Source organism: Anabrus simplex, chromosome 2, assembly GCF_040414725.1.
Source record: "Anabrus simplex isolate iqAnaSimp1 chromosome 2, ASM4041472v1, whole genome shotgun sequence".
Taxonomy (NCBI): Eukaryota; Metazoa; Arthropoda; class Insecta; order Orthoptera; family Tettigoniidae; genus Anabrus; species Anabrus simplex.
Genome location: NC_090266.1, coordinates 922,112,691 through 922,256,869, shown reverse-complemented (window position 1 = coordinate 922,256,869; position 144,179 = coordinate 922,112,691). Strand labels below are relative to the sequence as shown.

The 144,179-nt window shown below is 41.3% G+C and overlaps 1 protein-coding gene across 2 annotated transcripts; it reads right to left on the bottom strand.

Moving 5' to 3' along the window:
• Positions 1-24,130: 24,130 nt before the first annotated feature.
• On the bottom strand, positions 24,131-136,458 carry LOC136863734 (uncharacterized). Of its 2 annotated transcripts, none has more exons than XM_067140088.2 (4): positions 136,366-136,458; positions 80,484-80,556; positions 66,055-66,159; positions 24,131-26,599 (listed from the first exon to the last, which is right to left on the bottom strand). In XM_067140088.2, exons 1-4 carry the CDS (start codon positions 136,447-136,449, stop codon positions 26,427-26,429), a joined length of 435 nt encoding a protein of 144 aa, XP_066996189.2. In that variant the 5' UTR covers positions 136,450-136,458; the 3' UTR covers positions 24,131-26,426. The 2 variants fall into 2 exon arrangements, with proteins under 2 accessions (XP_066996189.2, XP_068081979.1); XM_068225878.1 differs by having other exon boundaries at positions 26,587-26,722.
• Between the last annotated feature and the right edge of the window lie 7,721 nt (positions 136,459-144,179).

Here is a 144,179-nt window from a genome sequence, read left to right as displayed (position 1 = left end):
GTCACTTTTACCCCCCGCCCCTCCCTCCACCCAAGTGGTATTTCCGAAAGCTAAAAATACACGTTTCTTTATGTTTAATAGAGATAAAAAATACCATTTCTCACTTCTGTAACATGTTAAGTTTTTTATATATATACTGTAAAAATTCTCATTTTAAAATTTCACCCATTTGAGTTCCCCTTAAGTGGAGTTTCCAAAAACAAATCACCTATGTTTCTTTACATTTACAGGAGATTCCAAACACCCACTTTTTACGCCTGTAACATTTTACGTTTCCAAGATATTCTGTAGATATAGTCTTTCAAAAAATTCACCCCAACTTGTCACTCCTGTTTAACCGCCATTAATTGGATTTTCTAAAAACTAAAAAATAAGTGTTTCTTTATTTTTAAAGGAGATCATATACACAAATTTTCAGTTCTGTAATATCTTTCGTTTCTGAGATATATGTATCCTCATTAAAGGCATTCAACCCATTTTTCACCCTTTTACACCCCTCCTATTAGGATTTACAGGAAACAAAAAAATACGTGTTCCTTTATTTTTAGAGGAGATTCTAACTACCAATTTTTACATCTGTAAATTTTAAAGTTTTAAGATGTAGACACCTTTATTTAAAAAAATCACCCCCCTTTTCACCCCCAATATTTGGATTTTCCAAAAACGAAAAAATACGTGTTTCTTTATTTTTAATGAAGATTCTAAATACCAATTTTTTCATCTGCAAACTTTAAAAGTTTGGAGATATAGGTTCACTCATTTTAAAAATTCACCCCCTTTTCACCCTCCCATTAATTGGAGTTTCCAAAAACAAAAAAATACGTGTTTCTTTATTTTTTAAAGAGATCAAAAGTACCAATTTTCAGGTCTGTAATATCTTCAGTTTCTGAGATATAAGTACCGGTATCCTGATTAAAGTCATTCAACCCATTTTCCCCCATTTTCACCCTTTTCACCCCTCCTATTGGGATTTTCTGAAAACAAAAATACGTGTTTCCTTATTTTTAAAGAAGATTCTGAATACCAATTTTTACATCTGTAAACTTTCAAAGTTTGGAGATATAGATTCACTCATTTTAAAAATTCACCCCCTTTTCACCCTCCCATTAATTGGATTTTCCAAAAACAAAAAAATACGTGTTTCTTTATTTTTAAAAGAGATCAAAAGTACCAGTTTTCAGGTCTGTAATATCTTCAGTTTCTGATATATAAGTACCGGTATCTTATTTAAAGGCATTCAACCCTTTTTTCACCCTTTGTCACACCTCCGATTGGGATTTTCTGAAAACAAAAAAATACGTATTTCCTTATTTTTAAAGAAGATTTTAAATACCAATTTTTGCATCTGTACACTTTTAAAGTTTTGAGATATAAATACACTCATTTTAAAATTTCACCCCCCTTTTCACCCCCTTAGCGACGGAATATCCAAAAATCCTCTCTTAGCGAGCACCTACATCTTAATATGAATATATCCCCAAAATGTCATTTCTTTGTGTCCAGTAGTTTTAGCTCGGCGATGATGAATCTGTCAGTCAGTCAGTCAGTCAGTCAGTCGGTCAGTCAGGACAAGTTATTTTATATATATAGGTAATAATAATACTGTGTCCTACCAGATAATCTGTTCATAAGTGGGCAAATAAATGTCCTTAAGCCAATTCCGTTTTTCTAACACTAAATCAAATACATTCAACCTGCATTGATTACAGCTTTACATTTTTTATCTTAAACTCATAAGGAAAATCCACAAGTGACTGCCTCTGGGAAATGAAGTAAGAGATATCTGGCATCCGTTTAAACCTGCAGTAGTATGAAGAAAGTGCTAAATAGATTTTTGAAGGATCTATAATTGAAGACAACAGAAGATCAAAAGTGTTTCACTAGGCTTGGACAGTAATCCTATCTTATGTAAATGAACACCGAGGAAACCCGTTGAAATCTGGCTGATAATAATAATAATAATAATAATAATAATAATAATAATAATAATAATAATAATAATAATAATAATAATAATAAAAATAATAATAATGTCCGCTTCTGTGGTGTAATGGCTAGTGTGATTACCTGCCAACCCCGGAGGCCCGGGTTCGATTCCCGGCTCTGCCACGAAATTTGAAAAGTGGTACGAGGGCTGGAACGGGGTCCACTCAGCCTCGGGAGGTCAACTGAGTACAGGTGGGTTCGATTCCCACCTCAGTCATCCTGGAAGTGGTTTTCCATGGTTTCCCACTTCTCCTCCAGGCAAATGCCGGGATGGTACCTAACACAGTTCCGGCCAAGCACTGGCCGGACAAGGTTGTCCGATGCAGCTCACTCGCTTACTGAACGTGTTTAGTGAAATTAACCAACGGTAAATCCAGTTAAGTGCGCCGCTCACTTTTAAAGTGCTGTGTTTATGTATCCGTAATTAAGGAAACACAACAAAGAAACATGCAACATACCAGGAAAAATACCTTGAAGTGCTCCTTCCAACGAAATACAACTCGACCCTCAGCCGCTGAAATCCACACATGGGTAGCAGACATCAAAATCAAATCAAAATCTCTTTATTTGCAAATGAGGTGTCTACCTCGGTGGCAAATGGTACACTAAAATACATTATTGTCAAGCACTAAATTTTAAATTAACAAGAGACGAAGAAAATTTTCCTAGAATACAATATTATACAATTTACGCTTATAATTTGTTCTATTAAGCACACACATCATCCTTAATAAATTTATATTGTTTACAAAATTCTACTTATAATATCTTACAAACATAGTCAACTCATATACAGTTTGTGAAATTACTTCTAATAATAATATACAACTGGTATGAGATTAAAATTAACATTGAATTTATTTACATATTTATATTTTACCCATTTTGGAACCTAAGTAGCATAACGACCTGCTGCGTCTTAACCAGAGCCCCTTTTGCCACCACTTTTCAGAGTTCCTGAAGGGCCTTCACAGCTACCGTAGCGGTCCCAGGGCCCTCGAAGTCCCCACTGTACTTCAACCCTACAGGCAGTCCCCTACTTGGGCTATCCAAACTCCATAGACCAGGGGATGGAATTAATTTAATCACACACTTTTTTTATTTACAATATCCTGCACTGGTCGAATGCCCTCTAACATTTCATTTATTTTCTCTGTTGTTGTTTATTCTCTTCTTGAATATCTGTACAGATTTTGGAAAAAGGATCAAACACTACCCCTGGTAAACTGTTCCACTCCTTCACGCCCTTCCCAATGAATGAAAATTTACCCCAATCGCTTCTGCTGAAATTCCTTCTAATTTTGTACTTGTGGTCAGTTCTACCAATATAATTATTCTCCAACTGAAGCCTCTAACGCTTATCTCTCCATGCTTCTTCACCTGTATAGGCTCTATATAATCCTATAAGTCTAGTTTTCTCCCTTCTCTTACTTAAAGTTTCCCAACCAAGTTCCTTTAACATTTCTGATACACTACTCTTTCTCCTGAAATCCCCTGTTACAAAACTTGCTGCTTTCCTCTGCACACCATCTAGTTCTTTTATTAGGTATTCTTGGTGAGGATCCCAAACACTGTTTGCATATTCCAATAATGGACGAACCATACTTAAGTAACTTTTTCTTTTAATTCTTTATTGCATCCTTTAAGTAGCCTCATTATGACATGTAACGATCTGTATGCTTTCCCAACAATGTCATCAACATGACCCTTCCAGTGCAAATTACTTTCAAATCTCACACCTAAGTATTTGCACTTGCCATCTTTAGGGATAACTACCTCATCCAAAGTATATTCAAATTCAGTTTTAAATCTCCTGTTTGTAAATGTTGTAACAGTTGATTTGCCTCCATTAATCTTCATATTATTTTCTTCAACCCATTCTTGGATAATCTCAAGGGCCCTTTGTAATTCTGAGCAATCCTCAATGTTATTTATTTCCCTATAAACAATTATGTCATCTGCATAGAATCTTATTTTCGATGTTATATTGTTCCCTAAATCATTTGCGTATATTAAGAAAAGTAACGGACCGATTATACTACCCTGTGCAATTCCCTTCCAAACTTTCTCTTCCTGTGATATATTATTTCCTACTTTGACTTTCTGAACCCTTGAATTTAGAAATGTCCTTATCCAACGTATAACCCTTACGTCCAATCCTATTCCCTACAATTTCTTTAATAATATTCCATGTTCCACTCTATCAAAGGCTTTGGAAAGATCTATGGCTATGCAATCTAACTGGCCTCCTGAATCCAACTGATCTGATATGTCCTGCTGAAATCCCACCAGTTGTGCCTCGCAAGAAAATTTCTTTCTAAATCCATACTGGCTCCTCATGAACCAATTTTTATCATCACATATCCCTCTGATGTATTTTGCTATTAAACTCTCCAGTATTTTAGAAACTATACTGGTCAGGCTGATTGGTCTGTAGTTCTCTGGTTTCCTTTTATCACCCTTTCCTTTATAAATTGGTATTATTATAGATTCCTTCCATTCCTTTGGTATTGCACTATTATTTATGACATAGTCAAAGAGAAATTTTAAATAAGGCACTATATACCACCCCATTGTCTTTAATACCTCCCCAGTAATTTGATCACTTCCTGCTGCTTTTCCTTGCTGAATCAGTTGGATTTCTCTGAAAATATCTTCATTTGTGAATGAGAAGCTTCTTGTTTCCCTCTGTGTCTCTCCCTCTCTATCTTCTGTTATGGTTTCCAAGTCCTGACAATCTTCTACTGAATCTCTGAATTCCCTACTGAAGAGGTTTGCTTTCTCAGTATCTGTTAAATAGTGTTCACCCCCTTCTCCCACCATTGTAGGAATTTGGATTCCTTTTCCTTTTTGATTCCTCATATATGAATACAGCTTTTTCCATTTCCCTTTCTGGTCATTACCCTCTTGAAGAATGCCATTCATATAATTCTCTTTTGCTTCCTTTTTCACTCTATTCAGTTCCCTCATTAGCTGTTTTCTAGTTTCTCTATTCTCCCTACCCTCTTTGATTTTCCTGTTTACTATTCTACATTTTCTTTTTAATTTTCTTATTTCCCTTGTATAATAAACAGGGTCTGAGGTCATTTTACCCTTCTTAACAGGTACAAATCTCTTCTCTCCTTCCCAAATGATTCCTTTAAATTTAGCCCAAAGTGTATCCACATTACTCCCTTCACTTATCCAACATCTGAATTGTGATTTAAGTTAAGTCCCAAATTCATCAACTTTAGTTTTTCTGTATAATTTCCTGTCTTGTGTGACCCTCTTATTAAGCCTTTTTGGTACCAGTCCTACATCCATTATTACAGCCTTATGGTCACCTATTCCTTCAATTAACTCAGTTTTATCAACAATTTCCCATGGTTTAACAAAGAATACATCTAGTAAGTTATTGAGACGAGTCGGTTCTTGTACTACTTGTGTAAATCCTCCCTCCCAAATTAACTTATTTGCCAGTTTCTGTTCATGGGCTTCACTTGCAGCTCCATTCCATTCAACTTCAGGCAAGTTTAGATCTCCCCCAATTATTACCATATCATTATTATTGTTTTTATGAGTATAATCTATTATTTTCTCAAATATTTCCATGTCTCTTTCCTCTCTTCCAGGCCTGTATGTTCCTATAATTCCCACCTCCTTCATGTTATGACAAACTAATTTTATCCCTAATATTTCATCCCTTTCATCGGTAAACCATTCATGTGAACAATAAGTTTCCTTCACCAGAATAAACACCCCCTCCCTTTTTATCTCCTCGGTCTCTACGATAGACTGTGTACCCTTCTGGAAATACTTCTCTATTACCCACCCCTTCTCTCAACCATGATTCTACTCCTATCACCACATCAGTCTCATAAGATTCCATCAATGTACCGAATTTTAATTGTTTATTTACTACACTCTGACAGTTTACCAAGAGCAATCTCAGACCTCCTTCCTCCCTAAAACTTGACTGTTGCAATTGGGTAACGTTTGACTCATGAGCTGAGAACGTCCCTGGAACCCAGATCCTTGTACGTAGATCTTGATTTAAGGGTCTGGGTTTTCTGGCAAGTTTCCCTGTATGTGCCAGTTTAGTGGTATGGGTTTTCTTAAGTACAGATTAATTTGCAAATCTCTGTTGATAATTGTAGCAATTTGTCTACAGAGATTTGCTTTTCCATTACCATTCAGATGCAACCCATGCCTAGTGAACATTTGCCTGCCAAGACCTAAAGTATCTACTACATAGACATTTCTAAAACTCTTACATAATCTCTTGGTTTTTATATTTACATCATGTACAGCTTTGTTCACACATGAGTCCTCTAAAAGGTCATACCTAGGTGGCACATTAACTACAATTACTTTTCAGTCAGGTAGTTTGGAAATCTTACCCCTGAGAGTCGTAATTAGTTCCTCACCTTCATTTGCAGCAATGTCATTTGTACCACTCACAATTACCACATAATTGTCCTTCTCTAACACAGGATCACAACTTGAAAGGACGTCTTCAGTTTTGGCACCTGGTTTTATTAGTCCTAAAACCTCGGTTTCTGGATTCTGCAGCTCATCCTTGATGCCTTCTGCCATACCCCGCCCTTGACTGTCTGCGTAGATTTGAATCTTTGGCGATCTTGACTTTCGGTTGGTTTTCTTCTTCTGTAGGTTACCTAAACTGGATTTTAAATTATTTGGAAAACTTGGTGTGTCTTCTTCTGGAACTTGCTGAAGTAACTGAAATCTACTTTGGCACTGCAAGGAGTTTTTTCCCGGTTTTAAGTTGTACGTAGTTTCTCCCATATGTTTAACATAAGGCCTAAAATGGCTACGCATAACTTCCGTCCACGGCGATCTTTCTTCTCCAATGTCTTCCAGTTTCTTTATTCATATGGAAGATCACTGTGGACCAATTGGAAGCCCTGCAGCTAGACGCCTCAACGAATTCTGTCTACATTAAGGTAATTTCACGCAACATTTTTGATAGGCTATTGACGAACTTTTCTGGACAAAACTGTGTCACACTATTTACTGGCGAACGCGTCCCAGTCGAAATTACCGCAGCTGGCCTTGAGGCAACAAGAGTAAGGCTATTTAACATTCCCCCGGAAGTACCAAATGAAAGAATACAGACATACTTCGCAAAATATGGTACCGTTCAATCGGTTACAGTCCGCCTCTGTGGTGTAGTGGTTAGCGTGATTAGCTGCCACCCGCGGAGGTCCGAGTTCGATTCCCGGCTCTGCCACGAAATTTGAAAAGTGGTACGAGGGCTGGAAGGGGGTACACTCAGCCTCGGGAGGTCAACTGAGTAGAGGTGGGTTCGATTCCCACCTCAGCCAACCTGGAAGTGGTTTTCCGTGGTTTCCCACTTCTCCTCCAGGCGAATGCCGGGATGGTCCCTAACTTAAGGCCACGGCCGCTTCCTTCCCTCTTCCTTGCCTATCCCTTCCCATCTTCCCATCCCTCCACAAGGCCCCTGTTCAGCATAGCAGGTAAGGCCGCCTGGGCGATGTACTGGTCATACTCCCCAGTTGTATCCCCCGACCAAGAGTCTGAAGCTCCAGGACACTGCCCTTGAGGCGGTAGAGGTGGGATCCCTCGCTAAGTCCGAGGGAAAAACCGAACCTGGAGGGTAAACAGATGATGATGATGGTGATGATGATGATGATGATGATGATAAATCGGTTACAAATGAATATTGGTCACATTATTATAAGTTACCAGTTGCAAACTGGGTTAGGCAAATACTAATAGACCTCGAAAATCAAATTCCATCTTTTATCGTCATAGAAGGGTTTAAGGGACCTGCGCTGTTTGTAATTCTAGTTACCATCTCAGAACTGATTGTCCGCGTCGCTACAGACCAATGACACGTTTAGAAAATATCCGCACAGAGCCCGGCGAACAGCCAGTCGTAAGCACGCTAGAAGTACAACAGCAACAGTACAATGCGGAGTACCCGCCCCTAGCAAGGCAGACTAACCCTAGTAGCGACGAAGGCCAAGGCCAGTCGAGTGTACCAACCGCTTCCGTGCCCGTGTAGGAAAACACTACACCAGATGACGTAGCAAGTGAACAACATGTTCTTAATACATCAGGATTGAACTTGCCCATAACTGGCAGCACAGACACGAGCCAAATTGCTAACCGTAAGAAACAGAAACTGTCTGAAAAAGACATTCAAGAAATGATGATCAGTCCCTCAGCCGAGGACTCTGATACGTCATCAGTAGTATAATTGGACAGTTCTGCCGTCTCCTCCTCCTCCCGCTGGAAATTTGAATTCTGGCAGGAAATTTGAATTTTGGCGGGAAATTTGAATTTTGGCGGGAGATTTGAATTTGTAAACAAAGCCACGTGCTTTTTGACAGCTGTCATCGACAACAACGCATCGCTAACCTGACTGCTGCCATCTTGACGGGCCTAAACCTCAGTAGTGCCAACTTAACCTAACTAGCGTGAGGTAAACAAAGCCACGTGTTTTTTTGACAGACAACAACGCATCGCTAACCTCAGTACTGCCATCTTGACGGGCCTAAACCTCAGTAGTGCCAACTTAACCTAACTAGCGCGAGGTAAACAAAGCCACGTGTTTTTTGACAGCCACGTGCTTTTTGACAGACAACAACGCATCGCTAACCTCAGTACTGCCATCTTGACGGGCCTAAACCTCAGTAGTACCAACTTAACCTAACTAGCGCGTGGTAAACAAAGCCACGTGCTTTTTGACAGCCACGTGCTTTTTTGACAGCTGTCATCCGCCATCTTTAAACCACAGAGCATTGTGCTGCCCTCTTTATCGTAGTAGATGTAAAATTCGTCACCTGTCATCGGCAGTGCTGCCATCTTGGCGGGCCTAAACCTTAGTGCTACCAAATTAACCTCACTAGCGTGAGATAAACAAATCCACGTGCAGCTGTCATCCGCCATCTTTAATCTATAGAGCACAGTGCTGCCCTATTTAGCTACTTACCTTTGAAATGTGGTACGTCACAGCTGTCATCCGCCATCTTGCATCCGAAACCTCAGTGCTCCACTCTTTAGCTAGATACCTTTGAAATGTAGTGGTGGCAAATTCTTTATGCTCTTGTTTGGAAACAAAGCCACGTGCTTTTTTGACAGCTGTCATCCGCCATCTTTAATCCAGAGAGCACCGTGCTGCCCTCTTTAGCTACTTACCTTTGAAATGTGGTACGTCACAGCTGTCATCCACCATCTTGCATCGCAAACCTCAGTGCTGCACTCTTTAGCTAGATACCTTTGAAATGTAGTGGCGGCAATTTGAAAAATTCTTTATGCTCCTGTTTGGAAACAAACCTATGGCTCTTTTTTGTCAGCTATCATCCGCCATCTTTAATCTAGAGAGCACCGTGCTGCCCTCTATGTGGTGGTGTTGGTAAATTCTACGTGCTCTTGTTTGGAAACAAACCCATGTGCTTTTCTGACAGCTGTCAACCGCCAGAGAGCACCGTGCTGCCCTCTTTATGCCTTTGGCAAATTCCACGTGCTTTTTGACAGCTGTCATCCGCAAGAGAGCACCGTGCTGCCATCTTTAGCTAGATACCTTTGAAATGTGGTGGCGGCAAATTCCACGTGCTCTTGTTTAGTAAACAAAGCCACGTGCTTTTTTGACAGCTATCATCCGCCATCTTTAATCAATAGAGCACTGTGCTGCTATCATGCGGGTAATTTCGTCAGCTGTCATCCACCATCTACATCCTACTGAGTCGATGCTGTGCGTATTGTGTAACCTGCATATCGGTTTGAAATAAACATCAATTATTCATCCGTGCCGTCTCTGTTTTTTCCCCAACTTTCATCCCTTTCGAACCACTCCTCCTTGGTGTTGCATTGTCACTGTCAGTCAGTGTATGTAATGTATGTACACTGACTGACAGAGCAAATGCAACACCAAGAAGGAGTGGTCAGAACTTTATGCCAATTGCAGGGTAGACTGACGTCACTGAGGTGTGCTCATGATGTGAAATGCGCCGCTGTGCTGCGCACGTAGCGAACGATAAATGGGACACGGCGTTGGCGAATGGCCCACTTCGTACCGTGATTTCTCAGCCGACAGTCATTGTAGAACGTGTTGTCGTGTGCCACAGGACACGTGTATAGCTAAGAATGCCAGGCCGCCGTCAACGGAGGCATTTCCAGCAGACAGACGACTTTACGAGGGGTATGGTGATCGGGCTGAGAAGGGCAGGTCGGTCGCTTCGTCAAATCGCAGCCGATACCCATAGGGATGTGTCCACGGTGCAGCGCCTGTGGCGAAGATGGTTGGCGCAGGGACATGTGGCACGTGCGAGGGGTCCAGGCGCAGCCCGAGTGACGTCAGCACGCGAGGATCGGCGCATCCGCCGCCAAGCGGTGGCAGCCCCGCACGCCACGTCAACCGCCATTCTTCAGCATGTGCAAGACACCCTGGCTGTTCCAATATCGACCAGAACAATTTCCCGTCGATTGGTTGAAGGAGGCCTGCACTCCCGGCGGCCGCTCAGAAGACTACCATTGACTCCACAGCATAGACGTGCACGCCTGGCATGGTGCCGGGCTAGAGCGACATGGATGAGGGAATGGCGGAACGTCGTGTTCTCCGATGAGTCACGCTTCTGTTCTGTCAGTGATAGTCACCGCAGACGAGTGTGGCGTCGGCGTGGAGAAAGGTCAAATCCGGCAGTAACTGTGGAGCGCCCTGCCGCTAGACAACGCGGCATCATGGTTTGGGGCGCTATTGCGTATGATTCCACGTCACCTCTAGTGCGTATTCAAGGCACGTTAAATGCCCACCGCTACGTGCAGCATGTGCTGCGGCCGGTGGCACTCCCGTACCTTCAGGGGCTGCCCAATGCTCTGTTTCAGCAGGATAATGCCCGCCCACACACTGCTCGCATCTCCCAACAGGCTCTACGAGGTGTACAGATGCTTTCGTGGCCAGCGTACTCTCCGGATCTCTCACCAATCGAACATGTGTGGGATCTCATTGGACGCCGTTTGCAAACTCTGCCCCAGCCTCGTACGGACGACCAACTGTGGCAAATGGTTGACAGAGAATGGAGAACCATCCCTCAGGACACCATCCGCACTCTTATTGACTCTGTACCTCGACGTGTTTCTGCGTGCATCGCCGCTCGCGGTGGTCCTACATCCTACTGACTCGATGCCGTGCGCATTGTGTAACCTGCATATCGGTTTGAAATAAACATCAATTATTCTTCCGTGCCGACTCTGTTTTTTCCCCAACTTTCATCCCTTTCGAACCACTCCTCCTTGGTGTTGCATTTGCTCTGTCAGTCAGTGTATAAGATGACTTGCAATACTGCTTGTTTCCGAAAAATCATATTGCTAAAAATTCCTCCCAAGTGCCTTTGTTTCACTGTTTTTCTTCAGTATGATTTCTAATGAGAAAAAGCGTGTTTTACTTTGGACACCATGGCCTCCTGTATCTGATAATATGAATTATCGCATGAGGCACGTAATTATCCTTCAAGACTTTTTTTATTGTTCTCTATGTTTTCAAGCTTCTACCGAATGGACAACTTATCATTCAAGAAATTGACTGAGTTGCTTAGAACGGACTCCAGACAATTCTACGATGATCAACTGGAGCAGAAGTGGAATTTGGAGAGTACAACGTTCTTGGTAATGGTGCTGTCGATGGACAAGGAAATGAATGAAAATCCACGGCCTGTTTCCAGTCATCTGACCGGGTCAGGATGGAATGAATGAAGCCCCAATCTAGCGGCGAGGTTAGGAATCGTGCCGGCTGCCGAAGCCTGTCGCACTCCTCTGGGACAATGATTAATGACTGAGAGATGACATGAAATGATACTGGAGAGCGTTGCTGGGATGAATGACAGGGAAAATCGGAGTACCCGGAGAAAAACCTGTCCCGCCTCCGCTTTGTCCAGCGCAAATCTCACATCGAGTGACCGGGATTTGAACCACGGAACCCAGCGGTGAAAGCCCGGCGCGCTGCCGCCTGAGCCACGGAGTTTTAATGGACAAGATAATAATTAATTTTATTGCTTTTTACTTCCATTAATTTCTTTTGGCGGTATAATGGAGACGCCGATGTGCCACGATTTTGTTTCACAGGAGTCTGCGCTGTAGGATCGGGGGTGATGTAGCCCGGTATTTAGGGTTTAGAAGAGAAGTCATCTATGTTCCAGACAGTGCTGAGACAGCGGGCATTCTATATGCAGCCTTTTATCGTTAATAAATTTTGAGCTGAAAATTTTCAGTATCGGCCTTATAACTTACAGCTTCAAAGTGTATGTTTTTATTTTAAGCGAGACGCTTTCACGTGTGGGGGGAGGATAAGCAGGCACCCTTACAAAAAGTGACCATGACGAAAGTTCCTTAATTATGTGTAACTGACTGTAGTTGGTACCCTGTCACTGCACCATTGTTGTGATGTGGTGATGCTCTCTTCTTCTCCTACTTCTTTTTCGTCTTTTTCTTATTTTTTCCTTCTTCTTCTTCTTCCTCGTCTTTACCTGGTTACCCTCCAGAGTCGGTTTATCCCTCGGACTCAACGAGGGATCCCACCTCTACCGCCTCAAGGGCAGTGTCCTGGAGCTTCAGACTCTGGGTCGGGGGATACAACTAGGGAGGATGACCAGTACCTCGCCCAGGCGGCCTCACCTGCTATGCTGAAAGGGGTCTTGTGGGAGGATGGGAGGATTGGATGGGATAGACAAGGAAGAGGGAAGGAAGCGGCCGTTGGCCTTAAGTTAGGTACCATCCCGGCATTTACCTAGAGGAGAAGTAGGAAACCACGGAAAACCACTTCCAGGATGGCTGAGGTGTGAATCGAACCCACCTCTACTCAGTTGACCTCCGGAGACTGAGTGGACCGCCAGCCCTCGTACCACTTTCCAAATTTCGTGCTAGAGCCGGGAATCGAACCCGGGCTTCCGGGGGTGGCAGCTAATCTCACTAACCATTACACCACAGAGGCGGATGGGGCGCACTCATTGTTCCCTAATGTTTAAGTGAGTGGGAGTTCTCTCACAAACCCTAGTTGTGAAGCGATCACCCTAACACTAAGATGACGTTCAATGTCGCTTAATTGTTTTAAGTCCGATTCGTTGCGAGTATTTCGCAAAACTGCGTGATATTCAAAAGTTGTACCTGCCTCGGATTTTCACTTATTTCCAGTGCGCCGCGGTAATAGTTAAAGGCGATCTGAAACCGTATTAATGTTTTGACAATTTTAAAATGTAGACTATAGGTAGGAGCGCGAATTGAACCTGCGACCGTTAGAAACCCGCCACGTTAACCACTCCCACACGAGGTGGAGCTGCGGATATGTAAGTCAAAATCGCTACCTAACAGATAATCTTGCTATTTTAATTCATACCGGGCGCTGGCATTGCCGTTAGGGGCGCGCAGCTGGGAGCTTGCATCCGGGATATAGTGGGTTCGAGCACCACTGTCGACAGCCCTGAAGATGGCTTTTTCGTGGTTTCCCATTTTTACACCAAGCAAATGCTGGGGCTGTACCTTAATTAAGGCCATGGCCGCTTCCTTCCCAATCTCTAGGCCTTTCCTATCCCGTCGCCGCCCTAAGACCCACCTGTGTCAGTGCGACGTAAAGCCAGGACTAAAAAAGTTCTTACTAATTCATAAAGGACGAGACTTATTATTGTTATTATTATTATTATTACTGTTATTGGTACGGACTATACGGATTTACCATAATAACCATGCCTTGGTTAGATTGATGTAAACAATCAAAGCTAAATATTGGCATACCAAACACACCTTGTAACGCTGTGACGATGTTAGCAGTACCAGAAAACCATTTTTAAATAAAAGAACTAAAACGGAAGCAAGTATTCCTACTTAATGTAATGGTAGAATAGTCGAGGTTTTATACCAGTCACTTTAACCATCCCTTATGCGGTCATTTGTGTAGCCTATTTAGACTAAGTGGACAGCGAGTCGAAGACACCCTATTTATAATAATAAATCATATCGGTGATATACCACTTGTATATTTCATTTTTCTTGTTCAATTCCTTTGGTTCAGAGAATGCCGGATTCAATTCAAGGTAGCATCGGTAATTTTAGCCACGTCCAATTAATTTTCCTGACTCGGGGACTGGGTATTCTTGTTTAGGGCTTTCTCAATATATACAGGGTTATTCACCTAACATGTGACGCGGAAATAACTTCTAACCCATTAAGGATATCAGCATTCTGTTCTCATATTCGTAAATGGTACCCAGGGGCTTGTAAAATAACGTGCTACTTAGTCTCATGGGGTGATTAACAACCGAGATATTGATACTAACTCCATATTTTTAAATGGAACGGCACAAATTCATACAGCTGATTTAAAAGTTCATCTGCGTACAAGTTCAAATATGTAAGTATTTTCAAAATCGGACAATTACTTTTTGAGATAGAAGTAAGAACAGCATGTGTTGTTTTGCATGCCGCATCAGACGGCGTGAAGTCGGGCAAGGACATATTGAGGCGTAAGCAGTTTCCTGGGAGTGAGTTCAGCCACAGAACGGATACCAGGCATGTAAGCACCTCGTACACATGTGATGGGTTTGCAAAGTGTGTATGACAGACGAACACATGACAGGACAGAAAGTGTTGATGTGTTTAAAAGGAATAAAATAAAAACTTTGCCTTGAAAGAAACTTAACGAAAGCTATAATTGTCACTGATTGTAGTGTACAATTCATACTACTCTATGAGTAGAGAAATAAACATAATACAAAACACCGGAAGACCTCCTTCTAGAAAAGCAAATGGTCAGAGCTGATCGTGGTGAGATGGCAGCAGCATTATTATTTATGTTTATTTTACACGCATTAATCTCCGCAGAGCTCCAGCGCGACTGTAGTAGCGTGCATTCGGGAGAGCGTAGGTTCGAGTCCTGCCTCGCCCAACCTGAAAGTGATTTTCAGGGTGTCCCATGTTCAACACCAGGCAAATACCGGATAGGTACCGTTGTGACAGGCCACGGCTGACTTCCTTTCCAAATCCTTCCCATTTCCATCCGTGAGAAAAAACGCTAAACTCAGCGCAACCTATTAAATGTCAAAACAAAACAATACAACTTTAATCTCCCTTCCCAGTTGTGTGTTCGCCAGTCATACAATAACGTTGCACACCCAGGGTATGTTACGGTACATCACATGATGTTTACAGTACAAGCCTGGTATCCGTTCTGTGGCTGGAATCAAGGCCAGGAAGCAGCTTGCACCTCAATATATCCTTGCCCGACTTCACTCCGTCTGATGCGGCAGCAAAATCGCGCAAGCTGTTCTTATTTATATCTCAAAAAGTAATTGTCCGATTTTGAAAATACTTACATATTTGAACTTGTACGCAGATGAACTTTTAAGGGGAGTTTGAAAGGCCTATCCTGCCAATGTTAAATAAGCCAAGATTATGTTCCTATATTTTTGGAACCAAGAAAGATACGAATCTGAATTTTTTACAGATGACATTTCTATATTATTTATGTAGACTGAAGCAGAATTAAAATATAGAAACCAAAAGAATGAGATATATTAATTTTTTTTAAAGGTGCCATTTTTACAAAAAATATTTGTAGATGGACACCCCTTACTTCATGTCTATGGAAACTTGTGCTATGATTCTGCTTCAGTAAGGACAGAAAGATATAATAAAGCATCTCACAAAGTTGCATGTATGTATCACAAGTAGTTTTTCAGATAGAGGAACATTAATTGTAAAAAAAGTCATTTTGAGAAAATCAGGTTTAAAACTTGAAATTATAAGAACTCACTCAGATGTCTAAATTAAGGTTCAAAAGCAACCCGCAGCATAGTCAGTATCCTCTTCCTGGTACCCCTCCTTCTCTAAAAACCTTTTACTTCGCAATGACCATGATGCTTTGGTGTTGAACTCTGCTGCACGCTGTGCCTTGGCAATTCTTAATTTGTCTAAATATTGCAGTCCCTTCATAGTATGACGGCCAGGGTTGATGTTGAGATGCAATAACACTCTTACTCTTCCCATGTTCCCACCATTGAATGTTAATACAGCATCACTCACTCCCCATTTCAAAGTTCTTAACCCCACAAATTAATACATTTTTGGGCACTCGAGTCCAGATAATATTCTTGAACGACTCGTTGGGATTTTGAGTGTGAAGGTCTGGATGAGCTAGGTCTCTGTAGATTGGCTTGATAGCTTACATAACTGCTATAGGTATAGAATTATTGTGCTCAAAATACTCTCCTGAAACTCCAGTCTTCCAGATCCCAGTTCTTCAAAATTTTTACCTAATTTAGATTCACTTGCATTGGTAGGGGGCGTGTCTGTCTTCTTGTTTGGTGTCACATTTTGACAAGCTGTTTCTACACTGTCGGCGGATTCTACCTCTTGTGAACCACATGCCTTGCGTTTTTAGTATGCTGGTTGCCACAAAACTTACGTTTCCCAAATAGACTATCACTTCTAGGCATATTTATACTTTGTTTATCAAAATAAGTGCAATCAAACTACACGGAAGCACTTCCAATGACACTAATTCACACAAAATTCAACATGCATTATACAAAAGCAAGCATAGCTGCAGATATATTTGAAACAGAAGAGTAAGGAAAATTGAGCACTGAGTATTCTCTATCGATAGGCGAAAACCACAGCCTTCTACGTGCAATAGTTTCAGATATATTCGTAAATAAAAAGATGCATGTCCAAAATCAACCAGCCTGACGGATATGCAAGCAATGTAATAAAATTAAAAATAAAATACCTCTAGTGCTCACACAGAGATAAATTAAATACCATTTTAATCACGAAACACTAAATAATATGGTAGGACTTATTTTGAAAAATGTCAAAAAATTCACATTTTTGCCTTTCAAACTCCCCTTAAATGAGCGGTATGAATTTGTGACATTCCATTTAAAAATATGGAGTTAATATCAATATCTCAGTTATTAATCACCCCATGAGACTAAGTAGCACGTTATTTTACAAGGCCCTTGGTACCATGTACTAATATGAAAACAGAATGCCGATATCATTAATGGTTTAGAAGTTATTTCTGTGTAACATGTGAGGTGAATAACCCTGTATATCTTCAATTGCACATAAAACACCACGTTACTAACCAGTACAGTACGCAATCGTGAATACGTAGAGGTGTCTCCGGCACACAAGTCATGCAACATAGCTAACACCCGCGAGCACACTTAAATGTAAGAAAAGTGGTCAAGAAAGAAAGAAAATATTATTTTACTCATTGCGTAAATGCGAGTCAATTACGGGCGGATAAATATTACGTGTTAATACTAAGAGCGTCATAGCTATTTTACAACAACACTGTCAACGTAGAAGCAGACAACATGGAAAGCAACCGACAGGGACAGCGCTATACGACTTGGTTCCTATGTGGACGACACCTTCCCCAACTGTAAGTGGCCGTGCACGATCCGCTGCAGGGTGTTTCGGCTAATTCCCGTGGCTGCCTCCATTTCCGTAAATGTGATGCATTTGTTTCCTTGGATGGCCTGTTCGACCCGGGCAATGTTAGCTGGTGTTGACACTGTCACATTCCATCCAGAACTGGTTCCCTTGTCCACCGATGTGCGCCCTGTTTTCAAACCTTCCACCTAGTCGTAAACTGTTTCCCGTGACGGCGCATGTTCTCCACAGACTGCCACCAAGCGCCGATGAATTTCTGCAGTGGCCACGCCTCCTTTCCATAGGAACCAAGTAGTATAGTTGTTATGAAATGGCTATGTCGAGTGCATTCGTTGGCTCCTGTGCGTGTGCTGTTACCAAACGGTGTAAAAAGACACTAGTTACACGTCACCACCTTCAAAAGTGAAATGTGGACCATACCCGGACGTACAAAAAATAAAGTATAAAAAAGGAGAGATCTTCAATGGGGTAATCACATAAACGGTATTGCAAACAAATGGTACAGGTCTCTGCACATGGTTATGAGAGTATTTAGGGGTTATAGTAAGGATGTAAAATAGAGGACATATAGGTCTCTGGTAAGACCCCTACTAGAGTATGGTTCCAGTGTATAGGACTCTCACCAGGTTTACTTGATTCGAGAACTGGAAAAAAAAATCCAAGGAATTGCAGCTCGATTTGTTCTGGGTGATTTCCGACAAAAGAAATTTGCAAAGTTTGGGCTGGAAAAACATGGGAGAAAGGAGACGAACTGCTCGAATAAGTGTTATGTTCCGAACTGTCAGTGGAGAGATGGCGTGGAATGACATTAGTAGACGAGTAAGTATGAGTAGTGTTTTCAAAAATAGGATGAAGATAAAGTAGGAATTCAAGAGGACAAATTGGGGCAAATACCCGTTTATAGGCAGAGGAGTTAGGGATTGGAATAATTTACCAAGGGAGATGTTCAATAAATTTCCAAATTCTTTGTAATTATTTAAGAAAATACTAGATAAGGAACAGTTAGGGAATGTGTCACCTGTGTGACTGCCCTAAATGCAGATCAGTGGTGATTGATTGATTGATTGATTGATTGATTGATTGATTGATTGATTGATTGATTGATTGATTGATTGATTGATTGATTGATTGATTGATTGATTGATTGATTGATTGATTGATTGATTGATTCTTCTCTCAGAAATTTATCAAGTGTTGTGTAATTATCATTCCCTTTGTTGATTTCCTCTTCCTCCTGAAAACCATTTGATTTTATAACTGATGGTTCTCGTACATCGTGTTCAATTATATGTTTTATAGTGCTCGACAAGTTGTTCAAACTACCATTAATTATGTATTTTTAATTATGTATGTTTAGCTGGGTTTCCTACGTTTTGCGTGACCTTGTTCAAGGTATAATTTTATTCTCTTTACCTTCCTTTATTCCGACAATATATTTGCATACTTTTTGAGGTGTGAGCTTGGCTATATGGTTTCCTAGAACAATGATTGCCAACTAGTTTCGTTATTAATAGTGCTCCGGACTGTTGTTCATTAATTACACGTAGACTGATGCAAATTTTGCTCTTCTTATTTCACGTGCGGCATGGCCCCGTAGATGAGTTGTACGGAAGTATGTAATGAATTCGTGGACACAATAATGATTGTTAGATTAGTAATCAAGAGTCACTGTTCACATTTTCTAACAGAATAAAAAGAAGGATTAAAAGACGACGGATGTTTGTACGTGTGACGTTTTTCGGAAATAATTCATTAAAAGCAATTTATTGCGGGATGCGAATACTGACTATAAACGAACAAACAAACAAATCTCGCGGCGCTATAGCCGTGATGTGCCCTGGCCAAACAAACGACCGCTGCTCAGCCGGAAGGTCTGCAGATTACGAGGTTGCGCATGGTCAATGCGACGAATTCTCTCGGGCGATGTTATTGGCTCTCTAGACCGGACTCTCTTTAAAATGAAAATTGATAAAGATATTTTCAAAATGTATACAGGCAACAGTCACATTCATTAGAAGTCTAGTACAATCAAGGATGAGATATAAATTAAGGTCTATACTTTGTGCCACTATTTGAAACTGTTTGAATAATTTCTCTCATCTCTTGTAACGAACATTCAATAGAATAATAGGAAAAAACTGACACAATATTGTTTTAAGTGTCACGTCACCAATGGTTCATTTCCATTTGCATAGTATTGTTTATATTTACGCAGTTTGGGTCACGTAGCTGTTAGCTTGAATTCGAAAGATAGTGGGTTCGAACTCCACAATCCGTGGCCCAGAAAATGGTTTTCTATGGTTTCTCATCTTCACCTCTGGCAAATGATGGGATTCTACCTTTATTAAAGCCACAGTCACTTTATTCCTATTCCTAGCCCGGGCGTACTTCATGGTCGACATAAGACCTGCCTATGTCGGTGCGACGTAAAACTAATAATAATAATAATAATAATAATAATAATAATAATAATAATAATAATAATAATAATAATAATAATAATAATAATAATAATAATAATAATAATAATAATAATACCTTAGTTACCGAACTGCAGACCTTCGGAATGGGTGCTGTCTAGAAACGGAATTCTACTGAATAGTTCCTATGGATGAGCTAATTTAGCATGTCAACAAGAATGATGTGAAGTGCCAAGATATTAATGTTGCAAACATTTCCTAGTACGCTTCTCCATACTATGAAAAACGTAATATTTAGCAATTTCCTCAATTATTCCGAAAGTTGAAGGGCTGAAGTTATAACAAAACAAAGAAAATTTGGAAAATAACTTCCGACCTAAATGCAATTCCGGAAAAACAGCCTAAAATCGCTTGTTTCTTTTTTCGTTTTCTTTTTTATTCAAATCCTAGCCAAACTAACTTATTTACATAAATTGCTTTTGTAATTCTCTTTGTAATGTGTCCCTTGGTTGTTTTTTCTTTTTTTACTATTGGCTTTACGTCACACAAACTCAGATATGTCTTATGGCGACGATGGGACAGGAAAGGGCTAGGACTGGGAAGGAAGCGCCACTGCCCCAGCATTTGCCTGGTGTGAAAATGGGAAACCACGGAAAACCATCTTCAGGGCTGTCGACAGTGTGGTTCAAACCTACTATCTCCCGAATACTGGATACTGGCCGCACTTAAGCGACTGCAGCTATCGAGCTCGGTTCCCTTGTTTCAATACCCTCTGGAGTTTTTAGATTTTTTGAAAAATGTCGACACCCAATATAGTTATAAGGGCTTACGTGAAACTTTGCATTGACTCACATTAGCACTGTAGTGGTAGAACAATGCAAACTGCTAATATATTCGACCGGATAACGATGATCAAGGAAAGGATTTTAATTTTTAGGAATAAATAAAGAATATATTCTCATATTTTATTATTATTTACCTAAAATCCTCAGCTCATATCCCTAGAATTTTTCGACGTTGTGTTGCTTGCCTGGATAAATAGAACTGTGGATTTTTTATTGTCCCATAAAAATCGACTAATTCAGCCATGATGTAGCCCGTGAACTTGCAATCATGAGGCTGTCCCTCTACCACTGATACATCGAGAGAGCTAATGGAAGTTCATAGAAAGTGTTACTAACACCACAATTCCCGTACTCCTCTCAGAACTGTTCATTCCATGGTTGCAGAGTACATAACCATAGGATGAGAAGAAACTTGTTAGCGTGTTGACAATGCCCTGTTTGTTTCACGGCACCTATTCTGTAACTTCTGAAGCGTGAGAGCCAATTGAAAAAAGAACACTTAGACTTAGTGATCTCAGTTGCAGACCAACCAGGAAATTCTCTTTATAAAATGTATCATCGAGATATATTTTTTACAACTTATCAAGTAACAGAGAGGAGAAATGAAATATCATCTTGATTGTTTGGATGACGAAGGGTCATTAGGTTTTTTATAAAATATTTCTGAAACCCGTCGGTGTTTCTTGTATTTTAAAATCCCCACTTCTTCACCTTTTTTCTTATATTTTAGACATTGTAATCACCACACTTTACAAAAGCAGAATTTAATGAGTGCAAATTAACTAGCTAATATCAGCCCTCTTGCCTTAACCGATTGAAATTAAAAGAATAATACATGAAGTACCCCGTTAAAGGCGAAATTCTCGTCGCTTTCTTATTTTTTTTTTTGCTAGGGGCTTTACGTCGCACCGACACAGATAGGTCTTATGGCGACGATGGGATAGGAAAGGCCTAGGAGTTGGAAGGAAGCGGGCGTGGCCTTAATTAAGGTGTGAAAATGGGAAACCACGGAAAACCATCTTCAGGGCTGCCGATAGTGGGATTCGAACCTACTATCTCCCGGATGCAAGCTCACAGCCGCGCGCCTCTACGCGCACGGCCAACTCGCCCGGTCGCTTCCTTAAAGTAGTAGTAGTAGTAGTAGTAGTAGTAGTAGTAGTAGTAGTAGTAGTAGTAGTAGTAGTAGTAGTAGTAGTAGTAGTAGTAGTAGTAGTAGTAGTAGTAGTAGTAGTAGTAGTAGTATGTAAAATGTAAGTTAAAAGCCCTTCAGTGTGTTGAACACATAATTTCAATATAAATTTTACACTAAAACATACCTGTAAGAAACACATTATTAAACGAGGTATAAAAATACATACTGTACTATTAAACAAATAATGACATATTTCGTTCTTAAAACAATTTCTTCAGATTCTATGAAGTCATATTCAATGTTTTGAAATATTTATGTTTATTTGTGCTGGAGTGGTGATAATATAAGTTCCAAATTTCAAATTCATATATATTTGGACAGAAGTAAACGTAAATATTTCCAAATACTGAATGTGACTTGATAGAATTTGATGATGTTCTTTTACAAACGAAACTTGTAATTCCTTGTTTAATAACGTGTTTTACAGGTATGTTTCAGTGTAATATTTATATTGAAATTGTGTGTTCGACACACTGGAAAGCTTTTGAGTTACATTTAACTGAGTCGGCACTGAAAAGTATTGCTTCCTTCTTAACAAAGAGTAGTAGTAGAAGACGTAAAGCACATAACCTAATTGCGTTCTTTTTTAATTTCTTTAATCCTCTTAGATGGTCAGTTCGGATACCAAAGTAATGAATATTATATTATCATATGATAACACTCCATGGAAATCATATGCCTAATTGGACAAGCCAGGGAAGCTATTGTTTCCATGAATCAGTTCTTTTTTTTTTTTGCTAGGGGCTTTACGTCGCACCGACACAGATAGGTCTTATGGCGACGATGGGATAGGATAGGCCTAGGAGTTGGAAGGAAGCGGCCGTGGCCTTAATTAAGGTACAGCCCCAGCATTTGCCTGGTGTGAAAATGGGAAACCACGGAAAACCATTTTCAGGGCTGCCGATAGTGGGATTCGAACCTACTATCTACCGGATGCAAGCTCACAGCCGCGCGCCTCTACACGCAGGGCCAACTCGCCCGGTGAATCAGTTCTTTGTAGTCATGATTATGGTTAGGGGCATGATTATGTTAGCATTAATTTATGTTCGATTTCGCGAAAAGGAAACAAGTTTTCGCGTTATTTCGCGAAATAGGGCTGACCCATCGCTTTAATTTTGCATTAATCATTTCCTAAAATTATTCATAAAATTTTAATTCGTGAGATTCGTGAATTATTTATGTGAAAGATAGATAAATAAAAAGAAACAATATTGGTAATCATTCTACATGGCCGTAGCTTTCGCCATATATGGCCAAACCATTAAGTGATTGTATAGAATATTAATACAAAGAGTACTTCTGTCGAAATGAGAAAAACTTATTCTGTCTCCTGTTTCCCTTCATACACGTGATATTGGAACACAATTTCAAGACCGCTATTTTCTATGAATTTCGTTTCATTTTCGCACTTATTGCGAAATAAGTAAATGTAGTTTTAAACTGGCCTTGCGGCATTAATTCGCTGTAATTCGCGAAGACAAAGACACTAATTTCTTAACCAGAATCGTATGTTTCTTTAAGATATCTCAAAATCGCTTGAAAATATTTCTTGTCGCACTTATCGTCAATGCGAAAATATCATGTTTCTAGTTATGGTGTGGGTACGAATGGTTATATGTTACTTCCGTCCCGTCTTTTTCTGCGGTATGTGAGCCTGGGCACTCTTGATAACATCGGTGAAGACGCTGACCGCTTTCACGATGAGGTTTTAGCGCCGAATATCCCAGATCAGCACGACCGAGAGGATTAGGAATGAGGTGGTTCTCCGTAGGATTAGAAAGGCGGACTAAGTTCTGAAGACTATTACTGTTTGGAAGCTCTAGTATTTTCGTCATGTAATGAGGCACCTGGCAACTTACAGTCTGCTGTGCATCATCCTATAAGGGAAGAGAGAACCTGGGAGACTGCGAACAACTTGATTCAAGACCATGCAGCTGTGGTCCGAGATGTCCAATGAACAACTATTCCAGGCTGCAGTTAAAAACTTATAATAGCCAAGATGGCTCACGATGAAAAAGTTAATAAGAGGTGAGCTTCTTGGGCTAACGTTATCAGTACTCGTGAATGAGTTCCAGTCCGGGACTAAAGTTAATTTATATATGAACAGAAGATATTCAACATGGAACTGTAGCTCTGTTGATGTAATTTCAGCCAAAAAACAAACGAAAAATGAACTGCGAATGAACTCATGTTCTTTAAGAGAGCAATCAATATATGATATCGGATATTATAACAGAAAAAATTCTCAAAACAATAAAACACATAGGTCATGTAAGATTATCTTTATTTCCTTATATGTTATGTATGCATTTCTCCTTGAGGTATTAAAGGAAGACATAGAAATCTTTCATTTATTTAAGATCACTTTTCAGTTACATGATGATATTCCTTGCCAATATTTACATGTCAATGGATGAAGTTATAACATATTTAGCTTATATACAATTTTTATTACAAATTTGCGAAAAATACCAAAGTATATCCTTGCATATTTTTAACACGATTCCTTTCTCTATGACTATTATTCTATAGAAAGTTGATATGAAATAGCTCATTTCTTGTGTTAAATATAAACAATAGTCCCAACATATGTTCACTCCTTTCCTTCCTCACCATGCACCAAAAGTGAATTTTCTATTATTTTCGTGGTCATCTGCATCACTCCACCATAATTCCGAGTTCCAACATCTGCTAAGGTTTACTCTGTTATTTTGAATCTACGTTGTGGATACTCATGCTCATTCCTACATTATCTACCTACAGTGTGAGAAATCATGGTCATTCATTGAGAGAATATGCCGGTGAAACAGACTGGTATGGTTTTACTCCTTGCTACTGCAATCTCCCTATACCATAAATCTCCAAGTTTAGGGCTTTTGTTTCAGAATTGAGATTAGTTCAAGATTAGTTTTCAATTGCATCATGATGAGCCCTGCCTATATGAATATGTTAATGGTATACGTCATAACACGTGTAGCTTATTTACCAGGCGGCCCGTACAATCTACATGCAATTCTCCCGCATGCACTAGAGATGCATGGGATGCCTAATCACTTGTTCTCGACGGAACGCTACAACGTGCTGTACATTGGAGGTTGTGAAAGAAATAGCATTCATTTTTCTGCACACTTTCCATAACAGGGTGCATTTGCAAATACGCCAATGATGCAGAAAGAAAATTTAATAACTTATTAATATATACACGTGTAGACATTCCACTATTAAAAAGAGGTGCTTGCATGAAACAAAAACTAATACTGTTCGGCGAAATACATGTGTAGAAGACAGACGTCTGTTTGAAACGTCGGCTGCATTCTCACCAGATTCTCCATACATTAAAATGTTGTCTGTCTATTCGCCGTTGCTGAACACACTATCCATTGCCGATATGCAGACAGCAAATATAGTGCTGCTGTACCATACACCAGCCTAGTACTATACTGTCCAAGACGTTGCATTAGACGGATTACGCTGGGGAACATGCTGCAAGCGACCGTCCGGTTGTTATCTCTTCATATCCCGACGTAACCCGCCTGCTGGCAGTAGTTCCCCTGTGAAAATCAGTTAGTAGACATCCCATTCATCATTTGTGCATGCGCGACATTTATAAGTAGAAAGTGCGGCGCTCGCGAGCCGCCTGGTATAATTTTCATTACGAATTCTCTTCCTTCTTGTTCTGACTTTTCCATGCCGTCAGGGGTGCTTTGAAGAAGGAAGCTGGAGATAAATTTTAAATTACTGATAATGCACACTTTTAAGTTTTAGATAATAATTTACTTTAGGTTCTGAAGACGTAATATCTCAAAACAACATCGCATCTTTCTCACAACAGTATGCGATATATTTAAATATATACCTAATTTGTAATGTGAAAATACTGATTCGGGACCTTATCTAATATCGTCAATGTTCTACACAGACTTTGAACATTTAGATATATATTTCATTTATAACGCAGGAAGAGTGATGCGAGAATTTTTCTAATATCGCCCCTGTTCAAATCTATATCGAGTCTCAACTTCAGCGTTCACAGGATGGTAAACAACGAAAACTCTTTTCCAATCCGCATCAAATGGTCTTTATGTCTGTAAATGGTAGATAAACTGAAGGACAAAATACGTCACGCTCCATCATTGACACTCATTCGTATGTGAAAGTTAGGTAAATGTGTACATTGTGTGGGAATCAGAATAGTGCGCAATACAGAATACAAGTAGTGACTACTTTCTAGTTGGATACATTCAGGATTCAATAAAATAGGTGAGCATATGGAGGGCAAGATAAAGAGGTAGCAGATCCTATAGTCCCACCGTGAGACAGGGATAGAAGGGGAGTGTCAATGATACCACCTAGCTACCTTGTCATTCTATAACTTTTCCTATACAGTTATTTTGTGGATATGATTCAAAGTTATGAAAAATTCACAAAACTTCCGTCGGTTTCCTTCTCTCAAGGAATAGTTTCTATGTAGTTGGTGAGGTTTGTTGAAAGTTAATATATCTCCAAAATTCTACAAATTATATATACTCTCGTGTAGCTAAGTATTCAAGTTACTCCATAGATGAGCCACTACGAGTCGGAGGCAGCCATCTCCTCGGCGTCTGGCGCTGTCGTAACACCCTCAGAAGACATGGAGATCGACGATTGTCCTGAAGCCGAAGAAGGTCGCAAGCCAAACAAGGAGCCCAGCCAGGACACCAGGTCACGCATCAGTCGTCTGAAGATGGCTCCAATACCGCCGCCTGTTGACAGAACACCAGTGAACTAGTCGTCGGGAGTTGTGTAGCTCCGGGGACTGAACATCATCCTCACCAGAGCAAACAGATAACGCACTACGCGCCATATGAAGGTACCCAGAAAAGAGCCTGCACACAGAACATAAGAAGCAAATTGGGACAGCATTGCTCAATAGAACAGCTACGTTCTCGAAAATGACCAGCCCAGTATTCCTGACATAATACTAAAACTGAATACTGTACATTGTGTTATAATTCGTACAATTTTTAACCAAATATGCTCGAACGGCGTGTTTTCCGAGGAGAAGCAGTGGAGATTTAATCAGTGTGAAAACTATCAAACACAAAGATATTTTCTTAAATAATACAATGAAAATAAAATCTACACCCGCAATTATTGACAGCTGATGTAACAACTTGGAACTATATAAAATCTTCAAGTATTTTGAGGACATAGATTGGCCTACATTTATTTCAATAAACGCTTATGAAGTAACTCGACTATCGTATAATTCACACCCTCAAGAACAAACGACATTATGTTTTTCCCTTATCTCTTGAATACCTAAGTGTTCACTTCGTATAGGCCCTACGTTCTCTGAAAGTGAATTCCGGTCGAAGAGAGCGATTTGACTACCCGGTGCAGATTGTCAGGTAGATACAAGCATACATTCGGATCATACTTTTAGCACCCCTGAAAAATGGTGTTCCTGGTAACTAAGAGCTTGTTTACAAAAGTTACGTAGAGAGAAACTAGAAATATATTACAGTAACTTTGTTTCGGAATTCTAAATATGTAAAATATGTTAGTCTTAATTTCTTATAGTCTTATAGATAGTACATTAGAATATCCGTCACTTGCCTGGTCTCCTATTTATAAATTCGGTATAAATAAAGTTGAAGTCCGAAGACATTTTGCAAGATTTATTTACTAAAATAGAAGAAACAATGGACGTTTAATAATAGTGTGCCACACGAGAAATTGTTGACCGAGTTCAACATCGTTTCCTTTCAAACACGTTTAATTATTCCGCAGATATTTTAGACAGATATATTAGACAATAGTGGACTTCTTCAATATATATCTTTCAATGCTAAGCAAACTCGTTGAAGAAATCGCCACTTACTATAATGTAAACCGAGCGAGAGGCCAAGCGGTTTGGGCCACGTAGCTGTCAACTTGCATTCGGGAGATATTGATTTCGAAACCCAATGTCGGCAGACCTGAAGATGGTGTTTTGTAGTTTCCCAATTTCACATCAGACAATTTATGTATCTAAATTATTTCCTAGCCATTTCCTGTCCCATCGTCGTCATAAGACCTGTCTTTGTATGTGCTACGTAACACGAACAAAAAAGTTTTAAATTTCCAATACCATTTGTTATAAAAACTTCCAACTGACAAGAATGTGCTTTTTTAAAACTAAGTACGTGAATACTAGAATATGGACCGTGCTACTTCTTTTAACGTAATTACTTACTGTACGACTTTAATCCACAGTGGAAGATTTCCTCACCATGTCTAACCGTCCACTTTGATCGGTGGAGAGAAGAACTCGAGAGAGCGGGAATCTTTGTAGGGTTTTAAATACTGTGTGTATGCACAAGTCTTTTCCGGTTTCACTAAGAGATGGTGCCATCGAACAGTACGCAGCGTATGAATTTGACACATACGTCAGTTTGTTCACCTGACATTAATCTACCAACGCACAAAAGCTGAGTCCGCCAAACACTAGCGTCTGTATTGTATCGTTCAGTGAACCTGTCGATGTATGTGCCCGAAAAAGAACATTTGCGGCACGCATTGCTTTTCTTATTTAATCAAAAGAAAAAGGCTGGGGAAAAATCATCGTTGCTGGCAGAAACATATGATGAACACCCTCCATCGATTAGAACATGTGAGACATGGTTTCGACAATTCAAACGTGGTGATTTCAGTGTGAAAGACAGGATGATAACCCAACTCAAACACAACAGCAATTGACACAAGCATTAAATGTGTCACAAGAAACAATCAGCAGAGATTTACGAGCAATGGGGAAGATCAATAAACTCGGTAAATGGGTCTCACGCGAGTTTAATGTACGGCAAATGGAAAATCGCAAAGTCACTTCTGAAATACTGTTTTAACGCCACGAAAGGATATCATTTCTGTGCAGAATTATGACGGGTGACGAAAACTGGATTTATTTTGAAAACCCGAAGCGGAGAATATCGTGGCTGTCACCTGGCGACAGTCAACACCAAGGCCAAATCGGCAAGAAGACCATGCTTTGTGTCTGGTGGGACCAGAGAGGTATTATGTATTAGGAACTCGTGAAACCCGGTGAAACCGTTAATGCACAACTCTATCGCCAACAAATGATTAATTTAAATCACGCATTGATCGAAAGACGACCGGAATGGGCCATAAGACATGGCAAAGTGATTTTGTTACACGACAATGCGCCGTCTCACACAGCAAAATCAGTGAAATACTGAAATCGCTTGGATGGGACATTCTTGCGCACGCGCCATACTACCCCGACCTGGTACCACCTGACTATCAACTCCTAGCATCAATGGGCCGCGCGCTCGCAAAGCAGCACTTCAGCAATTTCGAGGAAGTTGGAAAATGGCTCGACGAATGGTTTGCCGCAAAAGAAAAGCAGTTTTTTCTGGCATTGTGTACATAACTCACCTGAAAGATTGGCAAAGTGTGTAGAAGCCGATGGCCAATATTGTGAATAAACAAAAAATGAATTCCCCTTCAAAATTACATGTTTCCTTTACACAAAAACCGGCAAAAAATTATGCATACACCTGGTATTAGTTGCAAAAGTAATTCATTTTGATGAACAAAGTCTTGTTGAAAATGAAATGTATGTTTGTTGAAACCTATTCATTTAGAACAACACATTTAGAATATTAAATTACCGTATTTTCGAAAAACAATGAACACATTTAGCACCAAATTAACCGGACGACGCTTGTGTTCTTTTTACGAAACGCGAAAAAGAAAACTCTAAAATGTGTACCGTTTCAAGGATGTCATTTAAAAAACAGGTCTCGGGTGCAAATTCTTCATAAGTGAACTAGTAAATGGCAATGTTAACACAGACTAAGCTTGTGTTGCAATGCGAGTCCACATCCAGTTTACACATCCCACATTTCCGTAAATGACCGATTACCTAGTAGCTACCCGTGCCGAGAAAGCAGCATCAGACATAAACATCACAGCCGATGTCACCGTTGCGTACTTGCTACGTCGTCCGGCTCCATGGCTAAATTGTTAGCGTGCTGGCCTTTGATCAGTGGGGTCCCGGGTTCGATTCCCGCCAGGGTCGGGAATTTTAACCATCATTGGTTAATTTCGCTAGCATGGGGGCTGGGTGTATGTGTTCGTCTTCATCATCATTTCATCCCCATCACGACGTGCAGGTTGCCTACGGGGTCAACTCAAAGACCTGCACCTGGCGAGCCGAACATGTCCTCGGACAATCCTGGCACTACAAGCCATATCCTCGGACACTCCTGGCACTACAAGCCATACGCCATTTCATTTTCACTTGCTATGTCGCAATCCTGTCAGCTCGGAGTCCCATGTTCAAGTCCCTCCCCTGGAGTAGTTTTTTCTTCGACTGATGTCCTCATGTCGGTCTTAAGCCTCGTACAGACTTAGCAACACCGCCTCGCAAAGCCCATTTGAATTCGCCCCCGAAGCGATCTGATTGGCTAACTTCAGCAGCTGATCAAATGACAACGGAGCGAGATACCGAATTACTTTCTTTTCCAAATTATTCATCACCATGACAAACTCTCTAACGCGCTTCACGTTGTTTCTGACCACCCTGTAGAGAGTACGAAGATATCAAGCTATACAAACATTTACGCACTTCTCTACTACTGCATAGCTTTAACCTTCAGACATTAGACAGAACATGCAGAGCAGTTTATATACAAGATGGATACCGTGATTCATGTCTCGTATATGTTTATCTTCTAATAAACAAGCATAGCAGCGCTGGCGATGTGATTTATAGGGCTTAATAAACCACAAAGATGACATCTTACATCATATTAACGAGTGGGAGATGGGTTGATGACCTCATCGGTTATTATAGGAAGCTACTCCTTTTCAGAGTTCACAATCGGAAGGCGTGGAACTTCCGTTGGTAATTGGTAACTAAAATGTAACGGCATTCGATCAAAAGAGCACAATACACAGTGTGAGACAAATAAAAGGTTCACCTCAAATAGCTTGTAAACCGTTAAAGATATCGAAAAATCAGCTTTCATTTTCAGTAAGGTTACTAACGGGCTCATATCAAACTTGAAGTACTTTTTCAGAACTAGCATTAGAGATATAAACACAGCATATTCAGGGGTGTGATTACTTTGAATATCCAAAACTTCTTGATAAAACGGAATGTTTTCAAATGTACTTCATTTGCCACTTCTTTCATATACAGGATGGATAGTATGGATATTATAATTTAAAGTACCTAGTATTTTTCATTCGTAATTCCTTGGCAGGACGAATATTGTAACGCAATCCGAGACGTCAAGTATGTTAGAAGAAATAGTATGTACTGTAATATCCTGTAGAACAAATTTTTAATAAGTCTCTGAAAACAAATAACGTTTTAAAAATGGAGTGAGTTGGCCGTGCGGTTAGGATCGCGTAGCTGTGAGCTTGTATTCGGGAGTGGTTGGTTCGAATCACACCGACGGCAATCTTGAAGATGGTTTGCCGTGGTTTCCTATTTTCCTGTCAGGCAAATGCTGACTTGGGCTGGGCATTGACTACGGCCACGGCCAGCCCTTTCCCATCCTTGCGTCGCCGTAAACCTTCAATGTGTTAGTGCGACGTTAAATCACTAGCAAAAAAATTATTTTCTTGAAGTGAATCATTTATTAGTAACTGCGAGATAAGTCTAGTACACTGACTGACAGTGACAATGCAACACCAAGGAGGAGTGGTTCGAAAGGGATGAAAGTTGGGGAAAAAACAGAGACGGCACGGATGAATAATTGATGTTTATTTCAAAACGGTATGCAGGTTACACAATGCGCACGCCATCGACTCAGTAGGATGTAGGACCACCGCGAGCGGCGATGCACGCAGAAACACGTCGAGGTACAGAGTCAATAAGAGTGCGGATGGTGTCCTGAGGGATGGTTCTCCATTCTCTGTCAACCATTTGCCACAGTTGGTCGTCCGTACGAGGCTGGGGCAGAGTTTGCAAACGGCGTCCAATGAGATCCCACACGTGTTCGATTGGTGAGAGATCCGGAGAGTACGCTGGCCACGGAAGCATCTGTACACCTCCTAGAGCCTGTTGGGAGATGCGAGCAGTGTGTGGGCGGGCATTATCCTGCTGAAACAGAGCATTGGGCAGCCCCTGAAGGTACGGGAGTGCCACCGGCCGCAGCACATGCTGCACGTAGCGGTGGGCATTTAACGTGTTTTGAATACGCACTAGAGGTGACGTGGAATCATACGCAATAGCGCCCCAAACCATGATGCCGCGTTGTCTAGCGGTAGGGCGCTCCACAGTTACTGCCGGATTTGACCTTTCTCCACGCCGACGCCACACTCGTCTGCGGTGACTATCACTGACAGAACAGAAGCGTGACTCATCGGAGAACACGACGTTCCGCCATTCCCTCATCCAAGTCGCTCTAGCCCGGCACCATGCCAGGCGTGCACGTCTATGCTGTGGAGTCAATGGTAGTCTTCTGAGCGGGCGCCGGGAGTGCAGGCCTCCTTCAACCAATCGACGGGAAATTGTTCTGGTCGATATTGGAACAGCCAGGGTGTCTTGCACATGCTGAAGAATGGCGGTTGACGTGGCGTGCGGGGCTGCCACCGCTTGGCGGCGGATGCGCCGATCCTCGCGTGCTGACGTCACTCGGGCTGCGCCTGGACCCCTCGCACGTGCCACATGTCCCTGCGCCAACCATCTTCGCCACAGGCGCTGCACCGTTGACACATCCCTATGGGTATCGGCTGCGATTTGACGAAGCGACCAACCTGCCCTTCTCGGCCCGATCACCATACCCCTCGTAAAGTCGTCTGTCTGCTGGAAATGCCTCCGTTGACGGCGGCCTGGCATTCTTAGCTATGCACGTGTCCTGTGGCACACGACAACACGTTCTACAATGACTGTCGGCTGAGAAATCACGGTACGAAGTGGGCCATTCGCCAACGCCGTGTCCCATTTATCGTTCGCTACGTGCGCAGCACAGCGGCGCATTTCACATCATGAGCATACCTCAGTGACGTCAGTCTACCCTGCAATTGGCATAAAGTTCTGACCACTCCTTCTTGGTGTTGCATTTGCTCTGTCAGTCAGTGTATTTCCTTATTGAAATTTCTGTATATATAATGTACAAATAACTGATGTCGCCGGGCTGAGTGGCTCAGACGGTCGAGGCGCTGGCCTTCTGAACCCAACTTGGCAGGTTCAATCCTGGCTCAGTCCGGTGGTATTTGAAGGCGCTCAAATATGTCCGCCTCGTGTCGGTAACTGAACTCCTGCGGGACAAAATTCTGGCACCCCAGCGCTTCCGAAAACCGTCGAAGGCTAGTTATTATTTACAACTAATGCCTCACCTGGTTACTCTGAGATTGTGTAATGTGGCAATAAGAAGTTTGATGAACGTAGTTGATTTATTTGGGAATTTCTATTCTCTCAGTTTTGACATATATTTTCGCCAGTATAACTTGGTTGCCGACTTTGTAAAAACCTTAACAGTTATATTTACATTGGTAATTCCAACCAATTCGAATATATGTTAATTGGCAATTACTTTCCAGTGAATTATGCTTCAGGCGTCAGTGAATTGTTTCCCGCTAACAGTATAAATTACAACCGGATCAATTTCCAAGTGTAAATTCCAGAGTAAATTCAATGGCGACCTGTTAAGAGTGTGCAGGAAATTGTTAAAATTTCACAATTCTTCATAATCGTCGCCTAATACTGATTATTCCTTATGCGTAATGATTGTAGACGAGAACATACCGCTAGGGCTAATGGTGATTCCTGGTTAGAGAGACGACAATTCAAAGGTTACTAGACAAGTCTAAATAACACTACAAGTAGCTTAGTAGCGTCAAATTCAGGAAATGTGGCCAAAGTAGTAGTAGTATTACATTGTAAGGGATGATACACACCCTTGTAGATATTACCCCGTGTACTTTCATCTGTTAAGATTTATCGGGAAATTTTATTTTTATCTTGTGTCCTAAGGCATGATATTTCATTTATGTGATTATTAGATAGGTAAAGGTGATGCATACCTTCATATGAAGGTACATGGTTAAATAGGTACATGAAGCTCACCTCCATCCGGGGTGTGCCTGAAAAGGTTTGCATCACCTCCGGACGAGATCACGAACTTACTTTACTATCAGAAAGTTTTCTACAAGACATAAACAAACATGATTCCGAATAGCTTTCGTGTTAAGACCAAATCACTTCAATAGCATTTCTTGACAAGTGTTCATTTAGACAGGAATTTAAGTGATTAATATTTACGTGCTCCAATAGGATTTAATACTGAAAATGAAAACCTACAACCTGTTTTCCAGTCATTGACCGGGTCAGGGATGTAATGCATGAAGCATATATATGCTATTAGTACGATGGGGTCACCACTCCCAAAGTGATTTATTAATGGCTGATAGATGCTATCAAATGAGAATGGAGAGTGTTGTTGGAGTGAAAGATGACAGGGAAAACAGGAGTACCCGGAGAAAAACCTGTCCTGCCTCCGCTGTGTCCAGCTCAAATCTCACATGGAGTCACCGGGATTTGAATCACGGTATCCAGCGGTGAGAGGCCGACGCGCTGCCGTCTGAGCCACGGAGGCTAAACGAACGGTTTCAAATTATATGCGATTCGCTTATGCCTTCTCAAATGAAATCAGGACTGTGCTAATAATAATATTGTCCCGAATATTTCTCAGTCATAATTTATTTGCTGGGTTCAAGAAAAAACGTTTTCCGAAAGGTCAATTATGTTAGGAGAGGTAGTATTTATTTACTGTGCAAAAAATATGTATCATCGCTTTGAAAAAATTGCACACCAAAACACAAATTAGTTTAAATTTCCATTAATCTTTACCTTCTAGGAACTCCACAAAGTTATTTGCCATTTTCCTGCCTCTCCCCGAATTCCTGTTTTTTTTTTTTTTTTGCTAGTTGCTTTACGTCGCACCGACACAGATAGGTCTTATGGCGACGATGGGACAGGAAAGGGCTAGGAGAGGGAAGGAAGCGGCCGTGGCCTTAATTAAGGTACAGCTCCAGCATTTGCCTAGTGTGAAAATGGGAAACCACGGAAAACCATTTTCAGGGCTGCCGACAGTGGGGTTCGAACCTACTATCTCCCGAATACTGGATACTGGCCGCACTTAAACGACTGCAGCTATCGAGCTCGGTCCGAATTTTTGCAATGTCCACAATTTTACTCATTCATTTACATGAATCGTTCCATTTCAGGGACGTAAGATTTCATTACTGTCAGTCCTGTGTGAATTACTCCCGTCGGATACCTCCGTGAAATTGTAGTTTTTACACCGTTATATACGTAGGTCGAGTCATAAGTCATGGCAACTATTTTTTCTTGCGAACAGGAGAGAACACGGAAAATCTAAGATATGCATTTGGAAACGTACAGCATGTACTTGCGTATGATGCCACTAGATGCTGTATATAAACAACAGTGTGGGTCTAAGCATGACCCCAACTTCAGTGTGTGAGTGAGAGCGTCACAAAATGGAAGTCAACAAGCAGGAGAAACGATCGTATATTAAAATAGCAGTTCTCCGCGGCAGAAAAGTACGACAATGCCACGCAGAGCTGCGGGAAGCATTATGTGTGCATGCCATGTGATATAGAACAGTGGCGAGGTGGGTGGAGACGTTCAAACGGGGTAGAGTATCAACTGCCGATTTGCCTCGCCCAGGCCGTCCAGTGTCCAGGGACAAAGATGTACACACAGTGGAAACATTACGTGATTATTTGGAAGGTCTGTAACCAGTGGAGACCTGTCCTTTGTACGTAGTCTTGTGTATTTGCTGTCTATACCATAATAAAACAATGTTTACCAATGGCCTGTGTTCTGTCACTTTCCTACGAGAATCTCCTGAAGTCAGAATTTTGACTTCAGGCAATATGCAAGTATATGCCCTATATTTCCAAATGTGAATCTTAGATTTTCTGTGTTGTGTCCTGTTCGCGAAAAAAAAAAAAAAGTTGCCATGACTTATGACTCGACCCTCGTATACATCTGTTTGACTGGAGCTATAATTGGGAAATAAGGGGCTATTGCATGTGAGAGAGGCATTATCAAACCGAATGTCTAAAGCATATACGAGACAAGAAAGTCGTTTCAAAGATATTCTTACCTCTCTCTATATTATTGCCCTGTCTAGACTTTCACTAATTAGTTTATTGCTCTTAAATTGCCTACTAAATGACTCCACAATAGCAATCAGTGTTTGCTGGGTGAGTATCAACAACAAAAAGAACAACAAAAAATGACAACAAAAGGTGACTTCATTTTGAACACCACTTTCGCATGATTGTATAAAGTCAGCATAACATCCAGCTGCGATTTTTGACTTGGATTATATTCGAATGTTCTTCCTGTTCCGTCTTATAATACGGAGACTAACGGCTGCTAATACAGTGTATTTTGCGCTGAACAGCCTACTTCACCCAAGAATACTAACTCGTGTAGATAGTAAATCTTTAAAAAAAGTCTCAGAGACGTGGCCACAAGCAGCAAGAGATGCGGAAATGTTGGATGCTTTTGAGCGATATATACTCGTTAGAACAATAGGCCCACTCAGTGAATGAGGAAGATGGATAAGATGCTAAAATAAAGAATTGTAGCCTACTCCACATTTTTGTTAGTTTACAATTTGCTTTTCGTCACACTGACACAGATAGATCTTATGCAATGTAAAACAACTTGTAAAAAGATTAAGGTACAGCCCCAGAATTTGCCTGGTGTGAAAACGGGAAACGACGGAAAACTATCTTCAGAGGCAACACTGGAGTTCGAACCCACTATCTTCCGGATGCAAGCTGATAGCTACGTGACCAAAACCGCGAGGCCACTTTCTTCGTCCCATTTATAAAGATCCATCCATCAGCAGAATAACTGGGGTTCGAACCCACTATCTTCCGAATGCAAGCTGATAGCTACGTGTCCAAAACCGCGAGGCCACTTTCTCGTCCCATTTATAAAGATCCATCCATCAGCAGAAAAGTAAGATCAGCATTACTTTGGTGGGCTGGGTATATGGTGCGGATGTGTGATACAGAGATAGCAAAATGTACTGTATAATAAGGGGAAATCCTGGGAGACAAATAGGGTGAGGTCGAACCAGAACGTTTTCTTGGTATTGGGTTTACGTCGCACCGACTCAGGTGGGTCTAATAGAGGCTTTGTCCGGCCCCGCGGTGTAAGGGGCATCGTGTCCGCCTGTCACTCGGCGGCCCCGGGTTCGATTCCCGGCCAGGTCATGGGATTTTAATTGCAATGATTAATATCCCTGGCCTGCGGACTGAGTGTTTGTGACGTCCTTAATCTTCTTTTCCTCACACACAACATTCCACACTACCACCATTCCAATTACACACAGGTTCATCCAATATGGTGCCAGTAGGAGCAGAAGATCCACATGGGTCGACGCTCCGAACCAATAGCATTTTAAAAAATAGAGGCTTTAGTATAACTGCAGTAAGAGCAGTTTTCAGTTGATTTCTTCCCTGTTCCTTCACGAGCTGGATCGTCTCATATTTTGTTTGTTATAAAAATAGTTTATCTTGTGCGTTGATACGTTGGTAGGTTGAATAATTCTCCCAGGAAGAAAGACGTCGATATTGCATGAAAGCAAGTTTCCTTCTTGCAGTCGTTCGAGAGCATTATGTGTCCCACCATGGCGTAGAAGTAAGTTTCAAGTGTTTCACTGGAATATCAACGAAAGCTGCATCATTAATAATGTGTATTTAACATTAGTATTTTTAAGTGGTTTGGTAGGGAGAGTTGTTGTAAAAAAAATGCACAGTCTGTTTTCCTGTCGAAGGCAATCCAGTTTTCTCGTTTGCTATTCCTTTTTGTGGTTGGGTAGAAAGTTGTAGGTTAGGCGTAGCTATTTTGAAAAGAGATTCCGATAAGAAGATTGTAACCGTCCAGGCTTCTCCAGCCCTACCAATTTAATATAATATCATTTTACGCGATATCATTTGATATCAAGTTTATCCGCCATCGGCAATTATTCGTAATAACATATGTATTCTACGTCAAGCATTTGTAAATAAGGTTTTTGCAATCATATTGTATATATTATAACGTAATTTATTATTTATTATTATATTATGAAAGATAGGAATTTATTATGTATTGGATTTGGTTAATATGTTGAAATATAGTTGTTGTCATTTCATCTCATATTTGTGTATACGGAAACGGTTATTCTTGAGCGTGGAAAATTGCATGACTCATGGGTTTAACTCATGAGCTAAGGCTAGTAAACAGCGACCCGCGCGCGAGGCTTGCAAGCTGGTCAGCTACATCATCGCCACGCCTACTGGACTTGTCAAGAAAGAAGAGAAGGGAAGTTGATAATTCGATCTTCGAATCAGATACTTCGTTGTATATGAGTTTTGAGATTGAACGGTTACCAAGAGTGGGGGTGAGCCCGGATATATAGAGATTCTCACCACGAGAACGGCGGCTAACTACTACTTCTGCTATCATCCGATCTACTATTAGAACATCTACTGTGAACGACGTTATTGACTTTTGTACAGTGTGTTGTCGCTTCGATACAGTACTTAGCTGCGGTTATGGTATCGGATCTACGTGAAACGAAACAAGCTTACAACTTGTGTTATATTCAGTAAATCTTCTGGACGAAGAACTATGTTTAGTTCAATTCTACGGAATTTGGTACAAGTCTGTACCGTATAAATAGTATAGCTCAGTTGGATTGAGATTTCTACTAATATGGAAAAATTCATATCTCTGAATTTTCTCCTCATACGATCAACGCTGATCAGTTTCTACAAGTATAGGGCCAATGTCTAATTTTAAAGACTAGGCAGTTAGGGAGTGCTAGTCCAGATAGCCCGTACCACATCAGAGAGGGAAGGAAGGATGTCCATGGAGCCAATTCTACATCGAAAAGAAGATAACGAGTAACCACGGAAACCCGGGATGACTTCAACGAAAGCTGCAATTGGTGAGCTTCAATTAGATAAAGCAAGCAATTAGTAAATTCAGTAACGTAAATTCTAAATCCCTCCACGCTTTAAGGAACTTTTCCGATTCATCTCATTTTTTGTATAATACATTCATTTGTATTTTATATTGCGTTAATTTTCTTTCTTAAGCGATACTTAATAGTTAATTATTTAAAATCCTACCCCTGTGATATAAATATAAGTCTCTATGCTAGTAAATATAAATTTTGGTTTACAGTTTTGTTTAAAACTGTAACCCTGGCGCCCAAACATCACATAGAGAAATGGGAAACCATGGAATGTTAATTGTTTCTATTTGCGTGGCAATTTGCGGGCAAGCTACATATAGTTTATTTGATATTCATGTGTCACAAGATAATAACTTTCATCTCCCCAAGTGTCTTGATATGGGAGAGCGAACAGTTACAAGATGATCATATCCCAGAGTGTGTCGTCGTGTTTCCCGAGAGAGGTTCGCAGCAACTGCCAGGAGCAGGTAGTTACATCCACTGCCTAAGGTTGATGTTCAGGACGAGATATAAGGGTAGAACTGTCGTCGTTGATTATCAACAAGTGGTGGTCGTCCATCATATTTTGAAGAGCTGTTCCAGCACGGTCCTTAAGGTTCCAGTTGGTTCAATAAAATGTCCCATTCTGCTAGCTGAATTATAATACGTAATGTAACATAGATAGATATAAATATAAATTCAATTATAGGGAGAAAGATACGCGCAGGAGCTACTTGGAATGAATTAACATTCATGGAGGCTTCTAGAATAAGAAAGATTTCATTGGAATAACCAATCGGCGCTAGCTCATAAAGGTAGCTGCGGCGAATATTGTTGACTTTTAGTAGACCACTGCCTCCATACTCATCATCTCGATCTAATCGCAGGACAGTATATCCAGGAAATATAACTGGTGTACCTGCACGAAACCAATTTTCAGGCAATGCTGTAAGGGGGTGTGCCGAACGTGTAAGAATTTCTGAAGCTAGCGCCTATTGGCTATTCCACTGCAATCTTTCTTATTTTAGAAGCTTCCATGAATGATACGTATTATCAACTCCCGTAATGGTTAGCGTGCTGGCCTTTGGTCACAGGGGTCTCGGCGTCGATTCCCGGTATGATCGGGATTTTAACCATCATTGGTTAATTTTGCTGGCACGGGGGCTGGGAGTATGTGTAAAAGTTGAGTAACTAGGTTATGGATGCCAGTAATAGGGATTCTGAAGAGATTAGTGGGGAGTGGGATGTGCTTCCAGGTTAAGGACTATCAGTGCTTGGTATGATCAAGTGTGGGTGAGGTGGGTAGGGATTGGGGCCCACTGATCCCCACCAATGGATGATAAAATAACGGTGGGAAGCGGGTGGGTATTCTGGAGAATTTCGGAAGAGATCGCCGACGTTGAAAAACAGTGATTCTGTGATCTTGTTTTCCTGGTGAGGAAGGAAAAGCTTGCTCGCCTCGGAGAGGTAATGACTTAAACACTTTAACTTATTTTTCATAAAGAGCTTCCGTAGTCTTCTTAAAGGGTAAGTTATTCTTGTTTTAATTAATATTTGTTCGTGGCGTCGATCTCTACAGACCTTTTTCCACTACTTTCACCATTTGACAGGAACATGCGTGTAAGTGTAATTGTGGAAGTGTAGAGTGTTGAATGTGAGGAAAGCGAACTCAAGGACGACACAAACACCCAGTCCCGAGGCCAGGGATATTAATCATTTACAATTTAAAACCCCTGACCCTGGCGGAAATCGAACCCGGGGCCACCGCGCGACAGACCGACGCGTTTCTCCCTACACCGCAGGGTAGGTCACGTTTGACTGAAATCTCGTTTATATCCAATCCTTTACTTTACTCACGGCACTGTTTACTTAATGCGTTATGTTCACCTTGACAATGTGCAAACGTTGGCTGAAGCTGTTAGCAACGGTTTGGAGCATGCTGCATACCACAGTTATTCCATCTAGCCTGAGATCGGCCATTTTTACTAACATTTCCGAAGCGTAAACAATTATACCGAATACGCACTGGTGCCACATGTTGAGAAACCTCACAACGTGCCCCATATATTGACGCACTGTGTAGAAGACTCTGAGATTCAAAAGTGATCACACAGATCCGTATTGGAACAACTGTACCGAGCTCGATAGCTGCGGTCGCTTAAGTCCGGCCAGTATCCAGTATTCGGGAGATTGTAGGTTCGAACCCCACTGTCGGCAGCTCTGAAAATGGTTTTCCGTGGTTTCCCATTTTCACACCAGCAAATGCTGGGGCTGTACCTTAATTAAAGCCACGGCCACTTCCTTCCCACTCCTAGTCCTTCCTGTCCCATCGTCGCCATAAGACCTATCTGTGTCAGTGCGACGTAAAGCAACTAGCAAAAAAAAAAAAATGGAACAACTGTTAGAACAGTGTTTTTGAATATGCGCCTATACATGCGTTCTACTCATCTAATTTTAACAGATGAATCGACCGCTTGTAATAGCACTTTTTCCTCGATACCTAAAGACACCCTGTGGAATTATGACATGGGAAGGAATACTGTATAACCTTCAAACTGATGTACAGAAAAGGAAGTAAAACCGACAAACTAGTCTGCTGCTTCTGCAGAATGAAATTGCATATCTTTTCTTTTTTTTTTTTTTTTGTTTGACTTTGAGATGGAAACTCCTGATTAATAATGTTGCCAAGCGCCATCGGATGTAGTTTACCTATGTTTCCTTGGTTCTCTTCTTTCTTAATCTGTTTACCCTCTCCAGGGTTGGTTTTTCCCTCGGAGTCAGCGCGGTATCCCACATCGACCGCCTCAAGGGCAGTGTTCTGGAGCGTGAGACTTTGCGTCGGCGGATACAACTGGGAAGAATGACCAGCACCTCGAAACGGTGGACTCACCTGCCATGCTGAACAGGGGCCTTGTCGGGGGATGGGAAGATTGGAAAGGATAGACAAGGAAGAGAGAAAGAAGCGGCCGTGGCCTTAAGTTAGGTACCATCCGGGCATTTGCCTGGAGGAGAAGTGGGAAACCACGGAAAACCACTTCGAGGATGGCTGAGAAGGGAATCTAACCCACCTCTACTCAGTTGACCTCCCGAGGCTGACTGGACCCCGTTCCAGCCATCGTACCACTTTTCAAATTTCGTGGCCGAGCCGGGAATCGAACCCGGGCCTCCGGGGGTGGTAGCTGATCACACTAACCACTAAACCACAGAGGCGGACCTGTTTCTCTTCTACGAGATGTAATAAGGTCCATAAGAATCAAGATGATACCGGTTAACTTTATTATAATCGTACGCACTGGTGTAATTGCTTGCTTTTTATCAGTGGTACCTGAAGGTTCTTCCAAAGCACGCTTGTTTGCTGGCACCGCGGATGAACAACTCGACTGCATATTACAGTCATAGGTAGGAGGTGAATTTAGGAATCACAACATTATTAGACAGCTGTTGCATACAATTCAATGTAGGTGAATTAGAATGTAATATGGAAAGAGGACCACCCTCCACATATAAGCCCCCGTCCATAGCACAAACTGTTAATAATGTAGCAAAATGTGTAATTAAACTGCACTCAAAACAGTCTCAGTCACTGAAAGAAAAAAACAAACCAAACCCCATGATACTACAGCACTTGAAGGGCCTTGGCCTACCAAGCGACCGCTGCTCAGCCCGAAGGCCTGCAGATTACGAGACGTCGTGTGGTCAGCACGACGAATCCTCTCGGCCGTTATTCTTGGCTTTCTGGACCGGTCTCGCTATCTCACCGTCAGATAGCTCCTCAATTCTAATCACGTAGGCTGAGTGGACCTCGATCCAGCCCTCACGTCCAGGTAAGAATTCCTGATCTGGCCGGGAATCGAACCCGCGGCAGGCACGCTACCCCTACACCACGGGGCCGACTGTCACTGAAAGAACACGAATGATAAGCACAACACACAAACACAAATTTCGTATTACCGTACACAAAGTGAGAGCGAACACACAAGAAGCTGCGCGCTACGAAGGTATTCTTGGTTGTACAGTGGAACCTCGATATCTCGAATCCCTCGGGAGCTAAATTTCATTTCGAGTTATCGAAATTTCGAGATATAGATAATACCGTTCCCGAGCAGGTATAGCACATAATAGAATCATACGTATCTACGGGCTTATACTGTATACATTATTTTAACAGTACTTAAAAATGTACAAACAAACTCTATTTTACGGCATAACTTTAATTTTTACACTTATTATAGTAACTTTTTAGAAGACAGGATACAGAAAACACAGTAGTGAAACAAGAAACATACCTTCGTTAACACCTTTGGAAAAAATATGTTAGTCTCTTCTGTTTGTTACGGTTAACCTTTCCTCCTTTCACGTTGAAACTTCTCGTCAATACCACGCAGCCGAGATTCGTAAATGAAGCTTGTCATCTCCGAATTCGGGGGATTTATTACGTACGTGACCGGTAATTAATTCACACCCAAGAAACAGCGAGGCTTCGCCGATTTTCCAATCACAAGAAGTTTTAGTTTTTCGGTTCCCGTCATATTAGCTCCCAGCATCACTTGTTAACTGTTCCTCACAAACCAGAAATGCCATACTGCACAGTTAATGTTGCACAAAATTCGAGTTACAGAGTATTTTTTGGTTCAAGGTAGAACAAAAATTTGTGAGATCGAGAAATTCGTGTAACCGAATTTCGAGTAATAGAGAAATAAATACACGTGAAGAATACGACGAGCGGCCGGGAAATTTAAGTTCCTTCGAGATACTGAAAAGTCGTGTAATGGAGGTTCGAGGTTTGGAGGTTCGACGGTATATCTGTAGGATGCCAAAAGCCGGAATTGTGTTTTCCAAATCAAGACTTTATGTACTTGTGGATTTACTTTGATTCAGGAAGATCGACTTCTCAATTATGTATATGATACTTGTACAGGTCTAAATCTCACCGCTGGGTTCCGTGGTTCAAATCCCGGTCACTCCATGTGAGATTTGTGCTGGACAAAGCGGAGGCGGAACAGGTTTTTCTCCGGGTACTCCGGTTGTCTCTGTCATCTTTCATTCCAGCAACAATCTCAACTATCATTTCATTTCATCTGTCAGTCATTAATCATTGCCCCAGAGGAGTGCGACAGGCTTCGGCAGCCGGCACAATTCCTATCCTCGCTGCAAGATGGGGCTTCATTCATTCCATCCCTGACCTATTCATTGACTGAAGAGCAGGTTTTCACTTGTACAGGTCTAAAGTTTTTCACAACTGTGTTTACACAATGGACGAAACATATATTCTGTATGAATCATCTAACTCACGAATGAACTCCAGGGGCCGATGACCTTAGATGTTAGGCCCCTATAAACAACAAGCATCAGCATCATCATCATCAAAGAATGAACTCCTGGTTGTCGACAATATAAAGTCAAACCGAAATTGAAATCTTAATTACATTTACCAACTACTTCTTACTTTGATTTTAACCATCAAAACATTCACTTATAAAGTAAAAAAGGAATAAAACCTGTTCGCCCCACAAACATTTACAATAAAATATACACTACTTACGACCTTAAGCTCCTCTGTGCTTGCCGAAGCAACGTGGGCGGAGGATATAAAACATTCACTAAATTTCCGAGTTCGTTCAGCGCTGCCAGCAGTCAGGAATTGCTGCGAGCTCTCATTTTTTAAATTTTGGCTCGTGAAGAGAAAACCTCAGTCTAATTTTTCTGACGGGAATGAGAAGCGGGATCATATCCTTGAGGAATGTGCAATGCACTATGTTCATGGATATCTTAGTTATTAACTAGCGTTTTCTCACCATTCCCATGATCTCACAGAAGGATTCATAATCTGCTGAATGGTGTTACTCTGCCTGTAGTTATCCTTTACTGATGAAGTGCATGAGTCACCATCATTGTTATTTTTAGAATTTTCTCCTCCTACACAACCGTCTTCTTGTTCCGATACACTGCCATGAGCTGAAGTCAAATATAGCTTATGTCCTCTTCTCCAGATAGGTCACCTCTTGAAACATCATATACCCATTCTTGTGCTATTGTATCAAAATCATTGTCAACAAACTTAACAGTTTCCGACATCATCGTAGCCCACCGTGTTATACTTACACTCGGGTCCGCTCCTGGAGACATACACAGCACTATAACAAGTTAAAAATTGCAAACAACTTGGCGATTGTTGCCTCTTCACTGGCTGTTATTTTCAATTACCGATCTAAGCGATTACGAGGCCGGACGAGTCCACATTAACTACGAAAGGGCAGTTATCAAAATATTAGGGATTTCGCGCGGTCTATAAGACGCGACCCGGGTAGTTAAGAGTTAAATAACTTCATATTTCTGCTTGGTTGCGCTCCAAATTTTTATTGTTAGAAGAAACGGCATGCTTGCAGCACCTAGAATAAGAGTTGTTAAATTGTTCAGTTACTGTCAGTGTTGCCAGCTCTGTCTCTTAAATTGAATAATCCTTATACTTTATCAGTTCAATAGATGTTAGTGGTGTGCAATCTTCTTTCATAAATTTTACAAAGTATGTACGTTTCAGCATAAACTGTATCATAATATCATCTCCATGGCTAAATGGTTAGCGTGCTGGCCTTTGGTCACTTGGATTCCGGGTTCGATTCTCGGCAGGGTCGGGAATTTTAACCATAATTGGTTAATTTCGCAGGCACGGGAGCTGGGTGTACGTGTTGTCTTCATCATCATTTCATCCTCTTCACGAAGCCCAGGTCTCCTACGGGCGTCAGATCAAAAGACCTGCACCTGGCGAGCCAAATATGTCATCGGACACTCTCGGCACTAAAAAGCCATACGGTACGCCATTCAGTTTCCATACTGATGACAGTTCAAGAGACTCTGCACCTCCACCATTCAAGCACATGTCTCTATGCTGAATAAGTTTCTCCATACCTCCGAAAACGAAAGGCGCCAGCTTCTGGTTTAAACTCTTTCATAGCATCACAAGCCGATTGATAGGTGATGAAACACACGTAAGCGTACAAAATTGAACACAACGAATATTGTTCTGATGGACTAAATATCCATATGTGGCTGAGAGGCGTGACCAGTCTTAACGAATATAGTGGATAGGAAGAGCATTAAGAGATATGGCCTTTTGCCCAAACAGCGACGAATAATCTACAATGTTGCTAGCTCTTTTTCCGTTGAGCAACCCTAATTCCATCATCAACACAATAGGTGTCAGTATTGTAAAAGTTTCTTTCAAGAAGCGGCTAACAGTGGCCATGGCCACACCGTAGCTTTACGGCTCTGCATTCCGGAAGCGGTTGGCTTGCTCCACCGTCGACTGTCCTGGGAATAGTTTTCCGCCGTTTTCCACTCTCCTCACTAAGTCGAATGACGGGACAGATCCTTTTGTAGGCCACGAACGCTACCCTCTCACCTTCTCCGCACCTCTAATCATCGCAACACATCTCCTGGCAGGAGAAAAGGCGTCACTCTTTAGGAGGCCCACCGTAACTCATCAGGGTCTTCTTCTTCTTCTTCTTCTTTATCTGTTTACCGTCCAGGGTCGGTTTATACCTCGGACTCAGCGAGGGATTCCCCCTCTACCACCTCAAGGGCAGTGTCCTGGAGCTTCAGACTCTGGGGATACAACTGGGGAGGATGGCCAGTACCCCGCTCAGGCGGCCTCACCTGCTATGCTGAACAGGGGCCTTGCGGGGGGGATGGGAAGATTGGAAGGAATAGACAAGGAAGAGGGAAGGAAGCGGCCGTGGCCTTAAGTTAGGTACCATCCCGGCATTTGCCTGGAGGGGAAGTGGGAAACCACGGAAATCCACTTCCAGGATGACTGAGGTGGGAATCGAAATCCACCTCTACTCAGTTGACCTCCCGAGGCTGACCGGACCCCGTTCCAGCCCTCGTACCACTTTTCAAATTTCGCGGCAGAGACGGGAATCGAACCGTGGCCTCCGGATGTGGCATCTAATCACACTAACCACTACACCACAGAGGCGGACAACCCGTCAAGGTACGGAATAAGAACATATTTTAGTAGTAATAGTTTCATGAAGCCTAGCTTTTTTTGCATTGTTTGCCAAATAGCCCGTGTCCTTTTCAAATGAAAATCTGTAGAAATCTTTAATTGTCACTCTGAGATCACTTACCTCGTTTGCTGTGACCTAGTTCTGCATTTTAAGACTCATACATAGTGCTAACCTGTAACTTCGTGCATAAGGCGGTCAGCACGCTACATTTAAACAACATTCAACAACACCGAGCAGTGGGGCTTGAGAGAGAGCCGAGCGCTGCTGTCGGGAGGTAAGTAGGCTGGCCCCACCATTGGCTGTCCTGAGAATAATTTTCCGTGGTTTCCCATTCACTTTTAAACAAATGCCGGTGCAGTTTCTTTTTGTAGGCCACAGCCTTTCCCTTCTCGTTCTTCACCGCACACAAATCACTGTCACGGATTTCCTGACAAGAAAGAGGGCGTCACCCTCTGAGTGGCCCGCCGTACCCCTTCAGGGTAAGGAATGAAAACTTTTAAAAATTAGAAGGATCTCAACAGTTAGAAAAGTGTGACTTATCGATTCAATCCGATATATCACTCATAAATGCCCGGCTCCATGGCTAAATTGTTAGTGTGCTTGCCTTTTGGTCCAAGGGGTCCCAAATTCGATTCCCCGCCTGGTAGGTGATTTTAACCTTCATTGGTTAACTCCAGTGTTTCTGGGCCTGGGTATGTGTGTCATCTTCAACATTGGAATTTACCATAGGAATGGACCCATCCTCACAGGCGCACAGGTAGCCTAGGCGGCGTCAACTCGAAAGACCTGCTCCAGGCCTCTTCGGCGACCACACGCCATTATAATGATGATTATTATTATTATTATTATTATTATTATTATTATTATTATTATTATTATTATTACACTCATAAATAATGTGAACAAGACTGAGCACAGTGGAGTTCTCTGTAGGACACCTGAGTTTGAATAATATACTACAGACATGAAGTTATGCCATCATACCATATGGTACAGACATTTCTAAAGTATGTTTAAACACACTACTTATTCCATACACGTAGACTTTAATTTCCACCTGTTGCTATTTCTTAGTGGATTCAATATTATTTTCATCTGTCTCTTGGCACAGGCATCAACGTATTGAAGGAATTTGTGTTATATTCGAAACTGATAGGTGACAGACATGTCTATACATGTCCACACAATTGATCATAATGAGAACTATATTATCTCCTATTACGGATATTTTTACATGCGCTTTCCTCCTTGAGGTTGCCATCTAGTCTATTAATGCGCATAAATTTTCCTTTAGAAGTATTTTATCTGATTACTGAGGTGGAGTATATTTATTTATTGTTAATCCTCTTCGCTATCCAGTGACAGTACGTCATACTTAGAGGCATTTTTCTCTGATGTGGTAGTTCGATACACAACAGAGCACCCGTCATTATCCCTGAGAAATAACAAGGAAATACAATCCCTAAAGTAGAACAGACGGATGAGTTGGCCACTACTCAATTGCGGTAGGCGATCAAAGTGCTTCACTGTTCTGTACGTATCGAGCGGCTCGTGTCTGTGGCAGGGACATCGTCCTTTGTAAAATTACCAACAGCCTGTTTCGTATCTTCCTTGCTTCGAAAAGCATTAGTGAAATACACTTGATATCCGACAGTAATTCAGACCGTCACAATCCTACGGACTGGTAAGATATGTAATGCCATTTTAATTAGAATTTGAAAAAATGAAATAATCATAATATAGTGTATGTAACATAACATCTTTCCAGTCTGTCGCACGCACAATTTCATACAAATTCTTTGTATAACAGTGTGTGTATTTTTACGGATATGTATAGTGCTTTAATTTATATTGAAATTGTGTGTTACCGGGCAATGGGGTGTGCAGCTGTGAGCTTGCATCCGGGAGATAGTGGGTTCGAGCTCCACTGTCGGTAACCGTGAAGATGGTTCCAGTGGTTTCCCATTTTCACACCAGGCAAATGCTGGGGCTGTACCTTACTTAAGGCCACAGCCGCTTCCTTCCTACCCCTAAGCCTGTTCTATCCCATCGTCGCGATAAGACCTATCTGTGTCTGTGCGATGTAAAACAACTTTTTTATGTGTGTTCGACGGATTGGAAATATTTTATGTTAATTTAACTAAGTCGACACTGGAAAGTATGGCTTCCTTCTTAACATAATAATAATAATAATAATAATTGTACCGGTTGGTACACCTCTACGGCGCACATTTGAATTTTCCGCCTTAAAGTACCTTTCTACTGGAGAAATCCTGAACTTTAACAACTGAATCAACTCTAAGGTTTATCAGAAGATGTCACTGAGTGTTTTTGATTTGCTTTTGTTTTTCATGGATCAAGAAGTGTGGACATTCTCTAACAAATGTCTCTACCAAAAAACTATGATAATGCACTCTGGTGCGAAGGAATGAACTTTCTTGGAGAAATTTTGTATTCATAAGTTTTGTCTTTACTAAATTTTGTTCTGTCGTTTGTGGGTTGGCAATATTAATCCTTTCTTTCCGCCTGTTTTGAATGTAGCCAATCAGGAATTTCTGTAATTAATTTTCGGCCAATTGGGGCTTTCTTCTTCAATTTTGTGTGTAACTGTGTACTGTAGCCAATAAAAGTTTGAGGGCGGGTTGTTATCATTCATGAAAGGTCTCGAACTTTCCACGAGAGTATAAAAACCGCTGATTTTCTTGTCTCCGCGCCACTCGAATAACATCTATCTCAGTATGTGGATATGTAGCAGGGGGCGGGAAGCGCCTCGTTCTTCAGGCAGCAGCTCTTCAACAAGGTAATGGCCGTTTAACATCTTTTCTTGCTAGCTCAGCAGTTTAACCCGCGGGGCAGGTTCGAAACCTTTAATATGTAAACCATAACTTAAAACATGTAATCCTTCCTATCTGGTAAAACTTCATTTATCTTGAACTGTAATTCGGGGATAGAGAGTGCCTTACCCTCTCGAGCTCCCCTTCATTTTTGAATTTGAGGTGACTACGTTTTCGTAATCGTTTTTCTCTTCCTTCTTAATGTGTTAAATTTATTTTGTAGGCTAGTCACCTCCATAGATTAGGATTAGCCCCTGTATTATCGGCCGAAAGCCTCTTAAGGTTTTAAAATGTGTATTTAGGAGGGCTAGTTCACGCCCCCATTCCTTTTGCTTTTAGGACCATTTAAAATCAACCTAGTATTTTTCCATTAAGGCCCAGTAGCTTGGGTAAGAGATTCCCCCGTTTAAATTTGTAAGTCGTCCCTGTATGGCAAGTTATTGTAAAAGCTGAGGCTGCCCTCAAAGGGCGTGAATAACTGTGAGCCGGTTTGCTCTTTCATTATTTGATCTCTGAGTGCCCCTAGGAGGCTTAACATGGTATGTAGGAGCAAGTGCTCCTTAGTATGATGGGGTTTTCTGCCCCTTAGTTCAAATTTGTACCTTGGTAAAGTTGGGCTAATAGCTCAAGGATTGTGAAAGTGGGGCTCGAAGCCCAAAACTTGTAAAGAATCCCTGAACTGGTAAAATTATACTTGTACCTGCCTTTCATTGTTATTTCACCTAGTGGAAAATTGTTTTCTTGGTCTTGGACCAGATAGTTGGTTATTATTTGACTCGCTGGTTTTTGTTGAAGTCTAAAGCTCTTTGTTAAATCTTGTTAAGTTTTGATATTTTGAAAATATAACCTTTATTGAAATTTTAAATTCATCTTTTGGCCTTGTAGTTAGACCCATTCTAGCCCGCACCTTCGTTCACCTCTGCCTTCCACGGATAACACCGTAACAATAATAATAATAATAATAATAATAATAATAATAATAATAATAATAATAATAATAATAATGTTATTTGGTTTACGTCCCACTAATTATTTTTACTGCTTTCAGAGATACCGAGGTGCCGGAATTTAGTCCCGCAGGAGTTGCAATCTACTGACACGAGGCTGACATACTTGAGCACCATCAAATACTACCGGACTGAGCAAGGATCGAACCTACCAAGTCGGGGTCAGAAGACCAGCGCCTTAACCGTCTGAGCCACTCATCCCGGTTAAAAATCAAATGAATGGAAGGGGGCAAATGAGTGATAGAAATTTCTTAGCCGCCATTTCTGTGTGGCCGCGACCTTTAAATTTATATATATATTAAAATTATATTAAAACCCCTGTGTGTGGGGACGCAGATGAAGAATACACCCACGGTATCCCCTGCTTGTCGTAAGAGGCTACTAAAAGGGGCGACCTAGGGATGATGCAATTTGAACCATGAGATTACATGTGATTAGTACCATTGCGTCAAGAACATATGGGTCTGTGTTTCTTGTGGGTGGTACAGTAATGTGTGATGCACAGTGAGTCTACATTGCCTATGATTAATACCACTATGTGAGCAACACCATGAGCATACGCGGTCTGTGATTAGTACCACTATGTGAGGAACACCATGGTTCTGCGTTGCTTGTCAGTAGTACCCTAAATGTGAGGAACACCATGGGTCTGTGTTAACTGTGGTGTCATTATGTGTGACATATCATGAGTCTACATGGCCTGTGATTAGTACGACTATAGGAGGAACGCCATGGTCCTGCTTTACCAGTGATTATTACTTTTATGAGTGGTCGGTTACCTGGATTTTTGACCCCTTTGGGCAACAAGCATCATCTCAGAAAATACGGCAATATGAATTGGATTCACTGATTGTTTGGGATTCTTGGTTATTTTTCCATCGTCATTCATTTTATATTCTAGTCAGTGGATACATTTTGGAGTTTTAATTAACGTTTCATTTCGTTACACCTCATGCCATTATGAGCCGATGACCTAGAGTTTAGGCTCCTTTAAAAAAATAAACATAATCATCAAAATAATTATATTAAATTCAGCAACAAAAGGTAATGTACAGTTCGACTGGCGTTGTATTTTATCTAGACAGTTTTTGAAAGAAGTGGTACAAGATAGGACTGTCTTTAATTCTTCCTTGTCTCCAACCGGCCATGTATTGTTATTATAACAAAGTATGTTCTTAATAAGATGTATTAAGTCTCCCCTGATTCCAGTTTACTGTTGACACGAATACTCCGTTCTCTGTAAGCCCATGAGCTGAATGTGAGTCTCTTTGGGTTGGGACATATCACAGCAATGAGTGAACGTATTTATTTATCTATTTTATTATTATTATTATTATTATTATTATTATTATTATTATTATTATTATTATTATTATTATTATTATTATTATTCGAACGTATATCTCATTTGCGCATGTATTGCTTTGTAAGACGATTATTAAATCACACACATTCTCTTGAACATCGTTTCATCGATACCATAATTGTGTTATTTTCTTGGACAAATTGTTTGCCGGGCTGAGTGGCTCAGACGGTTAAGGCGCTGGCCTTCTGACCCCAACTTGACAGGTTCGATCATGGCTCAGTCCGGTGGTATTTGAAAGTGCTCATATACGTCAGCCTCGTGTCGGTAGATTTACTAGCACGTAAAAGAACTCCTGCGGGACTAAATTCCGGCACCTCGGCGTCTCCGAAAACCATAAAAGAGTAGTTAGTGGGACGTAAAACAAATAACATTGTTATTATTAAATGGTAATTTCTTATAAAAAACTGTCATCTATGACAGGACTGGGAAATCATTACGTTAAAAGATCTGAAAACCGAAAACTAACTACTGTATCTTTGGTGTCGTTTCACTCCATTTTTTAAAAAATTCGCTTCAAACAAATACTTAAATTAGCGCCCTTTACTATGCCGTGAGGCATTTTTCTGTACTCTAGTACTAAACCTAAACAATAATGAAAAAATATTGTTATTAGTAGTAACTACCACTATGTTCACGATATTTGGAAACACCGAGATGCCAGAATTTTGTCTCTAAGGATTTATTTCGTGCCGGTAAATCTACCGACACTAGGCTGACATATTTGAGCACCTTCATATAACACCTACTGAGCCGGGATCGAATCAGCCAAGCTGGGGTCAGGTCGGTGCTTCTGCAGTCTGGGCCACTAAACCCTGCACTAAGTCCGAATAACATTAAAGTTCCAGACATTACCGGAGACTCCGTAATAGCTTAGGTCTATTGATAGTCTTGACAGTGTACAAAAGTGATGACCAATGGTGTCTCAAACCTCTAATATCAACAACAGTAATTTCTTAAAGATCAATCGTGCATTCTCAACTAATATATCGTCGTCGCGCCTAGAAAAACTCTGACCAGACAGATTCTGTCATCTAAGGTTCAGTATTGCAGGGCCAAATCCACATGTACGGCTCAGTTTGCACCCGTGGCCCCGAAAGGGGATGAGAAAAATTTTTGAAGTATGGCCTCGGGTACCGGCTGCAGATATTTTGACACTGACGTTTCGTTTTGCTCTACCAAACGGCAGAGGAACCAGAATTCTATTGGGCGATCTGTTGCTGATTTAAGTTAATTTTACTGAACAAACACCGAATATGTCACAGACATAAATTATACACCGACATTTCACGTTATGCAGTGCTCTCTTTAAAAATCCGACTATCTCTATCGTGTTTGAACCCGTGAATTTGGAGTCCATAGCCCGGGACGCTAGGTGTGATCCTTAGAGGGAGCATAAGTTACGTTATGCAGACGTGCCAAGTCTCCCGATTTGAGCGGGTGACTCCCGATTTTTCATGGTTCCTTGCGATCTCCCAATCGCCGGGTCCGATCTCCCGATTTTCAGAGCAATATCCGTAATTTTCGTATTATTTTAAACTCCCGCGGATTTCCTCGTTCTATCGATATATGGCTGAGTATGGCTGGTCGATAGTAGTTCTAATAATGATACCAGATGGCAGTACGGGGCACGGTGGCCAGTCATGTGCTGCTCTTTGGTCTATAATACAGTCATTCTCTTTGCAAGCGAATAACATTCTCTTTGGAGTAACCTAACCTCAGAAGTAGCACACCATAGTCGTTCTACCCGGGGCAAGACCTGAAGAAGTGCTCGTGTTGTGCCTTAATATTTGTTTTGGCCAGAATGTCTAAAAAAGAAATATGATGCAGTGTTTAAAAGTGCTTATAGGGAAGAATTTCCGTGTTTGAGTGAATCCAGAAAGGGACCAACGTTCACATTCTGTACTATATGTAGATGTGATTTTTCAGTTGCACATGGCGGGAAATGCGATATACTCTAGCATGTGCAAACAAAACAAACATGAGGAGAGTGTCCAGTGTGTAGAAAGAAACCAGAAACTGAACTTTCCATGTAAAAACGAAAATGTAAATCCTGTGACGAATGCCGAGGCGTTATTTGCGTCATTTATAGTAGAACATAACCTGCCTGTAAATTGTGCCGATCACGCGGGACCTTTGTTCAGCAAAATGTTTCCTGATTCGGAAATCGCTAAACGATATGGGTGTGCTAGAACGAAAACGGCGGCTATCATTACAGAAACGTGCATGGAAGAAAGGGCGAAAATTGTATCACATTCGCAGGTGAATGAATTTTCTGTTGCTACTGATGGTAGCAATAAAAGCGACTTGAAGATATAGGCTAGGCCTATCCCAATGTTGTAACATTTTTTAGGCCTGAACTCAATGAAATTCAGAGTTGTCTACTCTCTGTGCCTAATTTAGAAGGGGATGCTACTGGAGCTAAGATTGCCAATCTTTTGATCTCAACTTTTCGGGAATTCTGCATTCCATTAAAAAAATGCCTAGCGCTTGGTGCTGATAATGCTCCAGTAATTGTAGGATTAAAGATTGGTGTGGCAGGATGTTTGAAGCGGGAAAATAGCAACATAATCATCGTAGACTGCCCTTGTCACCTAATTAATCTTGCTGCCGAGAAGGGTGCGGCTTGCTTGCCCGTAAATGTAGATGAGAGTATAATTGATATATTTTATTATCTGGAAAGGAGTGCAAAGAGGAAAGAAAAGTTCAGAGAATTTCAGACATTACACAACACAGAGATCAGGAAAATTCTGAAGCATGTGCCTACTCGATGGTTATCACTAAGAAGGTGTTAAGATAGGATTTTGCTTCAGTGGGACCCTTTAGTTACATTATTCAGGAGCGAAATTGTAAGTATTCTCAGATGGGAACTTTGAAGACTTACAAAATTCCTAAGCACAGTTTGAGTGCAGATGTGTCTTGTTTGTCTGAAAACTTTAAGGAATTTCATAACGTTTCACCTCACTCCTCAGTTAAAAGGAAAACCAAGTCATCAGTTTCACTAAAAAAAATGAAACTACTTATAACACTAAGAGCCATGCATTGTCACATGAAGAATGACTTTTCATGTTACTTTCATCAAATTTACATAAATCTTTTTGGCTTTTTCTCTCAAGTTTTATGGATATCTTTCAGAATCCAAACTTAGCTCTTCAGTCAAGTATGCCGCATATCCACTTATTGAGGTCAGCTTTGGAGGAACTACGAATATTGAAGAATGTGATGGCAAGGTTTGTGAAACCAGACGTTATTAAAAAATCTTCCTCTCTCCTTGATGTAGGTTATCATACTCCAGCTAATCAAAAGGATGGTTGTGATCTGATGATAGGGAATTCTGCGTTTGTTTTAGCGAACACCTTGAAGCCTGAGGAAAAGTGCACATTCTTTAAATCTTTTAGAAAGTGTTTCTCTTCATCGTGTGGCTACATAGTACACAAATTTCCATTCAAAGATGAAGTTTTAATGAATGCAGAAGTTGCAAATATTTCTGCTATAAGTAAGGGATCATTTTCTAGCCTTAGATTTTTCATTAACAAGTGTCCGAACATTTTGACTAGTGAAACGGAACATTTGGATAAAGAAACTGATATTCTGCACTCCCAGTTCTGTAACTTTCAGCTCGAAGAAATAGACCGGGCAAAAGGAAGAATTGATGTTCAATGGACATTGGTAGGTCAGATGAAATCAGCTGATGGTGTACTTAAATATGACAGACTCTCTAAGGTGATGCTTGCTATTTTATCAATTCCACATAGCAATGCAGAATGTGAAAGGCTTTTTAGCAGAGTCACAAAGACAAAAACACAGTTCAGATCCTTGCTGTCTGAACAAATTTTGGAGAAACTTTTAACCTTGAAATCAGTTCAGCAAGGCAAGTGCTTTGAGCAAAAATTTAGTTCAGAGTTTCTGAAGAGGGCTAAGTCAGCTACTGGTGTGTTGAACAACAATTAGTCGTAATGTGGTCACCATGTTGAAGGATGAGAAGTCACATGTTCCTACAGTTCAGGTATGTCCAGTATTTAGTATTCACATGTAAATGATGAAAAAAATATATACATATGGGCAAATAGAATTGTTAATGTATTGAATTATAAAAAATTTGTACATGTTCCGCCATCAGTGATTTGTCGTAATACGTCGCGATTCGCTGTGAAATTTCTCCTGATTTTCACTTTTGAAAGTTGGCATGTCTGCGTTATGAAACTGGTTAATTACGTACAGAAATTTATTGAGCGTATCTTGTAATGATATCGGCTAAGGAGCACAATTTGTATTTCTGTTCAATTCGTTCATGAGCTTTCTCCCACCCTCTGTTAAATAATGAAAACTTTCTGTGAGGTTTGAGCTTGGTATGCCTTTATAAAAGGGAGCCAGACCGATCTCTTCACCATAACTGGAGAGAGATCTGAATGCAGACCAAAGTAACACGTAAAAAGAGAACAGAAATGTTAATTGGTTGCCAAAAGCGACATTCCAACAAACACATTAGCTCAGTTACGATGTTTCTAAACAGCAGAGAAGGATTACTGGTACATAGTTTCTTTCTCTCTCTGTGTGTCTGTATTGGTAATAATTAACATGCAAAATTTAATATTCATATCGCGGGTTATGAAACAATACCACGTTTCTGACAATGCTCTTCCTATCCACATTGTCACTGGTCACACGTCCCAACCACATAAGGGTATGCAGTCCAACAGAACAATTTTCGTTGAGTTCATACTCCTATGCTTACGGGCAAAGGAACCTTAAACATATTATACTGTAGGAGTGCGTAAATACGTCATACAAATATATATTTCCCCACCCACTTCCTTTTAGATTAAGTATTTCCAAGCTATCGATTAAGAAGCTCCAATTTGATGCCAGGCTCTCTTAAGAACTGAAAAGTGTTAGTATGAAAAGAAACTGGTTTTCCCGTTCTGATTGGGACAACTAAGAACTTGGCTGCTGCTATGGCGGATGGAAGATTAGACAGTAACTGGCCATCTTATTCTGCACAAACTTATACATTAGAGCCAGCAGTCGGCTCTACACCGTTCAAACGTGCCCCGGAATGTAGAGACAGTCACCTCTAATTGTTAACAGAAAAAGATACGGAAGAATGCCCGAATTTTTGTCTCGGAGGGGTTCTTTTACGTATCAGGAAATCTACTTATCCAGACCTAGTGTATTGAAACTTTAAATTCCGATAGTCAGTGCCTAATCGACTCCACCACACAACCAGCTATAACATCGCAGTGTATGGGGGAAACATTCAACTTGACATTGTAAAAATTCGTGTCCTCGTCCAAAGGTGATACAGTTCTTTTGAAGCACACCTCCAATGGAGGTGAGGGCAAGGTTGGCATTAGCTGAAGATTTTTTTTACAATTTGTTTTATGTCGCAGCGACACAGATAGGTCTTATGGCGACGATGTGATAGGAAAGGCCTAGGGCTAGGAGTAGCCCAAGAATTTGTCTGGTGTGAAAATGGGAAATACCGGGCGAGTTGGCCGTGCACGTAGAGGCACGCGGCTGTGAGCTTGCATCCGGGAGATAGTAGGTTCGAATCCCACTATCGGCAGCCCTGAAGATGGTTTTCTGTGGTTTCCCATTTTCACAACAGGCAAATGCTGCGGCTGTACCTTAATTAAGGCCACGGCCGCTTCCTTCCAACTCCTAAGCCTTTCCTATCCCATCGTCGCCATAAGACCTATCTGTGTCGGTGCGACGTAAAGCCCCTAGCAAAAAAATGGGAAACCACGGAAAAACATCTTCAGGTCTGCCGATAGTGGGGATCGAACCCACTATCTCCCGGATGCAAGCTCGCAGCTGCGCGCCCCTAACTCACCCTGTCATTATCTGAGTATTATTTTGTTTAATATCACCCTAATTCGCCGTCATCCTCTTGTATTTGTTATCAATATAGCCTAGGGATATTGTGGTCATCGATCAGGAACAGGACTGGAAGAAATAAAATGAAGTGAAATGGCGTATGGCTTTTAGTGCCGGGAGTGTCCGAAGACAAGTTCCGCTCGCCAGGTGCAGGTCTTTTGATTTGACATCCGTAGGCGACCTGCGCGTCGTGATGAGGATGAAATGATAATGAAGACTACATATACACCCAGCCCCCGTGACAGCGAAGTTAAGCAATGATGGTTAAAATTCCCGACCCTGCCGGGAATCGAACCCGGGACCCCTGTGGCCAAAGGCCAGCACGCTAACCATTTAGCCATGGAGCCGGACAGGACTGGAAGAAATTCCACAGGACTTTTATGTTACGAGTGAGGGTACGAAATTTCTCGATGTTAAAGAGGATTACCAGAACACTGGAATGTCCTTCTTTTTTCTGTCACTTTTTCCACACCCTGGTGGGCTTTGAGGTTCTGCATATACAGCACATGTGGACCTGATCCAGTTTTACTGCTGGATGACCTTCCTGACTCCAACCCTATGTGGAGGGATATATTCACTATTACGTGTTGCTGTTGTGGTTGGTAGTGTAGTGTGGTGTGTTGTGCGAATGAAGAGGAAAGTTTTAAGATAACATTAAATATCCAGTCCCTGAGTCAGACGCGGCTAAAAGCCCCAACCTGGTCGGGTATCAAACCTGAGGCCTTTCGAACCGAAGGCCACAATGTTAACAATAGAGCCAAGGAACCGGTCACTAGATTACTTAAACACATAAGTTACAGGAATATACTGTGCATTTAAACCGAACAAGCTGCTAGTCTTGTAGATACAAGCTTGTAATCGACAAAAAGTGGGATCGAACCCCGATGTCGGCAGCCCTGAATACGGTATATTCTGATTTCTCATTACCTCGCCTAACAAACGCTGGTTCTATACCTCAGTCAAGACCACAGCCGGTACCTCTCCAGTCTTAGTGCTGAAAATCTAGCGCTGTTGGTGCAATGTTATACAGCTAAGAAGCAGTTACAGTATTTAGGAGTGTTGAACTTCCAACGCAACTGCTACTCAGTCAAGTGACCTGCTGATGTTTGGAGTCTCGTGTGGTGAGTGCGACGACTTTCACAGTCACATTACTTGGCTTCCTCGGTCGGGACCATTGCCTTTCGCATCAGACAGCTCATCAGATGACTTTACGAGGTTGAGCGAAACGCATCGCAATCTTCAGTCCAGGATTAAAATCCGTCGACGAACTGGGAACCTAACGCGGGGTTTTCAGGTTAAGATACTAACCCCTACTAGCTGAGAACTAAATAGTCTTTTTCTGAAATGGATGCCCTCAATGTTAGTTTTGAAATTCTGCCATTATGTGTGAATTAGACGTGACGGCTATGACGACTTTCTTCCTCACTTGGCTTTCCCTTTGAACAACGCAGTTGTACCACTGTTTTAAAAGAAATCTTGGTGAATAATATCGATAGTATTCGAGACGATGTTAACTTAATACAGTTTATTACCAGGCTGTCTCCATTTCTCCCTTAAGTCTCTCATTCCCCACCTCCCGCTTCAGTTTATTAGCGGGTTAGAGAGACTCCATTTGTAATTGACTTCCAACTTAGCCTCGTCTCACATGCTAGCATTTCAGACGCGAACGGTTTTTCCCCCTCTTGATTTTAAAAGCTTTGGCGTTACCACGATGCAACGAATGTAACACCTCGAGCTAGAATGGTCGTTTGGGGAATAAGGGGAAAGGCTGCGCGGGTGTAGTAGGTTGGTCTCCAGCAAATCAGTATATGCAAGAAAATTGTGCTTTAAAGCAAGGCAGTAGAATTACGTTAGTCATTTGCTAGCAAGATGAATGTTTCTTCAGAGAGCGTCATATTAAATGATAAAAAAGAAGTTATTTCGAAATAGAGAAAGAGGGCTATCAGTTCGACTGCGGCCGCTTGCGACAGTGATACTACTGTAGATACTCATAATGTAACCAATTTCCTCGAAACAATACTTTATTTTTGAGTGACAGGTGCCGGCATTGAGTCCCGCAGGAGATCTCTTTCGTGTCAGTAAATCTAACGACACGAGGCTGACGTATTTGAGCATTTTCAATTACCACCGGACTGAATCAGGATCAAATCTGCCAAGTTGGGGTCAGAAGGCAAGCGCCTCAACCGTCTGAGCCATTCAGCCCGGCTTTCGAGTGAGAAATCTCTCCTATTATGATATTCGAAATACAGTATATTTTTACCCGAATAGCTGCACCACACGCTTTCAGTTCTACCGAGTATGTCGATCACCTACACATTTGGAAGATAATAATAATAATAATAATAATAATAATAATAATAATAATAATAATAATAATAATAATAATAATAACAATAATAATAATCAACAACTACAGAGGAATATCTTTGCCACCCGTGACTTACAAAATTCTATCACTTGCCATCCTGGAGCGTTTGGAAGCACAAGTCGAACATCAAATAGGTGAATACCAAGGAGGGTTAGAAAAGGTCGCTCAACAGCTGAACAGATCCAAAATCTGAAAACGATCATCAGATATTGTACACTAAGGTCCAAGCAGTATGTGTCTGTCTTTGTGGACTTTAAGAAAGCGTACGACTCCATTGACCGGGAAATCCTGCTAAACATCTTAAATGAATTTGGAGTTGATTTGAAACTGCTGGCATTAATTAGAGCCACCCTGACCGATACAAAATCCAAGGTGAAGTTCCACGGATGTCTCTCGCATTCCTTTGACATCAAAACAGGAGTCCGACAAGGTGATGGGCTATCCCCGATACTCTTCAACTGTGTTCTTGAAAAGATCATCAGAACCTGGCGGGTGAGATTACAGGAAACCAACTACAGTCCATTGAGAATAGGAACCAAATCTAAGGGGATCGCAACAGACTGCTTAGCATTTGCCGATGATATTGCTGTTCTCTCAACCGACATAGAAACCGCTAGAGCTCAAGTTGAAATTTTAAAGGAAATTGCCGAACAAACTGGTTTGCAGATATCGTTTGAGAGAACAGAAGTAATGACTAACATCAAAGAGGCTCCACCAAAACTCCATACAAAATACGGGGACATCACCCGAGTAGACAAATTCAAATACCTGGGTGAGATCATCATGAAAAATGGACTGGACAAAGAAGCACTTCAGGAGCAAGTACGCAAACTGGAAATAGCCTACCAAACATCCCGCACAATCTACAACAAAAAATGCCTCTCCCAAAACACCAAGATACGTCACTATGAACCAGTTCTGAAGCCAGTAGTTCTATATGCAGCCGAAACCCTGTCTCTAAATGCCAACAAAGGACTCCTTGAAGAACTGCAGAAAAGAGAACGCAAAATTGTGAGAGGAATCTTGGGATCAAAGTACAGAAATGGAATCCATCAAAAGAGATCCAACAAGGAAGTCTACAGCAAAATAGAGAAAATTACCGACACAATCAGAAAAAGACGGGCACGATTTTACGGTCATCTGAAAAGAATGGACAGGAGAAAGTTAACTAAAGAAATCTTTCACTTTTTTGATTCAAACCCCAAAACCACAATTCCCTGGTTTAGAAATACCAAAGAAGACCTGCAAATGCTACATATCTCAGCTGAAGACGCCTTTAACAGAGATCTCTTCCGCAAGAAAATATTGACGAACGGGCTAAAGCGAGACGAGCAACCGAAGAGAAGACACGGTGCCCCTTGGACAGAGGAGCGTAAGCAGGCCCACTCACAAAGAATGAGGGAAATTTGGGCTCTAAAGAAGGCCAAGTTCAGTGTCAAATGCAACAAGACTTAACGTGGTCCTTGATGGCCCCAGCGAATCATAATAATAATAATAATAGTAATAATAATAATAATAATAATAATAATAATAATAATAATAATAATAATAATAATAATAATAATAATAATAATAATAATAATAATAATAATTGCTATATATCTCATCTACTTTCTGTCAGTCTTAAGACACATTGGAATTCCGGAGCTTTCTCCGGTACAGTATTCTTTAATATGCCAAAAAGAATTCGTTACTGTTCTCTCTCGCACAGTGGCACACTTAAATGCCAACTAAGACCAGTTCCAATTCTGATTCCATATTATGTTTTCAGTACACTATGAATTAAAACTAACTTACTTTCTTCAAATCGGGCGAGTTGGCCGTGCGGTTAGGTGCGTGCAGCTGTGAGCTTCCATCCGGGAGGTAGTGGGCTTGAATCCCAATGTCGGCAGCCCTGAATACGGTTTTCCGTGGTTTTCCACTTTCACACCAGGCAAATACTGGGGCTGTACGTTGATTAAGGCGACGGCCGCTTCCTTCCCACTCCTAGGCCTTTCATATCCCATCGTCGCCATGAGGCATATCTATGTGGGTGCGACGTAAAGCAACTTGTACAAAAACTTTCAAAAACTTTCAAAAACTTTCATCAACCTGTCTCAGTCTAATTTTCAGCTTCAACTTAAAGAAATTGACTGATGTAACACTATCCCTTCTCCAGCCAGTCCCTGAGATGAATGATGTGAGAGTATCGCTCATAATCTTCGTTGCTGCTTGTATTTCAGTATACTTGGCAGAGTAGTACGTGATAGCGCATTCTAGCTCTGTCAAGAATGTAACTGCTAACTACCTCATTCTCCATTGCCCAAACAAGACGTCTTCAGTGACGCCTGGGTTCTCTACAACAGATGATCTTGGATGGAACTGTTGAGGATCCAACCAGCCCTTGGCCTGTGGCCTAACATACATTTATTATTATTATTACTTAATTTTCTTTCTTTCCTTCTTTGTTTCTTTCTTTCTTAATCTGTTTACCCTCCAGGGTTGGTTCTTCCCTCGGACTCAGCGAAGGATTCCACCTCTACCGCCTCAAAGACAGTGTCCTGGAGCATGACACTTTGGGTCAGGGGAATATAACAGGGGAAGAGGCCCAGTACCTCGCCCAGCCGGCTTCACCTTCTTGTGGGGGGATAGGAAGATTGGAAGGGATACACAAGGAAGAGGAAAGGAATCGGCCGTGCCTTAACTTAGGTACCATCCCGGAATTTGCCTGGAGGAGAAGTGGGAAACCACAGAAAACCACTTCGAGGATGGCTGAGGTGGTAATCGAACCCCCCTTCACTCTGCTGACCTCCCGAGGCTGAGTGGACTCCGTTCCAACCCTCATAGCACTTTTCAAATTTCATAACAGAGCCGGGAATCGAACCCGGGCCTCCGGGGGTGGCAACTAACCATGCTAACTACTACAACAGAGAGGCGGAGATTATTATTATTATTATTATTATTATTATTATTATTATTATTATTATTATTATTATTATTATTTCACCAGTGGTTTTACTTCGCATTAGCACATCGAAGATTTTCGGCGGCGCAAGGATGAGTAAGGGCTAGGACTGGGAATGTAGCGGCCGTGGCCTTAATTAAGGTACATTTCCAGCATTTGCATGGTACTACGCGACCCTAACCGCAGGCCCAACACGCTCGGTATTATTATTATTATTATTATTATTATTATTATTATTATTATTATTATTATTGTTATGTTATTGTTGTTGTTGTTGTTATTTTTTGTATTATTGTCACTGTTATTTCATACAGGGACCAGGAATGACTTTATCAATAGCCTAATTTATACACTCTGCTTGTGAATTCGGTCAATTAGGCTACCATATGCTCCTCCGATACCCGATCTAGTGCTTGTGTTTCTAATTGATTGGAAAGAAGTGGCCATGCTCTCCACAAGTTACTGTCTGATCATTTTCTTCAAGTTAAATGGACAACCACGAAATTGTGTTTCATGTTTGTCTGGGCTCAGTGGCTTGGATTGTAGAACGCTGGCCTTCTGAGCCCAGGTTTGTGGGTTCGATCGCGACTCAGTTCGGTGGAATTTGAAAGTGTTCATATATGCCAGCCATGCAGAGGTAGATTTATCGGCTTGCAAAAGAACTCCTATGGGACAAATTTCTAGCACGTCGACACCTCCAAAAAAACCCGGAATGTTGTTAATGGGACATAAAACAAATTACATTATTATTGCATTTTATGCTTGGCTGATGGTGGTTTTCAATTTTCTTTTCCACGCCAGTGGTCATTCGTTTTATCCGCATCGACAATATAAGAAGCCTAAAATAGAAATATGTTCTAATCTGGGGAACTGGTTTCCAGAAGGATCTGTTTGTATACGAATAGATAAATGTAGTTCTCCTTGACATTAAAAAGTGCGTTCGTTGTTTTATAAGTAGAACGGTGACCATCCATAAACTAATGCAAACTGACTTCATCCCTCCATATAAGTATTTTTAAGCTGTTGTGATGGAGGCCCCATCATTTAGTGTTGATCTATTTTAGAGTGGCATTTACCTTCGCTAATCTTAAAGAAGGATACATATGTCAGCATACTGAAGATGTATGACACCGATATTCGCAAGTCGCATAATTTATTCATATGAAACTTAGAAAATGAACTCGCTTAACTTTAAGAGAGTAGTTCAGAATAAGCGGAATGTGTTTCATCTGAGGCGTGCAGACTGAAATGACACATTGACTGGATATTCTAATGTACATGATGGGTTAAGAGTAACGACTGTATTGCAGCTTTCATTAATCGTTTCTATCAGTAAGATTAATTCGTTTCTTTTAAATGGCCACCTTACCTCGTGCATATCGTCCACTTCTAAATTCATTTATTTTATAGGGAGGAGCCGGGAAATGAAGCGTGCACATTTAAATTAATCGGAGCATGAATCCCGCTTCAATTGCAGCAGTATGCCAGACACAGAAGAAGACACTTCATTAAACTCTTGTCTTAATACCAACTGCCAGAACCATTCTTGTTGTTGGTTTATTAAATAGTAATGCTAATTAAAATCTTGACATCCCCTTTGTCGTAAAGTATTTCAATCACTCTTAACAATAAGCTGTACGATTCGAAAATCTGGTTTGTTTTATCCAAAAGTTGACAGTTTAATTTCTAGAATGACATATAATAACGTTATTGGCTTTACATTCCACTAATTACTTTTACAGTTTTCGGAGGCGTTGATGTTCCGAATCATTGCCTCACAGGTGTTCTTTTACGTGCTGGTAGAACTAACGGCACGGCGCTGGTGTATTTGAGCACGTTCAAATACCACGGATTCGAGCTGGGATCGAACCCGACAATTCGGAGGATGAGCTATTGAGACAACAACGTCGTTCTTTATACAACAATCTTCAGTGGGATTGTTCCTTGGATTGTCCTGTATACATTCCCCAGGAACCAAAAAACCAAAACCAAACCCCATGGCACTACAGCCCTTGAAGTGCCTTGGCCTACCTAGCGACCGCTGCTCAACCCGAAAGCCTGCAGGTTACGAGGTGCCGTGTGGTCAGCACGACGAATCCTGTCGGCCGTTATTCTTGGCTTTCTAGACCTGGGCCGCTACCTCACCGTCAGATAGCTCCTCAATTCAAATCACGTAGGCTGAGTGGACCTCGAATCAGCCCTCAGGTCCAGGTAAAACTCCCTGACCTGGCCGGGAATCGAACCCGGGGCCTCCAGGTAAGAGGCAGATACGCTACCCCTACACCAAGGGGCCGACTCACATTCCCCAGGAGTGATACGAAATTTTTAAAGCCTTGAGGTAACTATCTAATTCTTTCCCCAGTTAATTATGGATGCACATACTAGCATATACAGTACACTGCAACCGCGTAGATTACCATAAGGATTTACGTACATTCACTCAGAGGGGCGTGTGTTCAGTTCCCCGTCAAGATTTGTTCTATTCTAGAGGCTTATAGCCTGGGGCAAAGACAGTCGTCTGTAGAGCTAACCACACATACCACTTACTTCCGAGGTTAAGAATTGTGGAAGCATTTCCTCCAGCGTCCATCATAATCTGTATCGAGACGATTTTGCTTTATAAGTACTCGAGACTTATGACTGCTTTGTCCTTATTTCCACAATTAGGTAACTACAAGAATGTAGCGTTTAAGTTTGTAAGCAACCACTGCCCCAGATCAGATAAAACATTTAGCCCTCTCTTGTTGAGTGATTAGTCCATGATGATTCCCACGACCGACGAGATGACTTTCTTCTGACCTGCGACTTACCGCTCTCTGCTTCGTCATCATCATCAGGACTCCTCTTCGTTCGGTCGGTGACAGATTCTCCTTCTCCAGTTTCTGACTCAACAGCCTGACGTTCATTGATGAAAGCTGTAACATGTAATCAGAGCTAGGTAATACAAGCACTGAATGTGTCATACAATATGACTACTGTCTTTATTCACATGCATTCCCTCATTTTTGCTAGAATACCAAGAATATATTTTGAGTAGAAGCAGAGTAGAAACAAAATATCAGGCAGAACATCACAAGTACTTATGTACAGTATCTGCACATCGTTATTGATAGATTTTGTGTGTCAAGAACGTGAACACTCTGTCGCAGTAAGTGCAAAATAACAAACTGTGGCTTATTCAATGCTTGATGGATCGTTGGCTGCTCTTTTCCGTCTCGTAGGCTAAGTAATGAGTAAATATGCATACAAGTAACCTCATTCTGCTTAAATACTTAGGGATGCAAGTGGCAATAAGCACCAATGTTTCAAATCACAGAGGTACAAGGGAGCAATATAGTACTTTTAAAAATAATAATGCCTTATTCTCGAAAATTAACTTCAATATTATCTAGTTATAATGCGCCAAGCATTCTGTACTTTTCATTTTTAATTTCATGCAAACCATGACTTTACATTGTAACTGAAATGTATAAGTATATTTTTCTCTGAATACGTATACTGTTACTTATACCGTTGTGGTTTTCCGCCATAAATTTATAACATATTAAGATTACACAATTCCTAAAAACCCAGCGTAATCTGTAAGTTCAGTTTGAACATTTCTAATATTTTTTCAATCATAACATTTTTGATGCGACGATTTCGTATAACATAGGAATAATTCTATTTAAAAATTAACATTATTTCATGACTTCCTAATCACAACTGAGTAAATTCATCACATAGTTGAAAAATTATATTACCGAGCTCGATAGCTGCAGTCGCTTAAGTGCGGCCAGTATCCAGTATTCGGGAGATAGTAGGTTCGAACCCCACTGTCGGCAGCCCTGAAAATGGTTTTCCGTGGTTTCCCATTTTCACACCAGGCAAATGCTGTGGCTGCACCTTAATTAAGGCCACGGCCGCTTCCTTCCTACTCCTAGCCCTTTCCTCTCCCATCGCCGCCATAAGACCTATCTGTGTCGGTGCGACGAAAAGCAACTAGCAAAAAAAAAAAAAAAATTATATTGAAGGAAATTGTTGTTGTACAATTACATATAAATTATATAAATTGATATTCGACGTACTTGAAAAATTAAAGACATCATATTGAGCACTTACTATATATGTAAAGAAATATTTGCAATACAATTTTACAGTTCAGTGTTTGCATTGAACTATCAGAAATATCAATGTGGGTCGCTTTATGAAACGAAAATGAAAATGAAAATCCACAGCCTGTTTCTTGTCATTTGACCGGGTCAGGAATGGAATGCATGAAGCCCCCTTCTAGCGGCGAAGATAGGAATTGTGCCGGCTGCCGAAGCCTGTCGCACTCCTCTGGGGCAATGATGAATGAATGACAGATGAAATGAAATTATATTGGAGAGTGCTGCTTGAATGAAAGATGACAGAGAAAAACCTGTCCCGTCTCCGTTTACTCCAGCACAAATCTCACATCGAGTGATGGAGATTTGAACCACAGAACTCAGCGGTGAGAGGCCGGCGCACTGCAGCCTGAGCCACGGTGGCTTCTCGCTTTATGAAATATTCTGAATTCATTTCAGTTTTATTCTAGCACAAAAATACCTAATAATATGTCCGGCTCCATGGCTAAATGGTTAGCGTGCTGGCCTTTCGTTACAGGGGTCCCGGGTTCGATTCCCGGCAGGGTCGGGAATTTTAACTATCATTGGTTAATTTCGTTGGCACGGAGGCTGGATATATGTGTCGTCTTCATCATCATTCCAGCCTCATCACGACGCGCAGGTCGCCTATGTTTGTCAAATCAAAAGGCCTTCACATGGCGAGCCGAACATGTCCTTGGACACTTCCGGCACTAAAAAAGCCATACGCCATTTCATTTCATTTCATTACCTAATAATATGCACAGAAAAAGATCGGTGGATGTTTAGAATTACCTAGGAATTACTTAACATCGCACCGACGGTCTCATGGCGACGATGGGACACGAAAGTGCCAGGAGTGGGAAGGAAGGGGTCGTGACTCAAACCGCGCGGTCACTTGTTCGGTCTAGGAAGTTTTCACCAGGGTGTGCATAACTTATGATTTCGTGCCTCGCGTGTATCTGTGAATAAATATTAAGGGAAAAGTTAATGATTTGAAATTTCTATACTGTCTAGTAATGTGTGTTCGAAATATGTAAAACAGTACATTACAGGCTTAATATTTTCAGTGACTTTTAAAAGTTTCTAACATATAAACCTATTCTTAAGTTGCAAATAAGAATATTTATAGTTAATTTATCAGAAAGCAGCAATAGGGGAGCTTAAGGGTATTTAATTTGTAAACATTACTGTATCCTTATCTTTTTGATGAGCTTAAAAATGGAAAACAATAGGAATATCTACTATTTTTAAGATTAAAGTTGTTTTAGTTATGTTCCAGTTAAACAATGGGGTATTTTAAACAACTTTATTCCAGAAATTGCTGTAAGTGTTACATACTGAGTCTAAATGCTGGTGTACGTCCCATAAGACGATTTTTTTGCAAATAAGCTTGTAGTTATACGTGACTCTCGATATAGTGATCATAGCTATGTGGCCGCCTGTCTTACGTGAAATCCGAAACACAGGGGCACAATTTCTGGAGTCAAAATTCTATTTTATTGGTGAGCAGCCAGTGACGCCACTCGGCTGTCACGCCATAGATGAATTATCTCCAAATAGTTTATAAGCGAAGCCGTCAGAAAAATATGCCATTCAGAAAAGAACACTATGTTTTCTTTGCTTTAAATTCTTTTTTATTTTGTGAAGAGATACAGTCAGACGATTTATTACTAATACATTCTCGGTCACACAGAAGAAGCGCAATATGCTCTTACAGTACATGTGAAGAAAGTATTTCAGTAAATGCTCCACGTCAAGAGATCACTTCGACCTTATCACACATTCCTTCTAATATGTTCACCTGTGCACTTCGACAACCTGGAAGAAACAGCGCCTCTCTGAGCGAACGTTCCATTCAAAACAATCTAAAGAAAGAGAAACTGATTACATGCTCGCTAGTATACAATGTGGCAATAATGCACACCGAACACATTTGCGTTTATCTTCACGGAATCATTACTATCTTATACACTGACTGACAGAGCAAATGCAACACCAAGAAGGAGTGGTCAGAACTTTATGCCAATTGCAGGGTAGACTGACGTCACTGAGGTATGCTCATGATGTGAAATGCGCCGCTGTGCTGCGCACGTAGCGAACGATAAATGGGACACGGCGTTGGCGAATGGCCCACTTCGTACCGTGATTTCTCAGCCGACAGTCATTGTAGAACGTGTTGTCGTGTGCCACAGGACACGTGTATAGCTAAGAATGCCAGGCCGCCGTCAACGGAGGCATTTCCAGCAGACAGACGACTTTACGAGGGGTATGGTGATCGGGCTGAGAAGGGCAGGTCGGTCGCTTCGTCAAATCGCAGCCGATACCCATAGGGATGTGTACACGGTGCAGCCCCTGTGGCGAAGATGGTTGGCGCAGGGACATGTGGCACGTGCGAGGGGTCCAGGCGCAGCCCGAGTGACGTCAGCACGCGAGGATCGGCGCATCCGCCGCCAAGCGGTGGCAGCCCCGCACGCCACGTCAACCGCCATTCTTCAGCATGTGCAAGACACCCTGGCTGTTCCAATATCGACCAGAACAATTTCCCGTCGATTGGTTGAAGGAGGCCTGCACTCCCGGCGCCCGCTCAGAAGACTACCATTGACTCCACAGCATAGACGTGCACGCCTGGCATGGTGCCGGGCTAGAGCGACTTGGATGAGGGAATGGCGGAACGTCGTGTTCTCCGATGAGTCACGCTTCTGTTCTGTCAGTGATAGTCACCGCAGACGAGTGTGGCGTCGGCGTGGAGAAAGGTCAAATCCGGCAGTAACTGCGGAGCGCCCTACCGCTAGACAACGCGGCATCATGGTATGGGGCGCTATTGCGTATGATTCCACGTCACCTCTAGTGCGTATTCAAGGCACGTTAAATGCCCACCGCTACGTGCAGCATGTGCTGCAGCCGGTGGCACTTCCGTACCTTCAGGGGCTGCCCAATGCTCTGTTTCAGCAGGATAATGCCCGCCCACACACTGCTCGCATCTCCCAACAGGCTCTACGAGGTGTACAGATGCTTTCGTGGCCAGCGTACTCTCTGGATCTCTCACCAATCGAACACGGGTGGGATCTCATTGGACGCCGTTTGCAAACTCTGCCCCAGCCTCGTACGGACGACCAACTGTGGCAAATGGTTGACAGAGAATGGAGAACCATCCCTCAGGACACCATCCGCACTCTTATTGACTCTGTACCTCTACGTGTTTCTGCGTGCATCGCCGCTCGCGGTGGTCCTACATCCTACTGAGTCGATGCCGTGCGCATTGTGTAACCTGCATATCGGTTTGAAATAAACATCAATTATTCATTCGTGCCGTCTCTGTTTTTTTCCCAACTTTCATCCCTTTCGAACCACTCCTCCTTGGTGTTGCATTGTCACTGTCAGTCAGTGTATGAACGTTATGAACTTAACGTCTGTTCAGCTATAAGTTCTAGGATATTCTGTTCATTAGTATCACCAAGAGATGGTGCCTCCAAAGCCATCTTACTCATGGGAATGAAACTTACTGATGACTTAGCATGGGCGAGTGTAGAACGTGGTGAGAGACGAGCTGCTCGATTAAGTGTTATGTTCCGAGCTGTCAGTGCACTCCACTGCAGTGGAGAGATGGCGTGGAATGACATTTATAGACGAATAAGTGTGAGTGGTGACTTTAAACGTAGGAAATATCATAATATGAAGATAAATTTGGAATTCAAGAGAACAAATTGAAGCAAATATTCGTTTATAGGAAGGGGAGTTAGGGATTGGAATAACTTACCAAGGGAGATGTTCAATAAATTCCCGATGTATTTGCAATCATTTAAGAAAAGGATAGGAAAACAGCAGATAGGGAATCTGCCACGTGGGAGACTGTCCTAAATTCAGATCAGTAGTGACTGATTGATAAAAAATGAATGATTGAAATATCACTCTCAGACAGCCACTGAGGGAGGCCCTTGATTCACGAAACAACCACCACGTTTGGATATCAAGTCCTCTGGTAGTATACACCGCAGACCACACGGCGGCCGCTGTGTAGTTTAAAGTAATTCTCCCTTAGTCCGCCTCTGTAGTATAGTGGTTAGCGTGATTAACTGCCACCCTGGAGGCCCTGGTTGAATTCCTGGCTCTGCCACAAAATTTGAAACGTGGTACGAGGACTGGAAACGGGGCCCACTTAGCCTTGGGAGGTCAACTGAGTAGAGGGCGTTCGATTCCCACCTCAGCCATCCTGGAAGTGGTTTTCCGTAGTTTCCCACTTCTCCTCTCAGCAAATGCCGGGATGGTACCTAACAAAAGGCCACGGCCGCTTCCTTCCCTCTTCCCTGCCTTTCCCTTCCAATCTTACCACACCTCTACAAGGCCAAGGCCCCTGTGAGGCCACCTGGGCGAGTTACTGGTCCTCCTCCCAGTTGTACCCTCGACCAAAAGTCTTACGCTCAAGGACACTGCCCTTGAGGCAGTAGAGGTGGGATCCCTCGCTGAGTCCGAGGGAAAACCAACCCTGGAGGGTAAACGGATTAAGAAGAAGAAGAATTCTTCCTTATATCAATGTATAAGGAACCGTGGTTGAGGATAATTCAAGAAATTATTAAAGTCTTTAATGAAGAATGTGAAATCCATGTTGAATTTAAGTTAAGAACACGGAGTAACCAAGCGCAAAGTTAGTGAAATAATTTTCCGTCTCTCTAATCCTTGGCTGACCCCTGCCCAGATACTTACAAACTCTGTCGTTCTTAATGAGCTTGAGAATGAATTGAGGATCTTTAGCCTGCATTAATTATGAATAAAGCTATAGTACTTTGGGATGTTTCTAATTGGACCGTAGTTGTTGATGTGAAAGCATTTGAAGATTGTGTACCGTGATCGCTGTCTTGCAATCCCTGCTCAATATAACGCTATCAAAGCTCATCCCAGACGTCAAAAGATAGTCTTAGGAAGTATGAAGGTGTTCCCAGTAAAATGTACTGTAACTTTTGCTGTAAAGCACGGTAAATCCACTGACCACTGATATGAATGTTTAAGCTTTGCAGAGAGAAGTATTGCATATTTTGTATTTATAAGGAACGGATTCTGGATACCAAAACATTGCCTACAGGCGGCTACGGATTTAAGAAACGCTGCCTGTAGGAAGACGTCGGTTGTTTACTTTAGTGATGTACCTTCAGATTCGTATGCAAAGTGAAATACTCTCGTGGACGGAGCTCTGTTCATTCGAATTTTAATGTACATGGTTGTCATATTAAAAGTACACATTTCAACATTATTTCAAATTTGTCATCTCATTAATACAGTCACCAAACTCAGCTTGATAAAGTTCAAAAACGTTTCCTATGATATCTATATAACAAACGAAATCAGAGATATGGCCCCAGAATCACCACCCTTCACATAGAAATTCTGAACGGGATTAACTGCACATAATTATTCAAGGGAGGAGAGTTGTCTGAGCAAAAATAACCACATTAACTTGTGAATAAGACAACTGAGAGTTCCTATTTTATTTAACAAATGTCCTTCGATACCTGAAAAGGAAATTTAAGATCCAGGAAGATCTTTATATTCCCAGTTTCTAAGACAGTATATTTCTGACATTCGCCGCAAGTTATGGTATGCGCAACGTACAGTCACAGTCATATACTACATTCCTTTGATAACTTTGATTTTGACTTTGCTCGTGGTCTTGGATGTAATGTGAAATTCCTAAAGATGTTTACAAACCAAACCAAACCAAACCCCATGGCACTACAGCCCTTGAAGGGCCTTGTCCTACCAAGTGACCGCTGCTCAGCGCGAAGGCCTGCAGATTACGAGGTGTCGTGTGGTCGGCACGACGAGTCCTCTCGGCCGTTATTCTTGGCTTTCTAGACCGGGGCCGCTATCTCACCGTCAGATAGCTCCTCAATTCTAATCACGAAGTCCAGGATATGTCCTATGCAAGTGGTTCCGTACTGCCAATGACCAGTGTGGGGGAGCTCCATCCTGCTGGAACCACATCCGTAACCGTGTCATAAGGGGCACATCCTCCAATAAGAGTGGGAGGTACTCACGAAGAAACTCTAGATAGCGTCGTCCCGTGAGGTTTCCATCGAAGAAATATGGTCCAGTTATCTTGTCACCTAGTATCCCGCACCACACGTTGACGCCCCATTGTACCTGAAATCGAGCTCCCCTGATCCAGTGAGGATTTTCAACGCTCCAGTAATGGAAGTTGTGACGATTAACAGTTCCGTTGTTGTGAAATCTGGATTCATCACTAAAGAGAATGTCCATTAAGAAATTCACATCAGCTTCAACTCTTTGTAATATCCATTGCGAAAATTCTATCCGTTTTGGAAAGTCATCTCCGTGAAGTTCCTGGTGCAGCTGTTGATGGAAAGGGTGGAATTTATGGCGGTGCTTATTCGCAGTACAGATACATGACTGATGTTCAGTTCATTTCCTATGGCCCGTGAGCTTGTGTGCGGGTTGTATGCAATTGCATTTTGAACAGCTTCGTCCTTATTTCCAGACGTCACTGGAGCATCCCGAACGGGGGTTAATGTATGAAATGACCCCGTTGCACGCAACCGTCTTTCAACACGTCGAAATGTATCTGCAGTTGGCAGCCTTCGTCCAGGAAATCGTTCTTGATACAAGCGTCTGTCTTCCCGTGCATTTTGCCTTGCTTCTCCATAAAGTAGTACCATATTCACATAATCATCCCGTGAATACATAATGTTTGTTTTCGTGCTAACCGTACAGTACGTGCTCACACGTTGCTGCTAGGATTACGATATGCTGTTTCATGTGCCCTACGTATGAAGTGTAGACCGCTGTTATTTGGTCTTCGAGTCGAACGTGCGCAGTTGCTTGGTTGAATGGGTGGGTCAGAATGTTGACAACACGTGCACTGCGCTTCATTCCCTGTAGACGTTTGCCATATGGAAGTCGCATGTTATTATTCCTTTCGTATGTATGCTTTCTTTGTAAAGGTGGCAAATTACTTTTGAGACTTAAGAACGTTAAATATTTATTACGAATGGCCTTACAAGTATAATATAAAAATAAAATTGAAAAGCTCGTAACTAGATTCGAACTCTAAATGCCTGCTAACATCTCTTACGCCCGGATAGTTGCAACCATTTTCTACGGGTTACTTGGTTGAATGAGTCCAGCGTTATGTTTCAGGTGGTATTCACAATCGGTGCGTATGTGGCGATATTTATGATACCTGTTTATTATAACTTCCGTAGAAGAATATCAGAGACTTCAGAAAGGTCTTCGTAAACGATGCCTAGGCGAATACGAAATGACATTAAAAAATGCATGACTCAGGAATGGTTGGAACCCTTCCTGCTTCAAGTAACCTATCGAGGTACGTCTTCCATACGTAATTCCGCGCAGCTATTTGCAACGTACAAGCGCCATCCTTGTAACTCTGTATTCACGAGGAGAGCGGAAGTTCCCGCTTCGACAAGTTACTGATGAGTTACAGCCTTATGGTCCCGTTTTATACCTTTTTTGATCGCTCTAACGGTAGTAATTACATGGCGTAAGCTATCACATCTGCTGTACAGCATTTGCGTGCCACAGATTATAAACTACAGTGCAAAACACGTTTCTATCAATTTCGATGTGATGAGACTGTACAAAATGTTGGTGCATTGACATGTCTGTAATTGGTCTTACCCTATCACGTTTTCTATGATACCACGACCGCCCTTTCTATCAAAAGAAAATGGCCTCTTGGACCAATCAGGTGCGCAATTCTCTACCGACAGCTATAGGCGTGTTTATGGTTTGTACAGTATAGTAACATTTCGTAAAAATTAGTAGAGTATTGGACACCGCTCTACATAAAATGGTACAGTGTTTTTGAGATGGACCTCACTTACTGCCTCTTGTACCATTTTTCCATTGTGCGGAGAAGTCTCCATCGGGTTAACTGCACATAACATTGCTGTAAGGTGTTGCGCAAGATGGGACTAAGAGGCATTTACGTCCTAGCTGGTTGCATATATTCGTAAAAAAATAGGGGCAGCTGTACCACCCGGTATATCAAGTGTTATGTTACTCTATGAAGTAGAGCATGAATTGAAGGCTGAATTGAACTGTTAATTATGCATTTACCAACCTTGATAATTTAGGCCTCGATTTCCTCGGCACTGTTGTAAAATACTGAGCCTAAAAGAGATATGAGCTTACGTGATAGCAGAAAAAATTGCGGGCGAACCGTTACGATCGATCGATAGGATTGTAAAGGCACTTTCTGTAAGTGTAAGAACAGTAAGTCATAATATGTTATTATTTTGACGTAATTCTTCTTCCTGGCCTATTCAAATTTTCTTGGGGTCAGCAATTGATGTGGATGTCGTCCAGTTTTATGACCGAATGCTCTTCCCAGCGCCAATCCTTTGTGGAGGGTGGTATTCACTGTTGTGTGTTTATGTGGTGGTTCGTAGCGCGGTGTGTTGTACGTAGATGAAGAAAAAGTATTAACACGAACCCAATAACCTAGTTCCCGATCCAGAGGAATAAAACCAAAGGCAGTTAAAATTTCCGGTCCTGTTGGGAATCGATCTCGGGGCCCTTTGAACTGAAGGCCAGTGCACTGGCCTTTCAGCCAAGGAGTCAGACTTGTTTAGACACAACCATTATTATTATTATTATTATTATTATTATTATTATTATTATTATTATTATTATTATTATTGTTATTACGAAGTACGTCCAGAAAGTAAGTTTCGTTTGGTAATAAAACTAAATTGTGTACAGATACAGAAAAATTATTTATTGCACAAAATTCTACAACTCTTAAACTACTTTTCCACATAACTGCCGAAATTTTGCAGGCATTTGTCATAGCGGGGCACAAGTTTTGCATACCTTCTTCATAGAAGTTTGCCGCCTGTGTCTTCAAGCAGTTGGAAACATTTTCTTTCAGCTCTTCGTCACTGGTGAAGTGTTGACCGCCAAGGAAAGACTTGAGATGTAAGGGCGGGATTCCACTGAGGCAACATTTGGGCGACATGGAGCATGCGGCTGGCAACAAATGTTGCTCGTTGTAGCATGCGGCTTGTTGTCAGTCGGGCACAAAAGATGTGGCATGCTACATGTGTTGCCGGGTGTAGCATGCATCACTTGTGGAGACTTGTCGCCAACTACAAACGTTATTCCATCAAGGCAACCAAGACAACAGTTCCTCACTCGACTTTGACCGGCTGGTGACAGCTATACCTCCTTGTTTCGATTTTCTCAACCTATCATCTCACGAATCATCCCGGAAGTGTGCATGGCGCAGAGTGATCCAAGCTGGTGCATTGTGATAATCCCCAATTAAACTCGCAGTGTTTTCAATAGCCCACTTCATCTTGTCGCACGGAAATTGTAGCACCGATCCACACACTGTTGGATCCCGGGCGACACTGTTCGACAAGCATACTTTTGAGGCATGCGGCACCAGAGAGTGTTCGACAGATGGCAACATGTCTCATGCCACACAGCCGCACGCTACATGTCATGCCGTGTTTCTTCAATTGAAAGTCGACTGCAGCATGCTTCACTGTCGCATGTTCCATGTCCCCCAAATGTTGCCTCAGTGGAATCCCGCCTTATGAACAGATGAAAGTCGCTAGGAGCGAGGTCAGGGCTGTACGGATGATGGTCAAACATGTTCCAGTCAAATCCCTGTAGGAGGTTTTTCGTCACATTTGCAGTGTGTGGTCGTGCGTTGTCGTGAAGGAAAACAACACCTTTTGACAGCAATCCTCGGCGCTTAATCTGTATTGTGCGGCGCAATTTCCTAAGTGTCTCGCAATAAACATCTGCGTTCATTGTTTGACCACGCGGTAAGAAATCAATGAGTAAGATGCCTTTGCAGTCCCAGAACACTGTGCACATCATTTTTCGAGGTGTCAAGATTTGTTTCGGCTTAACCGTTGCTGGGGATGAAGTGTGCCTCCATTCCATTGATTGCCGCTTACTTTCAGGGGTGTTGTAAGAAACCCATGTTTCATCTCCTGTGACTATCTGTGTCAGAAATTCTTCACCGCCTTCATTATAACGGGTCAAAAACTGAAGTGCACTACCCATCCGTTTTGTTTTGTGTTGCTCAGTAAGAATCTTTGGTACCCAACGAGAGCAAAGTTTATGAAATTTCAGTTTTTCGGTAACAATTTCATGAATTAGTGATCGTGAGATTTGGGGAAATTCCATAGCGAGAGCACTAATTGTAAACCGCGGTTTCCCCGGATCTTGCTATCAATCGCGTGAACCAGTTCTTCTGTAGCCAAAGATGGACGCCCACTTCGTTCTTCATCGTGCACGTCACTACGTCCTTCATTGAACTGTCGGACCCACCTTCTCAACATTGAATCACTCATCGCATTTTGTCCGTAAACTTCGCAAATTTGCCGATAAATTTCAATTGGTTTCACTTTCATAGCATTCAGAAAACGAATCACAGATTTGATTTCACACGCGGCGGGATTTTCAATAAACACCGACATTGTAAACAAGCACAACAAAGCGTACGTGGCTGACAGCGATCTCAAAATGGCACACGCTTCTTCTCCTTGATACAGAGCGTCTACCGTGCATGTGCGGAACTGCGATCGCAGCGCTGCAGCGGAAATAAATTGAAACGGAACTTACTTTCTGGATGTGCCTTGTATATTGGTTATACATTTCATGAATTACATTCACTGTTATCAGAAATGCCGAGGTTCAGTAATTGTATCCGTAGTTCCCTGAAATACCGATGAATACCCAGACGTATTTGCGCACTTTCAAATACCACTGTACTAAGCCGCGATTGACCCTGCCAACTTGGGCCACTTACCCTGTCTATTTTAACAAAACCTTGGCAACATGATGCCAATAATTATTACAGCCATCTCCGCACCGTGGTGTAGGGTTAGCGTGCCTGCCTTTTACCCGGAGGTCCAGGGTTCGATTCTCGGCCAGGTCAGGGATTTTTACCTGGACCTGAGGGCTGGTTCGAGGTCCACTCAGCCTACGTGATTAGAATTGAGGAGCTATCTGACGGTGAGATAGCGGCCCCGGTCTAGAAAGCCAAGAATAACGGCCGAGAGGATTCGTCATGCTGACAACACGGCACCTCGTAATCTGCAGGCCTTCGGGTTGAACAGCGGTCGCTTGGTAGGCCAAGGCCCTTTTCTTTTGCTAGTTGGTTTACGTCGCACCGACACAGATAGGTCTTATGGCGACGAAGGGACAGGAAAGGCCTAGGAGTTGGAAGGAAGCGGCCGTGGCCTTAATTAAGGTACAACCCCAGCATTTGCCTGGTGTGAAAATGGGAAACCACAGAAAACTATCATCTGGGGCTCGAACCTACGATCTCCCGGATGCAAGCTCACAGCCGCGCGCCTCTACGCGCACGGCCAACTCGCCCGGTCCAAGGCCCTTCAAGGGCTGTAGTGCCATGGGGTTTTTATCTCAGGAGAAACTATGCTAAAGCCATGGAATGTTGGTGTTATACTGTAGGACAAAGGCTGGATAGAAAACTGAGGAATCTGTGAACAGAAACAAAAGAAATCACCTCTAAAACGAAAGTATAAAGAAGGAAATGATGTTGTAGGTCAGAATATGTCTCGTAAGTTGTTGGTGACCGCTGATGACAGTGAAACTTCTTACTTCAACATAAAAATCACACGTGCTGGCCAGATTATAGTAACACTTGATTACAATATAGTAAATGATTGAAGAACACCCTGAAGTATCACCGACCTTAGCTGGAATTGAATCCGAATAATTATAAAAGGCCAATAGCTGGTGTATGCGTAGCGAACTGCCTCTTACCTGACTGTCCTGGTTACCATTACCGGCGAGTCAATGGATTTAAATTCTGAACTGAGGCCTGGAACAGAGCTCAGTGAGCCATGTGATACCAGCTCAGAAGCTGTCTGATACACGGCGGCAATATGGCTCAAACTGTCGTAACGCTGACCATACGGCGCTCCAATGTATGTAGGCCATCTGTCTGGCTAGCAGTCGTCTTGGCAGGTCATGGCATAAATGGTCTCTTGCGCCACAAGGATGAGAGGAAGGGAATTATTAACCGACTGCATCACTCAGGTTGACCGAATGACTGGAGAATGCAACCTTTCGCGAAAGATACAATTATCTTCCCTTTTTCCATTCTACTTCATCTTGAATTATTTTACGAGACACGAAAAACATGGACATCAGTCCTGTACATTTACACATGAGTGAAAAGTATCTGTTAACCTCATATGCTGTGATATTTGAAACAATGTTAGCAATTAGCGATTAGGACAGATCAGGTCCCACAGCATGCAAAATCTAGGTAAAACTGAAGAAACTGCTTTAATTACAGGAAGAGGGCATGTGCTCTGTGACTTTGGGCAGCAAATATCATTTCAGCAGTAGTGACGAGAAGGACGTAGCATAATGATGGTATTATTATTAAGCATGAGAGTTCAAGAAGAGAAATCTCTTTGCATCGAATCCGGCTGCTGCTAAAGAAGGTATAATCATGAATTATGATAGCTGTTCAGTGAACCTGAGATTGGTCAGGAAATTAAAACGAGGGAGGTCAGTTGGTTGGGCCATGAGTACAGGAGGTATGAAAGCGACCTTTGCAGGAAACTTCCCTTCATGGTAGGCTCCTATCTTATAGCATCAGAAGACAAGGACTGTTTCCAGGAACGTAGCGGGACGAAGTAGAAAAAGATATCAGAAGAGCAGAATTATGAGGCTAGAAGATAAATCACTCTGGATACAGAGACATGGGGGCAGCATTTTTGGGATTTTCAAGGCTAGAATCACGATGTACAACCGAAGGAAGAAGAAGAAGAAGAAATAAAGTAAGATCAATATTATTGAAACATATTTTAAGACATCCTCTTTTTCGGTTGTACAGACACCAATAAGTATGATAATCATGCAGTTTAGCCGTGTAAAACAACGATCACCAACGCAATCAATCATGAATGATTCGCCAGTCGGGTGGATGGTAGTTTTATGCGCCACACTGTGTATTCCCTGCCCCTAAATTCTAATGTTTGGCGAGTTCCTGAGCAAAGATATTTGAAAAGAGAAGGAAATAAATATACAACGGAGTACTACGAAATTCACACATGTTAGAAATTAACTCTAGTTAAATATTGCAACATTGCTAGACTCACCAGGAAATTCAGCCACCGCCAACAATTTGCGAACTGGGCGTGTTCCGAGGTCTCTCCAGAAGCGCTGGGAAACCTGTGGAGAAAGAAGAACTGGATTGGAACATGCTTGTCATCTCGGCTGTCCTATACACATGAACGCAGTTTCTGTACAAAACACTCCCAAATTCCTTGGCGGTCACAGGCCGGGGAAGACTCGCAATGCACAGAATGGATAGAGGTTGTTGAATTCCAGGAGACTAGGCGAGTTGGCCGTACAGGTAGGGTCGCGCAGCTATGAGCTTGCATTCAGGAGATAGTGGGTTCGAATCTCACTGTCGGCAGCCCTTAAGATGGTTTTCCGTGGTTTCCCATTTCCACACCGGGCTGTACTATAATTTTTTTGCTATTTTGCTTTACGTCGCACCGACACAGATAGGTCTTATGGAGACGATGGGGTAGGAAAGGATTAGGAATGGGAAGGAAGCGGCCGTGGCCTTAATTAAGGTGTGAAAATGGGAAACCACGGAAAACCATCTTCAGGGCTGTCGACAGTGGGATTCGAACCCACTGTCTCCCGGATGCAAACTCACAGCTGCGCGCTCCTAACCGCTCGGCCAACTCGCCAGGTGTACTTTAATTAAGGCCATGGCCACTTCCTTCCAATTCCTAGGCCTTTCCTATCCCATCGTCGCCATAAGACATATCTGTGTCGGTGCGACGTAAAGCCACTAGCAAAAAAAAATTCCAGAGGCGTAGCCAAGGGGGGATTACTGGGGGTTAAAGAGACCCCTCCGCCCCCCGTGGTAATTTTACAAATGAAAGTAAACAGAAATTGACAATAAACAAGTGAAATTCGATTAAATGAGTTGGCTCTTTTGAATATTCAGAGAACTGGATTGTAAAACTAACAGATCTCTTGAATCTATCATCTAAGAAACCTCGAAAGTTGGATTTTAGATTGTAATCTGAACATACCATTGAACGTAAAATTATTCACCATGATCACATTATGCTTGTTCTGTATTTTTTAATGTAAGATTTTGTAGTGTACTGGTATTGCAATCTAAATATTAAACATAATTCACTTGTATAGTGTCCTCATGACAATTATGCATGCGCGCATCACACACACACAAGCATCTTCATTATGTTCTATCATTTTGTAACTACGAGTGTAAACACCCTCCCCCCCACACACACACACCACTCGATCGGTCCTGGCTACGCTACTGTTCAATTCATCATCTCCGAATATATGTTCCAGGTTATGACTGTAAACAGTTAATTTCATTTATTTCGGTCAGATTATCCAAAAAATCCAGACTTCTGGAACATCGCATGATTTTGTTTGAGAGCCCTTTATCTATAGGCTACTAATGTTATAAAGGGAGAATGTTTTTGTTCTCGGTACACCGACGATGGCGACGATGGGATAGGAAAGGGTTAGGAGTGGAAGGAAGCGGTCGTGGCCTTAACTCAGGGAGTGTAGCTGTGAGTTTGCAGTTCGAGACATGGTGGGTTCGAATCTCACCGTCGGAAGCCCCGAAGATGGCCTTCCGTGGTTTCCCGTTTTCACACCAGGCAAGTACTGGAACTGTGCTATAATTAAGGCCACGGCCGCTACCTTCCCATTCGTAGCCCTTTCCCATCCTTGCGTCGTCGGAAACCTAAGGTGTGTTTGTGCGACGTTAAAACCACTAGTACAAAATAAATATACGTAAGTCTACACATGAACATCAGATCGACTTCTCCTTTTTTTTTGATTTTGTGACCAGATCTAATTAAGCATTGAACTTCTTTATCCATCACATATCCGTATTATTCCTGGCCTGACTCCAGTTTTCATCTGTCAAGAACGTCTTTTCATTACTTGAACACTTCCGTCATTATTGAACCTTGTTCTTTCACAGTTATCACGATCCAATTGTCCAGGTAACCAATTAAGTCTCCCATAACGTAACAAACGAACTCTCCAGTAAGAGTCGTTTCAAGTTTTATTTCCCTGAAACGGCAATTCCATTAAGCCTACATTGTATTTAAAACAAGTGCCTTTCCTTCTCACTATAGCAACACAAGGAGTGTTTCACTTTGCTTTTATTCAAAGCAATTTGCACTAGCAATTGAAAATAGGACGCGTATCGAATCGTTCAGATATTGCAATCAATGTCCACTTTGGTTATGTCATTTCCGTGGTATTCAATAGTAGCTGCTGTCGTCCGCATCCCTAGAGGATGCGATATTAAGTTACTGTAGAGTCAATAAACAAGTTATCACATACAGTATTTCAGTGAAGTATGGGCAAAGCCGTGGAATACGAGTAAATTATACCTTATAAATACATTAAATGTGTGAAGCATGATATCCATCTACGGACTCATATTTATGATAATATAATGTAAACACCCTATGCACCGCTAGATTGCTCTGGGATGTAGGCTACTACCATATAGTAAAATCTAAGGACCTACGGATCAATTGCGCCGGCCCCGCGGTGTAGGGGTAGCGTGCCTGCCTCTTACGCAGAGGCCCCGGATTGAAGTCCCCGCAGGATCAGTGACTTTGATCTGATGATTAGGTGGTGATTATTGTTTTAAGAGGAAGTACAACTAGGCGATGGTTCGAGGTCTACTCAGCCAACGTGATTACAATTAAGGAGCTACCTGACGGTGAGATAGCGGCCCCGGTCTAGAAAGCCAAGAATAACGGAATTCGTTTTACCGACCACACGACACCTCGTCATTTGCAGGCCTTCGGGATGAGCAGTGGCCGCTTGGTAGGCCAAGATCCTTTGGGGCTGTTGCACCGTGAGGTTTGGTTTGGTTTACGGAGCAATTGTATGCCTCACGTGTAAATATTGGAGATTTATATAGGGTTGCTATGTTTAAAAAGTGAAAATCCGAGACACTTTACTTCCGTCTTTAAAACGTGCATAATAAAAGGGAGAAAATTCATTAGTTAACTTCTTTGTATTGCAGTGTACCAAATATTTAAATTAAAACCCTGAAATTTCAAACAAAACATTTTAAAAAACGAATATGTGTTGAATGCATAAATAACTTAAATTACTGAAAAGTTTCTGCCCCGTTTTCATCACACTCTGTCCACTCGTAGGATTATTTAATCGAATCATGGATTTGTCGAAGTACAGTTTTGTCTTTAACTATCTTCTGGTGAAACTGTACGCACTATACACCGAAACAGTTTGTCTTACGTGGCACACATGCCTCAACAGTGTCAGTGTGCAGTTTATTTCTTTCGCCTGACCATAAGGAGTTCATAATTGAACTAACACGATCCACGGAGACATTGCTTTCGGAAGGAGTAACGACGAATTCTGCTACAGACGAGAATGCTAAAACATTGATTACTTCCTCATGAAATTTCGTGAAAATTTGTTCCCACTTATAATAGATAGACAAATTATGACTGGAAGTGGAATTCTGTATCGGCCACTTGGACTCTGTTACTTTTTCTACGAGTTTATACTGCTCAAAGTACTGGTCGTTGTCTATATGAATGACAGAATTATTTGAAAATCCACCAATGATGGTTTAGCTGGTTTACTTAGCTTTTGAGAGTAAACAAAGCCAGGATAAAGATACAATATACAAGATCTTCAACTGGATATTTTGAGACACACTTCTCGACGTAACTATTACGCATATCATAGAACACGTCAGTAGTATAATAGGCGGGTTCGGGCGCCACCTCCACCTCCGGCTCCCAGGGGCCTCCTCCACCGAAACCGCACTGCGGGCCCTCCCAGAGGCCTCCTCCGCCTCCGCCTCCCGAGGGGCCTTCCCAGAGGCCTCCTCCGCCTCCCGCGGGAAATTTGAATTCGTAAACAAAGCCACGTGCTTTTTGACAGCTGTCATCGACAACAACGCATCGCTAACCTCACTGCTGCCATCTTGACGGGCCTAAACCTCAGTGGTACCAACTTAACCTAACTACCGCGAGATAAACAAAGCCACGTGTTTTTGACAGCCACGTGCTTTTTGACAGACAACAACGCATCGCTAACCTCAGTACTGCCATCTTGACAGGCCTAAACCTCAGTAGCACCAACTTAACCTAACTAGCGCGAGATAAACAAATCCACGTGTTTTTTGACAGCCACGTGCTTTTTTGACAGCTGTCATCCGCCATCTTTAAACTACAGAGCACCGTGCTGCCCTCTTTATCGCAGTAGCTGCGAATTCGTCACCTGTCATCCGCAGCGCTGCCATCTTGGCGGGCCTAAACCTTAGTGATACCAACTTAACCTCACTAGCGCGAGATAAACAAATCTACGTGCAGCTGCCATCCGCCATCTTTAATCCATAGAGCACAGTGCTGCCCTCTTTAGCTACTTACCTTTGAAATGTGGTACGTCACAGCTGTCATCCGCCATCTTGTATCGCAAACCTCAGTGCTGCATTCTTTAGCTAGATACCTTTGAAATGTAGTGGCGGCAATTTGAAAAATTCTTTATGCTCTTGTTTGGAAACAAAGCCACGTGCTTTTTTGACAGCTGTCATCCGCCATCTTTAATCCAGAGAGCACCGTGCTGCCCTCTTTAGCTACTTACCTTTGAAATGTGGTACGTCACAGCTGTCATCCGCCATCTTGCATCGCAAACCTCAGTGCTGCACTCTTTAGCTAGATACCTTTGAAATGTAGTGGCGGCAATTTGAAAAATTCTTTATGCTCTTGTTTGAAAACAAACCTATGCGCTTTTTTTGATAGCTATCATCAGCCATCTTTAATCCAGAGAGCACCGTGCTGCCCTCTTTAGCTACTTACCTTTGAAATGTGGGGGTGGTAAATTCTACACGCTCTTGTTTGGAAACAAACCCATGTGCTTTTCTGACAGCTGTCAACCGCCATCTTTAATCCAGAGAGCACCGTGCTGCCCTCTTTGTGCCGGTGGCAAATTCCACGTGCCTTACAAACTCACGTGCTTTTTGACAGCTGTCATCCGCCATCTTGCATCACAAACCTCAGCGCTGTACTCTTTAGCTAGATACCTTTGAAATGTGGTGACGGCAAATTCTATGTGCTCTTGTTTGGAAACAAAGCCACGTGCTATTTTGACAGCTGTCATCCGCCATCTTTAATGAATAGAGCACTGTGCTGCTATCATGCGGGCAATTTCGTCAGCTGTCATCCGCCATCTTTAATCCACAGAGCACTGTGCTGCTCTCTGTAGTAGCGGGCAATTTGAAAAGTTCTGTTAGCTGTCATCCGCCATCTTTAATCAAGAGAGCACCATGCTGCCATATTTAGCTAGATACCTTTGAAATGTGGTGGCGGCAAATTGAAAAATTCCACGTGCTCTTGTTTAGTAAACAAACTCACGCGCTTTTTGTCAGCTGTCATCCACCATCTTACATCGCAAACCTCAGTGTTACACTCTTTAGTTGAAAAATGGTTGCGGATAATTTAAAAAGAAAAATTCTACAGCAGCCATCTCTCGACGCTAATTGCACAATATGGTGGCTATACATGACTCCTTAAAGGTGCTTATGCAAGATGATCGCTATACATAGGTTCTTATGAGACGCCCTTGGGATGCTTGCGCAAGATGGTGGTTATACAAGGCTCGTTATGAGACACCCTAGGGATGCTTGCGCAAGATGGTGGTTGCTCTTATGAGGCGGCTTAAGGATCCTTGCACAAGATGGCTAGAGACGCCTCCTAAGGATGCTTTCGCAAGATGGCGGACGCAAGATGGCGGCTATACATAGCTCCTTATGAGACAGCCTAGGGGATGCTCGCACAAAATGGCGGCTACTCTTATGAAGAAAGCTAGCTTAGAGACTACTGCGCAAGGTAACGGTTGCTGTTATGCATGCGGTGGAGAGCAAATTGAAATTCTATGTGCTTAATCAACAGAGCACCCTGCTGCCCTCTTTAGCTGAAATGTGGTGGTGGATAATTTGAAAAATTCTTTTGACAGGTGTCATCTTTAAACAATGACGACTATACATAAGCTGTTAAGACTTCATTATTCTCCTCCTCCTCCTCCTCCTCCTCCGCCTCTTATGTCAAGGCATAGCTTTATATCGAACAAGTTTAAACCTGCATCGCGAAGGCAAGCGTGTGCAGCGATAACATTATTGTACATGTTTAGACTTGCGAAACATAAGAAGAGTAAAATCAAACGCTGTACTCGATACAACATGTGATCAGAACATTGATTGATGTCTTCAGAACACAAAATAAGTGATCAAAACTAGAATCGAACACTGTACTCGATGTCGTTAACTTCAACATGTGATTAAAACATTGTTTGGTGTGTTCAGAACACTACATAAGTAGAATCGAACGCTGTACTTAATACAACATGTTAGGGGATACTTTTGTTCTAAGAAGATCAGATTGAAACATAACAAGACTAGAATTGAACACTGCACTCGATGTCGTTAACCTTAACATGTGATCAGAACATTGATTGATGTGTTCAGATCACTATACAAGTAGAACCGAACACTGTACTCGATACAACATGTTAGGGGATACCTTTGTTCTAAGAAAATTAGATTGAAACATAACAAGACTAGAATCGAACACTGCACTCGATGTCGTTAACCTTAACATGTGATCAGAACATTGATTGATGTGTTCAGATCACTAAACAAGTAGAACCGAACACTGTACAACATGTCAGGGGATACCTTTTTTCTAAGAAAATTAGATTGAAACATAACAAGACTAGAATCGAACACTACACTCGATGTCGTTAACCTTAACATGTCATCCGATACAACATGTTAGGGGATACCTTTGTTCTGAGAACATTAGATTGAAACATAGCAAGACTAGAATCGAACACTGTACTCGATACAGCATGTGATTAGAACATTGTTTGATGTGTTCAGAGCAAAAGTACAACTTCAATGATTTACCCAGTGTAAAAATCAAAAACACACACTGTGCACATATCGCATAGCTATCTCGCCTATCACTTGCCTAGTACGAAAATCAAAAACACACTGTGCACATATCGCATAGCTAACTCGGCAACACTTCAAATGATTTGCTTAGTGCGAAAATAAAAAAATCTATACCGCGTAGCTAACTCGTTCACCGCACTGCTAAGACGCTTAGTAATTGCAAATACACTGATATATGTCATGCGCAAAACAAGAAAGCAGACTGCGTAGCCAACTCGCTCGGTCACTCGCTTAGTAATTGCAACACGACTAGAACACTGAGTTTGTTTACTAAACAAGAGCACGTGGAATTTTTCAATTTGCCGCCACCACATTTCAAAGGTATCTAGCTAAAGATGGCAGCATGGTGCTCTCTTGATTAAAGATTGCGGATGACAGCTAACAGAACTTTTCAAATTGCCCGCTACTACAGAGAGCAGCACGGTGCTCTGTGGATTAAAGGTGGCGGAGGACAGCTGACGAAATTACCCGCATGATAGCAGCACAGTGCTGTATTGATTAAAGATGGCGGATGACACCTGTTAAAAAAGCACGTGGCTTTGTTTCCAAACAAGAACACATAGAATTTGCCGTCACCACATTTCAAAGGTATCTAGCTAAAGAGGACAGCGCTGAGGATTGTGATGCAAGATGGCGGATGACAGCTGTCAAAAAGCACGTGAGTTTGTAAGGCACGTGGAATTTGCCACCGGCACAAAGAGGGCAGCACGGTGCTCTCTGGATTAAAGATGGCGGTTGACAGCTGTCAGAAAAGCACATGGGTTTGTTTCCAAACAAGAGCGTGTAGAATTTACCACCCCCACATTTCAAAGGTAAGTAGCTAAAGAGGGCAGCACGGTGCTCTCTGGATTAAAGATGGCTGATGATAGCTATCAAAAAAAGCGCATAGGTTTGTTTCCAAACAAGAGCATAAAGAATTTTTCAAATTGGCGCCACTACATTTCAAAGGTATCTGGCTAAAGAGTGCAGCAATGAGGTTTGCGATGCAAGATGGCGGATGACAGCTGTGACGTACCACATTTCAAAGGTAAGTAGCTAAAGAGGGCAGCACGGTGCTCTCTGGATTAAAGATGGCGGATGACAGCTGTCAAAAAAGCACATGGCTCTGTTTCCAAACAAGAGCATAAAGAATTTTTCAAATTGCCGCCACTACATTTCAAAGGTATCTAGCTAAAGAATGCAGCACTGAGGTTTGCGATACAAGATGGCGGATGACAGCTGTGACGTACCACATTTCAAAGGTAAGTAGCTAAAGAGAGCAGCACTGTGCTCTATGGATTAAAGATGGCGGATGGCAGCTGCAGGTGGATTTGTTTATCTCGCGCTAGTGAGGTTAAGTTGGTAGCACTAAGGTTTAGGCCAGCCAAGATGGCAGCGCTGCGGATGACAGGTGACGAATTCGCAGCTACTGCGATAAAGAGGGCAGCACGGTGCTCTGTAGTTTAAAGATGGCGGATGACAGCTGTCAAAAAAGCACGTGGCTGTCAAAAAACATGTGGATTTGTTTATCTCGCGCTAGTTAGGTTAAGTTGGTACTACTGAGGTTTAGGCCTGTCAAGATTGCAGTACTGAGGTTAGCAATGCGTTGTTGTCTGTTAGAAAGCACGTGGGTGTCAAAAACACGTGGCTTGTTTATCTCGCGCTAGTTAGGTTAAGTTGGTACCACTGAGGTTTAGGCCCGTCAAGATGGCAGCAGTGAGGTTAGCGATGCGTTGTTGTCGATGACAGCTGTCAAAAAGCACGTGGCTTTGTTTACCAATTCAAATTTCCCGCGGGAGGCGGAGGAGGCCTCTGGGAAGGCCCCTCGGGAGGCGGAGGCGGAGGAGGCCTCTGGGAGGGCCCCCAGTGCGGTGGCGGTGGAGGAGGCCCCTGGGAGCCGGAGGTGGAGGTGGCGCCCGAACCCGCCTATTATACTACTCACGTCATTTTGCCGTGAAATTTTAGTTCCTTAATATCGCCTTCTTGTAATGTATCAAATAAGGACTCTCTTTCTCTGGGTAATGTTCCATTTTCCTCTCTCGATTCTAATCAATAAGTCTACTAATCACAGAAAGAGATCCAACCGCTGTCACTTTTCACTTTCAAACTTCTTAATACACTTCTTAATAACTGATGCCATACAAGAGAAGTGTTATCGTAAAATAATTTTTATAACATTACAGTGCATGAATCTAGTATATACAGGCTGTATTATAATTAATAGCCCAAACTGAAACAGCTGTAAGTACGCGATAATAGAAGCAAAGAAGTCTTAGTAAACATGGGTCCTTAAACGAACCGTTTGCGAGATAACTTAGAATTTATGGTTACCGGCCACCACTGACTTGACTGTGTGTAAACATCATCCTAGTTAGGAAAAGGTACCAATAAAACATTAAGAAAAGTTATTAGATACTTTGGTAAAAGTACAGTTGTTTCAAATGACCAAGAAAATGAAATCACTTTTCGTTGGCAATGAAACAACACACTCCTACAAACACAGGAACTAGTAAGTTATAAAAACAGTAACGTAACCTTAGAACCCCTGTCTATGCCTGGTAGGCTGTACATTGAACCTTCATGAATTTCAGAATTTCAGATTCTTCCATAAATTGAAAATAAAATTGTATGAAATGAAAGAAAAAGGAATTATTTTCAGTTTCTTTCCTGCTGGACGGAAACCGAAGATTACTTTCGCGATGCTGGGACACAGATCTCGATTACGGTACGGTCGGGGAAAATATGGGACGTATTCGTAGATCTCATTCTGCAACGTGCAATGATCAAGACAGAGATGATTTCAAAGAAAGGGTCAATTACGAATGTAATTTTACTCTTGTATGTACTGTATGTATGTAATAATAATGTTATTGGTTCTGCGTCCCACTAACTACATTTTGGTTTTCGGAGACTATGTATGTTGAATATTCAGTCTGAACACTGTTTGAATCCTCAACAGATTCACCATCAACTGTCATACATAGCCTAGGTATCACTGAATAATCCTGCAAGAAATGTTATGAGTGATATAGTTTCCAGTTACTTTCCTCACGATCCAGATAAAGATGATGACGATGTTACATATGAGTTAGCCAATTCCACTGATGTATCATTTATCCCGGGGAATAACAAGATAGGTGAAAAAGTTAAAGTTCTCAGGGTAAGCATTTTTTGTTTTTAAACAATACTAAATCACCGATTAACCAATTGCTGCGTTATATAAAACAGCTTTTTAAATCATGTATTTGGTTTGATTCAAAACATTAATGAAGTATGTGCTTTGGATATTGAATGAAAGTGACTTGTCCTACGGTATACTGACCAGGCATTACATTTTGATGTGGATCGGTCAAAACCAAAGTGGTGTAAGTCACATTTGTGTATTGTTAACTAGTAGTATTTTAACAGTTCTCTTAACAAAGGCGGTTATGTAAATTCACTACCGGGCAAGTTCGCCGTGCGGTTAGGGTCGCGCAAATGTGAGATAACATCCGGGAGATGTTGGGTTCGAACCCCACTGTCGGCAGCCCTGAATATGGTTTACCTTGGTTTCCCATTTTCACACCAGGCAAATGCTGGGGCTGTACCTTAATTAAGGCCAAAGTGACTTCCTTCCCTTTCTCGAGCCTTTCCTATCCCATCGTCACTATAAGACCTCTCTGTGTCGGTGCGACGTAAAGCAAATAGCAAAAAGAGAATGTAAATTCACCACCAATATTATTCATATACAAGATAGTAATGTCCACGTCCATAATAACAACTAAATGTATAATACTGAACCCATGACCTTTGTGCCCTAAGAACATTATGCATAAATCGACAATCATTTAAAAGTTGGATTCTTGATAACATGGATTTGACATGTGACGAGGGGGTGATTACCTTCGGTCCCACGCTCTGGGGTACGTGACGTCAGCCACACGTGTCAACGGCGGAAGAATCTCAAGTCATTTTTGTGAACTATTTCAAAGCGCGTGTACATGGCGTGAACCAAGCCAAGTCAAAAAAAAAATAGTGCCCATCAAAGGGGGTCAATCATCTCACAAATCGAACCCGCATACATTTTAAATGTCCATGAACACTACCGCCAGAAATGTAGCAAGCATGTAGTCACTTTCAAAACTCTTGAAATTACAGTTTAGGTAAGTCAGAAAATTTATAGAAATTTTCTTGGCGGCAAAGGGAGATATCCGAAGAGAGGGGGTAACTGCTATAAATATGAAGGGACGCCATGACGAAGTCTCCTTCTCCGGCATTTGTGATACAAAGCGGACGAAACAGTGTTGAGCTGCTCTGCGAAATCAAACCAACGAAAGTAGACTGAGTTCAACTGCAGATTTTAGCCATTGTGGCTAGGTCTTGTCTCCATGAGGAGATAGTTTTCTTGAGTGAAATAATTGTACCAGATAGGACGGTCAAAGTACTGAATAAATTCTAATGTGATTAAGTATTTCGTGTGCGGAAATAATTATAGTCCATCGTGTGCGCTCAGCAAACAAGTGAAGAGTATTTTCTTTTTTTTAATGCTTTATTCCAGGAAACCTGAAGAACTATAAAAATGGTTTGTAAAGCCATGAATGTAAAAATGGCTAAATAAAATGCCAGGGTCTCAGGTGAGCCCTATGACGAACAATGGTGTGACTACATGAGGTAGATGACTTTCCATCTTACTACCTCTTATATCTTTTCTCATGATCTCTAAAAGTGTATTTGAATGGGGATGTACGACGCAGTGGTCACCCCTACTAAGTTTTGTAAATGTGAGAATACGACTAAAAGAGTTATTTGTTTTATTTTCCACTTGGATAAAAACTTTTTTTTTGCTAGTTGCTTTACGTCGCACCGACACAGATAGGTCTTATGGCGACGATGGGATAGGAAAGGGCTAGGAGTGGGAAGGAAGCGGTCGTGGCCTTAATGAAGGTACAGCCCCAGCATTTGCCTGGTGTGAAAATGGGAAACCACGGAAAACCATTTTCAGGGCTGCCGACAGTGGGGTTCGAACCTACTATCTCCCGAATACTGGATACTGACCGCATTTAAGCGACTGCAGCTATCGAGCTCGGTGGATAAAAACTTTGAAGTCTTGCGAGTGCCGTATAATGTTGTAAAAAGTTATTGAATAGGGTTTCGAAGTGATATCACGTTCAATGTAGATCGTCATCCGTGTGAGTGTACTGCCTATATTTTGTGATGTCAAATTAAGATGTTCATTCGACGTAAAATTTTCTGTCTGCAATTTGACGTTAATAATAATAATCCATGGTTACTCATTTTCAATCGAGTGGAAGCGCGCTGTCGGGTGAGAATCTAGGGTGATGAATTTGGTCACGGAGAGAAACGTTTTTCTAGGCCCATTTTAAACTGTGTCTGACTGACAATAAAAGATCTAGTAGAATGTTTCAGTCATTTTGTTCGTAAAAATCAAGTTATTAAATACGATATCCTTTATGCGAAGTTATTCATGATTAATGCATTGTGCGATATTAGACGTCGAGACTTCTAGTAAGGATTTTATTCCAGTTCTTTGTCGATGATAATTGTGGAGCTGGGAAACAGAGGTTAGTTTTGTTGATATGAGATTTGTGAATCAGGTTGGACCTGTCATTGAAGCCGGGACATGGAAGCCCGAGGAATGTTTTATATGAGTTGAGATGAGATGTGCGAATCAGGTTAGAGTCCTGTCATTGAAGCCGGAACACGATAGCCCGAGGTATATTTTATAATGTTGGGAATGGAAAGAAATTCATAGAAATCCATAGCGGTATTAATTGACGACGCGTATAATTAGTGTGGGCATCTTGAAGCATAATCTGTGCATTTTGTTGGTTAGAATATCGTATTTGTTTAATTATGTCGGCAGAGTTTAAAAGGGAGCATTTTGAGAAGTCAGTCACGTAGAACGAACCGGGTGTTTCACATCACTTGACAAGCGGACTTGGGGGTGAGAGTCCTCAGCTGATAAGGGGAAAACAGCGGGGATATAACGGGTCACGCGTGGAATTGAGATTGTACTGTATTCTCGGCCGGGGAAAACGTTAAAATGCTGGATTTAGTTGAAATTCATAGCCGGTAATGATCTGAGTATTGTGAAATACTGTAATTGGGGACGTAATGAACATTTGAAATCACGAACTTTGAGTATAAGGAACAGAGTAACCAAATTCAGGGTTGTCCAAAATATAGAGCGATGGTTGTGATGATCGGTTTGTCTGTGAGGGGTGTGCAAAATTCATAAATGGTATTACGAGATATGACATCGTAATTATATGGCGAGTTGTTTGGTTTGTACGTAGATTATTAGGATATCCAAGTGTTAATAACGGTTAGGACTAGATTAGATTTTAAAGTGTGAAATCATGAGACAAGATATATAACTGGACATGAATTATGTAACAATTCTTTTCCAGCCAGACAAACATCACAATATTGAATTCACATCACAGCTGCGTAGAAATTTGTGAAGAAACCAGAGTCCGCGGAGATAAAATTTACTGTTCTTTAACGTTTCGATAAATCATTTAAATTTATTTAATTATTAAATTCAGTGAAACCGCATTTTGAAATAACTTTAATCAAGCGAATAACTTGGAGATGCATTCTAGAAATTTTAGTTTGTTTTCTGGGGAATATTAAAATGTAAAGTAACGATTAAGGGGACATATCCGAAGAAAATGGATTTTACTGCCACAAAGTTTGTGAGCATTGCTATTGTTGTAATTATTGAACTTTGATTGATTGAGCAGTGAATGTGCTGGCGATAGTAAAGTGGAAACTTTGGTCATCAACCGATGTAACTTAATTGTGTTTAGCCTTCAGCCTAGAAACTTGGAGGGTCAGGGGGTCATCAACCTCAGTGACTTAGATTAAGGCCATATGCCATTATAGCCTCATTTCCTTGCGGTCATCATCCACAATGACTTTAAAGTAACTTATAAGATTAGATGTCGGTCCATGACATAGACGCAGGTCACATCGATTCAATTAAGGGTCCATGCCGTAGAACCACTGTGTGGCACACACCAATTGGACTGCCTCAATTATACCCAGAGTCCAGAGTTCGTGTTACGAGGGCTGGACCATAACGAATCACTATGATGGTACATGTGGTCTCACATGGAAGCCGAATTTAAGGATTTCCAGACTTTCCTTTCTTAAATAATTAATAATTGAGACAATGGTTTCTAGTAAGAATGCCCATCAGGCAGTTACGTTAAAGTCTCACACCAGTGTTCTGACCTTTATGTTAAAATGATTGTGGTGTCCAGTGGACACAGTTGACTTCTATGACACCGTTGACATATCAGATTGCTTCAGAATTTTCCTGAACAAATAGGAATCTTTTAAACAGACCTTTCATTCCAGTAGATAGATTAGAATTACTGAACCCTACCTTTACCTCAGCAAGTGACGAAGAACCCGATACGACCCAAGAGACAGATCTCATGAACTTTGCTGATAGGTAAGAAAGGTAGGTATCCCTCAATATGGACCAAAGGGTTCAGTACACACAAGACAATCTGACTTATCCGGTTGAAGCCACTTTTATTAACAATATTCAGAATATTAAGAAGATAACTCAACTTATCGGGTTCTTACCGGTGACTGTCTTGTATTCCTGAATAATCTGGAAGTGAAATTTGGATATTTCTTCAGTATTATGACGAAATAACTTATCTTATTAGTGTCAAAGGATAGAAAACATTGACCTTACTAAGTTACTGCAAAAATTTTAAAACAATTAAAATGACTTATCTGTTTTTTCCTGAGATAAATGATAAAGGCATACATACCAGCCGATCATTTGAGAGACACTTTCACACCATTCACCGCAGAGAGTGGTGGAGACAGAAGGAATTATGTTACTGCCATCACCCATACCTTTTTTAATTTCAAACTGTCAAAGCCAAGGATGACATAGACAGATAAATGAAAGAAACGAACCTAATATATCCCACACTAGAAGTCCTAGAACCCCTTTAACACTAAGTCTCACCAGAGAGGGATTTGGACAGAGATTTACTGATACGGAGTGAAATCTGTGGACCTACCTGACATTTAAAAATTTCTCGTGTAAATATGACAGACTTATAGCAATCAATCTGCAACGGGCAATGTTTCATAGAAGAATTGGGGGACTTATTGAGACTAGATTCAGCACACGTTATGCTAGAGGGGCATATGTTATACCATGTTGAACAGCACATATGTGAATTTAACTGCTTCAAGAAACAGACGATATTGTTAGAAGCGAACGAAGAATTTCGAACAAGTTCAGTATTTGTCTTATTAAGTGAGGAAATAAGCAAATATGCAATTATATCAAGTCACCCTGTATGTATTGCAATCGCTGTCTTGGGACGTCCTGGAATGCGAACCGCACTATTCTGCCTTCACCTTTCATAAATGCCACATTTTTCGTGAAGAAAACACAGATATATATTTAAGTGCACAGGTATACAGCTGTTCCTCTTCGAAGCTCTTTACGGTGTATCAACATGGATAACCCACTGGGATCTGTGGACTCTGCAACAGGTATCATAACTAAAGAGCACCTCCTTGAATATGCTTGACAATCAACTATCATATCCAAAAGTTCTTCCTGGGACACTTTCACTTTATTCTTTGCTCACGAAGTTGATTCCCTTGTTTGCCGATAGATCTTCCTTGTTCCAGTATAAGCATCCGGAGCGGTGTTCATCAAAAAAGACCAAGCTCATTCGAGAAGTAGTAGATATGGCGCAAATTTAACACGAGTTTTCTAACGATAAATCGCGTGTTAGCCCCAAGAACGGCAGCCTTAGACCGCAGAAATCAGTAACTGTCATTCAGTCATCAATCACCACTGATCAGCATTTAGGGCAGTCACAAAAGTGGCAGATTCCCTAATATTTTACCTAGTCTTTTTTAAATAATTGCGAAGAATTTGGAAATTTATTGAACAACTCCCTTAGTAAATTATTCCAATTCCTAACTCCTCTTCCTATGAACGAACATTTGTCCCAATTTATCCTTCTGAATTCCAAATTTATCTTCATATTTTGATGTTTCGTACTATTAAAAATACCACTCAAACTTATTCGTCAGTAGTATAATACAGGGATTCTGCGGCCACCGCCACTGCAGTGCTCCCAGGGGCCTCCTCCACCGCCACCGCACTGGGGGGCCTCCCAGGGGCCTCCTCCACCGCAGCCAGGGGCCTCTTCCAGTGCTGCCAACTTAACTTTACTAGCGCGAAATTTGAATTGGTAAACAAAGCCACGTGCTTTTTTTGACAGCCACGTGGTTTTTGACAGACAACAACGCATCGCTAACCTCAGTACTACCATCTTGACGGGCCTAAACATTAGTGGTACCAACTTAACCACACTAGCGCGAGATTTGAATCGGTAAACAAATCCACGTGCTTTTTGACAGCCACGTGCTTTTTCATAGAAAACAACGTATCGCAAACCTCAGTGCTGCCATCTTGACGGGCCTAAACCTTAGTGCTGCCAACTTAACCACACTAGCGCGAGATTTGTATCGGTAAACAAATCCAGGAGCTTTTTTTGTCAGCTGTCATCCGCCATCTTTAATCAAGAGAGCACCGTGCAGCCCTCTTGCAGGTAATTTCGTCAGCTGTCATCCACCATCTTTAATCTACAGAGCACCGTGCTGCCCTCTTTATGGCTATTACCTTGAGCACGTAGTAGCGGGCAATTTTAAAAGTTCCGTCAGCTGTCATTAACCATCTTTAATCAAGAGAGCACAGTGATGCACTCTTTAGTTGAAATGTGGTGGTGGCAAATTCCACGTGCTCTTGTTTGGAAACAAACCCACATGCTTTTTGACAGCTGTCATCCGCCATCTTTATTCAACAGAGCACCGTGCTGCACTCTTTAGTTGAAATGTGGTGGCGGCAATTTGAAAAAATCCACGTACTCTTGTTTGGAAACAATGCTACATGCTTTTTGGACAGCTATCATCCACCATCTTTAATCAAGAGAGCACCGTGCTGCACTCTTTAGTTGAAATGTGGTGGTGGCAATTTGAAAAATTCCACATTCTCCTGTTTGGAAACAAACTCACGTGCTTTTTTTGAAGCTACCATCCGCCATCTTTCATCAAGAGAGGACCGTGCTGCCCTCTTTGTCTACATACCTTTAACATGTGGTGGCGGCAAATTCGAAGTGCTTTACAAACTCACGTGCTTTTTTGACAGCTGTCATCCGCCATCTTTAATCAACAGAGCACCGTGCTGCTATCATGCGGGCAATTTCGTCAGCTGTCATCCGCCATCTTTAAACCACAGAACACCGTGCTACCCTCTTTATGGCATGAAGTAGCGATCAATTTGAAAAGTTCTGTCAGCTGTCATCCGCCATCTTTAATCTACAGAGCACCGTGCTGCCCTCTTGCGGGCAATTTCGTCAGCTGTCATCTGCCATCTTTAATCAACAGAGCACCGTGCCGCACTCTTTAGCTTGATACCTTTTAGCGGGCAATTTCGTCAGCTGTCATACGCCATCTTTAATCAAGAGAGCGCAGTGCCGCACTCTTTTGTTGAAATGTGGTGGCGGCAAATTCCACATCCGCCATCTTTATTCTACAGAGCATCGTGCCACACTCTTTATCGTAGTGGCGGACAATTTAAAAGAACATGTCAAGGAATATCTTTGTTCTAAGAGAAAAAAAGAAAAATATTAAGACTACAGCTCTGAACAGTTTGCGTAAGATAGCGATTGTTATAACCTCCTTTTCCCTGCTCTGTCAAGGCATAGCTTTACCGAATACTTGAAGATTATATTACAAAAGAAGTGATTAAGAATATAATCGAACACTGTACTCGATACAACATATGATCAGAACATTGATTGATGTGTCTGGGGGTACACCTTCGTTCTATGAGAAAAAATAAGACTACAGTTCTGAACAGCTTGCGTATGATAGTGATTGTTTGCTTTGCATAACTTGCACCTAACATGCTTTTGTAAATTAGCGAAAAATAAATTCTAGTCTTGTTACATCAGGAAGGGTAACTGGCTAAATCCTGGTCTTTCAGCGTCAGGAAGGGCATCTAGTCGTAAAACAATAGTTCATAATATAAAACACTAGATACTGTGCTTTAAAATCCTAAAAGGGTATCCGGCTGTAAAAACAGATTCTTGCGTTTGGAAGGGGCATCCGGCTGTAAAACAGGTTCTTGCGACTTAAAATCTCATATCAGGAAGGGCATCCGGCTGTAAAACAGGACTAGGAGCAGGAGATCATCAGCTAGCTGCTTCCTAGTGTAGTTCAAGCGTTATGCCTTGCGAGTAGGTATGTACTAGCACTGGGTTCCGAATAAGCAGACTCTAGAGTACCTGAACACGAAAAAATATCTGGGATGAGTTTTTAAATGAAGTTTGAAGCAAGCCTACACACACAAGCTACATCAGGCTGGCGAGCTGCTGTCGGAATGTGATGCTTCAGCAAAGTATGAAGTCCACTGCACGCGTACAGTCCACATCAAAATTATTAGCAGCGGTAGCAGCTTGTCGAGCTGAGCTTAGACCTTCTCGTTTAATCGTAGTACAAATACGTCTGCTTGTAGAACTTCTATATTTTGGTACCTCAGCGTCTCATGTTGTTCTTACCCCAGCTCAAAGGTCGCTAACAGGTAGGGGATACTGTGGATGTAGGCTTAGCTTAGTGCTCCTGAGGATTACTTCTCAGCCTAGCGCCTCTGTTCACTTACAAGTAAGGAATACCGTAGATGCAGTCTTAGCTTAATACCTTTGAAAATCGCTTCTTAGCCTAGTCCTCTCCTTATCTACCTACAGGTAGGGAATACCGTAGATGCAGTCTTAGCTCAATACTCTTAAGAACCGCTTCTTAGCCTAGCGCATTCTGTTTACCTACAGGCAAGGGACACCGTAGATGTAAGCTTTTTGCTTAGCTCAGCACCCTACTAAGTACAGGTAGAGGATACCGTAGATGTGATCTTAGCTTAGTACCTTTAAGTACCTACAGGCAAGGGATACCGTAGATGCCGGCTTTTGCTTAGCTCAGCACCCTGCTAAGTACAGGTAGGAAATACCGTAGATGTGATCTTAGCTCAGTACCTTTAAGTACCTACAGGCAAGGGATACTGTAGATGTCGGCTTTTTGTTTAGCTTAGCACCCTGCTAAGTACAGGTAGGAAATACCGTAGATGCGGACTTGGCTCAATACCTTTAAGTACCTACAGGCAAGGGATACCGTAGATGTCGGCTTTTTTGCTTAGCTTAGTGCCCTCCCGTTTAAGTTCAGAGGTCGAGGATCGCGCGCTGACCTTCCTAGGTTCGATCCGCATCAGCCTGCGGAACTCTTAAATTCTAGCACCTCGATATCAACAGCAGGTTCGATCCCGGCTTAGTGCTTAAATACGTCAGCCTGCAGAACTCGGCGTAAGGCAGTTCTCTTGTTGCACAAACATTTCGTTCTAACTGTACTGCAGACGTCTGCAACTCCTACATCCGCTTAGTGATAAGCTGCATACTTACTCGGTGCAGCCTGTGTGAAGCGCTCCTCGCAGTTCTCTATGTGCGTTAATTGTGTGCGTATCCTTTACTTCCTCACCTACCATCTAGTAGTAAAAACAGAAGGTAAGATTAATTCCTTGAATATTATTATTATTATTATTATTATTATTATTATTATTATTATTATTATTATTATTATTATTATTATTATTATTATTATTATTACTATTATTATTATTATTACTATTTACGATTTCCTATTTTCTTTTTTTAGAAAATCACTGTCTGCTGTAAATATTATTCTCCAGTTTGCAGCCTTCAACTTAAGGTAAGCCTAAACTGTTAGTGTGTAACTTCAAACACACAACAATGTCTGACCTCAATAGGTTGAAACTTGGTTTCTTCTAAACATCGCAACTCTAGGCTAGCTGACTTATCCTTTCATATCGTATTATTACATTTGCTTTTACGCTAGGCAATAAAGGTCTTTGAGTTAAAGATAGCTAGGTTAGCTGTTAACAAACCAAGTAACTTTTGTAACCTTCATTGTTTTTAGCATTTTACAATAGGAGGATTAGAAAGCGCAGACAAGGAAGAGGTTAATCTCTTAACTTTTAACTCACAACAACGTCTGATCTCAATAGGTTGAAAATTGGTTTCTTCTAAACATCGCAACTCTAGGCTAGCTGACTTGTCCTTGCTTTTACGCTAGGCAATAAAGGTCTTTGAGTTAAAGATAGCTAGGTTAGCTGTTAACAAACCAAGTAACTTTTGTAACCTTCATTGTTTTTAGAATTTTACGATAGGAGGATTAGAAAGCGCAGACAAGGAAGAGGTTAATCTCTTAACTTTAAACTCACAACAATGTCTGACCTCAATAGGTTGTAACTTCGTTTCTTCTAAACATCGCAACTCTAGGCTAGCTGACTTGTCCTTTCATATCCTATTGTTACATTTGCTTTTACGCTAGGCAATAAAGGTCTTTGAGTTAAACAAACCAAGTAACTTTTGTAACCTTCATTGTTTTTAGCATTTTACGATAGGAGGATTAGAAGGTGTAGACAAGGAAGAGGTTAATCTCGTAACTTCAAACTCACAACAATGTCTGACCTCAATAAGTTGAAGCTTGGTTTCTTCTGAACAACACAACTCTAGGCTAGCTGACTTGTCTTTCATATCCTATTATTACATTTGCTTTTACGCTAGGCAATAAAGGTCTTTGAGTTAAAGATAGCTAGGTTAGCTGTTAACAAACCAAGTAACTTTTGCAACCTTCATTGTTTTTAGCATTTTACGATAGGAGGATTAGAAGGTGTAGTCAAGGAAGAGGTTAATCTTGTAACTTCAAAATCAGAACAATGTCTGACCTCTATAGGTTTAAACTTGGTTTCTTCCTTTTTAGCATTCTAGGATAGGAGGATTAGAAGGCGTAGACAAGGAAGAAGTTAATCTTGTAACTTCAAACTCACAACAATGTCTGACCTCTATATGTTGAAACTTGGTTTCTTCTGAACATTGCAACTCTAAGCTAGCTGGCTTGTTCTTTTATATCCTATGATTACATTTGCTTTTACGCTAAGCAATAAAGGTCTTCGAGTTAAAGATAGCTAGGTTAGCTGTTAACAAACCAAGTAACTTTTGCACCCTTCATTGTTTTAGCATTTTACGATAGGAGGATTAGAAGGTGTAGACAAGGAAGAGGTTAATCTCGTAACTTCAAAACCAGAACAATGTCTGACCTCTATAGGTTGAAACTTGGATTCTTCTGAACATTGCAACTCTAAGCTAGCTGACTTGTTCTTTTATATCCTATCATTACATTTGCTTTTACGCTAGGCAATAAAGGTCTCCGAGTTTAAAATAGCTAGGTTAACTAAGTTGCCCTTTCATATCCTATCATCACTATGTGTAATACAAGTGCTCTGTGTGTAAACACGAGAATGTGCTTTCAGACCGTTACTGGTAGCATTCTAGGATAGGAGGATTAGAAGGTGTAAACACGGAAGAGGTTAATCTTGTAACTTCAAACTCACAACAATGTCTGACCTCTATAAGTTGAAACTTAGTTTCTTCTGAACATCGCAACTTTCGGCTAGCTGACTTACCCTTTCATATCCTATTATCACTATGTGTGTCACAAGTGCTCTCTGTGTGTGTGTGTGTGTGTGTGTGTGTGCGTGTGTGTGTGTGTGTATGTGAACATGAGAATGTACTATCGATACTTTTAGTTAGACGGCATTTATAACAGGCTAGTTGTTGACGAACCAAGTAACTTTTGTAGCCTTTTACTATCCTATCATCACAAGTGCTTCTACACTAGGCAATAAACATCTTCGAGTTGCATGTTTGTAAAGATAGCTAGGCTAGCTGTTAACAAACCAAGTAACTTGTGTAGCCCGTTCATATCCGATCATCACTATGTGCGATGCAAGTGCTAACGCTACATTCATACATTTTTGTTCATTTCTAGGTACATCATGAGTTATCGTCGACATTTATTCGAGTTACAGGCTTGAACGTGCACATTTTATTTATCCGAGTAACAGTTTGCAGTCTGCAACGTGAACATTTTAAGGTATGTTTCGATCTTTTTTAATTGATCTTATATGTTTACATTGTTTTTTAAAAATCTAAAAAATAGTATTCCGCTTTTTTGTAGAAAAACCATGGAGAAGATCAACCAGATAGGTCATCTTTCAACTCCAACTACCAAGCCGCTGACAAGTCTACCTCTAAATGAGCAATTTAAAGTGATTTCACTACGAAGATTGAAACGAAATTTGGGGAAAGGATTTTATGCGTCTGCAAAGACTTTCAAGTTTTTTTACCTAATAGATTTAGTGTGCTAACTGATTTAGAAATAGAAGAACTAAATCAACGTTCTATTTGCATTATATATCGCGGAATAGAGAACAAATCTTGTGTTATTAGTTTTGTTGATGCGTAATAAATTATGAAACTACACCTGTTACACCTTGCAAAGCTCTTAATTCATAAATTACACTAAGCACTTCGAAGTATTTCTACATATTAGTTATATGCACATACAATTTTAATACAAACATACATCTATACCCCTACCGTTGTTAAAATGCAACAACTTTAGCTAACTTACGCTCTTTAGTTAAAATGTTGTTCTATTGCAGCAGCTTTAAGATATTGTCTTTCGAATGTTACACTACACTGCTCGCAGAATAACATAGTAGATGCTTGATGTTTTTAATTTCATATGACGCGTGAGTCTGTCTCGTCTTATAAAGGCTACGTTGCACTGCTCGCAGGGAAACGTATCGGATGCCTCTCGATGTTTAGATTTTATATGACGTGCAAGGATGTCACGTCTTGCAAACGTTTCGTTACACTGCGAGCAGGGAAACATCTGAAAAGAGAACAACCATTTATCAATAGAGATTAGGCGAAAGTTGTGATGTTCGGAAGAAACCAAGTTTTAACTTATAGAGGTCAGACATGATCGCGAGTTCGGACAAACCAAGTTTTTACCTATAGAAGTTAAATGTTATCGTAAATTTAAAAAAGCAGATAGAGAGATGAATGTTCTATACCTAACAAAGTAAAAGCACTCTTGCAGATAACGTTCGATAAGGGTGTTACTTAATGTCCTTCTCTCGAGTCGCAACGTTAAAAGCTGATTGATTTAATTAGTTAATTGATTTGCTATCAAACAGTCTAAGTTTTGTATCGCTTGGTTTTTAGTTAAAGCATTGCTTACTACAGCATAACATCAACTAAAACTCATACATACAAGATTTGCATTATTAATTGTAAGATAAAGCATTTACATACAAGAATTACATCGAGAAGGGGAAAAGTACGCAAACAGCACTACAAGTAAAATCATTCATGATGAAACTTGTACATACAAGATGTGAATAAATACTGTAGAATTGGCATATTCTTTTATTTTAGACTAGCAAGATACCCGTGCTTCGCTACGGTATTATACTGCAATTTATAATTGAATGCATATTGTTTTTGATATATAATCCGCCGAAATTCGCAATCTGACTCGTTTTCTGAGAGATTACGGCAAAGTTCCTCCCATTTTCAATTTTTATTTCCAGCAATCGATTTCGTACTTCCCGGGCTAGGTCCAGGTATTCCACCCATCAGTTGGCTCCCTAAAACTTTGCCATTTTTCCTATAAGCATTTTTAATATGGATCAAATCCTTGAGGAGATCCTGGGTGCCTTGGCGGTACTGAACCCGAGGCCAGACTGCAATAGTAGTCATTACCCGTCCAGGACCCCTTTCCAGCGCGGTCCCCACATTTGACGACGGTCCAGAACATTATTATTATTATTATTATTATTATTATTATTATTATTATTATTATTATTATTATTATTATTATTATTATTATTATTATTATTATTATTATTATTATTATTATAGATGTTCTGGACCCAACAGCAAGATGCAAGACCGCTACTTGGCGGTAAATTACATCTGCTGCCATTGTCATTGTTGAGAATGTGACCAGCACCATTGTCGCGCGTAGGCAAGTGTGGGGGATTTCTGGCCATACGAATGGCATACTTCAGTGGATTATTTACCTTATTATAGAGGTGAAAAACTGGACGGTCAATCTCATTCCTATCGTTTATTTCAAATGTGTTTAAAATTTTATTTATATGCCAGGAGAAGGTACTGTAATCTAAGAACGTTCTCCGAAGGGAAAGATGGCTCTTGAAAACGAACCCAGGAAAGATTAAAAATGATCGGTTTATGATCAGAATAAGTACATCGAAAATCTACAGCCTGTTTCCAGTCATTCGACAGGGTCAGGAATGGAATGAATAAAGCCCCCATATAGCGGCGACAATAGGAATTGTGCCGGCAGCCGAAACCTGTCGCACTCCTCTGGGGCAATGATTAATGGATGACGAATGAAATGAAATTATATTGGACAGTGTTGCTGGAATGAATGATGACAGGGAAAACCAGAATATCCGGAGAAAAACCTGTGCCACCTCCGTTTTGTCCAGCACGAATGTCACATGGAGAGACCAGGATTTGAACCACGGAACCCAGCTGTGAGAGGCCGCCGCGCTGCCGCCTGAGCAACGGAGGCTCCTTATAAATACATTATGAACAGTAAAATCAATTGGTCTCACCTCCTTCTACACCCCACCGCCGTTAAATTTATTTACCGGCACACCCCCCACCAAAAAAAAATTAAAAGAAGGCTTGTTTCTTATGTTTAAAGAAGATTTCAAACACCAATGTTCACGTCTATTGCCTTCAGTTTTGAGATATAAGTATCCCCATAACAATAATTTACTTTTTTCACTTCATTTCACACTACCCCCCCCCCCCCGCTAAGTGAATTTTCCCGCAAAAAATACTTGTTTCTTTAATAGTAAAGGATCTTCTAAATACCAATTATCACGACTCTAACTTCATCAGTTTTTGATTTATGTGTCTTCATGAAAGGAATTCATCTCCTTTTCACTCAAGCCTCCCAAGATGATCCCCCCCACAAAACGGGCTTTTCTTTGTCTTTAAAGGAGATCCAAATACCAAATTTCACGTCTGTAGGCCCGAACAACTTTAGTTTTTATTAGATGTAAGTATTCTCATACACTTAGGTCAATTAAGTTTTCAATTCTTTCACCCCCTTCCCCCCCCCCATTCATTGGATTTTCCGAGAATTCGTGCACTTTACTTTTAAAGCAGATTCCAAATATCAAATTTCACGTCTGTAACACCTTCATTTTTGAGATAACAGTAGCCTAATTAACATTCTACGTTTGTCAGATATTCTGTAGATACTGTCTTTCAAAAAATTCACCCAAATATGTCACTCCTGTTTAACCGCCATTAATTGGATTTTCCAAAAACAAAAAAATACGTGTTTCTTTATTTTTAAAGGAGATCCCACATACAAATTTTCAGTTCTGTAATATCTTCAGTTTCTGAGATATATGTATCCTCATTAAGGGCATTCAACCCATTATTCACCCTTTTACACCCCTCCTATTGTGATTTTCTGACAACAAAAAATACATGTTTCTTTATTTTTAAAGGAGATTCTAAATAACAATTTTCACATCTGTAAAAGTTTAAAATTTTAGGATGTAGATACACTCATTTTAAAAATTCACTCCCCTTTACACCCCCCATTATTTGGATTTTCCAAAAACAAAAAATGCCTCTTTCTTCATTATTTTAAAGTAGATCATAAATACCAATTTTCAGGTCTGTAATATCTTCAGGTTCTGAAATATAATTAGCCTCATTAAAGGCATTCAACAAATTTTCACCCTATCCCACCCTTCCTATTGGGATTTTCCGAAAACAAAAATATACGTGTTTCTTTATTTTTAAAGGAAATCCTAAATACTAATTTTTTACATCTATAAACTTTAAAAGTTTTGTGATATAGATATACTCATTTTAAAAATTCAACCCTCTGACCCCGCCCCCATTAATTGGATTTTCCAAAAACCAAAAAATACGTGTTTACTTATTTTTAAAGGAGACCCAAAACACCAATTTTCAGGTCTGTAATATATTCAGTTTCTGAGATAAAAGTATCCTCATTAAATGCATTCAACCCATTTTTCAACCCTTTCCACCTTTCCTATTGGTATATTCCGAAAACAAAAAAATACATGTTTCTTTATTTTTAATGAAGATTCCAAATACCAATTTTTACATCTGTAAACGTTCAAAGTTTTGAGATATAGATACACTGATTTTAAAAATTCACCCCCCTTTTCACACTCCCATTAATTGGATTTTCCAAAAACAAAAAAATACGTGTTTCTTTATTTTTAAAAGAGATCAAAAGTACCAATTTTCAGGTCTGTAATACCTACAGTTTCTGAGATATGAGTACCAGTATCCTGATTAAAGGCATTCAACCCCTTTTTCACCGTTTTCACCCCTCCTATTGGGATTTTCTGAAAATAAAAAATACATGTTTCCTTATTTTTAAAGAAGATTCTAAATACCAATTTTTACATTTGTAAACTTTTAAAGTTTTGAGATATAGATTCACTCATTTTAAAATTTCACCCCCCTTTTCACCCCCTTAGCGACAGAATATCCAAAAATCCTCTCTTAACTAGCACCTACATCCTAATATGAATGTATCCCCAAAATTTCATTTCATTATGTCCAGTAGTTTTGGCTCGGCGATGATGAATCAGTCAGTCAGTCAGTCAGGACAAGCTACTTTATATATATAGACTAGCAAGATACCCGTGCTTCGCTACGGTATTATACCGAAATTTATAATTGAATGTAGTTTTAGATATATAATCAGCCGAAATTCGCGATCTGAATCGTTTCCTGCGAGAATCCGCCAAAATTCGCGATCTGACTCGTTTTCTAATAGATTACGGCAAGTTTACTCCCATTTTTCAATCTTTCTTTCCAGCAGTCGATTTCGTACTTCCCGGGCTAGGTCCAGGTATTCCACCCGGTCTGTTGAGTCCCTAAATCTTTGCCATCTTTTCTTATAAGCATTTTTAATATGGATCAAATCGTTCGGGAGATCCGGCGTGGTGTCTTGGGTGCCTTGGCGGTACTGAACCCGCGGCCGGACTGCATTCTTAATCATTACCCGTCCAGGACCCGTTTCCACCGCGGTCCGCACATTTGACGACGGTCGAGAACATTATTATTATTATTATTATTATTATTATTATTATTATTATTATTATTATTATTATTATTATTATTATTATTATTATTATTATTATTGTTATTATTATAGATGTTCTGGACCCCACAGCAAGATGCAAGACCACTACTTGGCGGTAAATTACATCTGCTGCCTTTGTCATTGTTGACAATGTGACCAGCACCATTGTCGCGCGTAGGCAAGTGTGCGGGATTTCTGGCGATACGAATGACATACTTCCGTGCATTATTGACCTTATTATAGAGGTGAACAATTGCACGGTCAAACTCATTCCTATCGTTTATTTCAAATGTGTTTAAATTTTTATTCATATGCCAGGAGAATCTACTGTAATCTAAGAACGTTCTCCGAAGGAAAAGTTGGCTGTTGAAAACGAACCCAGGAAAGATTAAAAAAGTTCGGTTTATGATCAGAATAAGTACATCGAAAATATACAGCCTGTTTCCAGTCATTCGACAGAGCAGGAATGGAATGAATAAAGCCCCATCTAGCGGCGAAAATAGGAATTGTGCCGGCTGCCGAAGCACTCCTCTGGGGCAATGATCGATGGATGACAAATGAAATGAAATATTGGACAGTGTTGCTGGAACGAATGATGACAGGGAATACCGGAGTGAATGGAGAAAAATCCTGTCCCGCCTCCGTTTTGTCCAGAACGAATCTCAAATGGAGTGACCGGGATTTGAACCACGGAACCCAGCTGTGAGAGGCCGGCGCGCTACCGCCTGAGCAACGGAGGCTCCTTATAAGCACATTATGAACAGCAAAACCAATTGGTCTCACCTCCTTTTACACCCCACCGCCGTTAAGTTTATTTCCACCCCCCCCCCCCCGCCAAAGAAAAATTAAAAGAAGGAGTGATTCTTTATGTTTAAAGGAGATTCCAAACCCCAATGTTCACGTCTATTACCTTCAGTTTTGAGATATATGTATCCCCATAAAAATAATTCACTTTTTACATTTCCTTTCACAATTCTCCCCCCCCTCCTTAAGTGAATTTTCCGGCAAAAAATACTTGTTTCTTTCATAGTAAAGGATCTTTTAATTAGCAATTATCACGACCCTAACTTCTTAAGTTTTTGATTTATATGTCCTCATGAAAGGAATTCAACTCCTTTCCACTCCCGCCCCCAAGATGTTTTCCCACACAAAACGCGTTTTTCTTTGTTTTTAAAGGCGATCAAAATGCCAATTTTCACGTCCGTAACAACTTTAGTTTTTATTAGATGTATGTATTCTCATACGATTAAGTCAATTAATTTTTGAATTCTTTCACCACCCCCCCCCCCCCCCCCCCCGCCACTTACATTGGATTTTCCGACAATTCGCTTTTCTTTATTTTTAAAGGAGATTCCATATACAAATTATCAGTTCTGTAATATATTCAGTTTCTGAGATATATGTATTCTCATTAAAGGCATTCAACCCACTTTTCACCCTTTTACACCCCTCCTATTGGGATTTACATAAAACGAAAATATACGTGTTCCTTTATTTTTAAAGGAGATTCTAAATACCAATTTTCACATCTGTAAACTTTTAAAGTTTTAAGATATAGACACACCCATTTAAAAAATTCACCCCCTTTTCACCCCCCATTATTTGAATTTTCCGAAAACGAAAAAATACGTGTTTCCTTATTTTTAAAGTGGATCCCCAATACCAATTTTCAGGTCTGTAATATCTTCAGGTTCTGAAATATAAGTAGCCTCATTAAAGGCATTCAACCCCTTTTTCACCCTTTTTCACCCTTTTCCACCCTTCCTATCGGGATTTTCCGAAAACAAAAAAATTTGTGTTTCTTTATTTTTAAAGGAGATTCTAAATACCATATTTTACATCTATAAACTTTAAAAGTTTTGAGATATAGATACACTCATTTTAAAAATTCACCCCCATTTCACCCCCTCCCCATTAATTGGATTTTCCGAGACAAAAAAGTATGTGTTTCCTAATTTTTGAAGGAGATCCTAAACACCAATTTTCAGGTCTGTAATATCTTCAGTTTCTGAGATATAAGTTTCCTCATTAAAGGCATTCAATCCATTTTCACCCTCTTTTCACCCCTCCTACTGGGATTTTCCGAAAACAAAAAATACGTGATTCTTTATTTTTAATGAAGATTCTAAATACCAATTTTTACATCTGAAAACTTTAAAGGTTTTGAGATATAGATGCACTCATTTTAAAAATTCACTCCCTTTTCACCCTCCCATTAATTGGATTTTCCAAAAACAAAAAAATACGTGTTTCTTTATTTTTAAAAGAGATCAAAAGTACCAATTTTCAGGTCTGTAATATCTTCCGTTTCTCAGATATAAGTACCGGTATCCTGATTAAAGGCATTCAACCACTTTTTCACCCTCCTTCACCCCTAATATTGGGATTTTTCGAAAACAAAAAATACGTGTTTCCTTATTTTTAAAGAAGATTCTAAATACCAATTTTTACATCTGTAAACTTTTAAAGTTTTGAGATATAGATACACTCATTTTACATTTTCACCCCCCTTTTTCACCCCCTTAGCGACGGAATATCCAAAAATCCTTTCTTAGCGAGCACCTACATCTGAATATAAATGTATTCCCAAAGTTGCATTTCTTTATGTCCAGTAGTTTTGGCTCGGCGATGATGAATCAGTCAGTCAGTCAGTCAGTCAGTCAGTCAGAACAAGTTATTTTATATATATAGATTAGGTATTACCTTCTCCTCCTACTCTTTCCTCTCGAAGAAGAATAAGAGCAAGAAAGAAGGTGTTGATTAAATTCGTAAGTATGTTATCGTCTAGCACAGTAAGTATGTTGAGAAGAGATTTTTTTCTAAACAGTGCTTGACTTTAGTCTTGCAATGCTGTGTTCTACAACATCGAACTATAGTATTATGTATGTTTTTGAACGGTAGTATGTTTCAAGTATAAACTTGCACACTCTCGCTTTTGCAATGCATGTTCTATAAAGATGTACCTTGGCAGAGTAAGTGAAGGTAAAGGAAGTTATAAGAGTTGGTATATTGCGCAAGCTGTTCAGAATTCTAGTCTAACTTTTTTCGTAGAACAAAGGTATACCCCAGACATGTTGTAAACACATCAACCGATGTTCTGATCATATGTTGTATCGAGTACAGTGTTCGATTCTAGTTTTGATCACTTATTTAGTGATCTGAACACATCAATTAATGTTCTGATCACATGTTAAAGTTAACAACATCGAATGCAGTGTTCGATTCTAGTCTTGTTATCTTTCAATCTGATTTTCTTAGAACAAAGGTATCCCCTAACATGTTCTAAATACATGTATCGAGTGCAGTGTTCGAATCTAGTCTTGATCACTTATCTAGTGTTTTGAACACATCAATTAATGTTCTGATCACATGTTAAGGTTAACAACATCGAGTGCAGTGTTCGATTCTAGTCTTGCTATGTTTTAATCTGATTTAATGTTCTAATCACATGTTGAAGTTAACAACATCGAGTGCAGTGTTCGATTCTAGTCTTGTTATGTTTTTTTTTTTTTTTTGCTATTTGCTTTACGTCGCACCGACACAGACATGTCTTATGGCGACGATGGGATAGGAAAGGCCTAGGAATGGGAAGGAAGCGGCAGTGGCCTTAATTAGGGTACAGCCCCAGCATTTGCCTGGTGTGAAAATGGGAAACCACGGAAAACCATCTTCAGGGCTGCCGACAGTGGGGTTCGAACCCACTATCTCCCGATTACTGGATACTGGCTGCACTTAAGCGACTGCAGCTATCGAGCTCGGTTTGTTATGTTTTACAATCTTGCTTTTGCAATGCATGTTCGATAGAGACGTACCTTGACAGAGCAGGAAGAGCAGCTCAGTAAGTATGTTGAGAAGAGATTTTTTTGTTTTTCTAAACAGTGCTTGATTCTAGTCTTGCAATTCTGTGTTCTACAACATCGAACTATTATATGCGATTGTAGTTGTAATAGGTTTTAAACAGCAGTATGTGTTCAAGTCTAAACATGCATCACTGCAGGTTTTTTTTTCGTGTGGCTATTTCTAGCCGAGTGCAGCCCTTGTAAGGCAGACCCTCCGATGAGGGTGGGCGGCATCTGCCATGTGTAGGTAACTGCGTGTTATTGTGGTGGAGGATAGTGTTATGTGTGGTGTGTGAGTTGCAGGGATGTTGGGGACAGCACAAACACCCAGCCCCCGGACCATTAGAATTAACCAATGAAGGTTAAAATCCCCGACCCGGCCGGGAATCGAACCCGGGACCCTCTGAACCGAAGGCCAGTACGCTGACCATTCAGCCAACGAGTCGGACTCACTGCAGTTACGCGATATGTATAAAGGTATTCTCAAACATGTCGTATCGTGTTCTATCCTAGTCTTGATCACTTATCTAGTGTTTCGAACACATCAATTAATGTTCTGATCACATCTTAAGGTTAACAACATCGACTGCAGTGTTCGATTCTACAGTAGTCTTGCTATGTTTTAATCTGATGTAATGTTCTAATTACATGTTGAAGTTAACAACATCGAGTGCAGTGTTCGATTCTAGTCATTATGTTTTACAATCACAGAGCAGGAAGAGCAGCTCAGTAAGTATGTTGGGAAGGGAATTTTTTTCTAAACAGTGCCTGATTCTAGTCTTGCAATGCTGTGTTCTACAACATCGAACTATAGTATGCGATTCTAGTTGTAATAGGTTTTCAAACAGCAGTATGTGTTCAAGTCTAAACATGCATCACTGCAGTTACGCGATACGTGCACTGTCTTATTCATAAGATCGCGTTGTATGTTCTATAAAGCTATGCCTTGACAGAGCAGGACGGTGCTCTGTAGATTAAAGATGGCGGATGTGGAATTTGCCGCCACCACATTTCAACTAAAGAGTGCGGTACGGTGCTCTGTAGAGTAAAGATGGCGGATGTGGAATTTGCCGCCACCACATTTCTACTAATGAGTGCGGCACTGCGCTCTCTTGATTAAAGATGGCGGATGACAGCTGACGAAATTGGCCGCTAAAAGGTATATAGATAAAGAGTGCGGCGCGGTGCTCTGTTGATTAAAAATGGCGGATGACAGCTAACGAAATTGCCCGCAAGAGGGCAGCACGGTGCTCTGTAGATTAAAGATGGTGGATGACAGCTGACAGAACTTTTCAAATTGCCCGCTACTACATGCCATAAAGAGGGCAGCACGGTGTTCTGTGGTTTAAAGATAGCGGATGACAGCTGACGAAATTGCCCGCATGACAGCAGCACGGTGCTCTGTTGATTAAAGATGGCGGATGGCAGCTGTCAAAAAAGCACGTGAGTTTGTAAAGCACTTCGAATTTGCCGCCACCACATGTTAAAGGTATGTAGGTAAAGAGGGCAGCACGGTCCTCTCTTGATTAAAGATGTGCGGATGGTAGCTGTCAAAAAAGCACGTGAGTTTGTAAAGCACTTTGAATTTGCCGCCACCACATTTCAAAGGTAAGTAGCTAAAGAGTACAGCACGGTGTTCTCTCGATTAACGATGGCGGATGACAGCTGTCAAAAAGCATGTGGCATTGTTTCCAAACAAGAGCACGTGGAATTTTTCAAATTGCCGCCACCACATTTCAACTAAAGAGTGCAGCAAGGTGCTCTGTTGATTAAAGATGGCGGATGACAGCTGTCAAAAAGCATGTGGGTTTGTTTCCAAACAAGAGCTCGTGGAATTTGCCACCACCACATTTCAACTATAGAGTGCATCACTGTGCTCTCTTGATTAAAGATGGTTGATGACAGCTGACGGAACTTTTCAAGTTGCCCGCTACTACGTGCTTAAGGTAGTAGCCATAAAGAGGGCAGCACGGTGCTCTGCAGATTAAAGATGGCGGATGTCAGCTGATGAAATTACCTGCAAGAGGGCTGCACGGTGCTCTCTTGATTAAAGATGGCGGATGACAGCTGACAAAAAAAGCACGTGGATTTATTTACCGATTCAAATCTCGCGCTAGTGTGGTTAAGTTGGTACCACTAAGGTTTAGGCCCGTCAAGATGGCAGCAGTGAGGTTAGCGATGCATTGCTGTCTGTCAGAAAGCACGTGGCTGTCAAAAAAGCACGTGGCTTTGTTTACCAATTCAAATTTCGCGCTAGTAAGGTTAAGTTGGCAGCACTGGAAGAAGCCCCTGGCTGCGGTGGAGGAGGCCCCTGGGAGGCCCCCCAGTGCGGTGGCGGGGGAGGAGGCCCCTGGGAGCACTGCGGTGGTCGCAGAATCCCTGTATTATACTACTTTCGTCTACTAATGTAATTCCACGCCATCTCTCCATTGACAGCTTGGAACATAACACTTAGTCGAGCAGCTCGTCTCCTTTCTCCCAAGTCTTCCCAACCCAAACTTCGCAATATTTTGGTAACGCTACTCTTTCGTCGGAAATTATCCAGAACAAATTGAGCTGCTTTTCGTTGGAATATTTCCATAATAACTACATGGAGAGATCTTTACCCTTTATTTACTATACCGTTTATATGATTACCCCAATGATAATCTTTCCTTATATTTACATCTAGATACTTAGAGTGATCCCCATAAGGAACATTCACCCCTTCAACATATTAATTAAACCTGGGAGGACTTATCCTGTTAGTGAAACTCACAACCTGACTTTTAACCCCGTTTATCATCATACCATTGTCTGCTGTCCATCTCACAACATTGCCGAGATCTATTTGCAGTTGCTCACAATCTTGCAAGTTACAGTATTTATTACTCTATATACCGAGCTCGATAGCTGCAGTCGCTTATGTGCGGCCAGTATCCAGTATTCGGGAGATAGTAAGTTCGAATCCCACTGTCAGCAGCCCTGAAAATGGTTTTCCATGGTTTCGCATTTTCACACCAGGCAAATGCTGGGGCTGTACCTTAATTAAGGTCATGGCCGCTTCCTTCCCACTCCTAGCCCTTTCCTGTCCCATCGTCGCCATAAGACCTATCTGTGTCGGTGCGACGTAAAGCAACTAGAAAAAAGTTATTACTCTATACAGTACAACATCATCCGCAAAATACCATACCTCTGATTCCAGTTCCTTACTCCTATCATTTATATATACCGTATAAGGAAATATAAAGGTCCATTAATACTGTAACGGTTCAAATCCCGTTACAAGATAATATCTTTATTATTATTATTATTATTATTATTATTATTATTATGCCAGTATTATTATTTCATCTGTGAGATTACTATTATTTTGTTATAATTATTATTCAATTCCAGTACCCAAAGCTTGTCGCATGCGTATTTGTATTTGAGTGTATGCATGTATACGTATATGTAGATTATCATTAAATACCTGTACAGTGAGAGTTTCGATGTATCAGATGTGGATGTGACGTCGTTATATTGTTATACTACTGGCGATTCTGCCAAGTCATTGCTACGTCATCGTATTTAGTTAGCACTGAGCTTACTTTCTTTGAGAAACCCAACGAGCCGGCGGCGGTTTCACAACTGTATGTAATATTTGCTGCGTTGTGGGAGTATGTCATTGTTATTTCTGGAGATTACGTAGCTGTGTCAACCAACGTCTATAAAAGGTGGGTGCATATTGTAGCGTCAGTCATTATTTAAACGGAAGCAGTACAGTGAACAAGTCTACTAGATGAAGAGGCCTCAGTCGGTCAGTCAACGAGTGTGAACGAGAGATGGAGAAGAATCAGTGAGCCATTAATTATTGGTCATTGAGAGAGTGAGGCCAAAGTTGGTCCGTCACTTAGTGGAAGACACGGACGCAAGGGCTTACCATGGAGTCAGAGAGGGCAACCCTGGACCTGCCAAGAGGTAATACCATATTGACTTAGAAAGAAGTCAGGTGATATGGAGAAGAAGCAGTCACAAGGATGTATCACCAAGTTAGGCGTGACACATCTACAGTAAACACCAGATCAAAGGAATACGTCGTAATTACACTAAAAGTGTTGAAGGTACAGTCAAGTGAATCAGTGAGGGAAATATTTCGTATAAATTGTTAAATGTCCGGTCAAGAAGAATTCAAATTCATGCCTAGTTTCTTTCAGTTGCAATGTCATAATTTCATATTCTCATCTGTTTTATCGCAACAAGACTCACTATTTTTTTATATATTATTTAAAGAATATATATTGTTCTATCAAACGAATTCATAGTTTTATTTCATTGACAGTAAAATATCTTAACCTAAAAAATTAATGGGGAAACCGAACGCCAATCTCCTTTTCCCAGAACTTATATGGTATGTTGTCAAAAGTAAGCTTATTACCCCACACCCTAGAGATAGTCAAGAGTCTCATTCTATTATTGCTGCACTGAGTGGCAGCTGGCGCCCTTCAAATAACGTATGTGTAAGTAAGCAGGTAACAAGTAAGTGTGAGTACAAGGTCCGACGAGTGTGTATTTTATTTAATGAATGTTAATTTTCATAATTTCCATTTTAAATGCAGATATTCAGATTTTTTAAGTTAAATGCAGTTTTATATAATATTTGTAAATTTAGTCAGACAGTTAGGAAAGTCACAATACTGCCTTGAGGAATTCCCCCCTTAATGGTTACAGGATTAGATCAACCTTCACCAACTCTAATTCTCTGTGTTCTATTATCTAGAAATATAGCCACCCATTCAGTCACCCTTCTGTCTAGTCCAATTGCACACCTTTTTATGCCAGTAGTCTCCCATGATCTACCCTGTCAAATGCCTTGGCTAGGTCAATCACGACTCTCAACGGTTTATGAATGTTACTTTACCCTACCAGGCTCATCTCTCCAGCTACGAAGTCAGGGGAATTCTCAACAACCACCTCGCCTGTGACGTATCTCCAAACACTAACACCATTTCCTGGGTTAAATATGTGGTCTAAACATTTTCCTTCTTCTCTAATGCCCCAAGTAATTTCCGCTCTTACAATCTGCTCCTTATCTGATAGTAGTGCTCGAACATCTTCATAACGATACTAATTTTCATTCTTGCTCCTTGTTATCTGACACCAGTTCATTAACGAACATGATAATACAAGCGTTCTGTAACTTTTCTCTTCCAGTAGAGTCATTAGAGTACATACCTCTTGGCTCTCTTGTTCGTAACTAGTCAGTTAAAGGACTTCTTCCATTTTTAATTCGTCCTGTGTTATGTTAACAATACTACAGTTCCATAAAGCCTGACCTTCATATACATAATTTCGATTAAAATAAAGTCACACATGTTAACAAAAACTCCTACGAAATGGCAAGGGAATGAAAGATATGGATGTGGAATTTGGAATAGGACCCAATAACACAATATCAATCAATCAATCAATCAATCAATCAATCAATCAATCAATCAATCAATCAATCAATCAATCAATCAATCAATCAATCAATCAATCAATCAATCAATCAATCAATCGATCGATCAATCAATCAATCAATCAATCAATCAATCAATCAATCAATCAATCAATCTTGTTTTGCATTCAGGACTGTCACCAGGTGCCAGACTCCCTATCAGTTGTTTACCTGATCACCGAGCAAGTGGCTGTGCGGTTTGAGTCACGTAGCTATCAGCTTGCACTCGGGAGTCGGTGGGTTCGAAACCCACTGTCACCAGCCCTGATTGTTTTTCCGTGGTTCCCCATTTTCACACCAGGCAAATGCTCAGGATGTACCTTAATTAGAGCCACGGTCACTTCCTTCCCACATCTAACCCTTTCCTATCCCATCATGGCCATAAGACCTACCTGCATCGGTGCGGCGTAAAGTTAAGTTGTAAAAAATAGGAAAACTTTACCTCGTCTTTTCTTAAATTATTTCAGAGATTTTGGAAATTTATTGAATATTTCCCTTCTAATCATCTATACATATAAAATAAGAGTTTTGTCTGTACATTGCTCAGAATTTGAAAAGAATGGTATTTCTGTTATCGATCATGTCCACAGTAACAAGAAAATGCAGTTTTTACTTTTCCGTAAGTTCTGTCTGTCTGTCTGTCTGTCTGTCTGTCTGTCTGTCTGTCTGTCTGTCTGTCTGTCTGTCTGTCTGTCTGTCTGTCTGTCTGTCTGTCTGTCTGTCTGTCTGTCTGTCTGTGTGTATGTATGTATGTACACGCATCACGAGAAAACGGCTGAAGAGAATTTAATAAAAATCGGTATGTGAAGTCGGGGGGTGAGCCGCTACAATCTAGGCGATAAATCATTTTATTCAAGCTGAGTGAAATGGTAGTTTAGGGGAAGGCCTAAAATTCAATTCTCGAATATTTATATTATTAGTAGTCATATCGATAAATACTACATAACTAAAGTTATACAGAATTAAATTTCTGATCATTTACGTCTTATGCATTTTTGCCGTACCGGCTATGATAACACAGATATTCATGAATTTGGATTTTTGTTGCCAAGTCCATATCAACGCCGAGCCCCGACAAAATGGGTAAACAGAATTTAATGAAAATCGGTAAATAGAGTCGGGGAATAAGAAACTACAGTTTAAGCTATAAACAATGTTATTCATCCTGGGTGAAACGGTAGTTTAGGGGAAGACACCTAAAATTTAATTTTTTAATACCTATGTTCTTGGTCCTATGGAAAAGTACTGCATAACAATAGTTATAGAGAATACAATTTCCGATCATTTATGTTTTATTCAGTTTTACCGTACCGGCTATGATAAGAAGGGTATTTCAGAACCGGAAGACAATAATGTGAAGGCCTACAATAGCGAAAGCGCGTAACATTGATCAACAATAACATTACACTGACCGTTGTTTGTTGTAATGTTCTTTGTCTCTTATGCTGACATTCAACTTCGATAGATGGGATTACTGCTGCGTACCGAGTATAACAGCCTAACTGAATATTGGCGGGAAATAGCTGAGGAGTTAGATAACTTTCTTCTTTAGCATGCCATTCCTCTGGCTCATACATTTTCTGATACTGCTGGTACGTAACACACTGGTTCATCATAGTATGCCAGCTATTCGATACCTACTCTGACGCGCTGTTTTGAATGAGCAGTGTGCGCATTTAAGTCAGAGGCTCAATTAGTAGTAGTAGGAGTAGTAGAATGAACTGGTCTAGAATTACAATTTAGGCCTATTACAAATTATAGTACCACAATTCACTAAATAACTCGAAATTCAACCCTGAAAAGAGCCGTTTCTTAAGAAATGCTTCTTCCTCTTCACTTTTATTAAATCTACATTAATTTTATTCCAAATTAGCAGCGAAGATGTGGTTTCTTCTCTGGCTTGGAGGAAAAGTTGCCTCCACGTCAGATAGTTCTTTCCCCCGCCAGTGTAGTGAATTGAGATTTTCCGACTCAACGGGTACTCCCAGGAAACAGATAAGTAAACGGGCATAGTTTTTGCCCTGGGAGTATCTACTATTTGAACCTCCTCCTCGCCGGAAAAAAGGATGAAGATTGTTCACGGATCGCGGATGTCTGCGTCTTGGTCATTCCAGCTCTGTAGCTTTGGACTGTTTGTTCGGCAGCATAGTACTGTTCGTTAAAAGTGAGAAAATGTGTGGTTTCTCATTTGATCGAGTATTTCATATGAAGGCATTGCTTTTAATCGCGCCATTCCTACTGACGTCATTGTAATGACCCATGTTCATTTCAGTTGGGAAAACCACTAAGAGAGTTCTTTCTGAGAATCTATAAAGGCAGGCGGAGAGTGAGTGTCTGCCATTATAATGAAAACTCCCCAACCTAATCGTGACTGACGGTAGGCAAGCTTGCCTACCTTTACAATGAAAATTCCCTAACTCAGTCTTCATATGAGAAAAGACGTTGGTGATTTCCCCGTCGTTTTTCTAGGGCAACGTTAAGAGCTATGCAACTTAAGACAATCTTGCTCACAGAATTCTGTATAAAATTTAGAATTCCGTAGCGAAGCACGAGTACATTATCTAGTCTTCCTATAAATTCATATTTTTCCCAGTTTGCCCAATGAATACATACCATTTACTCTTCCCCTTGTTGGGTAATCTTACTTTTCTGAAACGCCGCCCGCGCATTCGGATGTGTTTTTCCTTACTTCCGGCCGGCCATTATTATTATTATTATTATTATTATTATTATTATTATTATTATTATTATTATTATTATTATTATTATTATTATTATTATTATTTCGTTAGTTTTGGTGGTGGTGGTATCTTCAGAGCTGTATGATGGATCGTAAATAAACATTATTGTGCTATCAGCACTTATTGGGGATATTGCTGTGTCAGTTTCCAGAATTTTGTTCTATACAAAAGCAAGGCGCTTTTCCAGCTGAATGTGATATATCTAATGCTCCTGATCACGTTATCGGGAAGAAGAATTATTCGAGTTAATTATCTGATAATTGCACAGATGAATCATCCATCCACCGAGATCGATAGCTGCAGTCGGTTAAGTGCGGCCAGTATCCAGTATTCGGGAGATAGTAGGTTCGAACCCCACTGTCGGCAGCCCTGAAAATGGTTTTCCGTGGTTTCCCATTTCCACACCGGGCACATGCTGGGGCTGTACCTTAGTTAAGGCCACGGCCGCTTCCTTCCCACTCCTAGCCCTTTCCTACCCCATCGTCGCCATAAGACCTATCTGTGTCGGTGCGACGTAAAGCAACTAGCAAAAAAAATCATTCATCCAGTGTGCTCCTAGACTGAATAGTCAGCGTACCGGCCTTGGGCCCCAGGTTCGATTCCCTGCTGGGCCGCTGATAACTGTGTATGGTTAATTCCTGTAGCTCTGGGACTGGTTATTGGTGTTCGTCTTAATACACATCTCCTCATCTACACATAACACATTATACTACCAGCCACTACAGAAACATGCAATCGTGAATAGATCCAACTAGGGTTGATGCCACGAAGGGCATCCGGTCATAACACTGGACCTAATCTACAACTCGGTCCCGACCTGAATAAATTAGGAAACAGGCCTGAAAATATAAACACTGGGAATATTGCTGCACCAAGGACAAAATTCAATCTTGGTTGCGTGTGTTTCGGTTATACACTGGAGCCCTGACACGCGTGATAGTCAGTCCGTTCTGTCTCTACTCTGCCTGTTGTTAATGATCACAACTTACTTGTTGCTTTGGTGAAAAAAGAAGTGGTTTGAAGAATTCTATGAAACGGTAGTAGACGAAAAGGATGGGAATAAGAGCCCCAAATAACGAGAATAGTAATTAACGAAGTCCGTAAATTGGTCGTGATTTGGACTGGACGAAAAAGATTGAATGAAATATCCTGAAACTGTAGTCTGGTGTTCAACTCGCTCCATACTGGCTTGTTCGTGCAGACATTGTACATGCACATGGTCGAGCTTTTGGTGACCCCATGTCATCAGTATGGATTTATTCAAGTTAATGGATCTAATTTGGAGCCGAAGCCTGTGCCGGTTTCATGTTTTGATATCGTGGCCTTTGAATCTATGAATCTAATCGCAGGTTGAATTATAGAAAAATAACTCTAATTACAAAAGTAAATTGATGAAATATTTGAGTAAATTATGGCTCATACCGTAGGCATAGACATGACTGAAAAGAGTAACATAGTGAAACGTAATCATAAAACAATTACTAAGTATCTAACTTCTCTGCAACTACTGTCTGTCTTAAGAAACGTCCAGAGTGTTGTAATATAGCCTCATAACGAGGTTATTTAATGTTTCAATAAATCCACCGACTCTCGAGACTCTTGAGAGACATCCGACTGTACCAGGATTCGTTTCGATTCTGCAACTCTAAGTAAAGGAGACATCAAGTGTTTAGACTTGATAACCACGATCCCATATTCCCTAATAGTCAGTATTAAGGAGAAATTGATGGCTTTTTCCGTCTGATTATCTCTGACATTCTCACTTACTTTCACATAGACCACAACCTCGTGATCTCTGACGTTAAGAAAATGAAAGTCTCGTTTTTCCCTCTCTCATTTAACTTTGTAACGTTGAGATTGTTTTGGCAGCTCCAGAATTGATGTAGTCACACTGCCTTCCATTAATCATTTAATCGCTTGCGAAGAATAAGAGTTTATCAGCGTTCTTGCATCCCAGGTTAAAGTGTCATTTTCTGCCCACGGTTGGCCTTTCAAACATGTTTACCCAGAGAAAATTTGTTACGAGTAATTTATCAAATAATTATATTTTAATTAAACATGTCTTTCAGAAGGTTACAAAACTCTATGGTGTATACGAATACAGCGAAAACTCAGTTGTATATTCTTCAAGAGGCTTGGCTAAAATATCGTATAAATAAGAAAACGTGCAGATGATTAATAGACCATTTTCCTATTGGAACAATAGCTTCTTTATTTACAGTGTAAAGCAATGCCAACAGATTAAAAAATAACTAATGTAACTTCATCATCATCATCATCATCTGTTTACCCTCCAGGTTCGGCTTTTCCCTCGGACTCAGCGAGGGATCCCACCTCTACCGCCTCAAGGGCAGTGTCCTGGAGCTTCAGACTCTTGGTCGGGGGATACAACTGGGGAGAATGACCAGTACCTCGCCCAGGCGGCCTCACCTGCTAAGCTGAACAGGGGCCTTGTGGAGGGATGGGAAGATTGGAAGGGATAGGCAAGGAGGAGGGAAGGAAGCGGCCGTGGCCTTAAGTTAGGTACCATCCCGGCATTCGCCTGGAGGAGAAGTGGGAAACCACGGAAAACCACTTCCAGGATGGCTGAGGTGGGAATCGAACCCACCTCTACTCAGTTGACCTCACGAGGCTGAGTGGACCCCGTTCCAGCCCTCGTACCACTTTTCAAATTTCGTGGCAGAGCCGGGAATCGACCCCGGACCTCCGGGGATGGCAGCTAATCACGCTAACCACTACACCACAGAGGCGGTACTAATGTAACTTTCAAGATAAAAAATATGCTCACTAGCTGCCTTCTTATTGCAAGTCCCTTGTAAATAGCAAAGCAAAGCGAAGTCACCTCTGTTCAGGCCATGGAGACCCTTGGGGGATTGGAAGGTAAAGGCTTCCACCATTGTTAACCTCGGCACGTGATGGGGTAGAGTGGCTAGCTCTACGCCCGGCCGCCTTTGCCCCCTTGAATTAACCTGGTATTCATTTTCGGTGTAGGATGAGTGAACCTCAGGGCCATATGCACCTTCGGAAGTGGAAATCTCCTTTCTTAAATTTTACGACTTCCTGACGGGGATTCGAACCCACGTCCTTCCTTGCAAAACTGTAAATAAGGAGAGTAAAATATATTATTTTGCACGTTGATACGTACACAGTCCGCCTCTGTGGTGTAGTGGTTAGCGTGATTAGCTGCCACCCCCGGAGGTCCGGGTTCGATTCCCGGCTGTGCCACGAAATTTGAAAAGTGGTACGAGGGCTGGAACGGGGTCCACTCAGCCTCGTGAGGTCAACTGAGTAGAGGTGGGTTCGATTCCCACCTCAGCCATCCTGGAAGTGGTTTTCCGTGGTTTCCCACTTCTCCTCCAGGCGAATGCCGGGATGGTACCTAACTTAAGGCCACGGCCGCTTCCTTCCCTCCTCCTTGCCTATCCCTTCCAATCGTCCCATCCCTCCACAAGGCCCCTGCTCAGCTTAGCAGGTGAGGCCGCCTGGGCGAGGTACTGGTCATTCTCCCCAGTTGTATCCCCCGACCAAAAGTCTGATGCTCCAGGACACTGCCCTTGAGGCGGTAGAGGTGGGATCCCTCGCCGAGTCCGAGGGAAAAGCCGAACCTGGAGGGTAAACAGATGATGATGATGATGATACGTACACATCCGTTTCTTGACTTCGTATATTCTTACCATCTCGCCCCAGTGGTAATTATTCTAAATTTCCATACGGATCCCTGTTTTTTTTTAAATTAATGAGAATGGCAATCAGCGTGATTAAAAATTCAAGACAACATTAATATGATTATTGGCTTCAAATATTCGCACACCAGATCAGTCACTTTCAAAGAGGGAACATCTTTAAAAGACACCAACAGATCACCTAGTTCACTTCGACTCTACCGAGCAAGTTGGCTGCGCGGTTCGGTCACATAGCTGTCAATTTGCGTTCGCGAGATAGTGAATTTGAATCCCACCGTCAGTAGCTATGAAGATGGTTTCCGTGGTTTCCCGTGTTCACACCAAGGCAAATACTGGGGCTATACCTTAACAAAGGCCATGGTCGTTGAGCAGTTCTTGAGTGGATCCCACTGACGTTCTCGATTGTTGTTGAAGAATGAAATGAATGAACGAATAAACGAGATGAGTGAATTGATTTAGTGTAGTTACTGCTTTTAATTGTAGGCCCTACATAATTTACTTAGTAAAAATTAGAGATCGTATTATTACTATTATTTCAAAAATTAAATTATGTTTCCTTCTGGGAACTTAATATTTGATATAAAGGCCAAAGTCCGACTTTTATACAAATGGAGGCACATGCTTCCCCCAGTGCACCGTCACTGCATTATCCTACATAAGAGGCTTGCTGTGGTGTCTCAACGGCGCACTAGCCGCCAGCGTCTTGGAAACGTGTAGCAATCCAACTGATGAGACCACTGCTACACTGGGGTGAAATGCTGGTGTTTTCACGATTATTATTATTATTACTATTATTATTATTATTATTATTATTATTATTATTAATATTATTATTATTATTATATTCGCGAATATGCCCATTAGGACTACGAAAAGTACTTACAGGCCCTTACTTTCATTTTTTTAAATTATGATCTTCCTTTTCGTCTTCAGACCTAGTTGTTTCACTCATCTTCTGTGGTCATTTCTCTTGGTCAACTTGATATTTGTGAATTTTAGATCTGAAGATTACCCGGTTTTGGACATCTGGGTTGTAATTCCTGTCTGTTTCAGGTCGATTTTGATTACGCCAATCCATTTCATTGTGTGTGTTTTGTCTTTACTTCTGTTTTCATAGAATTCGATTATTTTTTGTGTAAGTCTGCATGGGACCATTCTTTTCATATGTGCACAGAATCTTAACCTGCGTTTTCTAATATCACTGTGAATATTTGTGTATTGTTTGATTACCTGTTTGCCTCTGAGTCGGTATTGGGCCGGCCCCGTGGTGTAGAGGCATCGTGCCTGCCTCTCGAATGGAGGCCCCGGGTTCGACTCCCGGCAAGGTCAGGAAAATTTACCTGGACCTGAGGGCTGGTTCGAGGTCCACTCAGCCTACGTGATTAGAATTGAGGACCTATCTGACGGTGAGATGGCAGACCCGGTCTCGAAATCCCAGAATAACGGCCGAGAGGATTTGTCGTGCTGACCACACGCCCTTCATAATCTGCAGGCCTTCGGGCTGAGCAGCGGTCGCTGGGCAGACCAAGTTCCTTTCAAGGGCGTTAAATGCCGTGGGGTTTGATTTTTGGATGGTTCTGAGTCGGCATTGTCCGTCTGCGAGTTTTGTGCCCAGAATTGTTCTTGTGATTTTGCGTTCCTTTTTAAAATGTTTTCGATGTCTGCTTTCCTGTTCAAAATCTGCTCTTCTGACGCATAAAGACATTCTAGTTTAATGGCTGTATTGTAATGTCCTGGTTTTGTGTGCTTCGAGATACACTTTTTGTTGTATATATTTTAATTATTTGATGTTATTGGCTTTACGTCCCACTAACTACTTTTACGGTTTTCGGAGACACCGAGTGGCCGGAATTTAGTCCCGCAAGATTTCTTTTTCGTGCCAGTAAATTTACAGACACGAGGCTGACATATTTGAGCACCTTCAAATACCACCAGTCTGAGCCAGGATCGAACCTGCCAAGTTCGTGTCAGAAGGACAGCGCCTCAACCGTCTGAGCCACTCTGTCCGGCGTGTAAGCTAGATAATTTTGGTTAGTCGATATGCAGTTTCAATCTTTTGGCATCTAATTTCATTGGCTTTTGTTTCGAATCCATTTTCCTCATTGTTCCACCAAGATATTTAAATTGTGATATTCGTCTAATTTTGCCACATTTTGTCTCCATCTTTGCTGCAGGTTATACATACTATCTTTTCAAAAGATATCTGGAGGCTGACTTTTCCCTCAGTTTCTCTAGGAGTTCAATCCAATTTTGGGCAGTTGAAATGTTTCGAGTTAACATTACTAGGTCGTTTGTAAATACTAGGCAATTTGTCGCTAATTTTCCTCTACCTAAAGTGATTGGTTGGTGAATTTTGAGGACTAATTTCTGTTTACGCCATTCCTGTATTACGTTTTGAAGGACGCAGTTGAAGGGTATAGGAGAGGGTCTATCTCCCAGTCTTATTCCCTTTTATATTTCAATGGAATCTGAAATTTCCCCCATGAATTTAACCTTGACTTCGTGTCAAGTGTTTACTGTCTAAACCTTGTTCTTTCTATATTTCAGAATAAATTCTTGCTACAAATGATCTTATGTATTATGTATTAATAATAATAATAATAATAATAATAATAATAATAATAATAATAATAATAATGTAACACACATCTAAATTCACACATCACAACTAGAATGCTATGATCTCACGTGTTTCCTTTCTTCATCAATCAATTACTCAATCAATCAATCAATCAATCAATCAATCAATCAATCAATCAATCAATCAATCAATCAACCAATCAATCAATCAATCAATCAATCAATCAATCAATCAATCAATCAATCAATCAATCAATCACCATTAGTCTGCTTTTATGGCTGTCGCCCAGGTGGCAGATTCCCGATCATTGCTTACCTAGTCGTTTCTTAAATGATTGCAAATAGGTTGGAAATGAATTGAATATCTCCGTTGGTAAATTATTCCAAACCCTAATCCCTCTTCATATAAATTAATATTTGCCCCAACTTGTCCTCTTGAATTCCAACTGTCTTCACATTATAGACTTTCCTACTTTTAAAAATGTAATTCCAGGTTATTCGTCTACTCCACTTACAGCTCGGAACATGCCGCTTAGACGAGCAGCTCGTCTCTTTACTCCCAAGTCTTCGCAGCCCGAAGTTTGCAAATTTTTCGTAACATTACTATTTTGTCAGAAATCTTCTTCTTCTTCTTCTTCTTCTCCTTATTTATCTGTTTACACTCCAAGGTCGGGTTTTCCCTCGAACTGAGCGAGAAATTCCACCTCTACCGCCTCAAGGACAGTGTCCTGGAGCTTCAGACTCTGGGTCGGGATACAACTGAGGAGAATGACCAGAACCTCACCCAGATGGGCTCACTTGCTATGCTGAACAAGGGCCTTGCGGGGGGATAGGAAGAATGGAAGGGATAGACAAGGAAGAGGGATGGAAGCGGCCGTGGCCTTAAGTACCATCCCGGCATTTGCCTGGAGGAAAAGTGGGAAACCACGGAAAACCACTTCCAGGATGGCTGAGGTGGGGATCGAACCCACCACTACACAGTTGACCTCCTGAGACTGAGTGGACCCCGTTCTAGCCCTCGTGCCACTTTTCAAATTTCGTAGCAGAGCTGGGAATCGAACCCGGGCCTGCTGGGTTGGCAGCTAATGAAACTAACCGCTACACCACAGAGGCGGACTTGTCGGAAATCACTCAGAACAAATTGTGCTGCTTTCGTTTGGATCTCTTCCAGTTATTGTATCAAGTAATCCTGGCGAGGGTCCTATACAGTAGAACCATACTCTAATCGGGGTCTGCTTTACATTCTTACTATAACCCATAAACACCCTCCTAACCATATGAAGACATGCGTAACCTTTACTTACTACTTCGTGTATTTGATTACCCCAATAAAGAGTATTTTCCTTATATTAACTAGGTACATACAGTGAGGTACTTTAATTCCATCAACACAGTAATTAAAACTGAGAAGAATTATCTCTTTGATGAAACCCCGTTTACCATCATAGTTTTGATTGCTGTCCCTCTCACCACATTGTCGAGGTCTTTTGCGGTCACTCACAATCTTGTACCTAATTTATTAACTATACAGCTTCCGTGGTTTCCCATTTTCACACCAGACAAATGCTGGGGCTGTCCCTTAATTAAGGCCATGGCCGCTTCCTTCCCACTCTTAGGCCTTTTCTCTCCCATCGTCGCCGTAAGACCTATCTGTGTCGGTGAGACATAAAGCTAATTGCAAAAAATATACAGAATGACATCATCTGAAGAAAGCCTTATCTGCGATTCTAGTTTATCACTCTGATCGCTGATATCGATAAGAACCGCTCCCTCCTCTTAATCAAGATGCACTTACTGTAATTCTCTTTGTGAGGATGAGAAAGCATGGAACCTTCCGAAGGGACAAAACTTATATCGAGCTATGGCGTTACCACTGTATGCTTCAATACAACTTGTTATGAAAATTTCGCGCTGTGAATGACGAGCAAATAATTGGAAATTGTACAAAAAGTAAACAATGAGAGTTATTGGCGAGTTATTCAGCGGGTCATCGAATTGAATAAATATTCAAGGTAAAAGAGGACCTGGAAGAAGACACACTTCATTGAAGAATAGTCCGGCTCCATGGCTAAATGGTTCGCGTGCTGGCCTTTGGTCACAGGGGTTCGGGTTCGATTCCCGACAGGGTCGGGAATTTTAGCCATCCATGGTTAATTTCGCTGGCACGGGGAATGGGTGTATGTCGTCCTCATCACGACGTGCAGGTTGCCTACGGGTGTCATATTAATGGACCTGCATCTGGCGAGCCGAACATGTCTTCGGACACTCCCGGCACTAAAAGCCATCCGCCATTTCATTTCATTGAAGAATATACACCAGTAGTCTAAGAATGCATTCTAAAAGCACCGTCAAATTCTGGGACTGAGGAATACCGTCCACAGCTAATCTCATCTTGGCGTACGAAGGAGATTGTTTACGTAGTCATGTTTTCTATTATTGCATTATATTTTTAATTCTAAAATATATGTATTATTATTATTAATTGAATTTTCTGCGTTAGCATTCTTTTCTGTAAGTTGGTGCAAACTATAGACAGACAATATTGGGAAGTATGTTGCTTGCCTGCCCCTTGAAAAGTTTCCATATCGTGCGTTTCACTTTTCAAACAGTGCAGAATCCACAATCGCATCTTCACTGTGTTAGCTACATTATGGATATTATTCAATTGACGTACATGTTGGCTTCATATGGGCTAAAAGCCTTTGTGGGTAAAATTCATAACAAAGACATTTAAAAATCATATTGCTTAAATACGCGATCTGATAAAAGAGAATGCATAACTCGGAAAAGGACTTTTTCATTAGATTAATTTGAACTGTTCTATTCGAAGGTATCTTTTGGTTCATACTCTAGCAGATCTATCAAGTACCACTTCCTTACGAATTTATTCTAAGAAAATGGAAATATTCAAGGAAATGTCTCCTTTCCCTTTTCCATTTCCATTATTCCTTTTGTTTCCTCCTAATGAGAGGGTATTTTCCAAGTGGAAAATCTCTTGGAGGAACATGTTTCAATTTTAACCTATCATCGCAAACCTTGGACGCTTACGAAAAAGTACCACAGCAGACCGCTAGTTTTGGAGATGCAGTATCTCAGAAAAGAGTAGAACAAGACGAAGAGAGACCGAGTCACAATCTCTACGATCTGCAGCAGCAGTGACAAGAAACCCGTCGAAAAAGCCAGGTCAGCTGTTTTGGTCATATGTCAAGAATGCATAACAATCGAATGTGCAAGCAGACGTACCGAGCCAGGACAGGTTGAGGAAGACCGAGACTGTAGTGGATGGATGTGGGGAGGCAGCTCTTCACGCTAGAGACAACGACATCACCACTGGTAAGGACACAGTGTCTGGTAAATTTTAAATTTCTATCCGTAGTTGTCAATAAATAATCGTTAATTGCATTAAGCTTAATAACAATTTTTGGTTTTGCGCAGAGTAAACGATGAAAACTAGTGGCAATTATTAATATTTCGAAAATTCTATGATTTCCTCCTTAGAAGAATCCGTGACACTGTAAACCGCTTGTGGTGAAATTTAAAGAATGCATTGTAGTTTGTCACCTGTTTACTGAGAGAGCCCTAAAAACCAACCATATCCAGTATACAGGTGCATGAAGTCGTAGATTGTTTTACATGTAATTTGTACTGGAATTACAGTTATTATTTATTTATTTATTTATTTATTTATTTATTTATTTATTTATTTATTTATTTATTTATTTATTCATATACAGCAGGGCACATTATAAGTCCCAATTACAGTGTACCTTCTCTGATTATTGGTAATACAATAGAATATTCGTCAAGACATATACGAGGTGTGTTTAAAAACGAGACCGAACTTTGGAAAAAGCGCGCTGCCGCTACTGAGCGAACGTAGCGGTAGGATTAGATAGCAAACAACCTGAAGTTTCACCCCGTTTACCTTCATAGTTTTGATTGTCTGCTGTCCCTCTCACCACGTTCTCGAGGTCTTTTGCGGTCACTCACAATCTTGTACCTTATTTATTAACTATACAGTTTCCGTGGTTTCACATTTTCTCACCAGGCAAATGCTGGGGCTGTACCTTAATCAAAGCCACGGCCGATTCCTTCCCACTCCTAGCGCTTCCCTCTCTCACCGTCGCCATTCGACCTATATGTGTCGGTGCGACATAAAGCAAGTCGTTAAAAAAGTTTTTAATCAAATATTTATCCTAAATAACTTGAGTTATTTTCACCAAAAAGAATGACACCAAATTGACACTTATTATGTTTGTAATAAAACTAATAAATTTAAAACTAACGTTAGTCACTAACTAATAACTAGGTAATCTATCAGTTCACACAACATTATAATGAATTATCTACAGGAGACCTATATACAGTAATTTTTAATGCTAGGGATTGGCAGCATTTCCATTGGTAATTCCTCATAAGACACCGTTTTTCCGTGTTTTTCCATTTTCACACCAGGCAAACGCTGCGCTTAATTAAGGTGACGGCCGCTTCCTTACCATTCCCAGCCCTTTCCTATCCCATCGTCATCATAATACCTATGGAAGTAATTCATTGTGAGGTAAAACTCTGTGGTCACAATGGATCCAGCTGCATTTCCATTAAAATTGGCCTTTGAAATCTGACTCTTCAAAGAACTGCCTTCTCAACACACAAAATCAGGTGGTATAAGTGGAATAATTTGTCAGTCGATATAAAACCAAACCAACTTGTTCACATTTCTGATTATGTGTATTAGCTGATGACTTTGCTATTTTTTCTCCCCTTAAGGCGACACTCCGGAGATAAAAATCGACATTTTGGTGAAATTACTTTAATGACTGAAATTGAAAAGATTGAGTTTCTTTTCTTTTGTCACGAAGTATTCCGCTGAATTCAAACAATTGCTTTGTTTGCCAATTGTAATATTACATTTAAATCCCATTTTCTCACATAATATTCTGCCAAATGTAACAAAATGTGTATGACATATGTATCACAGCTATATTAAGAAACACGCGTATGGAATTTTTGATTGCGGAATGTTTTTAAGTAGGGATTTACAAGTCCAAAAATTTAGAACGTAAAAATTAAACAAATTTTAGTACAATATATCTCCTTATATAAATTATGTACAGAAAAATCGATGCGTAGTGCTTTTAAAGGAAGTATTATCTACCTAATCACGAATTTACATTAACGTGATATCTCTACTTTTATGCAGGTGACATTTCCACACATTTTCGTGAAAATCCATGCATTAGGTAAAAATGTATTTTTAACTCCCGAGTGTCGCCTTAACACTGTGTCCAAATTGTTTTATAATATCCGAATAATACATCACTTTTCTATAACCCTGTATTCATCATTGACCGGCAGTACTCAATATTATCCAAAGTCAATTTGAATACTGTATGGAACACACGGGCTCAGCGCATATTGATTCCGTTCATCCAAGGGCAATGGCACATTTTAATATCATTCATAATAATTAAGTATTACTGCCATGCTGCGCACAGTGGGAAAATCTCATTTTATACACTGATAACGAAGCACAGTCGATTGCAGTTAGGAGAGCTTAGATTCATTGGGTTGTTCAAGATGCCACTTTCATGGCGAAATTCCACACTTTGACGTTCTTTTGGAACCAATATTAGTTGATGGGACGTTTAACACGAGTCTTATTATTTGTACTGCCCCATAAGCTGTGTAATGTGGCGTTGTAACACGATGGCCCCCTAGCAAATTGGTCATCCCACTCTTACAGAAATCTATAGTACTGAAGTCTGGAGGAAGTTCAGTAGTTTCAGTTTTAATTCCTACTAGAATCAAAATCATATTTGGCAACTGGCAAAACTTGTGCGAACAAAATCAAATTTCTAATAAAAATGTCACGTCGAAATCACGCCCCACCCGTTTTCCTCTAAGTTTGGCTGTTTATAAACCGCCTGTGTACTAGCCTACCTATGCAATAATTCAATAAGTCTTTGGAGGCAGTTGGCTTTTAAGGGAAGGGTAGGCAGTAAGATCTGTCGGGGTAGACCAAGGCATGAATATGATAAACATATTAGAGTAGGTATAGAAATGAAAAGGATAGCAGAGGACTGGGTAGTATGGAATGCTGGATCAGTCCGATCCATGGACTGATGGCACAAACAACCCAACGGTAGTCGCTAGTCATAAACAGCTAATCTAAATGATAAGGACAATTTCATTCTTCGCATAGCCAGGCAGAGAAGCTCAGATGGTAAAGCGTTGGCCTAACGAGCTCAAGTTAATGAGTTTGATCCCGGCTCCGTCCGGTGATACAGTATTTATAGGTGGTCACATACGCCAGCCTAATGTCAATAGATTTACCGGCACAAAAATTATCTCCTGCGCGACAAAAATATGGCATCTATATCTCTGAAACCCGTAAGAATAGTTAGTGGGACGTGAAAATATTGTCATTAGGCTATTATTATTATTATTATTATTATTATTATTATTATTATTATTGTTGTTGTTGTTGTACCGGGAGGTACACCTCAATGCCGCGCATTTAAAACTAGCGCCTAAATGAACTCCTCTATTGGTGAAACTGTGAAATTGAAACTACACCAACTTGGAACTTTAATCAGAAGATGTCACCACCTGAATATTGAGTAATTTTGTTATTGTGAAGGTTTCTGAACAGACTGAATTTCTACTAGTTTTGTTTGCTATCCATCAAGAAGTTTGGACATTCTTCCACAGATGATACTACTAAAATTATGATCATGCACCCTAGTGCGAGGTGTAAGAACTTATAATTCAAATAAGTTTTGTATTCATAACTTTTTTACTGCTTGATGTTCATTTATTTTTGGGTGGCAATATTTCCTTTTTATTTCCGCCAGTTATGAATCTAGCCAATCCCTAATTTCTGTAATTAATTTTCCACCTATCACCAGCTTCTTCTTCGATTCTGAGTGCAACTTTGAAATTAACCAATAAACTTGGGAGGGTATGGCTAGTTTAATCTTGAATGGTCTCGAACCTTCCCTGAGGGTTTATAAACTGCGGATTTTCACGTTTCTTGGCCAATTGATCGTCATCTTAGCGAGTTTGTGTGTCAAAGCAGGAGGCAGGTGGCCTTTTCGTCGGCAGCTAGAACTGCTACCAGGTATGGCCACATAATTCCATCTTTCTTGTTGCAGCTACCTCCGCAGTTTAACACGAGGGAAAGGTTCGAATCGTTAACTATGTAACCTTCTTTTCTAAAATTGTAACTTTCTGCCGGCAAATGTAAAAACTTCATAAATTTTTAACTGTAAATCGGGGATAGAGAGTGATGTACCCTCTCGAGCTCCCCTTCATCTGTGTTTGAGGTGACTACGTTTTGTAACTGTTTTTCTTCCCTTCCGTAATGCATTAATTTATCCTTATACGAATCACCTCAGTAGTTTGGGAATAGCCCCTGTTTCATCGGCCTAGTGCCCTTTAGGTTTTAAGTGTTCATATCTAGGAGTGCAAGTATTCGCCTCCATTCATTTTGTGTTCGGGCCATTAATTTAACCTGTTATTCTTATCCTACGGAGGCCCAGTATGTTGGGTATTTAATACCCCCGTAAAAATAAGTTCCATTTGTAAATAGTGCCTTGAGAGGCCTGTAATTGTAAGATGAGGTTGCCTCGAGTAGGCTGGGAAAACTGAGAGCCTGTTCGCTCTTTCTTCAAAGTGTTGTAAGATTTATGAATGCCTCTTGAAAGCTAGATGTTGTAATTTTCGGAGTAAGTGCTCTTTGAATTAGGGGATTTCTGCCCTTGTATAAATTTGTGCTCTTTTGTAAATTTGAGCTAGGAGCTCAGGAAATGTAAAGCGAGGGCTTGAAGCCCAGGATTTGTTAAGACCACTAATCTTGTCTTTTCCTAGATTTTTTAATGATTATCCCTGTAGCTGATGTTTCATTTTTGATGATGAAAAATTGTTAAGTTTGAAATTCTGAAAATATAACCTTCAGTTTAAATTTTAAATTAATTTGATTTTGTAGTTAGACCCATTCCAGCCCGCATCTTCTTTAACCTCTTTCTGCTCCACGGGTAACCCCGTAATAATATTATATTATATTATTATTATTATTATTATTATTATTATTCAGGTTTTCCCAGTTGTTTCTAGGGTCGCTAGAGCTACCCAGGCTCATTTTGGTTCAGGTTGGGGTTTTAGGGCCAGATGTTTTTCTTGAAGCCACGTAATGTTTGGGATGAAAATCTGAACCCAGGATCGACCGGGATTCGAACCTCAGCTCCCAAAGTGGGAAACCAGCAACTAAGCCGAGTTAACCACGCACTTATTATTATTATTATTATTATTATTATTATTATTATTATTATTATTATTATTATTATTATTATTATTATTATTATTATTATTATTATTTTACAATTTGCTTTACGTCCAACCGACACAGATAGGTCTTGTGGCGACGATGGGATAGGAGAGGGCTAGGAATGGGGAAGAAGCGCCCGTGATCTTATTTAGGGTACAGCCCAGCATTTGCCTGGCGTGAAAATAGCAAACCACGGAAAAGAATCTTCAGGGCTACTGTCAGTGGGGTTCGATCCCAGTATCTCCCGAATGCAAGTTCACAGCTGCGTGACCCTAACCGCACGGCCAACACACTCGATATTATTATTATTATTTTTATTTTTATTATTCACTTTCGTTATTAACTTCACTTTGTTACTTCGTTAAAGAAATTAACATTCCATCGTTCCCATTGAAATTTATCAATAATTATTTCCGTTTCTTTAAGAGCTGATTCCGACAAATTTCATGTACATACGCCAATACAGATAACACTGGAATATTTCGTTGTAGCGTAGAGTAACTGCGATCACACAGCGCTGACAATATTATATTCTCAATCCAGCTCTCTGAATATATAATGTAGAGGTATTTCAATTCTATTAATATGAATCCACTGCGATTTCCTTCCCGTGTTTAGAGTCGGTCTCTTCTCAACCGATCAAGCCATTCATTACATAATGTTGATTTTCAGAACATATTTCCCAGCTAATTCTGTGGAGTTTTCTATTTGGTAGGGAAGCTGTGAGTATCGAATGTAGATTTTATCATATGTCGTATTTTTAAAGGAACTCATGCCAAGATTAGTCCCAACTAGACCTGTCCGAGCCAGTGCGACGTTAAGCCAATGGCAGTAGCTATACAAGGATCTCTATGTAGATTTTTAACCTGCTTTTGTCCTCACTCACTACACGAAACTTCTGGTAAGAGTTCATTTTTGCGAAGTTCAGGGATATATATCGTTATCTTAGCCACCAAATAGTTGATATTCTGCAAAGTATTATTAATACCATAATAACATTAATGGCATTATTTGGACGACATAAAGATAAGCACGTTATGGTTATACGGTATATATACTGTAGATCTTGTGTCCTTATTAAATTTACCGCTTTTTTACTCATAACAGAAACATACAACATCAGTGGCCATTAGGCCCGTCTACCTGTGAGAATAGACATCGTTTGATAACATACGGTTTCTTTCGAATTTGTGGTAATGTGTATAGCTGCAGTATTCTGGCCTTGTGTTGGGGTAGATGTCAGCCCCATGATGTCTGTCCCTTACATGGAGGCCCTTGGTTCGATATTCGGCTCAAACAAGTAATGCAATCCTGGACTGAGGACCGGCGCGGAATTCATTCAGCCCTGTGAGAATAAATCAGCCGTTCTCTGACAAAAAAAGTTCCGGACCCAGTCATGAAATCCAAACAATACGGATGAGAATGAAGTCACGCTGACCGCGTAACACTCCAATATTTAAGTGCCACCTGGCTGGGCAGCACTCATCTTGGCAGGCTGAGACCCTTAATGGGCTGTATGTGCCACGGTTTGTATTGATTGTTTGTTTCTTTGTTTGTTTGTTTGTTTGAAGACTTGAAATGAAGCACAATCTGAACATTTTTTTTTTGATATGGGCTTTACGTCGCACCGACACAGATAGGTCTTATGGCGACGATGGGATAGGAAAGGCCTAGGAGTTGCAAGGAAGCGGCCGTGGCCTTAATTAAGGTACAGCCCCAGCATTTGCCTGGTGTGAAAATGGGAAACCACGGAAAACCATTTTCAGGGCTGCCGATAGTGGGATTCGAACCTACTATCTCCCGGATGCAAGCTCACAGCCGCGCGCCTCTACACGCTCGGCCAACTCGCCCGGTAATCTGAACATTAACCTGGAGGGCATATGGTTGGAGGAACAGCGAAAAATTACACTTTAACAGGCATCTTAATCGGCGGCATTCGAACTTCGAATCTTCGAGTGATGTAGCTTCGCAGTTCTTTCGCACCCTCCTAAGAAAGTAGATTACCATTGCCTTCAGAATACATATACACAAGTTAAATAGCACATTTTTGTTTCTTCATTTTATTAGTATGTGTGCTTCCATGGGCATTATTTAATTGAATATTCTTTAGGGGTGATGTAGACTTAAGTTTGGCAAAACATGAAATAACCTTTTACAGCTTACATGTCAGTGTCTCTTCCAAGGCATGTGGCCACTTACCGCTTGAGAACGTTGCTGTGCGGAGAAACCCAAGACGAGCGCTAGGCAAAGAGCCACAAGGATGATAACCAGAGATCTGCTCATGGTGGAGGATCGGCGGGAACTCACAGATCGGCCGCTCTTCTGCCTTGTCTATTTGACTGGCAACGGAAGTGGTAAACAATGGCAAGGAAATGCGTCACTTTGCAAATTAGTTCTTGTAATTTGTTATTTATTCGAATGCAATGGCGCGGCAGATTCAAACATTAGTGAGTAAATTTCCATAAAGTACAAGAGTAAGGTCACAGCAAATTGATGCTGCGCATCCTCATTGAATCATGTAGTGCTGGTCACAATGTCAGTCATAAATTATTCTGCTGCTGTGCACATCAGTGATTGTCCGCATCCTTCTCGTAATGTAAACAGTGGTCATACTTACTCATGGGGGAGCACCAAAATGCAAGCAAAAACTCCCCAGGGCAGGAAATGTACATAGTTCCAGGATTTTGTCCTTGAGCTTCCAAAGATGAGGACGTTTGCCTGGCCATTAAAATGATGTCGCTGTTGAGATAAATATGGCCCTCCGTTCAGTAATTGTGTGACCAGATGCTGACTGATTTGTGACTGTAAATAGGGACAGTGTTCCTAGATCCTCCGAAATTTTGGAAGATCTTACAATTATTACAAAGAAAGTCTTCCTCCGTGACACAGGCGGCAGCGCGTCGGCCTCTCACCGCTGTGTTTCGTGGTTCAAATCCCGGTCACTCCATGTGAGGTTTCTGCTGGACAAAGCGGAGGCGGGACAGGTTTTCCTCCGCGAACTCCGGTTTTCCCTGTCATATTTCATTCCAGCAACACTCTCCAATATCATTTCATCTGTCATTCATTAATCATTGTCCCAGAGGAGTGCGACAGGCCTCGGCAGCCGGCACAATTCCCATCCTCGCCGCAAGATGGGGTCTTCATTCATTCCATCCCTGACCCGGTCAATGACTGGAAAACAGGTTGTAGGTTTCCGTTCGTTATTAAGAAAGCCTAGCCTAATTCATAAGTTCCCAACCAAAGGAAACCCGAGATCAGATCCTAGTTACTGGCAGCTGTACGGGAGAACTGACATCGTTATTTGCTCTCTGTGATTAAATGAAACTCGGAGTACAGAAACACAAAACGCTTGGCTTTTTGATATGTCTGTAAAACCTCATCACTTTGAGAGTGTAATTTTCTAACAAAAAGAATTTAACACTGGCTTTGTGTGTATTATGTTCCTTCTGTAGGCCTACACGATGCTCTCTTTCTGGAACACATGTAATTTCCCACAATTTCGGTCCCAACGTGTGATAATATGAAAAGTTATCTATGCAGTTACGATGAAATGACATGGTATGTATATATGTTGGGTATTCAGCCCGAAGGATGGTTTGATCTTCATCTGCTCCACCAACAGCGGTCTAGATGATCTAGGCGTCACTAAAGGGGCATACTAGGAAAATGAGGAGTGAGTGAATTTCCCGTTTATTTCCTCGCCAAGCCAGAAGTTGCCTTCAGAGATCAGTCTGCCAAAACCCCTGAAATAACAGGGACTGGCTGCGTAAAGAATGGTGTTACTATCATCGCTCATCCCTTAGCCACTTTGACATTGTCAAAGCCAAGATTGGGACTGAGATCGGTCATTGCATGTAATAAATTTGATCTAGCCCATACTAGAAGTCGTAGTGTACTGCAAGTACTAGGTCTTGTCAGCAAAGGCAAGATTTCTGTTCCTAAGTCAAAGTGAGCATAGGTGCAGTGTGTCTACTTTTAACCGTCGAAGCCGCGTTCAATTCCCAGTTCGTACAGGGCCAATGACCTAGATGTTGGGCTCTATTAAACAACAATCATCATCAATCCGTTCACACAAGGAGTTTCAATCCAGGACCGACGGTAGAACGGAATTCATCAAGCCTCGTTAAGTTGAACTGAGTATCTGACACGAAAGTAAGCGGACTAGGTTGAGGAAAGAGAGCAGTAGGTCTGAGGAAATTATCAGATTGATCGCGGACACTGGAAGACCCGCCGGCCATCTGGTTAGGCAACATTCTTCTTGGGAAGCACTGCAGCTCTGAAGATGGTTTGCCGTGGTTTTCCATTTTCACACCAGGCAAATGCTGGGGCTGTACCTTAATTAAGGCCATGGTAGCTTCCTTCCCACTCCTAGCCCTGTCCTATCCCATTGTGCCCGTTTTCGCTGCGACGTAAATCAAATTGTAATCTTGAGAAACAAAGATCCTGCACAGGTTGTATGAGCAACAGGGTTTTGCTTTCTCGACTAAATCAAACGTGAAGTAACAATGTCAAGAGGAACATTGAACTTAAATGAACTTAATTATAAAAAGAAATATTTGAAGGATGAATCATGTTGTGTAATTTAGTAGCGATCAGTGACGCACTGATGTTGCCAGCGGACAGTATACGTCAACATGGGTAGATGTAAGGATGCGACAGAGTGGCAAAAGGGGCAATCGTGTTTTACCGTGGCCATGGCCATACGGTGCGTGAAGTTGCTGGATGTATTGGTGTTTCGGAGCGGCCTGTTCAACGTGTCTGCGAGCAGTGGTGTACTACACGTGGCCACGAAACAAGACGTCAGAATTGTGAGCGAAAAGAGATCCTGACTGAGAGGGACCGGAGACGCGTTTCATGGTTTGTGGACCAAAATCGCTTCCAAACCCGACAGGAATAGCTGCAGTCAGTGAACGATGGTGCATATTTACCTGTTAGCAAGAGAACATTGTGACGGGAACTGCATGCAATGAACATTTGATGTTCATCACCTTGCAAGAGACCATTGCTGACTGGCGGAACGTAACGTGGACTGAAGAATCACCTCTTTGCCTGTATTCCAATGACGCACGTCGTCGAGTGCACCGAAGGCCAAATGAAGTACTTCATCCTGGATGTGTGCAAGATCTGGTTGAAGCCGGAGGTGGGTCTGTGACTTTTTAGGTGCGTTCTTCGTATCATGGATTGGAACCGCTCACTGACGTGACCGCTAACACGAACCAGTATGTTTATTTCAACATTTTGGATGATCAGGTGTTGCCTTTCAGTCAACATCTGCATGATAAGTAGTGTATGCTAATGATACCCCGATGAAATATCATATGGCTTTTAGTGCCGGGATATTCCAGGACGGGTTCGGCTCGCCAGGTGCAGGTCTTTCCATTTGACGCCCGTAGGCGACCTGCTAGGATGAAATGATGATGAAGACAACACATACACCCAGCCCCGTGCCATTGGAATTAACCAATTACGATTAAAATCCGCGACCCGGCCAGGAATCGAACCCGGGACCGTCTGAACCGAAGACCAGTACGCTGACCGTTCAGCCAACGAGTCGGACATGATACACCGATGTTTCAAGAAGACAACAGCAAAGCTCATCGGACTGGACGAATATGTGACTGGTTTTATGAACACTCCCCCACCCTATTACATCTCGATTGGCCTGCAAAATGAGACACATTGCAATGTGAGACATGTTGGAACAGCGGGTAAAACGCCGACATCAGCATTCCCGCAATTTGGTGGAACTGAGCGATCAAATCCTCAGCGAGTGGCTTAACCTGGATGCGACGTACCTCCATAGCCTTGTGTACTCACGTCCTAACTGAATCCAGGTGTTTATCAAGTCCAAAGGCGGAGTTACACGGTATTAAATGATGATTGTAATGATTTCTCCAGAATGACTAATTTTCTGTCCGGTGAACTTATTTATGACAGGCACTGTCTATTAAACGCACATTCATTTAGAAACGACATATAACGTGAAAAATTAATTTCCCAGAAGGCAATATCCATTTAATTTCACCGACTGCAAATATTTAAGTAGTCAAGTCCTTTAGGCCTTTTCAATCGCGAAATTACCAATGTTTCACCCCAGTGCGGCAGCGGGCTCGTCAGTTGCATTGCCATACCTTTACAAGACGCTGGCGGCTAGTGTGCCAGTGAGAAACCACAGCAAGCCACCTTTGTAGAACAATGCAGTGATTGTGCACTAGTGGAGGTAAATACACAAATGCCTGCCTTTCGCTTTTATATCAACAATTAAGTTCCCCGCAGAGAACCAGGATTTAATTTCACTGATTGTGAATATTAAAGCATTCTATGTCTGGCCGCGCGGTGCAGTGGGCAACGCATTCGCCTGTCACCCGGTGGCCGCGGGTTCGACTCCCACACGGGTCAGGGCTTTTTTAATTTTAATAATTAATATCCTTGGCTTGGGACTGGGTGTTTGTGACGTCCTTAATCTTCCTTTCCTCACACACAACATTCTACACTATCGCCATTCCAATTACACGCAGGTTCATACAATATGGTGCCAGTAGGGGCAAAAGATCCACATGGGTCGACGCCCCAAACAAATAGCATTTTGGTAACTTGTAACAAAGTATTCTTTTTTTTTTTTTTGCTACTTGCTTTACGTCGCACCGACACAGATAGGTCTTATGGCGACGATAGGAAAGGAAGGGGCTAGGAGTGGGAAGGAGGCGGCCGTGGCCTTAATTAAAGTACAGCCCCAGCATTTGCCTGGTGTGAAAATGGGAAACCACGGAAAACCATTTTCAGGGCTGCCGACAGTGGGGTTCGAACCTACTATCTCCCGAATACTGGATACTGGCCGCACTTAAGCGACTGCAGCTATCGAGCTCGGTACAAAGTATTCTATACCTATAGGCCTTTTAGGTAAATCGTGAAATTACGTGGGGTTTTCGTCAGTGTGGCAGAGAGCCCGTCAGTTGTATTGCCATATATTTCCAAGACGCTATCGGTTAGTATACCGTTAAGATAAAACAACAACAACAACAGTCCGCCTCTGTGGTGTAGTGGTTAGTGTGATTAGCTGCCACCCCCGGAGACGCGGGTTCGATTCCCGGCTCTGCCACGAAATTTGAGAAGTTGTACGAGGGCTGGAACAGGGTCCACTCAGCCTCGGGAGGTCAACTGAGTAGAGGTGGGTTCGATTCCTACCTCAGCCATCCTGGAAGTAGTTTTCCGTGGTTTCCCACTTCTCCTCCAGGCAAATGCCGCGATGGTACCTCACTTAAGGCCATGGCCGCTTCCTTCCCTCATCCTTGTCTATGCCTTCCAATCTTCCCATCCCCCACCAAGCCCCCTGTTCAGCATAGCAGGTGAGGCCGCCTGGGCGAGGTAATGGCCATTCTCCCCAGTTGTATCCCCGACCCAAGGTCGCACGCTCCAGGACACTGTCTTGAGGCGGTAGAGGAGAGATCCCCCGCTGAGTCCGAGGGAACAACCAACCCTGGAGGGTAAGCAGATTAAGGAAGAAAGGAAGAAAGAACAACAACAACGGAAAAACATTCATACCCTACCCTGAGGAGGTGAAACGGACTGCATAAAGGGTGACGTCCTCTCTCTGGCCAGAAGATGTCGCGGGTTTATAGGACGAATGGTGAGTGAAAGAAATTGGTGGAATTGGGTTTGGGGGCTTTGTTGGGGAGCGGTGATTTTGATAGCCTCATGGCTAATGGATGGGGTTATAATTATTGATTAGCCCAATATAGTACATTCTTGACTTTGGATTTGGACAAGACATACATTGGATATAACAAATGTTAAATTTACAAGATGATAATAATAATAATAATAATAATAATAATAATAATAATAATAATAATAATGGTTTTACGTCCCACTAACTACTTTTACGGTTTTCGGGGGACACCGAGGTGACGGAATTATGTCCCGCAGGAGTTATTTTTACTTGCCACTAAATCTACAATAAACTTCGACAGGGGTGGGACTTGAAAAAGGACCTCCCTGCTGATAGGCTCGGCCCACAGCAAGCTCGCTACAGTGTGATGCTCATTTCTCGGCATGGCTCTCAAGCCCGACCAAGCCACGTGCAGATTTAGCAACACCGCCTCGTAAAGCCCATTTGAATTCGCTCGCGAAGCGATTGGGATTGCCTAATTTCAGTAGCTGTGGCGCGAGATATTGATGTGGTTTTTTCAAATAAAATATCAGTATGACTAACGCTCTAACGCTCATATACTCGGTTGACGTTGTTTCGGAACATCCTGTGAAAAAACATACAGATACTGCAAGGTTAGGTAAACAAATGTGGATACTTGAAGGCGTTAGAAGTATGTAGAAGGACAGAAACAATTTTCAGTACTGCCTATTCCCAATGTTAACAGAAATGTGTACAGAAGGTGTATCGTAATATGTCGGACCCACCTCACTAGCGGATAGAATATACCAAATCAAAGGGAAAATTGTATATGAACATGCATCAGATTGTATCTCGTTTCCCAGTTATACAGGAGTCTGGCGCTGGGCATTGGCGGGTCGGGGAAGGTGTGGTTTTCTTTAAGTTGGAGGCACGTAAACGGGCATTCTTTGAACTTATGGCGCCACCTGTGCACTTCCAGCCACATCATTCTCAGTATCACTTTAACGGTTGACTGGCTACTGTGTGTGCGCGTCGTTCCAGATTGTCTGCTTATCAAGAGCAGTTGGTACGGTATTGTGCGTCAGACGGGACAAGATGGATTACTTAAACAAGGAAATGATGAATATGCATTTAATGTATGGTTAGTAGAATGTGATGCAGCAGGAGCAAGATGTCCGTCAGTACGCGGATCGTTTTTCCAAGAGGCATCTTTCAGACAAGATACATTCCACGAGTAGAAGACTCTGAAAGACAGGTTAGTGTCCGAACTGTTGTATTCAAAGAGTGTGTCTTAGAGCACATTGAATAAAATACACACGTATTGAAGAGGGTTGCAAACGAATCCTACAAACACGCGGTACGTTTGTAAGAGTGCGGAATTTCCGTGTTTTCCCTATTCACACCAGGCAAATGCTAAAGCTATACATTAATTGAGGCCACGATCGCTTCCTTCTCACTCCTAGAACTGTCCTCCTATCCAATCGTTGCCAAAGAAACGATCTGTGTCTGTGTGAAGTAAGGCAAATTGTAAAAAAGGTAGTAAAATTAAAATGCGGGATTCTGTATTTTAGCATCTCCTGTAATAAGTATATTTAGCATCAATGCAACAAAGCTGGAACGATAACTTATAAACACCGAACAGTGGGACTCGTGTTCATATATACACTGACTGACAGTGACAATGCAACACCAAAGAGGAGTGGTTCGAAAGGGATGAAAGTTGGGGAAAAAATAGAGACGGCACGGATGAATAATTGATGTTTATTTCAAACCGATATGCAGGTTACACAATGCGCACGGCATCGACTCAGTAGGATGTAGGACCACCGCGAGCGGCGATGCACGCAGAAACACGTCGAGGTACAGAGTCAATAAGAGTGCGGATGGTGTCCTGAGGGATGGTTCTCCATTCTCTGTCAACCATTTGCCACAGTTGGTCGTCCGTACGAGGCTGGGGCAGAGTTTGCAAACGGCGTCCAATGAGATCCCACACGTGTTCGATTGGTGAGAGATCCGGAGAGTACGCTGGCCACGGAAGCATCTGTACACCTCGTAGAGCCTGTTGGGAGATGCGAGCAGTGTGTGGGCGGGCATTATCCTGCTGAAACAGAGCATTGGGCAGCCCCTGAAGGTACGGGAGTGCCACCGGCCGCAGCACATGCTGCACGTAGCGGTGGGCATTTAACGTGCCTTGAATACGCACTAGAGGTGACGTGGAATCATACGCAATAGCGCCCCAAACCATGATGCCGCGTTGTCTAGCGGTAGGGCGCTCCACAGTTACTGCCGGATTTGACCTTTCTCCACACCGACGCCACACTCGTCTGCGGTGACTATCACTGACAGAACAGAAGCGTGACTCATCGGAGAACACGACGTTCCG

Excerpts from the sequence above, each read along its gene's own strand:
- LOC136863734 (XM_067140088.2), bottom strand. The coding sequence starts at position 136,449 with ATGAGCAGATCTCTGGTTATCATCCTTGTGGCTCTTTGCCTAGCGCTC. Across the intron at positions 66,160-80,483 it reads GGCGGTGGCTGAATTTCCTG|CTTTCATCAATGAACGTCAG; the intron begins GTGAGTCTAGCA and ends TACATGTTACAG. Across the intron at positions 26,600-66,054 it reads TGATGACGAAGCAGAGAGCG|GCGGCGGTATTGGAGCCATC; the intron begins GTAAGTCGCAGG and ends TTCTGTCAACAG.